At 33.0% G+C, this 144,179-nt stretch overlaps 2 protein-coding genes across 4 annotated transcripts; both read left to right on the top strand.

Moving 5' to 3' along the window:
• The first annotated feature begins 15,619 nt into the window (after positions 1 to 15,619).
• LOC123692742 lies at positions 15,620 to 16,337 on the top strand. The gene is made up of 2 exons (XM_045637531.1): positions 15,620 to 15,832; positions 16,197 to 16,337. The coding sequence occupies exons 1-2, from the start codon at positions 15,641 to 15,643 to the stop codon at positions 16,335 to 16,337; spliced, it is 333 nt and encodes a 110-aa protein (XP_045493487.1). The 5' UTR covers positions 15,620 to 15,640.
• Positions 16,338 to 46,215: 29,878 nt separating this feature from the next.
• LOC123692547 (lachesin-like) lies at positions 46,216 to 101,971 on the top strand. 3 transcript variants are annotated; one of them, XM_045637303.1, is made up of 11 exons: positions 46,216 to 46,394; positions 62,977 to 63,089; positions 64,716 to 64,822; positions 82,375 to 82,582; positions 85,229 to 85,390; positions 91,105 to 91,233; positions 94,204 to 94,378; positions 97,030 to 97,139; positions 97,568 to 97,630; positions 98,385 to 98,528; positions 100,726 to 101,971. In XM_045637303.1, exons 2-11 carry the CDS (start codon positions 63,014 to 63,016, stop codon positions 100,818 to 100,820), a joined length of 1,269 nt encoding a protein of 422 aa, XP_045493259.1. In that variant the 5' UTR covers positions 46,216 to 46,394; positions 62,977 to 63,013; the 3' UTR covers positions 100,821 to 101,971. The 3 variants fall into 3 exon arrangements, with proteins under 3 accessions (XP_045493259.1, XP_045493260.1, XP_045493261.1); XM_045637304.1 differs by having other exon boundaries at positions 98,394 to 98,528; XM_045637305.1 differs by lacking the exon at positions 98,385 to 98,528 and having other exon boundaries at positions 46,217 to 46,394.
• The last annotated feature ends 42,208 nt before the right edge of the window (positions 101,972 to 144,179 follow it).

The raw sequence follows: 144,179 nt of genomic DNA on the forward strand, positions 1-144,179 counted from the left end.
TGCAGACAAATAACATTCATTTTAAATATACTATGTATTTAAATAAATACGTAGGAACTAATAATAAATCCTGCATGAATACTTACGTAGAACTTACGTAGAAATTAGTTCTCAATGACTAAATGCAACGATTGAATCCTTGGTCTGTAAGTCCATAATATCTGAAATTGTATTCCATTCTATTTACAATGAAACCAAACCCATATCTCAAATATACATTCGATTGCTTTTCACAACGAAAATTTTCTAAAAAAGGGATAACTTCATCGAGCCAGTCAACGAAATCACATATTATTATCTACCTCTAAAAAAGACGTGTGGTACTCGGGGACTGCCGCGGTAAAGCTATTGCATAGCATGCCTTCAAGCCACACCTCCGCGCCGTGCCCGTCGGAGCGTGAGGTTTTTCGTTACGCAATTTCTCGATTCGGTCCCCGCGCTCAAGGCCCGCGATAGAAGCTATGCAATAGCTTAAAAATAATTTCACAGCCGTGAGAATCATGTATATTTTTTTTTAATTCACACAAATTCCTCCACTTTTATTACGGGCTTAAGTAAAAATATATACCTTATGTTTGCTAGTCCCTATTTAGTGCATTAAGCTTTTAACACATGCCTAATTCAACACGTGCGCTGGATACGGTGAACCCTTTCATCTTCTCACGAACCAATTTCAACTCTAACCCATTGAGATAAGGTTGGAAATCGTCCACATCGAATCCCAAGATGGGATCATTCGAAAGTTTTTAACTGTGAAAGCCAAAGTGTCGGTACAAACGCGAAGTTAGGTTGTCTCATCTATTATTGAGGGGATTGCGAAAGGGGTTTGTGTAAAATATACTCTGAAAATTCAGCCAAATTTCCTTGCATTTTAACCCGACACGTGGAAACAAAGTGCAAAAAACGCTACGCCGTTAAAATACTTTTTATTTAAGCTATGGAAAACGGTAGTTTATTTTGTATTCGTTTAAATTTTAACTAACAACATTAATTTTATTCAATTATTTTTAAGAAATAAACACACACGTACTGTGTGTATAAATATTTTGCGCATACCAAATCAGGAATACACAATTTATAATGATGCAACCTCAAACTTTACATTTTTAATTCCAACGATTCTTGGAAGATTTCGACACAACTGCCTTTATAAATAAAACAAACCATTACAATAATCCATACTAATATTATAAATGCGAAAGTAACTCTGTCTGTCTGTCTGTTACACAATCACACCTAAACTACTGAACCAATTTGCATGAAATTTGGTATGTAGATATTTTGATACCCGAGATAGGACATAGGCTACTTTTTATTGCGAAATATGTTAATGTACCACGGGCAAAGCCGGGGCGTACCGCTAGTAGGTACCTAAATAATTTATAAGTAACGGCTTGTTTAAAGCAATTAATTATCTTCTATATTATTAATTATAGAATTGTTAAAAGGCATACACTAAGTAATCAGCATCTGCAGAAAACTGGAATATGAATAAAATGGAGAGCATTAGCATATCTCAAATGAAATTTACATTAGTACCTACTTCATAATAATGTAGTGATAATAATAAATTAACGCAAGATTTTAATAAGCATTGAAGGAGTGTCTAATAAAGAAATTTAACAAATTTTAGACTCAATTTCATAAAATGAAATTTGATATATGTATTTAATTGGTAACAATTTTTACTGGTACCAGGTAGCTAGTATACAAATTGAATCAAAATTTCTATATATTCAACTTTAAATATATAAAATATTATATATTTAAAGTTGGATTCATTGTGAAAATTACACAAAACTATGTCCATATCGAACGTCAATAAAAACATACATAGGTACAGAACCACAAAATACATACACGCGCACACATGCATATCTAAACACACGACACATACGCACCCACACACCCACACGTCCAACCGGACACCACTTAAGCATCTCATCAAAATAATATTCGCGCAAGAAATTAAAATTCGTCCCGTTCCCTTTGTTTTCGCGTTTCGCAAACTCATTTCGCATTCATAGTGCGCTCCCGTAATACACAAATATTCGCTAACTACACCAATTAGCGAGGAGCCAACAATTTGCTGAGCCAGCAATATTTCATATTTAAAACTAACTTGAGAACGCGAAATTTTTCCTCGGTTTTGGTAACTCGTGTGTTTTTAATGTTAGTGACGGTTTGAATTGGCTGCGCGAAAGTTGGGTATTAGTCTAGCTTTTCGATTTTAGATGCTGAGTCTAAAAACTAGACTGTTAACCTGCAGTAGAATATTTTTGTTAGACGTAGACAGAGTATAGAGAATAACTATGATTATTTAGGTACATAGACTACGGTGATTCTGCCATCTTACATAAATTCTACATTATAGAGTATAATATTATGATTATAAATATTATAGAAGCAGTCGTAAAATCTCTGAACAATATATTTTAAGTATAACATTATCTGAACATTAATTAAGGCATTAAACATTACCGCCACGTAATAAACACCAAAGATAATTTTACCACCATCTCGAAGTCAATTTAAAGATTCATAAGATATGAAGACACAATAAAGATACGACATAAAGCCTAGCGAAGTCGTAAACATAAAACGTAAGCACGATGAATTTATATATTTATATTTACGGCAAGTTTGTCAGTGTTTGACAAATGGGCGCAGGTGCGTCTCGAATGTTCCAATCGTGGAATGGAAATTACGCGCGCATTCGGAACGTCTAATTCCACTCATTATAGGTACGCAATCGGAAAAGTATTATGCTTTTGTTGTTCTGTTGTTTACTTGATTAATAGCAGTAAGTATATGGAAATATCTATTTATCACTCTTCGCTTATTAAATCTTATAGCAGCTCTGATTGACCCAAGTTAAAAATTAATGCTACCTAGTTATATTGTTACTCGGTAACAACTTTCTCATAATCAAATTATGTAAAAAATAGGCCAAGAAGGTTTTAATTAAACCATAACAAATAAATAATAAAAAATACGAAATTTTTCAACAAAACTATTTCAAAATTTTGTTATTTTTTGATTGGCAACAGGACGAATAGTAAAATAATTTTATACAAAAATTTAATATTGTTCAATATTATCTAATCAAACTCTCCTCGTATTTAGTAGCGTAATAAAATTAACGGAATATATCAAGGGATTGGATCAAAATTTTAACAGTTTTTGTGCCTTCAGCGTGAAAGTTGTCTGATTTATAGATTAGTGTAAAATTTTGTAGCATTAATTTCAGTACCTAAGTTGCATGGGATTAAAATCCGGGTCCTTAAGTGACAGCTTAGTTAAAGAATCACTTAGTCTAGTGGTTTTCTATAGTAGAAATTAAAAATGAAAAAGCGACAAGTGAATTTTCTTAGTTTGTTTAAAGTTGCATAAATAATAATTGTTTCCAGAGCAAATCCACCAAATCATTTTTTTTTTGTTTATATGAATCGTATTATGCATCAAGTAATTTGAATTAATAATAATATTACATTTGAACATTTTATTTGTGTAAATCGAGTTTTCAAGCGTTTTATAATACAACTGAATCAGTCAAAATACCATGTTTGTTTATAGTTTGTTCATCAATTGCACGTTTTGACGTAAATTAAACAATTTTGTTTATTTACATAATAAAACATCGCTTTTTGTAACATTTCGAACACAATAACATTAAATAGCGCAGTATTTTGCGCTGGTTTTTCGATAAATCTGCAGCAGAGTTCGTAGCGCGTATATAATAGACTTCATAACATGTTGATAGTAATTTTGTTTCGTATAAAAATATGGGAGCTCCGCTGTCCTATCTATAATTTTAACCTAGTTCACCTTTATTGCAATATCTTACGTTAAATTTTGTAAAATGTTAGACCGGTTATCTGATGCGGTTGTTGAATATTTTGCCATAATGTGCAGTTTCTTTAGTGTATAGGTTTAAAAGATTTTAATAAATATATTATGCTGGTGAAATTTTCGTGTTAAAAAAAATATGTTTTGTTGCGTTTATCACACAAAGTAAAATGAATCAATTAGATCACATTAATATTTGTCTAAAACTACACATATCGTTCAATTGTAATAACTTACTACATTTCGATTGAGTGCCGAAATTTACTAAAATGTTTCATTGCTTTTGTACCTGTATTTGCTTAGATCAATCTCAAGGCTACAATCAGACATTGTTAAGTGCTTTGCACCTAATATAGACGTAACACGTTTAGTATTTGCAGATCATTCAGTACACCAAAATAGTTCCGTCTGAGGTGTGCACTGTGCACTATAGAGGACATACAGACACAACACTGTCAAAGGCCAATAGCGATTGATTTGAATTGAGCTATTTTAGCAAGCAATGTTAGTGGCTTGGAGAATTTACTCAAGCTGCGTTTGGTGCATTTATTGTAAGAGAAGACGAAGTTATCCTTAAGGCGTAGATAATATTACTTATGGCAGTTACGTCTAATTTTGCATATTGTGGCATTATATAGTATATTTATTTTAATATAAGCATTGTTGTAGAAATTGTCTGTTAGTATAAATATTATTTCTTCTAGTTTCTCTTGCAAATATATTATAATATATCCAGTACTTTATGATTGTGAAAACCCGTTTATGTAAATAGGGTTGAAACAATAATAAAACCAGCTGCTCGCTTCGCAGTAGTGTTTATCTGAAAGATTTTACAATATGACAGTAAGTTTTTTTTTAATGTATTTAATACTAGCTGCCAAGTCAGACTTTGTAGGTACTAATTACTTCATGGACGCTGTCACAAATCTGCGTTACTCAAATTTAGGTATCTAACGTCGCCACGTGGTTCGCGGGAACATCACGCTCACGTAAAAGACGTAAACATAGCGCATTCCATTTTATAGACCATCTTCATACTTGATATTATTATTATTTTTATATTTTTATTGAAATTGATTCCAGAAGATTACTGGGAACTTTAAAAATTCATTTTGTTACTATTATTAGTAGGTACGATCCTTATAAGTATTTTAGTGTATTCAACCAACTTAAAAAAGTGTGACTATTTTACAACAATTTGAATATGAATTGTATTATTGTATACAATATCGAAGCTTTTTAAGAAATGTATAATTGTATAAAATACTTTTTTAAGAATTATTATCATACATAATATTATGTTACCGGCAATATATTAAACCCGGCATTGTATGCAATTCTTAGTAAATGTATGTTATTTCGAGAAACAGTCGGAATGAAATAAATTAAATTCGTTACCACACATTCACATTACCTATATCTTTAAATCTGAACTTTTCCTAAATCCTAAGTAGCAAACACATTTGCAAATGTGGGTGGTTTTTGGGGTAGCTATTAACCAATATGAGGTCAAAACTAAAATCCAAGATGGCGCCGACGAAAATTTGAAATCTTTTCGTCATGGGTGTCATTTTCAAGGAGTTGGAGTCGCTATTAATCAATATGAGGTCAAATCTAAAATCCAAAATGGCGCCGACGACAATTTGACATCATTTCGTCACGGGTGTCATTTTCATGGTTTTTGGGGTAGCTATTAACCAATATGAGGTCAAAACTAAAATCCAAGATGGCGCCGACAAAAATTTTATATATTTTTTTCATGGGTGTCATTTTTATGGTTATTGGGGTAACTATTAACGAATATGAGGTCAAAACTAAAATCCAAGATGGCGCCGACAAAAATTTTATATATTTTCTTCATGGATGTCATTTTCATGGTTATTGGGGTAGCTATTAACCAATATGAGGTCAAAACTAAAATCCAAGATGGCGCCGACGAAAATTTTACATATTTTCGTCATGGGTGTCATTTTCATGGTTATTGGGGTATCTATTAACCAATATGAGGTCAAAACTAAAATCCAAGATGGCGCCGACGAAAATTTTACATCTTTTCGACACTGGTGTCATTTTCATGGTTTTTGGGGTAGCTATTAACCAACATGAGGTCAAAACTAAAATCGAAGATGGTGTCGACGAAACTTTACATCTTTTCGGCATGGGTGTCATTTTCAAAGTTTTTGAGACAGCTATTACCAAATCCCCAATGTAACCGTCGATAATTAGGTATATTTTTCTTACTCCTTTAAAGTAAACTTAAATAAAATAACAAAAACGTTAACAACCACAGTTTTGTAGAAAGTCTTAAAAAAAAAACAATTTTAAAGAACATTGAAATGCATATTTAGAAATTTAATATAAAACGCAACTCTGTGGCAATAATGTTAATATTCTGACAGATATTATTAACTTTAAATATATTCGCTAAACTTTATTTAAAAAAAAGTTTATCTAAAACATTTAAACAAAGAGAATAAAATAAAAAAGAACGTGTGTGCCGAGAAAACGTGTCAGGAGTGAAACTTCTTGGGCGAGATTCATAGATACCAAAATCGCCGCCTTGCTCCATAACGCGACAGTATTACCATGACGCCATCTTGAAATTCGACGACCATCTTGGATTTTAGTTTTGACCTCATATTCGTTAATAGCTACCCCAAAAACCATGAAAATGACACCCATCACGAAAAATGTCAAATTTTCGTCAGCGCCATCTTGGATTATAGTTTTGACCTCATATTCGTTAATAGCTATCCCAAAAACCATGAAAATGACACCCATGATGAAAAGATGTCAAATTTTTCGTCGGCGCCATCTTGGATTTTAGTTTTGACTTCAAATTGGTTAATAGCTACCCCAAAAACCATGAAAATGACACCCATGACGAAAAGATGTAAAATTTTTGTCGGCGCCATCTTGGATTATAGTGTTGACCTCATATTCGTTAATAGCTACCCCAAAAACCATGAAAATGACACCCATGACGAAAAGATGTAAAATTTTCGTCGGCGCCATCTTGGATTTCAGTTTTGACCTCATATTGGTTAATAGCTACCCCAAAAACCATGAAAATGACACCCATGACGAAAAGATGTAAAATTTTTGTCGGCGCCATCTTGGATTATAGTTTTGACCTCATATTCGTTAATAGCTACCCCAAAAACCATGAAAATGACACCTATGACGAAAAGATGTAAAATTTTCGTCGGCGCCATCTTGGATTATAGTTTTGACCTCATATTCGTTAATAGCTACCCCAAAAACCATGAAAATGACACCCATGACGAAAAGATGTAAAATTTTCGTCGGCGCCATCTTGGATTTCAGTTTTGACCTCATATTGGTTAATAGCTACCCCAAAAACCATGAAAATGACACCCATGACGAAAAGATGTAAAATTTTTGTCGGCGCTATCTTGGATTATAGTTTTGACCTCATATTCGTTAATAGCTACCCCAAAAACCATGAAAATGACACCTATGACGAAAAGATGTAAAATTTTCGTCGGCGCCATCTTGGATTTCAGTTTTGACCTCATATTCGGTAATAGCTACCCCAAAAACTATGAAAATGACACCCATCACGAAAAAAAGCCAAATTTTCGTCGACGCCATCTTGAATTGTTTTACCCCACCAATCTATTCAACAACCCATAAAAAAGAGGATCTCAGGCAAGGTAATTTTAAAAACATAATTTTAAATTACAAATAATTGGAACATGAAACTTATACAGAACTTTACTCATATAAAGTATCAAATATTTCAAATCACGAAAAAGACAGTGCACGCACAATAATCTTTTTTATTTCGTTTTTATTTTTGGCACGAGGAGCGATACACCCGTCCTTCCAAGAGCGCTTCTGAGCGCGGTCTGACGAACCGCGAGAACAAAATGTATGAAGAAATCGACAAGTATTTTTAATTTAGCTCATTATTGAAATAAAATTTTGATTTAGATTCATAAAAATTACACCATATATAAAGGACTATATATCCCTCAATAAGATATAGTTAAGAAGATAGATTAGGCTCTTAATTTTCCTAAAATGGTACCGGTTTAGACCCCATTTTTTTGCATTTTATGCGTTTATTGTGATGGAAAAAACGTATTTCAGCGACAATTTTGTATGACGTCGTACAATTTTTATAAGATGAACGTAGAGCTGAATATATTATCTTTAAATTAAGATATTACTATGTTCTCACGTGTAATTGCTTTAAGTTAAAATGGTACCGAAAAACAGCGTGTTTTTGTAAAAATACGTTATAGCGTCCTTAACAAAAACATTAAATAAATATTTGCCAAATTAGTAGAGCCGTTGTAGAGATTTACGCTCAGCAACACATTATAAATTGTATTAAAACACATTAATACATTTTCAAATAATCCAACTTTTACTCGCATTTTTTTCTCACACACTTGTCAAAATTTTTAACCAAAAATTATTCAATCTTCGTTTTTAGATATAAGTGGTAACTTAAACAACTCTCTTTGATTTATATACAGCATGCATTTACAGATTGCTTCAAAATTACATTATTGTTGTTATCAAATACATATATTTACATATACATATAATATAGGTATATTATACAGTAGAGGTGTTACTTTACTTGATTTAGTTGTTCATCATTTAGTTAAAAAATCTTGCGCGCCAAATTAAACAGAACAAAATTGGTACACAAAAGAGCGTCCAAAAATGTCCATCCCATTAAGGTTTACTTAGCGGAGTGTACCTGTTGTATCAAGTCGGAACTTCAATTAAAGCTGCAATGTCGGTATTATTGTTTAAACTTGTAAAGAACGGGGCTGTCCGTGACAGCGCCACCTATTGTACGGATCTGGCTATAGGTGTGGTGTGAGGGGTGAGCGGCTGCGATAAATAATTGATACACACCACATAAAACACACAAACATATTATGCACTCCCACAGACAAACAAAAACACACGTACATACATACACAAACATACACACACACACACACAACTTACGCCATCATGTACAACTTTGTACCACACATACAATTTATCTTCAAGATCCATTATAATGTTTACGTTTAAACCAATAAAAGTGTAGAGGAAAAGCTTCATTTGTGTACATATTAGCAAGCTTAATTATTATGATCAAAGGGAGAGCAATTGCGAATTTCTATCTAACCAGCTACATTGATTTTATGTGATGGCTCTATTTTTTTGTGATTTATATTGAATCTATTTTTCCTGGGAATTTTACATATTTAAGAACTTCTTAATACAGAAGTCAATAGGTTTTATACCTCTGGTTCCACATAATAAACGTTCGAATATATCTACGCTTACTATCAAGCACGAATGCGGTCTACTGCATACCTAATTAACCGAAGAAATAAAATGAACTCAAAAAGGTCGAATATTATAGTTTGAAGTGTCCGTTTTTTGTAACCTATACCATACTGTGCCTATACCTAGTTATAATAAAAATGAATCTCCAAATGTGTTTCTCAACGTAAAACTCGAGAATGGCTCGAACAATTCGGCATTTTTTTATGTTTTTGCACAAGGAAGGTTTTTATGGAGAGAAAACACGAAAAAAGGGCAATAGAGAAGCCTGCTGAAGTTAGCTGCTGTTGACAGTAAGATAATACAATAGGTACTATTTCTCTAATATATATGGGAACTATGCGGGGTTTTCTCTAAAAACGCGGGCGAAGCCGCGAGTGGAAAGCTAGTATATTATAGATATATAGATACTGATTATTATGTATCGTTACGTATTAACAGGTTATAAATAACTGGCAATCGCTCAATACTTACACCACACGATATACTTGGTCCTTTGCGCACTTCCCAGGATGAAAAACAACGATACGAGCTGCTTTTGTTGGCAGCTTCCTTTGTCTCTAACAAGATACTTATCTGCTATTTACTCGTTTACCTGTTGTCATCCGCCTTTTTACTGCCCTTTATCGGCGCTGGTCGAAGGAAAGCGAGATAATGGAGTGTCTTGATACATTAGCGACTTAAGATTACGTTTTTATAAAGGAAAGATTGAGCTTTGTGGAAAGAAGTAACGTTAGATGTACACAGTAGAGCTAAAACTCAAACATTTATTTAATTAAACTTCTTCTAAAAATATTTCTAAATCGTCATAACATACTCATAGTTTGATCATTTAGAATTTCAGCATAAACGGATTTTGAACGGAACGAATTTATATTCTGAGAATTTATGATATTTTTAAGATACATAACAAAAAGGGGAAAGGTAACGATATGAATACTTGAGTATTAGCTTTAGTTATTTCCATGGAATTCAGACGCTCTTTCTTTCTATAATTAAGGAACTAATTCTGTTCAATGTTTTAGTTGTTTTTCACGCAATTAGGAAAGGGCTGGGTTACTTTCTTGATCGTAAACAAGATTATACCGTGTTAAGTATGTGCGTAGTAAAATTTCCACAGCATTTAGTTGTACATAGATGTCAAAATTAGTAGGTAACTCAGTGCTGAAGTTTGAAAGTACTTTAAGAGAAGGCCGTGGAAAATATTAAATCGATCTCTTTAATTAAAATTTTCAATACGCTTACCACGAATATTTCCGTGTGACAGTCTATGTTTTTTTTTAAGCTTTCATTCTGTACCTCAAACGGGCCAGGAATGTGCGATGTATAAAAATTTAAAACATATTATTAACTATATCTACCTACATACATACTTTTTATATAAGCTTTACTCGTAAAAAAATAAGACGCACTAAATAAGCCAAATTTATCTCACAATTTATAAACGAATGTATACAATGAACAATAGCAGAGTATAAACAACGTAATAGTTCGGAGAGGGCCAATGGAGGGTGCTCACTGGAGGGCCCTCCAGTCGAGAGTCCTTCCCGCCGATATAGCAATAAGAACTGAGTTAGATTTTGCGTATAATTAGAGTATGGGATCAAGGTTTTCTATTGAATAAGTGAGTAGGTATTATTAATAGTGTAAAATGTTTGTGGTAAATGTTGGTATTAATAGACGCCTGTTAAATACTTATCGTTTAGTCAGTTCAGTCATATTGAACATTTTACACGGGCGCTAAGGCGATATACCTGAAAACTTTTGGCCACGAAGGCCAAGATCCGCTAGGTAGTTGTGCCGTTGAAATAAGTATTGAACATTTTAAAGATCATCTGATATAGTATTAGAAAATTCGGCAGTGTGAATACTGAGAATTTAAAAGACAGGTTTTATACTTAGGAAGTTTTTCTTCCAAATTTTCCATTTAGTAAATTTATTCTTACCTGTCCCTCATCAACTATTATGGTAAATTAAGTCAACAGTAAGTTTTCCATTTGTATACAATGTTGTTATGTAAATATATGATTAATTACATTAACATAACATAACTGGCAATACCTACAATTAGAGCTCTTACAGGTCGTGCTAATTAATCGAGCTTAGAGGGTTGATATGCCGTCATCTCGAGAAAACAAGCGCTGTGTAACATTGTGTAGACACACGGGGTGATTTTAATCGTGTTTGTTCTTTTACACACTTGAATTAAATGAAACAGTTTTCGAGATAAGATGAGCATACCGAAATTCTATAAATTTGATAAGATTTTTTTTTCTTACTGATTATTCTTTGTAGAAATTGATTTTCGAACCGGTGGTAAATGATTATTTTTCCAAAGTTTGACGAATCAAAATCGCTTTGTTTAGTTTAAATTTATCACCGCTCGTAATGGTGACGAAAATGGCAAACTGTATATCGCACTTAGCCAAATGATTACCTACATTCAAATTAAATTTTTCGATATAATTTTGATATTCATGTACTAAATTGAATACAACCTACAAATTCCTCGACCCTAAACTACTTAGTCATATAATTATAAAGTTATTCTATTCCATAAAGCTTATTATTTAGTTCTGTAGAGCACCTAATGTGATCACACAATAACGGTAATCACTATTTAATTATGCGCAACTTCGCAGTCGAAAAGAGGGAAGTCAGATCGCCCTGTGTTTTTGTTGCTCTCTTCTCCCCCTCCCCCCAACACTCACCTGCTATAAAACAGCGCATATGATAAATCATTTCATAACTTTTTTAACACATATTTACATAATAACATAGATTTATATGATTTTACAAATTTTCTTATTCTTGTTATACAAGTATAATATGATTTTATTAAAACTTCTACAAAGCCTTACCTTAAGTATCTAAATATATATTCGAATAGCTATTTGCGTTAAATCTGATAAAAATGGGACACAAAATGACATCAAAATATTTATTATATCCATGTTAATTGCACCTTTAAAAACTAAAAGTTTATCTTAACTTTTTTTGCTACTGAAAGTATTCTCCCATCATTTTTCATTCTGTACATCACAGTACACATTTACAATATTACATGAACATTCCTTTATGAATATTTTCTTATTCAGACATTTACAAATTATAATACGAACTGTCATACTGAGTCCAATAACAATTGTATTTTCCCCCCTTTCACACTTACCTGATAATATATATGTAAGAGAGAGATAGAAGGCAGATTAGCAAAGGTCGACCTTCTGTAACTTACTTTGCATTAAGTTATACGTAATTTTGTATTATATTTGAACAGGTAATTTTCTGAAATAATATGAAAAGAGAATGAAACATTGAGTTTATTTCATGCTTATATGACAAGTCAAGTTTCCTAAATTCGGTATAATATTATTGAAACTCAAAACTTTCTCTTCATATAAACTTCCACAAGGCCTTACAAATATACATTCTCTTATCGTCAAACTAGCGCTGATGCGAAAGTATAGAATATTGAATAATCTACACTAATGAAAATATAATGAAATACATAATATAGTGATCAGGAAAGATTTGATTTAGATTACTTCAAAAGCAAATAAATCTATTAATAAAAATCAACAGAAGAGCGCTATCACCTTTCACCTTTGTGATTTATAAAGGAAAAAGGTCAAAAGGAGTTATGATTCACTAATCACTACGTTCATAGGTCTTTTTTTAATATTATTCCGGTTCAACCATCTCATGGGAGCAGCGGCTACTACCACATATTTTGCTATCTCTACCTCGCTTTTCACTAATTATTTATTAATTAATACGTGTAATAAGTTCCTTATTATACCCAGGCACAGGGTTTGAAATAACAGTACCGTGGTCAGTGTACCCGTGACCACATGTAAGTTATAGCAGTGTTTGCGTGAATTATGTAGGGTCTAGCAAATTGAGACAGGTATACTCTATAATGTAATAGTCGTAATAACATGAAAGATTTGGTTACATTATAGCTGTTAGAAAAATGCGATTTCTGACCGTAAAAATCTATTGGGAGATATACTTGGGCATTCAATTGTTATGAAAATCATGCAAAGTAGATCTTTCTCTTATGTAAAAAGGCAGGTACAATGTTATTCGATGTATTAATTATATTTGCCTCAAATAATTTATAATTTTTCGCTATCAGCGGATTCATAAGGAAGTGGCAACTCTAATAATTATTATTTTATAATTGTATTCACTATCTCACTAATAAAAGATTAAAAACGTTCAACTTGCCAGCGAACTTTAATAAGGAAAAGATTTAACGATGTACCGTGAACATGTATTGAACGAAAAACAAATTGAATAATGAAACAATTTCATCCATAAAAACAAGAAAGAACACTACAAAAAGAATAAAACATTAAAGTATCGGTTCCGAAAACACAATAAAAATAAACAAATTGTACGTAAAAAAATGCTGCCTTGGTACAGGCCTGCGGGAATTTATTCTGATGCCTTAAATCCTTATTTATATGATAACGTAATAATTTATACGGAACCCTTGGACTGGGGACGCTTTCTAATATTGTACACTCGTATGAAAAAGGTATTTTAATGTTATACTGATTATGTATTCTGTACCATCGCGAGAAAAATTTAATAATAAAATTGTAACAATCACAGTTTCCTTTATGATACAAGGAAGGAAAGCATTCATTGTTATAGTAGCAACTTGGTTTAATCTTAAATTTGACTCTTAGATTATAAAAAAAAAAAATTCAATGATTCATTTCAATAACCATCCACGCGAAGATCGACATCCACGCGGACGGAGTCGCGGGTGGAAGCTAGTAATAAATAAATATTTCAGGACAATTTTCACACACGGCACGATCTGATGCCATACTAAGCTTTGGCTTGTGTTATGGAAACCAGATGCCTAATAAACATACATATTATATCATTTTAAATAGATACTTATATAGATAATTAACACCCAGACACAGATAAAACATCTATGTTCATCACACAAATATTTGCCCTGGGTGGTAATCAAACCTACGACCTCTGACTTGGAAGGCAGGGCCACTTTATTGTCACTGAACTTACTATAATCAGCACCAAAACCTACGACATTAACCACTGAGCCTGGAACCATACCAGCAATGTGCGCGACTGTACCACATTTATAGTACGATGTATTGCGGATCTAAAAGCGGTGTTGCACGCAAATACGGGAGTTTTCACCTCGTAAACATAAGTAATGACTGTTCTGCATGCTGTGCTTAAAAATATTCCACCTTTACCAAATCTCTGGAACAACTAGATTATAGTACATAGTCTCGCAGGGAAGCTAATAGGCAAGTAATTTTTATAGAATTTTACACAAATCGTTTTGTTGTCGTCTTATAAAAATATTTTTTTTCTATTGAAATTGTTACGTGTCCATTAAGCGGTGAAACCATTCTGAATTTGAATCATATTAAATTGGGTACCGCATTTATTTAACATATTCATTATCATCATCCTACTCTTTTCCAAGGGCAAGAATAAAGCCATAGAAATATGAAAATAAGTAGCCAATTAAAATGCCGCATTATATTTTCCTACATCCGGTGAATTTTTGCAGTGTTAATGTGTACGTATTTTCAGATAAAACTACCTAGTCCAGTCTCTAGTCTTTAAGCTTTTGAATGAAGTCACAGGTCTTAATCAAAGAGACATCTCACATTAAACATAAACAACTAAAATCAGATTATATTATATAAAATAAAAATTATATTAAAATCAATGTACTTGGCTACGTAGAACATTAATCGATCTTGAAACTTGTAACTCGTGTAACAAATCAGAAGTTGCCTCTACATCAACTTTTAGTGCCGAAACTTCAAGATGAAGTGATGACAAATGAAAGTCAATCTATTTCATTTAATGTTTGGAGTTTGGGTGTTCGCTTTCGCCCCGACATCTGCTGCTAATGTGGCCTTTATTATGGGACTTTTTAACTTCCTATTTCGCGAACTCTTTGTGCCTTTACATCACTTTTATTTCTTAGTTATTGGTAAATTAATGTTAAATAAAAATTATAATTGTAGTTGCTCTTCTTTAATTTCCTCGTTAAACCACACACTAAGATGCCGCTCTTAAAAAAATATTTTATTACATTCCCTTACTTGCATTCGTTTCAATTCATATAAAATCACTAAAAATAGTACTTATCTTCAATTCTCTTTAACCGTATCTTCTCGAGTAAGATAAATCAAGATAAAGCAGACCAAAACTAAATGTACAATTTAATCTGAAACTTTATCTGCAGCGATAAAACACATAGTTGAATGACGGACAAAATGATGTAACTTTTCTTTAAAACTCTATTTAAATATAACTTCTATTACCGTGGATTAAAGTCTATATACATTTGCAATAGATTCTTGACAGTTCAAAGCACTGACTAGAATTATCTATTGATAAATTTATATGACAATAAATATTGATCCAGCATCACATTCTTGAAAATTTTCAAACCAAGATGAGTTCGTTTAAGCCTGCTTTGTTTTTGGTGTTGATCCTTGCTTTTGTGTACATTTGTAGGGCGGATAACTTGACGATAGGGAGCAGCCTAAACGCTCAACTAGTGCATATGGAGCAAGTGTCACTATCCGGTATACCTCTCAAAACAAGGTCGAAATCGGTGTTCTACAATGGACAGATAGCTATCAAGGTAATGTATATTTATTACCTAACGCTTCCTCTCAACTCAACGTATGAAAAAATGGGAAAAAAAAGCGGACAGATTCAAAATACGGAAACCTAGTTACTTTCTTAAAAAAAAATTAAAAAAACCACAATAATACGTCCCATTAGCATGTTTCAATAGTAAATTAAATTAAATAAAATAAAAAATTAATTAATATTCGGACAATCATCAAATTTTTGCTTGTATTAATATCGTAATTTCCTAGATGGATTATACCTTAGTCATCAACATATCATCATATTATCATAATGTTGTCTTTAACAAATAAAAACGATTGTTATGTTTAATGTCATGAAGGTTTTAATGCTCAACTTTATTTGTTTTTCAGGGTATAACAGCATTGGATTTGGACAAGTCCAAAGCAAAAGTGAGCATCACGGCCGGCGGAGTGGGGTCTACTTACGTTAACTTGAAGTTAAAGAGCGAGAGAGGGGACGGACTTAACTATCAGATACAAATTTATGCTTAATATCTACTAATAATAATTGATGTTAAATTAAAAATAAATGTTACAATCTAATATGCTTGCGCTGTGTATTTTTTTCACATTATTATATTATAAAGTCACGTATAATTATTATGATAAATAACAAATAAAAATGCACCGAATATTTTATATGACATGACGAATGTCGACCATAACTTAATTCGCATTTATATCTTTACACTATCATTATTATTATTATATCAATTGATGACTCAGAAGAAAACATAAACTAACAATGTTATCAAAACTATCTTTTGATCGAATGAATCATGTAGTACAATAATAATATATTTTACAAACTGTCCGCCCCGGCTTCGCCAGTGGTACATATGAAAAATAGATGTTGGCCGATTCTCAGACTTACCCGATATGCACAGAAAATTTTGTGAGAATCGGTCCAGCCGTTTCGGAGGAGTATGGCAACGAAAACTGTGACACGAGAATTTTATATAATATATATTAGAAGGTTTCGCTTAATAAGATCTTATTAACGTACTCATCGTATTTGTAAAATAGATGTTTGCGATATTTTTTCAAACCTTTTTTTTTTGAGAAATGTAATAAGGAAGTAATAAGGCACCACAACATTATCATGAAAAATGAAAAGTTTTAGGTTAAAAGATAAGACGCTTGATATATTCGTGCTAACATGAAGCTCTACACGGGGCTAGTAAAAAGCGTAAATGCAAGTTTGTTAATTAATTGATCAAAGAAAGCTATATCGCTTACACTAAAATTATTATTCATGAAAAAATAAAGACACCTATTAATATTGACATCCGCCACACGACAGTCCGCCGCTAAATTGCCAAAGCTCTCTATTTCGTATTCCGTCCATTTAATTCCGAACAAGGAATATTGGAACGTTGTTTAATATTAACGGCGGATAAATATCGCTTCTATTTTACATTAACTGGGACAAAGAGGAATATTAATGAAAGTACGGAAGATTGAATGAAAATTCAAAGCGCGGCGGCGATCGAGCGTCGCATATTGGTCAACGGTCGGCGATGCGTGCACCGTGCTGTAGGCGAGGAGCCCGTAGCTGATTACGCTTTTTGTACTGGTAATCGAATCGAATCATAGTAAAAAATCAAACGAAATAGTAAAAAATGAAGACTATTCTTCACAACTCTTCTTTGTAGAAGCTGCTTTCGATAGTTAATAATATAATTTTTTCTGTATTTTGATGAAAGGGTTTCTATAGAAAGACTACTTGAATAAATAGAAGGTTGAGTATGAGTTAGTTTATATTTATATGCAATAAAATAAAAAGCAAATTTTAACATAAGCTTAATAGATGCGAAACTGTAACCGCTTTTCGACTTCGTTCCGGACACGTACCGTGCGGAAGTTTTGCTTATCTCTTAAAAAAAGCTGACTCGCCCAACTGCGAATTTTGTCATAGATATGATGATATTCAACACTTCCTCATGGAATGTGTTCGGAATGATGTTAAAAGAAAGGACTTGATAACAAAATTTAAAATAAATTTTATGAATGTCGGTGTTTATCATAGCATTCTAGCTGCACCACACTCTGATGCAGCTAGAATGCTATTTAACTTTAAATTTAAAATATAGTTTATATAGTTCGTTGTTAAATATTTGTATAAGGTACGATGGGATTGTCATCGTCCTTTAGGACAAAAATCCCCAAATAAAAAGAGATTAAAAAAAAAAAAAAAAACATAAAAGTACGAATGTTTCGGTTATTTTCAGTTGCAAATTTTCAATACCAAAAAAATGTCTACATTTCGCTACACAAACAAATTTTAATTTATATCTTGATTATATAAATATCAATCATTTGTTTAAAGACGAATCAAAAACCATAAGGATTATTCAGATCAAACCATCCGATAATTACCTAAACTATAACACTATTCAAATCAAATGCAAATTACTTAACACTTCGCACGCAACTTTAGTTCACATTTGCATAACCCAAGAAACGAAACTTACACGCGAACCGCGGTCAGCTCTCGGCCTATGTTTGACTTCACCGTTGAATATGTAGCCGTGGGCGTGGCCTAAACTCTTGTAAACCTTTGTTTGGCTCCGATATTGGATCCCGGCTTAGCGTCCACTTTAGCAAATATGCTAGTTACTGGTGCGTGCTGTTTAACCAGGTTACTCCATAATAAACAACTTTATACCGTAAAATCGCAGAAAACCGAAATTTCCCGATAGCAGTTCATGAAATAATTGCATAGCAGTAAAGGCAGAGAGAGACGATAAGCGGTAGAAAATTGCAGAATACGTGCAATGGAAATAAGATTTAAATAGAGAGCGATTTAGGTGAATGGTATTCCTATATGGAACTACTTAGTAATTGGTGAGGTAAAATAAATTGTAAAAAAATAGTACAATAACACAAAATTTCTCAAGTTTTCTTAAGCTAAAGTTAAAGTTGCTACCGTAACAATCTTTCTATCAGTCCAACTCTATCATCGAAATTATAAACTACGCATAGTCAAAATTCAATTCTTAACTGATTTTGTGAGCCCAGAAGGCAAGCAGCTAATCTATAGTGTATTCCTACTGTTTCTTACATAAGAATTAAGTTAAAAAAATATATATACACCGGCCGAATTGATAACCTCCCCTTTTTTGAAGTCGGTTAAAAATATAAAATAATGTCACTAAAACAAAGTTCCTATAAATTGTTTTTGAAAACTTTAGGTACTCTATATTTTTAAAATGATACATTGCTACGAGGAAAAGTTTACCCTTCTGACTTCTCTGAAAAAGATCGTTTCATTTCACGCACAAAGGTTATAAAAAACACATTGTATTTGTTGTCGAAATAAATTGCTCGATCGTTGCTATTTTAATCCTTTATTCTTTTACTGTGGACTGTCAAAATGGCATTCACGCATAGCGCCCGCAATATTTTTGCGTTGTGATGCGTTTTTCGGAATTTTTTAAAGCGCGATATAAAATTATGGAGGACAAACAATGGACAAAACAACTGTGGAAATATTGAATTACTATCATTTATTATATTTTGACGTCATCAGCGATCACATTTCATAGTATAAAAGAAAATCGCATCTCGCATTTGTCTTTATGTATACTTAGATCTTAAAAACTGCGCAACGAATTTTGATGGAGTTTTTTTTAAGATAATAATTCAAGAAGATTATATGTATATTGTATATAGTATGCATCAAATTATTTGTGTAATGTGCATCAGTCATTACCAAATTACCTCAAATTCGAATAAAGTAAAAACTAAGAAGATTTAACTCATCTAAATCAAATTGAACAAGAGCCTATAACCCGACATAATTCCATATCACTTGATTCCAACAATATGCCAAAGAGCAGAGCCTACTGGTGCGCTGGGACCTGCTATATCGGACACGCGCGACGCAAGAGACTTAAGATTTACGAGTCCCCAAAGTACTTGTAGTCTCGTATTCTGATATAAGACTTAAATCTAGTTTGAAATTTTTAAAACGCTTCCACTAGAGTATGGTATGTTGGAATATGGAATGAACAAAGCGGCAGCGTGGTGTGATGCGGAACATTTTAAAATGTGGTATGATGAAAATTTGTTGTGTTTTATATTTAAAAAAATCTTTGCTAATAAGTACATACCTTTATGAAAATTTGTGCTATGCCTATGTATGCTTAGCTTAGCTAATCTAAATCAAACTACGCAATGTATTCGGAGTTTGTTTCAAATATAGATGGAGCAATTTTCACGGAAACTTGTAGAAAGCTAGTCATTGATAAATACCAGGAAAAGCAGTTATAATTTTATTGATAGTTTCTTGTAAATCAATGTAAAAAAGGGATGAGGTGAGGTGGCCGATATTTTTGTAAAACTTACAGGTATTACGGTATCTTACAGAATTAAATCGCTTTTATACATATATTATGGTATCAAATTGTAATTGCTAGAATCCATCCAATCAAAACTTTTCAGAATTATAAATGTATTTGTATTCTATTAATATTTAAGTGAAATATATTTTACCTCAGAGGTCTTCTAAATTAGTTTAATTATTCTAATAAAAGAAGGGCAAAGAGCGTTTTTAGGTCAATATCGCTTAATTAAAACTAAACAAAAAATGTTGCGTTTGGTTATTTTTTATATCTTATGAAATATAAATAAAATTCAATATCTTGTTTAAATATTATGTTATGTTAATATTAATTTAAATAACAACGTGTATTTGTTTACATTTATTTTATTGTTAAAATATTTTGATGGCATGTAATTGTAAAAATATGTTCCCTATCTCTCTGATAAAATTTACATTCTTTTGCAAATATCTCATTTAAATGAACTTTATTTTCTGTGGAAACTAGAAAAGAAACAACCTGATCAGCTTCCTATTGAGCTCTTTCAAGATATTTATATCACCTATTTGCTTGTGAAGTATCTAATTGTGAAACAGTTGTGGAACGGTTTCTATCAGACTATCTGAGAAGAATTTGTTTTTCGTTGAGCCTATGTGATGGAAATATTTTATCAACTAGGTACTGATAACTTTTTTTTAGATTATTAAACGTGTTTGTTTACATAATACCTATTAAGCTACATTATCTGAAATTAAATTTAAATCGGTTAATCGGAATCCGTATAAATCGGTTAATAACAAGCATTTAATAATTTAAAGCCATAAAACATGGACTCCATATTTTACCACAAATAAAAGCATCCACAAACAGCGCAAACATTTCACCTTAAAACGATTTAAAGTTCAATTTCAGCGAAACCAAAAAGAGCCGTTGCAAAAAAATATCATTTGAAGCGGCAACAAAGAAGCACTCGTTTCACATTTGCGCTTCCCTCCCCACTCAATTGTCCTTACATTTTACATTTCTGCATCATATTCTGTCGCCGTCGCAATGAAAACTAAAAACATTGCAGATACACGCCACCCCACTGTAAAACTAACCCTATCACGATACCGCAAAGCTCACAATCGAATGAGTGCATCTCGCAAATTCTGATGCACAGATGAAAGTAGCTGAACTGAGGTGGAAGCTAAAATGCGGAATAAAGTGACGAACGAAACTCAAAAGAAATAAACTAGAAGTGAACAGTGAATCCTATTTAAGGATATCGGTAACCGAGTTCAATTGTGAATTGATGTCAAAATGTGTTGTGAAAGAATTTATCACAATTGGAAGATATTGTGAAAGGGTACTTTTTCATTACAGTTGAGTCGATCGCGCGTATTGATTTGTCTTTCATTGGATACGCTTTATTGTTTTCAGTTTTTGCTTTCAATATTGTTTTGAATTTGTTTAGATTTAATCACTTTTAGTCGTGATAAAGACTGTAGTGCTATCTGCTACTTAAATAAATATTTCAGAACATTTTTCACACACGGCACTATTTCATTTACTCGTATATTTATTGAGTTGATAACGAAGGTGATATGTAGTAAAAAGTTTAATTTTTTTTTTTAAACTACAAATAAAATATTGCTTACAAAACATATTATCAGGATATAAACAGGATATGTAAATTTGCTTTGTTTTAAGTACGATCGCTTATCTTTACTGAGACTGTATCACCACAAAAATGAGTTATCTTTATACAATATAAACGTATTTTACAATAATTTTATACACAGTTTGTATCAAAAATATGGAATTGAAAATCGCCGACACCATTCGATATCAAAACCATTGAAACGAAAATGTAGCACAACATCCATCCACTATATATTTTCATACTCAATTAAACAAGCTTATGCAAGAATTTTAGCCAATATTTATTCATATGCTAAGTAAGAAATTAGTACATATTATTACCTAGATAATATTGAAAAACTGTCAGCACATCGATTGAATGATCTTAGGGACTATCAATTACTGTTGTTTGTATAACCTTTTTCGTATTTTTACTACTCTCCTATTATTGTACAACATACTTACAGATAAATTTAAGATGAAAAGTATTAGTTACAGGTTAATGTAAGATAATAATTATTATTATTGAAAAATGATTACATACAGTAATCAGGATACATCACAAAACAATGAACGAAGTCGCGTGCACCACACAGCGCGACACATAAAACTCCGTCCCTTCTCAGCTATTCGGAGCGAACCACGTCCATTATAAGTATAAAAACACGAGATTAAGACATGAAATATAAGCTCGAAATCCCCGCAATTCTTACGACATGAGTACTAAATTTTTGAAACGATCCGGCCGCCACCGTTAACATGAATTACGCGGTACGCACAATGATTCACAATTCACTAGTAAATTGATTTTAGTGGCTATAAAATCAAATAAAGTGACATATTCCAGGCACGCTCAGCAGTTTCACTAATAAACACAGGTCAATAATTCGCATGAAATATTTCGACTAGATAAACGTGATTTATGCGCCATTGTTTTACAAAAAGGCAATAATTTTTCGTATCGTCGCTTTACGATTTATCATAACGTGTTTGTGTTGGACTTGAGTTCGGGTTCATATCTCTGTTTCGACCAATGTTGATTTGAATACTTTTTATTTTACATCGATTGGCGATCACGAATAGATATGAATGATTGATATTCTCTTTCTCTAGTATATCAAATTAACGTGTGGTACTGCGTTTGAAGTCTCATGAAATTTTGCATGCATATCGGGTAGGTGTGAGAGAGAGAGGGAGAATCGGACCAAATCTATTATTCCCCTAAATGATAAGAGTAAAGCAGAATAAAGTTTACCCCAACGAAATAGGTAAAGAGATTATTATTTTTTTTATCTCTCATAGAGCTGCGATTTACCTCTTTAAGCATAAAGGCTAAAGCTGACTATTAAGAATTTTAATGTGCATTGTATAAATACATGGTTTACTTTCAGTAGAATATACGGAAGAAATTTTATTAGATTATAGTATAGGGTGGATGCATTTCTTAGAGAGCTCTCCTTGTTATGCGCTCGAAAAAGCACATGAGCGCCGCTTTGAAAAAGTATTAGAATTTTCTATAACCTGCTTGTATATTCGTGAAATTACATAGTTTAGAAAACTTAAAAATATATTTTGAAAATGTTAATAAAAGGGTTTGTGTGAATTTAGGATTTCCCATCATTTTCAGCTCCTGCACGAGTTCTTGGTGACTAAATATTATAATAAAAAAACGACGTGTGTCACTCGCGGACTGCCGCGGTAAAGCTATTAAGCATGCTATGCCTTCAAGCCACACCTAGCTCCACCCGTCGGAGTGGCGAGCGTGAGGTTTTTTCGTCACGGAATTTCTCGATTCGGTCCCCGCGCTCAAGGCCCGCGATAGAAGCTATGCAATAGCTTAATTTCGCAGGAATAAACTTGATGTACTTTATTAGTAGATCTATAAGAAGGCAAGACAGCAGCCGCGTCACGATGAAGTAACAAGCATCGCTAATATATAAACATACAACATTTGAGATATCAAAGATAGCCCAGTCTTTGAGATATAAACCTTTTCATTGATTAAAATAATCTTAATTTCACTATTTACAATATAAGTAAGGAAGAACAGTAAACAAATGCTTAGAGGTGAAAATTTAATTTTAGTTTAAAAGAGCCATTGTAATATTATCATGAAGAGAAAACTTATTTAATATTTATTAAGTTAATTGTATGAAAATATTTCTTCTCGCCGTTATGAACATTAAGTGTTGTTTTGCTGAGCTGTATAATAAGTATTCCAGGAATTATAACCCATCATTTTATGAATTCAATGTTACTTTTCCTCTAGAAAAATATAAATAGTCAAAAAATCAACAATCTTCAACTGTGTTACATCTACCTAAAGGATTTTTTTTTGTTAATGTGGATTTATTATAAACAGTCAATCAGTAATCGGTGGTAGTTATAAAAAAATGACTGCTTAATCATAAGCATTTGTCAAAGTTTAATAAAAATTCACTATTTACATGTGAATCTAGAATTCAATAATTTTACTATTCATATATATAGCTTCTAATACGGATCGAATATTTTATCCCATTAATCAATGTATAAATCGTGACACTGATAGATTAATAATTCATAATTTTCAATACGAGAAGAACACTAATGCTCTAATTATGACATAATTTATACTATGCGATATATTCATTATCACTATATTACTTAAAGACAAATAGTCGCATGAACTGTAGTCAATCTAAATACTGTATAGTTCACTAATAAATAATTAGAATTATTGATGACTAGCTTTCCGCCCGCGGCTTCGCCCGCGTTTTTAAAAAAAAACCCGCATAGTTCCCGTTCCCGTGGGATTTTCGAGAAAAAAACCTATTCTATGTGTTAATCCAGGTTACCCTCTATATGTGTGCAAAATTTCATTGTGATCAGTTCAGTAGTATTTGCGTGAAAGAGTAACAAACATACACACACACATCCATCCTCACAAACTTTCGCATTTATAATATTATAAGTAGGACAGGATAAGTAGGATAGTAGGATAAATAATCTTAAAGTGTATCTGTTAATATAGTTATTATATTAAATTGGAAATAAATATAATTACAAATATCGTATGGCGTAAAAAGAACGTAAAATTCCTTTGCAAAAAGTACGTACGTGAAATTTTCACGATGTATCACTGTAACACGCATACGTGTTAACAGTTGACACACATTCTATGATATCATTCGTATAATCTAAATGGTTACACGACCACAAGTCAGGCATCAAACTAAGAATAGGAGTGACCTTTATGTGTCAAATGTCACTTGACAGTTATTAAAATTAAGACCTCCTTCTAGCATATGAAACACCACCCAAGTGTTAATCTACGACACGTTTTTTATTAGATCAATAAGTTATTAATGTCCAGTAATGCTTGAAATAACAATAATTCTTCCTATAATAATAATATCTTGTGTATATTTTGACTCCATTCCACATACAAACTATGCCGGTTGACAAGCCAACGAGACAAACTCGACACTAGCAGCGAGTCACGTAGACTTTTTACAACCGGCTCAGCTGCGGGCGCGATTGGAAAAAACAGTTTAATATTTCATCTCTTTCCGTCCTCATTCATAAGGGAATCGATATATTTTAAATTCTAATTCGGCTCAATACTCGATGCCTTTTACAACCAATCGATTCCACTGAATATAAAGTGGTTGGAAGCTCGATTGCCTCTCTCCCTTGTGGTGCGCGCAAAAATTAGGTACCTTTTCAAGATGTAACAAAATTTTTACAGCGTAAATCGTGATAAATTTATTACTGCGATCGCGATATTTATGTGTATCTACACAATTATCTTATAAAATCTGAGATCGTTCAAGAGCAGGAGCAAATAAGAGACTTAGGTATCATTTTCGATAATAAATTAACTTTCGTACCACATATACACCATATAGTTACACGTGCGGCCAAAATGTTAGGCTTTTTGATTCGCAACATGAAAGGTCTACGAAAAGCGACATCAAAAATATCTTTATTTAACAGCCTTGTCCGTAGCATATTAGAGTATGGCTCTGTGGTCTGGAGACCACACTATGCGTGTCATTCCTTACGTGTGGAAAGGATCCAAAGAAGATTTCTATTGCACCTGGTCTTTACAACTGGTAAATCAAAGAAACAGCTACCGTCTTATAAAAAACAACTTTCTTTTTTTAAAATGACTTCCTTGGATAATCGTAGAATTATGCTAGACGTCCTTTTTGTGTCAAAATTATTTAATAACAAAATCGATTGTCCTCAAATACTTCAAAGACTCAACATAAGAGTGCCTTCTAGGTACCCACGTAAGGTTTTGCTACCACTTTGTCCTCCTCTTCGCAGAACTGTCTCGGGCCGTAATTCTCCAGTTCCAAGATTTTGCAATACTATTAATAAACACTGTGAGCTTTTCGACATTTTTTCGGACTCCCCCAGCAAACTCCGCAAAAATTTTCAAGATTTTTCTTTTAATGGATAATATTAACTGTATATTTTTTTTTCCTGTTCTTGTTAATTTTCTTTTTATATGTACTTAAAAATAATTAACGCGTTTAACGTTTTGCATGCTGTGTTTGCCAGTAAGTGTTTGTTACATTAACCATGTTTGTTTATTTTGTGTATGTAAACTTTTTTGTTGTAAAAATGTAAACAAACGTTGGTAAACCAATAAATAAATAAATAAATAAATATCTACTGGAAGGACTTTTTAAATCTATTTAGAAATCAATTTTTAAATTATTTATGATACTATTATCTCGTAAGTGGATCATTAAAATATCACGAACGAAGTGATATTTACGATGCGTTAAAATATAGCCAAATATAATATGAATAAGTAATTTCAATCGTATTATCACATTTAAACGTTTACTTTAACGATATACCATAGGTACTATCCATACTAATATTATAAATGCGAAAGTAACTCTGTCTGTCTGTCTGTCTGTTACTCAATCACGCCTAAACTACTGAACCAATTTGCATGAAACATGGTATGGAGATATTTTGATACCCGAGAAAGGACATAGGCTACCTTTTATTGCGAAATATGTACCACGGGCGAAGCCGGGGCGGACCTCTAGTTATAAATAAAAATATATCATGAACTAGATGTTTAACTGTTTAGTTATAATATTATGCATATAAAACTCAATTGCCCTTCTAGAATCGCCTGTGTCCTTTTTACGCGATAGACAAATTGACAGTCTCTTTTCACTCCAAGTTTATTCTCATGATAAAAAATGCATCTTCCATATTGACTATTGTTTTCACTATTCTAACATTAATCAATTATTTAAATACTAACAGAAGATTTGTTACCATCCTCGGTATCAACAAAATGAAAATAATAATAGGAAAACTTTAAATAATATACGATTAAATATAATATTTTATTTTTGTATGTCAATTGGTTATTCGATCCAGGTCAAAAAAATATGGTAATAATACATTTAAATTGAATATAATTATATTTTTATTCGCATGCATTTAAGCACTGTATTTTAGCCTCATTCATTTACATTTAACGTCATAATAATATAATTTTACTGTCGAATTAAACGAAGCACGTAAATTTCGACCTGTTACAAATCAGAATACAGTATCATTAATTATTTTATAATGAATACTAGTTACTAGTTGGTCAAATATTTAATCAAAGATTATGTTTTATGCTATTGCATAGCTTCTATCGCGGGCCTTGAGCGCGGGAACCAAATCGAGAAATTCCGTAACGAAAAAACCTCACGCTCCCCACTCCGACGGGCTTGGAGGTGTGGCTTAAAGGCATGCTATGCAATAGCTTTACCGCGGCAGTACCCGAGTGCCACACGTCTTTTGTGTGACAGGATTAAATTTAGTTCATTTCATAAATTCAGTTCATCTTCTTCCACCATCAAATTACGATGCGTTATATTCAAAACACAATACCACAAACATTGCAGTTATAATATACCGTTATATAAATCCCAAATACCGTTGAAACGCTAATTATCACATAATCTTCGAACAATAGCGGTAACTCGATCGGGCCCGCAATTGCCATGAAATAAGCCAGTCAATACAGAAACATTAATTTTGAACTCTGCACATATCATCGGGAACGTGTTCAGAATTCCAATGGTATCTGGCCACTACATAAATGTAAATAAGTACTAATGCTGGAGGGTAGTTATTCAAGCGTGGCCGTAGTTGGTACACTGTTGGCATAGTTTGCGCCACTGCATGCTCATTTCCTATTCGCACGCATTGACCCTATAGATTTCGGTATGTTTCTTTTAGTATTTCGGAGTTTATGTGGGTAACGATTGTTCGATATTGGAACGGTAAAACTGTGTAATATTTAGCTGGTTATTTAGCACTGTAGGATTTTTTATTTTGTTTTAAAAGTGACTCATTGTTGACATAATAAAACGGATATATATGTTTGTTTCTTTGTTCAGCTTTAAGTTAAGCTTATGTTAAGTAATCAACTTATTTTTATGTGACAACATTCTATGAACATAATCTTGAATTTATAATGAAAAACTTTGTAGAATACAAATCGATCTACATATTATTAAATATTAATAAATACGCTATAAACTTCATACATAATTCAAACTGAAATCGATTAAAAATAATTTATACCGATTTAATCGTACCAAAAATGGGCGCCGCGAATTAACCCGTAAATTTATATGAATACAACATAATTTAGTTGGTTCGCTGTGAGTGACTGTTGCGCTCCGCTCACGTAAATTGTGAAATATAGCAAAACGTTATTTCAACCTGAAGGTGGATTATTGCGGTAACGAGAAATTTCCAACTGACATTGCAAACGGATGCACGTAGAGAGATCCCGATGCACTTAGTAGTGGAACCAGCGCGCTTCAAAACACAACAGCGTATCTCCAAAAACCTATACACACAAAAACGACCTTATAACCTGGGCACTAAGGTGCACGACTACTTTTTACACTCACTTATTTTCCTCAGACGGCCCCGACGTTAAAGGCTGTAAGATTACAAAGTGCTTCTTGGAATAGCATCTTTATGTATAAGAATATAAATTGTGATATTTAGACGAATTAAAACGGAACGTATATTGTTCTTACGTGCGCATTCGAGGCATTCGAAGACTAAACTGCGAGCTGGCCGGCAGACAGCTCCCAATGCTATGTAAGTAACGGAATTCTCTTATTCTTCAATTAAGTCTAATGAAATTTACGTTTGCACCAGTATTGGTAATAAAGTATGAAAGTTTCAGTTCTGATTTTATAGCTGGTGAATTGATTTTTAATATTTCTTTTCAACACTTTGTTTTATGGACTTTTATTTTCATAGAGCGGAGTTTCGCGTTTTATTTTTATATTGCCATCTTTCTATTTCTCAATAATGGAAATAATAAATACAACAAGTTTTATTTATTTTCGATATAGCTAATATTTCATATATAAAAAGAGATTGACATTTGACCTACATAAAATACAAAGCCAATATAATACTATTTATTCGCCAAACTAATCTCTTAATACACTTTGATTCGAACAATATGTCCGAAAGTCAATGATTTACTAATCTGAAATAGCGGCTGACCGTTGACGGGGGACCGCGCGTCACAATGTAATCCCCAATCGACTGACGAATGGCCCCGGCTTCCCCACCAAGATCTGACATATTATTTTCAATTTCCACTACTTCTCCCCACCTGGCATTAATTTGCTTGACACAATGACGTCGAACTTTGTCACTGCGAGTGAACTATTGCAGGACTTATCGAGTCGATATTACGTCATGTGATATATCACAAATCTAATTATAATTAGGAATAATAATATTGAATAATTCATTGTTTTAATTTGATATGCATTTCTGTGAGCTGTTGGACGTTCACAACTGAATTATGTGCGTTTACATACTGTTGAAGTAATAGGGGATACTTTTGCTAATGGGAAGCATCTTTGGCCTCACCTTCCTATATTATTAATATCTTTTTATTTATATTATTAATATCTTTTTGGGAAATTGTATCATTAATTAATCAGATTATTTGATATTTCGTTATTTATAGCATTCAAATGGTTTATAAATGAGAATTAAAAAAAATAGAAGCATTCCAATTTCTTATGATAAGATTACTTATAATTATTGTATTTCTAATAATTTCGACTGATAAATACATGATACATATATATTTAGAAGAATTTCTCATTGTAACGCAGCTCTACTAATAGTACTATTATTTTTTTGTCAAAATTTAAAAACAATTCATAACGAGCGAAAATAACAGTAAATATTTTCCTCAGAGACCGCCATATCACCTGCCAATAACCGCTACGCCAGATCATATTATACTACGGACGTAGCGTAGAGCCTCTACGATGCTACGCAGCTACGATCAATTAATATCCAACTGAATAGGTACCTTACGTTGAACATCAATATTATTTATTGTTTTATGTTCTGCGTTCATTTGTGCATATAGATATTATATTTTTCAATAAAATATAAATATAGATTAAATGTTTAATCTGTTCATATGGAAAGCTATTAATAATTCACAAAAAGGAAATTTGAAAGTTAAGATCATAACTAAAATACAAATTTTTCTAATGTAAACTTTGCTATAAAACATACATGGGTATTTAACCAATAATTTCTTGGATATAATTGAAATGTGCAATTTTACCATAGAGGATACGGGGTTTAATACCACGTAAACTTCATAGAAAAAAATCATTTTGGTAAAATCCATAAATATTGTGCAATAATCACGAAAATGAACTTTATTATAATTATTAGTGAAATGCCACAATGGCTCCACACTATAGGATTTATGTACACTGATTGGAAAATTGACCCAATTACTGGCGTAATTGCGATACAGCCTGCATTATTGGGCCTTAACGAAAATTGCTAGCACCTACATTCTTGTTAAATTAACATACGAGTCTTTGATTATGAGCGGTGTAAAGAATCTATGGAACTATGTTAACAAAGAAGACATGGGCTTAAAATAAATATTTATAAACTTGTTACTAAGAAGGCATGCCGGATTGAATCGACATGACAAATAAAAAAAAATAATATAATATACCATAGATATTACGTATGCTAGAAATAATGTAGCTTTCTTATAATAATACAATAATCAAAGTCAGTTCTGTAGTTAGAAAAAAAAACACTATACGGACGATTATTTATCAATTTCGATGTTTGAAGGAAAAGTGCACGCGTCACACTAAAGTTAGAAATCTATTAGTAGGAAAAATGATCACAGAAACAAGAAGGTCAAAACTAGTTCAACTTTTAATTGTTTATGCAACTAAACGCACGCTGAAGTGTGACTTAAAAGTTTTCGGTGGTGTCAATTATAGTGTGGAAGCATCCTTACAACCTTATGACCTTTACTTATTATTTTTGGTGAGTATAAACTTTATGTACATTTTAATAATTGCTTAAATTAATTGTATATAATTCAATGTGATAATCACTCGAAATAAACTGTTTATTATGAAGTACCATTATAATTCGCGAATAACTATAAAACTAAGGCGCTGACGTCACGGCCAGGAGCGAAAGAGGCATTCAAAACGGTCTCCATCTTAGTCGAGGGACACTCCAAACGCGTTCGTCAATGTGCACTCAAGTTATTGCTTTCGGAACGAGAGACCTGAAAACCTCCGCACCACGATACCCACTATCCTAACGAGCAACAATACTATCGCTGAACAAAATTATGTGACATACACTGTCGCTTTTGTGAGAACGTACTTGAGATGTTACAAACAAAAGAAGCAATCTATTGCGAATTTGTACAATCCACACATCAAATGGTGTGTAAAATACAGTGATACTTCGTAAGAGAGGTGCTGTGTAAGTGCAGGAATGCATTATGCAGTTGGCGTCGATAGAATTACTGTAAGTCTGCATCATCATAAACTTAGTTTAGCTAATACTTGCTAAGTTAGATGTTGGAGCTTGAGTTAAAAGTTGAAATTTTACATACACGTGTGAGTTTGGATGATTCAAATGTTATTTTGTTTTGTTGCTGTTTCGTTACATTGTGAGGTTATACAGAATACTAGAGTAGCGTTTTTTTAATGTCTGAGCTAAAAAATAAGGATATAGGATGCTTGGTGGTAAAAAATGAATACTTTAGCAAAGTCGAGGGTACAAGCTAACAACTTATTACTAATACATTACTTATAAGTTACATTGTAATAGACACATTTTAACTCGTATTGCAATAACATTCTTATTTTAACCCTTATGTGTGCAAAGAGAGACAGGTCTACCACCGTGTATGCCATCGCAACCCTTCAAAGGTGAACCTTATTTGGTTAATATTCCACCCATATCAACCCGGACCAAGTCGGAGCAACTAGCTTTTGTTTAACACTCATTTTTTCACATAAAAGTTACTTCGAGTATGAAGTATATGACGCGAGCTAAGACTTTGGGTCGCTCAGCTAATAAAGTTTTTTAAGCATGAAGTTTATATGAGGCATTTTAAACTGCTTCATCCAGACACCATATATACTATAACATATATAGATGGTGGCGAGGTTAAAGCTTAAAAGCTTCTTAAAGCTATATATAAGAAAATCTCACCACATCGTGTGTGTTCATCCTTCAAGCGCTTTTAAATCGCTTAATTGGAAGCCCACTCTCATTGTCGAATACGCAGCGTGATGCACTACTTTAGTCTTTATAATATAGTCCAAAGCTACTATACACAGTTCGCAGGAAATCTCACATCATGTATCCTTCAAGCGCTTTTAAATCCCTTTATTTGAAGCACGCTGTCATTATCGAATACGCAGCGTGATTGTCAACAGAATTCGGCACAATAACTCATTCTGGTTGGGTGACTCCAATATGATTGTTATTTTAAATCTCACGCGACTCAATGCTCGTGGTATTAATTTGTACAACAGATGCTTACAGCTGATAGCCATTGTGTCTATACTTAAAGTTGGAGATTGTGGTTATGAATAGTTGATTATAAACATATATAAACATACAAACAGTAGATATAATAACATTTTAATTATAAGCCGTTTATACGTTTGTTGCAAAATAAGAACGGAATTGTATTTACATGGTATTTACCTACATTTAACTCTAACCATCATCTATAAATTTAGAATTACTTTAAATTATAACGCATGAATAAAGTATCCGTTTTACCATATTAGCTTACCTTCATTATTCAAAACACAATATACGCGAGCTCATCAAAATATCACGTTACAAAATTAGATCATACATTACTCCATACACGTATCATGCGATACGCGTTCGCTACACAAAACCGTCGATGTATGCAGCACACAGGGGTCTGACCGTGTCATTCCATAATACATAGAGGTGGGCTAGCATGATTCATAGCCAAAGATAAAGCTGTGGTAGTGGACTCATCAATTTTGGCCCGTTTGATGCCGTTATTACATCCCGGAGCTGATACAAGCATGTCTGAGGTGTGTGGCTCAAAGCATAGTGACGAACAAAGCGTATATTCGGATGTTTTGCCACTATTTTGGGATAAAATGGTGTATTAGATGAAAATAAACCTTATTACTATAACAAACGGTTAAAACTTTTTTTAACAGACATTCATATGCTGCGAATTCACGGGCACTGATTTATTAGTATTTCACATTCAACATAATTAAAATAAGCTTTCTAAAAGCATTTAACGATAAACATGCTTGTAGGTATTTTGATAAAAGAAACAGTTTATGTGTATGTAATCTATATAATATATAAAAATGAAACCCGTTTCGCGTTGACACGTCATCACGTGTGAACTGGTAGAGCGATTTCGAAAATTATTTTTTGATTATATTCCTTGAAGTACGAGGGTGGTTCTTATGTAGAGAAAACGTAAATATGTACCACGGGCGAAGCCAAGGCGGACCGGTAGTAATGTATATTTTATTAAAAGTTTACAGACTAAAGTACATAGTAGAGCTACAATGCGTACTTATACATAATTACCTAGAGAGTATGAGAATATTATTTCAACTATGCTGAATTCATCGCCATATAAAGACATGACAATTGTCATGTTTCGTCAATACCACATTCAATTCCCTACGTAGAGGATGTATTGAAACTCACTTTATATGGCTCATAATGTCTATAATACCAATACAGGTTTATAACTATGAATATTGCTGGTAATTTGTAGGGCTTATATCGTGGTTTACATATAATACGCCTTTAGGTGGAGCGCTATTGAAGGCACTTGATTAAATATCTGCTATTGGATAATGCTTAGTATTTTATGAGTACCTGTTTTCTTCTATAATATAGTATTATAAAGCTCAAGAGTTTGTTTGTTAGTTCGAACGCGCTAATCTCAGGAATTACTGGTCCGATTTGAAAAATTATTTCGGTGTTAGAAGCCCATTTATCGAGGAAGGCTTATAGGCTATATAATATCATCACGCTAAGACCAACAGGAGCGGAGCAATACGAGTGAAATCGCGGAGCACAGGTAGTGTGATATAAGCAGATTTTTATTATCAGGCTTTTATTATTCAGGCTATTATTCAGGATAACAGGTAGACAATTGTTTACTATTACTATTACAATTAGAACAAAGGTTAACAGTTTTATTTACAAATCTGATTTAATTAAATCTGTATTCTATTTACTACTTTATTTTAACGATTTTTTATTTACTGGAATTGTTCCCCATTTGAGCCTAATTAATAAATACTTTTTTTAATAGTCGGTATAATAATTTACCATAACACAATTAATAGATACTTTTTTTAATAGTCGGATAATATTTAGGATATCCAAAATATTACCAAAACTTAGTAGCTGCAAGTAAAATAATAATTAAGATTAGTTTATGCGAGATCAATCTGCGATTCGTGATAATAAATCTCTTCCTACGATTGAGCTGATCGGTTCTAAACATAACTATTAATTTACTTCATAACTGTAAATATTATGTGTTTACAGCTCTAAGATTCAAGCTTTGGTTTGTATTTACTCACGCAAATATGGAACTTAATGCACCTTGGTGAGTGTACGATATGAAACACTTTTCAGTGAATACAATATTGTAACGATGGAACACGACCTTTTTTGTTGAATTTGATATTTTTGGTCTAATGGCATTCAAATGCTTTATAAAAAAAAGATATAATAAATTTTTCAAATTCAACAAAAAAGGTCGTGTTCCATCGTTACAATAAGAGTGTAGAATAGTCTTGTATAAATAGATATTAAAAGTAAAATAAAATATGCAACAAATTATAGCGTGCTCTATTTTTGCTCTATCATCATTGAAGTGCTTTCTGTTTCACCAAATAAATAAATATGTTAGGGTCATCGAACCCACCCCTTTATTAGCACTATTTTATTCACTTATACTGACGCCGATTATGATTGATTTCTATTAAAAATAATTTTATTATTAAGACAATAGGAAGCTTCAAATATTTTTCTAATAAACTAAGTATTCTGAACTAATAAAAGACAACGATTTCAAATTACTTCTCAAACAGTCCACAATCACCACATACCTACTCATAGAATATCTTCACACAATAATATAATAAATAAGATTTTAATTAATTGATAGAAAATGAATTGCCTCAACATTATAGCGGGTCCAATAACGCGCACAATGCCCTCCCACGGGACCGGGATTCGAGCAAATTGCAGTTATTCATGGCGCATGTACATTTTAATTAAATAGTGTCGATATAGCGAAACGATCATTTGATACTTTAAATATGAGGTTCTCTCTTTAAATAGAAGTGTTTAACTAAAAAGAATCAATCGCATACGCCCTATGTGATTCAGAAATGAATGCGAGTGTGTGGGTCTGAATGTGAATGTAAATGCGTGTGTGGGAGTAAAAGTTAAACTATAGATATGTATGTATGGGTGCGTGTGTATTTATGTAACTATTTTTAAAGTCTCTCGTACAGGAGAGGTGGTTTGAAAAAATCTTCAGACTGTATTTAAGTTGACGGTTATGTTATTAGATTCTACATTCTCAGTACATACTGTATATAATCAAGATAATATCTAATAAAATATAATTGGTACTAATAAATTATTTATGATTCCACAAAAGCTACATAAACATTAAACAAAGCTAGAGCATTAACAACTACAAACCCACACGCTTTCTTCGAAACGATCTAGTTCCAAACTGAAATAAGCGAAAACATTTCACAATATGCTATCCAAATACAGTGTTAGTTTAGCTTTAAATACATAATGTTGTCACAATGTTAATTAACTCAGTGATTTTAGGTCTTACACAATACAATGCGAGGAATGTGGACCGCGAGCGGGTTATAACGGAAATGTTTGCAGATTATGTTAAATATCCCGTTTAGTGGGATTCAGTTTAACTGTGATGTGTCGTGGCTAATTGATGGGATCTGACTATTCAGACACGTCTACAAGTTGAATAAGTAGCGGATAGTGGACACGCATTTCAAAGGTGTGCGTTAAATAAGTGAAAAGGTAATAATCAGTGCGTACAATATTATGTACATGGTACGTATGCATCACAGAACATATCTGTATAATGCAATAGACCTATAGGTAGGCATTTAAAATAATTTCATAATCGTATTGTAAATGATTACGTTAGTTTCGTAATAATGCTGATTTGGCGAATAAATGTTTGATGCAAAGGTAATGTAAGTAAATTAATGTGATAGTTTGAAATGTAAATTTCGACTAAGTAATTAAATTCAAAAACTAGTATTTATGAATTACATTTTTATACAATTTATCACATTTGAAATACAAGTGAAATACTATTTGAATATATAATTATTTTTGTCATAATTTATATCATTTATATTATATTTTTAAATATTTTACATTGTTAAATATTTTATCTTCGTTTTTTATTATATTTCTTACACTGCAATGTGCCTTTACATTTTAGAAATAAAAAATAAAAAATACTTCTGTAACATAGGAAGAGACTAGTTTCCCACAACACAGGGGATCCTAGTGTGGGGACTAGTGTACCTATCTTTATACGTGCCCGTTATATTTATATGCAATTTTTACCTTATACAAAACTGATTGTACACTGTGTTATGAAACAAATAAACGATTTTTATTTTTTTTATTATTTTTTATTTGCAAAATCGTGCAATGCAGAAAATAACTCCATGTTAAGCGATTAAACAGCTTGCGATATCTATTTCCCCTAGCGAAATCTATTAGTGATCATTCACTATTACACCTGGGAGGAAACACTTTTTCTACGCTTGCAATAATAAGCAGAATATTGCCATATTGTAAACTAGGTAATCTCAATTCTTCCAAGTACAAATATATAGTATGTATATTTCTTAATTTTTTGTTTGCTTACATATTATACAAACTCTACCTCTTCAAAATATTAATAACTAGCTTACAACCTAGTGCTTTACCCGCGTTATCTAAAACTTAACAAATTATATACTAAAACTGCTCTAAACACTATTTACTCGAATTTTAGACAAGGAGACAAGGAGCGACTTTTGTTTTATATTATTTTGTGAATATAAACATTTTCATATAGGCCCATTTGTATATAATCTGCCAACCCACACTTGGCCAGCTTACCCTCATAGGAGGCCCGTGTCCCATCAGTGGGAATGTATATAGACAGATGATGATACAGGTACATTTCTATTCCAGTACCTAGTTAATATCTATTTCTATAATTATAGTGAAATTAAACTTATTTTGTATGATTTAATGAGGGAACGCTACGTCTAAATATAATATTGATGTTTATGTATATAGCAGCTAATATCTGCTACTCTGTTTCGGCTGCAGGTCTGATTTGACGTTAATTGCTAACGATTTAGTTACAGCAGCGCTAAAATGTACTTACATCGTCCTTTTTTTCTTAATAGATATCCAAGAAATCTTTCCTATTACAAGCGAGAAAGTGTATTTATGTATTGATTATTATTATATCCATTTTCGCTTAAAACATTATCTAGCTCTGAGCAAAATATCATTAAAATCAAAAATGATTTCTATAATTTACCTACATAATATTATTATGTAGGTATATGCAAAGTTTGTTATGTAAAATTTATGTTCCCTTTGATTAGTTCAAAATTAGATTAAATAATAAGAAAGGCTTCTATTAATTTCTAATATTTAAAAGTCTACTTTAGTCCCATTTTAAAATGGAAAAAGACCTACATGGTTTTGTACACCCAACGAAATCGTCAACTGTACATATTTTTTCGTTCTTTCATCAGTGGCTATTTTATATACCTACTATGTTTGTTGTTTACAATAATGGTTAACGAAACCAAATAAATGTTTAACAATCTAATCGCGAAGTATTAGCACAATAAATTACGGTTTGTACACTGACATTTTCACTCCTGATTTGCAGTTATATTAAGGCTGTCGATCGCGCCATAAAACCGCAAATCCCCCAGGCTTCAGAGGTTTAAATAATATTTCTGCGTCAGAATTGTTGCCTTGTTTTATGTTTGTAATTTTAATGAAAACAATTATAATTTGCAGATCTATTATAAGTGCATAGATTATCTGTAAATTGGGCTTATTGTCGTAAAAAAAACTATTAATTTAAAATACTTACATCAAAAAATTACGTAGGTATATTACATTTAAAATAAAGTTTTTTATTGAACTAGCGGTCCGCCCCGGCTTCGCCCGTGGTACATTTTTACGTTTTCTCTCCATAAGAACCATCCTCGTACTTCAAGAAATGTAATAAAGAAAGAATTAACGAAATCAGTTCAGTTGTTCTCGAGTTATGCGCTTACCAATACATTTTGCGATTCATTTTTATATTATAGATTAACTTTTTATGATTTATATCTAAAAGGAGTAAGCACTCGCACTCTGATAAAATTTATAGAATCACAACTTAAACATTCAAAATATTAAATGTAGAGCTTCAGCTTCTGCATCTAAAACAAAGAAAAATCTGTCAATTCTTTCATTATATTTCGTTTTTGTCAAAACAAATTAAATCATTTGTAAAAAGTGTCATTTTAAACAATCTTTATTAGTACCTAGTGTGTAAATGAAAGCAACATTTTACGCCACAGACCGTCTAGCAAAGCAGGTGATATCGACAAATTCGATTGATCCAATACTATGCATATTGCCTTCGCTGCACTCCGCGTCTTTGATTACCGCTACATTGAAATTACTTTATTAATTTGTTTATTACTGCGTGAATTTATACCTTGACTAATTGCTCCCACGAGTCCTGTATATTGTTATTATCTGTTTCATTGTAGCTTCTGCAACTGAATTAATTGTTGGATTTTATGGTGCCCTGGTATTAGTTTGTTAGTTTTGTATCAGCTGTACATTATCTTATCTACCAGTACTAATATATTAGTATAGTTTTTAAATAGATATACAAATAGCCTCGATCCTACATTATTGCCAGATTATTTTATCTTTTAATCATCATGGATAAATAATTGAAAAACACGTCGTTTTGATTAATTTTTAGAAGTAATACTGCAGCATAACTAAAAAAGGAAAACAAAAAATATGTCTCAATATATTATTATACCTTTCGGATTTTCCAGGAATACTACAAGAAGGTGCTATAAGAAGAATCTTTTTATCCTTTAAAATTATTATTAGTGTAAATGACGCAGAAGTATATCGTCGTCGTCGTCGTTTCAGCCGTGGGACGTCCACTGCTGGACAAAGGCCTCCCTCAGGGTTTTCCACCACGACCGGTCACCGGCGGCCTGCATCCAGCGGCTCCCTGCCACTCGGACCAGGTCGTCTGTCCATCTTGTGGGTGGTCGTCCCACGCTTCGTCGTCCAGTACGTGGTCTCCATTCGAGAACCTTTCTGCCCCAACGGCCATCGGTTCTGCGGGCTATGTGCCCAGCCCATTGCCACTTCAGCGTGCTAATCCGGCGAGCTATGTCGGTGACACCGGTTCTCCTACGGATCTCCTCATTTCTGATTCGATCTCGTAGGGAAACTCCGAGCATAGCCCTTTCCATAGCACGTTGAGCGACGCTGAGTTTGTGCACAAGGCCCAGGGTTAGAGACCACGTTTCTGTACCGTATGTCATCACCGGCAACACACATTGCTCGAAGACTTTTGTCTTCAGGCACTGAGGGATTTTGGACGAAAAGATGTTATGTAACTTCCCGAACGCTGCCCATCCGAGTCGGATTCGACGATTGACCTCTTTCCCGAAGTTGGACCTGCCTAATTGGATGGTTTGTCCGAGGTAGACATATTCGTCAACAACTTCGAGAATAGAGTTTCCAACAGAGACCGGAGTGGGCACAACATGGACATTTGACATGATTTTCGTCTTGTCCATGTTCATGCTAAGGCCCACTTGTTGTGAAACTCTGTAGAGGTCATCGAGCATTGTATTAAGGTCTTCCAGGGATTCTGCCATGACTACGATGTCGTCGGCAAATCGAAGATGAGAGATGTACTCGCCATTAATATTGATGCCAAGTCCTTTCCATTCTAACAGTTTGAAGGCATCTTCCAAAGCAGCGGTAAAAAGTTTGGGCGAGATCACGTCGCCTTGTCTAACACCGCGCTGCAATGGGATTGCCTTTGTACACTGATCTTGTACTCGGACTGACATGGTGGCGTTTTCGTACAAGCTTCTCAATACTTCAATGTACCGATAGTCAATACGGCACCGCTGGAGAGACCTCAACACGGCCCAGGTCTCGATCGAATCGAAGGCTTTTTCATAGTCCACGAACGCTAAGCATAGTGGCAAATTATACTCTTCGGTTTTCTGTATAATTTGCCGCAGCGTGTGGATGTGGTCTATGGTGCTAAAGCCTTTACGGAAACCGGCTTGTTCGGGAGGCTGGAAGTCATCTAACCTGCGTTCGAGACGATTCGTAATAACCCTTGAAAACAGCTTATAAACATGACTCAAGAGTGATATCGGTCTGTAGTTCTTCAATAGGGTCTTATCTCCCTTTTTGAAGAATAGAACAACCACACTCCTGCTCCATGCTTCAGGCGTTGTGCCCTCGAGCAAGGCGGAATTGAATAGCCTCTGGAGCATCCTGAGGATTGGTTTTCCACCCGCTCTCAGAAGCTCAGAGGTGATTCCATCCTCACCCGGCGCCTTGTTGTTCTTAAGCTGTTTCAGAGCTATCCTAATCTCGTACAGGCTGATGTCCGGGATATCCTCGGTGAAATGTCGGGTTAGTCGGGCTCTTGGGTCTTTAGCCGGACTATTAACAGGCTTGGTAACTGAGGTGTAAAGCTGCCGGTAGAACCTCTCGACCTCTCCTAATACCTCTGACTTGGCCGACACTACTACGCCACGGTCTGTCTTCAGCTTCGTCAGCCGGCTCTGCCCAATAGACATATCTCTTGCAAACACTTTCGAGCCTTGGTTTCGCTTGATCGCTTCCTCAATGCTTGAAGCATTAAAGGAGCGAATGTCGTGTCGCAGAGATTTAGATATCAGTCTATTGAGCTGCCTATATGACTTAGCATCTTCAGATGTGCGCAGTGGCATAGAGCGCCGGTCTGCCATAAGTTTCAGAGTGTGGTCTGAGAGTTTTTGCGGGTTTACTTTACGGGTTTTAAAGTGGGACCCAACCGCGCGGATAGTTTCTACCAGCCTGTTATTTAGATCGTCCACTGAAACGCTACTGTCGAGGCAATCGAAGCGATTTTGCAGTTCCAGTTGAAAGCTTTCGGGGTTTTGGATTTGTTCATGGCAAGGACGGAGCGTAGACTTCATCAGACGAGATCTCTCACGTTTGACATCGATATTCAAGATGCCTCGTACCATTCGGTGATCGCAGAAGTATATATTATCTTAATATAATTTAGTTATCATCCTGGAATATGTTATCTCACTAGATCATATTATGATAATGAAGAATATAGTAAAACTGCAAAAATATGTTCATTTACATACAGAGAGGCGAAAAAATCTCGAATACAAAAACGTGCAATGCAGTGTATGTTACTAGATCTCTAAAATTATATTGCGGGTTAGTTATTTTAATTTAAATAATTAGAAATATAATATGAGCGATGCAACGGTTAGACGAGCCTGAAAAATGTCTTATTTTACGTGATAGACTTTCCCCAAACCTATGCTAGTGATATCATTACTGTAGAGACTCCTAGCTCTGGATGGTGCAAGTGAAATGTTTTCGCTACAGAGCAAACATTCATCGGGGCCTTAACCAGTTAGTCGAGTAGACTGATCGAGGATCACCTTCCTTCCTCCACAATTACCAATATTGAAACATAGGACAATTTTCTTTTCTGCAATTTACACATAACACATTCATCTGAGCTATTCACAATCGACTAAACTATTTTCATCTTCATACAAAAAAATACTTCGTCATGACACTACAGAAAGTCAGAATATACACTATCTGGATCATGAATCGTTATTTTAGCCACCGATTTCAGTACAAGCAGTATACGAAACGGGCTTATATTAAGGAGAGCGTACATAATTGAGTAGCACATAATACCGACATTAGGTATTGACTGCGATAAGCCGGGTTCAGTGATCACGTCACCTGCCTACAATACTATCGGCTAATGCGAGCCCACTCGGCTAGAACGCATTCTAAAGGACTGTGTAAGTGGCTGTATAGTGTATAGGTACCCTAAATAGTAGGCTACGTTAATAGTGTTTTGATTTAATGACCTGAAATAATTTAGTTGAATGAGGTAGATTTGTAAGACCTCGTCTTTGAGCAATCTTCAGGTATATTATATATTTCTTTTTGTTCTAGCCTATATGCATATTTATTATGCGTGAACAACGAACATATCAATAATTTATTAATTAAATTTGATTGACAGTAACATTAACCCTTTATTTTTAAACGCTACAACACACTGTGTTTCATTACATCAAAAAAATTTCCCTGTGCTGTTTATTGTATTATTTGTATTTATCGATCAAGGGATGTATTTAAAATGTAAGAGTAGAACACCCACGTGTTAATTTCTTATACTTTTTTTTTGAAAAAATGGCAAACTTTAGGTGAATTTTTCATGAAAAATATTGAAATGTATTCTGAAATCGTAACGGTCTTAGATATTTATTTTAAATAAATATAGACTTATAAAGCATCTTTGGGCGCATATAATCCAGTTTTTATTTTTGGAAAACTACCTCCGAATACCGAGAAATATATTTTTTTCAGATTTTCGTTTTTATTTTTTTTCTCCCTAAAAACGCAAAAGTGCGGCTTGTCCCTAGCATAGAATTATTGCTCGTAATAAGGCCTATCATAAAAAAACCACGCCGCACTATTGCGGTTTTTAGAAGGAATCCAATTTCTAAATATAGTATAAGGGTTGTCAATAAATTTGACCATCATTCTTTTTATTTTGTTTTATACTATATTTTTACCATATTACAATAAATGAGATATTTAGGCATGAAATCTAATGACCTGCTTGGGAACCCTTTTTTAATTTTTTGAAAAAATTTTAAATTTAAATAAATAAATAAGTAATATAATATTATATTTATAATTAATATATAAATTCGGGCTTGCGATGTGATAAGTATGTAAGTTATATCTCTTTTTATTCCTTGTATATCCACACTTAGAAAAAAAAACTTGTTTGACCTTTTTGCGACAACCCTATGTTGTGTTTTTTGACCTTTTTGAAAATTGCGTATTATTCCCAAAAACCGCAATAGTGTGGCGTGGTTTTTTTATGAGTGATAGGCCTTAATACGAGCAATAATTCTATGCTAGTGACAAGCCGCACTTTTGCGTTTTTAGGGAGAAAAAAAATAAAAACGAAAATCTGAAAAAAATATATTTCTCGGTATTCGGAGGTAGTTTTCCAAAAATAAAAACTGGATAATATGCGCCCAAAGAAGCTTTATAAGTCTATATTTATTTAAAATAAATATCTAAGACCGTTACGATTTCAGAATACATTTCAATATTTTTCATGAAAAATTCACCTAAAGTTTGCCATTTTTTCAAAAAAAAGTATAAGAAATTGACATGTGGGTGTTCTACTCTTACATTTTAAATACATCCCTTGATCGATAAATACAATAAACAGCACAGGGAAATTTTTTTGATCTAATGAAACACAGTACAACATGAACAATACAATAAACAACGCATCAAATTTCACTAGTTACATTTTACTAAAAATAAAACAACCCAATTGTGAAATCAAATTCAACCATAGTTTATCCAGCCACGGCTACTCGTAACAATTAGTTACGTATAAACAATGTTTACTGTTCGCAAATAACAAAAAATAACATTTTATTCAATAACAAAAATGGAAATGACTGCATGCAACCAGTTTGTACAAGTTGATTCCAGTTTCAAACATTGGTTTTGATTAAAAGTAGCAACTGCTCGTAGTGAAATGTGTTTTTAGTGAATGCCGTTGTTGCAATTTAGAATTTTACTTCAAGCCCGGTTTGTTGAGATGTTATCTGGCATTATGTTAACTGGCTTTGTGATAATGTTCTTAATTTTAATAATGACACGGTTTATTTGTAATGTTACTTAACAACTTTTTTATCGACTATTAGCATAATAAGTTAGTGCGGATATATTATGTATATTGTAGAGCAATACATGTGCGATTTTAATTGTGTTTGAATGTCATCATCATCATCATCAGCCCATATACGTTCCCACTGCTGGGACACGGGCCTCCTATGAGGGTACAGGCCATAATCCACCACGCTGGCCAAGTGCGGGTTGGCGGATGACACATGTCGTCGAACTTTTTTAATTCTTCGACATGTCGGTTTCCTCACGATGTTTTCCTTCACCGTTCGAGCAGTGGTGATGTTACAACATGCGCAGATAAATTGAAAAATCAATTTATTTCCTGCGCGCTCGCCTGGTCTCGAACCACGGACTTATCGATTCGAAGTCCGAGGTCTCACCACTGAGCCACCACTGCTCTGTTTGAATGTATTCTTTATTTATTAATTGATTAACATTTACTAATAATAACTCATTCTAGAGCTAATTGATGCTCTAATGTTCATGTTTAAGCATTACTTTTGGAGACATTTTTCTCCTTTTCTGTACCATTTTAGTCTGAAGTTTTTTGTAACAGTATTTTTTAGTATTTTTTTTTTTGTAACAGTGTGATACGGAAAAATAATTGCGGTAAGAATGAATGCTTTCTTGCTTTTCGCCATTCTTATTTAACTTTACGCACAACAAAATCGGCTACAAAATTGAAATAAACACAGCAACAATATCAAATTTAAATACATAATGAATGTGTCCGCGAAACTGTAACAGTATTTTATTATTTTATAGTTAATTAACCGAAAACGCTTAAACCTTATGAAATTCATTCATTTACAAAGAACAATGGAATCTAATTACACGCTTACTATACATTTCATAGAACAATAGAAATATGCTTATTGCTTAGTTATTGTGTTCGTATTTAATTTCGATTCAACATCGATTATTTTATTTATAGTATTTCCTCTATTACAAGCGCGAATATTCAGTTCTTTAAATAAACTAGCTGAAACTCGCGGCGTTACGCGCGTGAAACCTGGGTAAAGAATAGCCGATTTTTGCACATAATATTACGTAGATTATAGTTTTGATCATTTTTTTCTTATAATCCAATCAGCTGCCTGCAAAAGCAACAAACATAGACCAATACATACATCCATACATTCTAATAAACTTTCTCGTTTATGTTTAACTGAAATTTAACCAAATACAACATACATAGAAATCTATCGTGAATATTATTATGAATCACCTTTTAATAAAATTCGTTTAATATGTAAGTTTATTTATATAACAGAAAAAGTAGAGCCTAACGTGGCCTGAAAGAATGCCTTTTTCGTACGCGGCTTCTGAAAATAAAGCATTCCACGTATTATTAAAAATTAACAATACAACTCTATAATTTTTTGATTTCTTTTACAAATAAATATGCCTAAAGCATTTTATATAAAATATAGATAATTTTCAAAATACTTTGAAAATACTTCACATTTTATCAAATCAGCTAATATATAAATTGCTTGCCATTTCATGAAAATTTTTCAAAAAAATAATATAATAGTTTTCTCCACCGTAAAAAAAGAAAAACAGAACACGATTAGCGAAACATAGTACCGTCAATAAATGAACAAATTGGCGCTAACGCAAAAAGTTGGACACTAGTCCGTATTGTTCTGTGTGGCCATTCACACGCCACGCGACAGCCCCATCACCACACACAAAAGGCAGAAAGGATGTTACCGCAAAATGTATCCAAAAATCGAGGTAATGGACCACGATGCAGCGCACTGCAAGGGTTGAACGACCGAACGCATGCGCCATGCCTTTTCTGGCTAAATTACCCGAGACCTGTCTTAGTACGCGCTCATTCTAACTGCGATCAAATTTCGATCTTACCATGTAACCAACTGGATCCTTTGCCGTGTTCGAATGGGGGTGGCGGCGGAGTTGAGCCTCAGTGTATCGCGGGCGGTCGCGGGGTGCGCACGTATGTCGGCTCGCGCTTTCTGGCAAAAAGTTCGGAAACTTTTTCACGACGTCATCGGGTGTGCTTTTTGTTGACTGTGCTCTGTTAATGAGAAAAGTTGATGGATTTTAAACATTGTGTTTTCGGATGAAACTACTGTTTAAGGTATAGGGTAATTTAGTTGGCTAAACTTTATAGCGATAAGAAAAAAAATTGCAATACCCGAAAAAAAAAATCCGTAAATTTTTTTAATAATTATAGGAAATATGGGACTTTCATTATAAACTATATTTTATTTATTGAAAGTCTTAGCAGTTGGCATGATTTATTTAAGTGTAGTACAAGATTTTTATGAATAGATACATTATGAGCACAAAATAATATTTGCTTCTGATAAATATCATAATGGGAGGAATAAGTTCACATTATTTAGTGCAAATAAAATAAATTTATTTTATGCCTTTAAAGGATTTTATTTTAATATAAGAGCAATGAATGTATAAAACCACTGGAAACTGGAAAGCATTAAGGGTATTTACTATTTACATATTGAAAATATTTTCACCAAAAAAAGCAACAGATTTTTCAGGAAATATGATGTACAGCGATAAATCCATTTTTTTTTGTTAAAAAATAACAAAAGTAATTTATAACATGGCTCTATCTTGACTTATCGTAGCTAATTTCGAAAATAAAGAAACTCATGCTAAAGCATATTTTATAATAGCTTATAAAGATCTAAAATAAATTAAATAGATTCAAATGCTACATAGAGCAGACATTTGTTCTTATAGACATAATATCACATAGACATGCGTTATTGCTCTCACACGGAGAAAAAAAGAAATAAGAGTACTTTTTTATAAAATTTTATATAAAATATAACGAAACACTTAGAAGAAAGAGATATATTATCCGCTTTAGGTACTATTTTAGACACCCCTCAGTATTCGCGCGTTCATATCTTTTACTCTACAATATATTTTTAAAATAAAAAAGATGGCACTTTTTTATGTACAGTAATAAAAACGTACCATCCACTTTTGACGTGAAGTTTATTGTTGTTTTTAGTTTCTTTTTGAAATAAACTGCTGTACCGATTTCACAAAATTTCGTATATAGATACTCATAAATAATTTCACTTGCAAATACACTTAATCCTTATTTTCAATCATCCCTTAAACAGGTGGTAAACAGGTATTATAATGCCTCTCGTTTTCTTTTATTCATTATTCCTATTTGCATTCTCCATTATATAATATTTTTATTTTACTGTAGTTAAGTGCTTCGCTTAGCGAGATTCATATGTTTTTATTATCTGTTTATTTACGTCTCTATAGGTGATTATAATATATTCACCTATATTTATTATTTTTGAGAAATATACATATTTACTATTTAGCCTAATAGCCTAGTAAACTGAAATGTTGTTTTGTAAGTAGAAAAGTTATATGCCGGCTCCGCGAAGCTAGAGAAGAAAACATGAATTTTAAGGAAAAATTTAGCCAAAAAATTTAGGTGTAATTTTGTTGTTTAAGTATTTTTAACGTGATCAGTGTATGCAAGACTACAAGTTCCTTCGCGCTTAGTATACCGATAGTGGGACACCCTGTATATGGCTGATTTTCATCATCATACCTTTACCATATGCCTGGATCTACCGACTGAATTCCGCTGTATTCTGTGTCAACGCGTTCTCTACTTATCAAAACTTAACCTCAACAAACACATTTAAATCGTAAGATTGACATAAGACTACTAAAAATATTCTAAATTGTTTTTTATTGCTTTTCCTAAAAATTACTTTCGTACAGGCTACGGCTTTACTACTAATTATTTTTTATCACTTTCGTTCAGGTTACGTAGCTTTACTCTCTAGTTAGTAGCCAACGGAATAATTTAAAAAATATGAAAACGTATAATAAAATTTTAACCCGTACTAGATACATAATATGTATGTCTATACGGATACCGTGCCTTCATAATAATACAATCATCCGATGATATTCACTAATATTCTAAATTGCTCTACATTAAACTCTACATAACTTTTTATAAACACACTAGCGGTCCGCCCCGGCTTCGCCCGTGGTACATGTTTACGTTTTCTCTACATAAGAACCATCCTCGTACTTCAAGGAATATAATAAAAAAAGAATTATCGAAATCGGTTCAGCCGTTCTCGAGTTATGGAATTACAACGAAAAGTGGCATTGATTTTTATATATTAGATTAGTTGAATACTATGACTTTTTCAAGTAAAACCTGATTGATAAATAGTATATCACATAGACAGCCTATCTCTATAACCTATCCAACATTCATTCTATTGAAAGAGTAACAAATGTCTATCCATTTATCTCCACCTACAGTTGTAAGATTACATAGGTATCATTTTTACTGCCATTATTGTATGAAAAATAATGCTTTTGAAAACGAACAAATGAGATTTAAATTCATAATCTATCGTTTATTTTAGCAAATATCAACATCTATGTGAATATTGCTATAAATCGAAAACATGTACTACTTAATTAGTTTTGATATTTCACTGGTAGACATTACATTATTCATGAGTGACACAGGCTATACTTTCTTTTTTCTGTAGTTGAATCCGTCGGAACCAAACAGCCGAATAAACAATCATAAGTAGCCTTGCAACTACTTATGATTGTTATGAGGAATTATAATTTTATAACGTTTTATCATTACTGTTCTATATTAACTTTATTCATTTATAAATTATGTATTACAAACATTTTTGTAACGTTAACAGAAGGATAATACAGATAAGAAAGCAATCAACTGAATATGATGGAATAAAAAGCACAATTTCGAACAAAAATAATGTTATCATTGCCAAATATATAACGTATAAAATTCATTTATCACATACATTCAAATATAGTTAAAGACTCAATAAAAGTAGAATTCCATAGTTACATTTGTTTCTAGGCTAAAATGCGATTAGTTTCTTGATAGGTTTATACAATCTTAACGATTCAGCAGCTAGTCTTTATACGATTATTAGGTTGTAAAAATAAATCCCTAGTCGTGTTCAATCTATACATATAATAAATCTGTAGAAGGGTCAATTCTGTACATTGAAAATATTGAAAAAATAAATACCAGGGGGTGTTACTGGATCGATACCAAACCCAAATATGTGATTAAAAAATTTTTTGTCTGTCTGTCTGTCTGTCTGTCTGTCTGTCTGTCTGTCTGTATGTGAAGGCATCACGTGAAAACTAACGGTTGGATTTCGATGAAACTTGGTATAATTATACCTTATTATCCTGGGCGTAAAATAGGATACTTTTTATCCTGGAAAAATACGTAGAAAAAAATTAAACTTAATTTTTCAGTTTTATCCATAGACGTTGTTCTGTAGAACCGCGAACACACGTTGCGTATTATTATAGGCCTAGCCGTATTTGGGTCCAATAGATATTTATAAGATGTCAGAGTTACTCAAAATGGAGAAATAAACCATCCACGCGAAGACTGACATCCGCGCGGACGGAGTCGCGGGCGAAAGCTAGTTTGTAATAATTACCTACATCTATCCATAATACTATTTTAATTTATGGATTTAGTTTATCGATTATATTATATCCTTTTTTCGTATAGTTTAATTTAAAAAGTCATTCATCTGTTACACCGAACGTTAATTTTTAAAAACAAATAAGCTTCATCATTTTTTTTGATGATTTTAGACCACCTGGACGAACCAAGTATTGTTTACTCCATAACTATCTAGACTTGCATTAGAAAAACTCAATTAATATCTAGTAGTTAAGTAAGTCTATTTGTATACTAGCGCAAGTAATACGATTGTAGTATGATTTTTGCTTCATCATATTTAATTATATATGAGCTATTCATCAGTTTCATCAATGTTAGTTTCACCACATAATAACGTTAAAAACTCCTAAAATAATATCTTCAAATCAACCTTTGGCATATGAATCATGCATTTATCCAGATTCACAGCTCAGAATCCCATCCCCCGCGAATCAGTTGAATGGACGTCTAACAATGGAACCGCCTCTCTATCCCACGAGACAGAAATATTTGTAACTCCCAAGTTCACTATTGAAATTTCGGTTTCATTAAGACGTCCGTCCTTTCATTTGCATGTTTGAATGATAATGGTGGGTTTGGTGCAGTGTTGGAAAAGTTGAGTGATGCTTAAATGTGAAATCAAAGTTGTTATGTATTGGTGACATGTATAATATTGATTATATTATTTACCGTGTACTCTACTAATATTTATTCGTAACTGTATAGTTGAAATAACTAGTCGGAAAATTATCAATGCCAGTTTTAAATTACTAAAATGTTATTGAATGTGTAATTACTAAAAAAAACTGTTAAATTATTCGACAAATTATTCAAAAAATTTAAATTATAAATCGTGCACAATTTCAATATCTGCAAAAAATAACTATCAGGAGAGTTAAAATTGCGAACAAAAATTAATTGAAGTAAAAATATGAGGATGACCGGATTTAAAGCTACTGTAACTAAAATTCAACAAGGAATACTAGATAAGATCTGCTACATGCCGTGCTCCCGAAAAATTACGACAATGTGCTTTTAAAGAAAGCTACTATGTGTCTCTTGCAAACGTTGCCTTGCACACTTAAGTGAAAATCAGGTAACCCGAATGCTTCCTTGCAGAACCATAATATTATGTATTAAAAATAGTTCAATTAACGCATTGATATGTGCCTTTATTAAGGATTAAGTACACGTATAATTCACAAATACTCATTTATTTTATACTAGTGGTCCGCCCCGGCTTCGCTCGTGGTACATATTTCGCAATAAAAGGTAGTCTATGTCCTTTCTCGGGTATCAAAATATCTCCATACCAAAATTCATGCAAATTAGTTCAGTAGTTTAGGTGTGATTGAGTAACAGACAGACAGACAGAGTTACTTTCGCATTTATAATATTAGTAGGGATGGATGGATAACGTCAATGTATTTAAAATAAACATAATAAAACAGTTTGTTTTCGTATAATTTTATATATTTACATTATCCTAGCGTTTCCCTCGTTATTTTATTTATTATAAAATTCCCAATGATGAGTTTATTTTGCTGCGGTTTCAATTATGGCTCGAAGCGTTTGTGTTTTATAAAATGATGATATTTTTTCATAAACACCGACTAGAAGAGGTAATTTTAAATTCATTTTCACTGGGAATTTAATATCGCGCACATAATGTCATTTCAATATGACATGGTCTGGTTTAAGCTTGGTTCAACGTTTTTATGGGTCACGTGTTTTCTTTGTATATTTGTTTTTATATTATTTTTGATGAACGAATATTATTCTAAAAAAAAATGATTTATCACTTCGTTATATATCGGTAATAATGGAAGTCTTATTAATGAGTAATATAAAGCGTCAATTAATAATAATAATTACTGCCAGGTGTTGTAGAAAGTGCCATTGAAAATAAACCTTTAATAGTGAGTTGAATAATTTAATGCTAGCTGAGATCTTAGCATTAGTTCCAATGAGTACCTACCCTTAAGACAATGGGTCATTCACATGAAATGTAATCCTTTCATTGATAGTTCTGAATATTAATAAAATAATTAAATTATTTTATCATTCTAGGATACTGCATTTGAATCGGGAGTAATATTACATTAATAAAGGATTTTTGCTATCTGGTTTAGCAAGACAAGCCGGGTGTCGAAGCTAACTTGAAGTTACGAAATATATGAAGGAATTTCATAACAAGCTCATAATTTCGTTGTCGCGAAAACGTGGTTTCCTTAAAATCTTGTTATCTACCGCGTATTTTACAATATCGCTTGAAATTTTATATTTTAAGGTATATCCTAACTTAAAGCCCCTTACATTTTCAGGGTGAGAAATAATAGACTTACCTGTCAAGCCAATAGTCATAAATACAGCTCCAGAAAACTTTTTATAGTTGAACATAAATCTTTTTTCCTCTGAGTATTGTTGTAAGACTCGGCCTTCTAGTGTTCAGTTTTTCGTTCGAAATAATGTTCCGTGTAATAATTTTTTTACAACTATAAAATTATGTATATTTCTAAATCTAATATTTTGTAGGTTATATAAAGAAAGGTCTCTCCTACCTGCATATTATTTCTAAATGTAATATTATGTAGATTATAAAAAAGTCTCTTCAAATTTAACTTCGAACAATATACATTTAACGTATTACAATCTAGTCTCTAACACTCTAAACGATCTAATCCAAAGCTTTTTATCTATGCCGACACAATCTTGTGAAGCCCAGCGTTAGCTCCTACTCGGTTCCACATAAAATGGTCCAGTAATTGAGAATAAATGTTTGAAAAACTTTTTCTATCCTCATTTAGACGAGATTCTAACTGAGCTCTTACAACTTACGCCTGACCTGAGAAAATTTACACTCTAAGAACTCAATTTTAAAGAAAAACAACTCTAACACAATGGAAATAGGAGTTTATTTTCCCTGATTATCTTCTGGCGTTGAATAAACCAGCTCTTTCGTTAGTTTTAAGCCAATTTAAAAGTGGAAGTGCTTAAGAAATATGCTATCAAAATATCTTTTGTTTCGAGTTATAAAGTAAATTGTGGATAAGTGCTTTTTAATAAATGAGTTATCTGTTATACTACAGCTTTTTCACGTTAAATAATGAAATAATTAACACGATCTATTATATCTTTTGATGGTTATATAAATTAGTATCAATCACAAATTTTTATGCCAATAGAAGTTTACAATTCATGTCATTAGATAATGTAAAGTTATCTTATATTGGCAGGAGATATACTTAATTATTGAAACCATATATCCGGGGTACTAACAGTAAACAAATTAATATTCAATTTGGTGCAATTTTTCAGAATCTATTGTCGTAAATAATCAACTTCCTTAAACAGTGACAGGAGTAAAAATCGCATTCACTACATCTAACAGCAACAATGTAGTCCAAAATGTTTAACTACGCGTATGAAAAAGCCAACAAATTGTTCCAAACGAATCGCTATTTCCAAGTTAGTCTGGAACATTCTTCGGCATTCCACGTGAGTACAACGGAGGAGTTATTCCGTATTTCAGCAAATGTGTTACAATTTATATTGCACTTAATGGTATAGAGAATAATAAGAGTATAAAGTATAGGAATGGTGTGAAAATATGTTTGAAATATAAATCATTGATAGCTTATAGTGTTAGAAAAATTGAGTATTTGACAGTTTACAACTTACTTAATAATTGATTTTTAAATTAAAACAAAATACTGCAGACATAAAAATATATGGTAGTCTGGCATGAAACTTGTATTTGAATTATTTTAAATGTATAAATACCAATTGTGTAAATACAACTAAATAATAATCAATCTTTAATAGTGTGGTTTTTAATAAACAAACAAATACTCTTAAAATCATGACATTATTGTATTGTTACTGATCCTTGTTAAGTGTACAAAGTGTACTAAAAATAGTAGCAATACTTATTTTTATACTTAAACCAGTCAATTTGCCCTCACCTATTGAATCAATGAATTTCACCGACATAATGTTAGAACAAAAAGCACTCTTATTGCAAGACAAACGAAACGAGAGAAAAGTACACGAAAATCAATTACTTATGTTATTACTTCGGTGTTTACATTCCACTCTGTAAGTGTGTAAGATAATATTTTATACGTGGAACTTATTATCGTGTTATATAGACCAATGAGAGCTAAACCTTATGTTTTATTTATGTCAATATTATAAAACTTGTATTTGTTCGAATATTCGTTTTATCGTATACATTTCTGCAGTGTCTATTCTGATTATTATTCTGTATTTTAGCATTCATTAAACAGACCTAGGACAAGAAGAAAGACCAAAAAAGAAAAATGTTTTATGCTAGCTATGTTTTATGCTAGCATAAAACATTTTTTAACGTGAAAATTAACTTTGATCAAAAGAAAATATAGTCATATACATAGAAACAGAACTAAAAGATCTTATTATAGATTGCACAATACACAATACCTTCCGAATCGATACTTAAATCTTATATTAGGTACTATCGAATCGATTCAATATCTAAATCCCTGTACATTTTTACACTAAACCTCTTAATGTTATCAACAATAAACCACCTCATTATTATAAGGAATTAACTGCTATTTACTACATTCCCGTCCGTGTCCCGCCCCGGGTCACAACTTATTACCCTCGGCTTGATTAAACGCCTCACAGCTGAAGCATCCTCAAATAATTACTGAGGACGTGCTGGATTATGGGAGGTATGAGCTATTTGTTAATTAATTATGTTATTTATTTTGATAGTGGTAAGGTAGAGATTGATATGAAAAAAGAAGTAGCTGTAGAAATCGACATCGTAATTTTTATAGACTCTAAAAGCGCTTCAATGGCGTATTGAAAGAATTTATGCTCAAATTATGTCACTGAACCTAAAATTAATCATTCAAAACAACCCAAATAGATAGTTTATACAAATTACTAACTTGTGCTTACTACGCGATATTGCGCGATATCCTCTTTCATGAAATCTTCTTCCTACCTCTTTACCTATTATACCGTATACGTTTGTTTTAGAAATAATAAATCTTTTCGGAATATTTATCTCTTTTATATCCTTAAAAACTTCATCAACAATCGAACATATTATGTAAGTTATAACTTACATAATATGTTCGATTATGAAGCTAACAGGTGTACATTATAATGTACACCTGTTAGCTTCATAATTTCAGGATGACTAGCTAGTTAAATTTGCAATACTAATCTGCGTTGTACATCACAGAAAAAATATCACTACAGATTATAGGTTTATAAACTACGCCATAAAGCCCAACTATGGCACACAACTGCACATTACGTTCCTATGAACTTAGCGTTATAACCACGAACAAAACCAATTGTGGACACGACCAATAAAAATAATTGCTCATTTCGAAGCAGTCAGCTGTCCTTTTGAAATATAAAATGGCCGTGTCCGACCTAGCTCGTGTCACCCATATTTCATTTTTGCCGCAATACCGGAATCTCTTTTATTACGTATCTACAAACGGTTTAGAGGAAACTAATTTTTAATTTAACCAATGCTTTATAGGTCATGACAACTTTTTACTTATATTTTGAATTTTTTTTGTCAGGTAAGGTTATGTTAGCAAGGGGTATATAATAATAGGTATTTATTTATGCCTGTATTATATTATTTTTATTTATTTATGTCAGCTATTTCTTGTATTTATTATAAATTTTAAATAAAGTTCTCATTTCACAATACATATGAATGGGTAATATATGGGTTTTCGAACTACAATTCAACACATAAAAAATACTCAACCCTTACAGTTTACGCTTTAAAATCGTTTTTACAAAATTGAGATTTGGAAAGTCTCTCTCATTTTGTTGGACAGTAAAATCAAGGAGTTATTAGCAAAATTAATTTACACTAGCCATTTACATAGTTAAAATATAAACCGGCGGTTATCTAAAACGTGAAGAAGCAAATTTTCATTTTGAATTTGTCGGCGCCCTTATTCATGCAGAATTGCTAATGTAATCTCCAGTAATAAGATAAAGGCTAGGTAATCCTAAATTTGAGGCTCAATTCTTATTTAAATGTACACGAGGGATCGTGACCTCCACAAAGAGGATAATTAAAGGAATTATGTTATAGAGTATGTATTATATTTTCATAGCGCTCTCAGCTACGCGTATTACGTTGTATTATATTCAAAAGACTACTTCTATCTTAACCTTTACCTTAGTCAATAGGCTAAGGTTTCACGACTTACTAGTTACTTGTAAAGTCAATCCTTATTTACCAGCAAGCTACGGGCTATTCGTTGTTGCCCGTTTAACACTTTGAAGGTATATTTTTATACATAATTCTTCGTTTTACTGGCAGATAAACTAAATAGAGCAAATCCGGAAGATATGAAACAGGACATTAATATGACGATTTATATATACATAATATGACGACAGCTTATCGAATATGCACACCAGAAATCCGACATGACGCCTAGCCTAACTGTAAACTAGTTGATAAGAACACTAAAGTCCCTCTCAGTCAAATCCAAAACTAGCCTTAGTATTGGTGAAAGTTCGATTTAAAATTAAATAATTAGTACTTCATTACAAACATAATATTTAAATATTAAAGAAAATTAAATAAAACGTGACATTTGAAAAGAGGTAAATGAACAAAAATAATGAAGTAAAAAAGGAAATTATTATACTCAAGGGATTAGTATTTTCTTTTTGGATTTCACGTATATTTTACATTCAAATATTAAAAATGTAAAGGTAAAAAGCTTCGTTTTTAAATTATTAAAACATAGCAAAGTGAAGCCTGTGTGTAGGGAAAAATATATTGAAATAAAATAAAACAAAAATTTATGAATTCGTTTTATTCTGCTCTTCAAATACTTTAGAAAAATAGAAATATAGGGACAAACTCACACAACTATAATAATAATGCCCATAGCTTTAAGAAAAAATCAGTAAAAAGCTACTTTTAGTTAACGAAACTGAAATCAATCTTAAAATAATATTATTAATCATAATATAACATCAGTTTAAAATTTTAAATAAAAACCAAAAACACAACCCATCAAACAAACATAAGAACAACCACAACGAAATGCTACAAAAAAACAATGTTAGCAATTCTCATTTCCCAACAAATTGAGACTTCAGACAATTTCACGAAAAGGGACTATAAAAAATTATCATCCCCCCAAATAAGAAGTAAATCGTAAGTAATTTTTCTTTACTTTTACACGCAGTAGCAATAAAAACACGCCGTCTTGAGGACAATTGTCCATATATCATGCCTGTTTCTCGAGGAATGAAAGTTTAAACGCGGGAAATAATGTCTTGTACGTGGTAGTGGGAGTTTTTGGAAGTATATTGGTACATACATATTGTTTTGGAAAATTTGTTCTTTAAATTGCGTGGTGTATATCAAAGCTGGGTTGTTGGAATGGTTTTAACGTAGCAAAATTTTTTTGTAACAAGTTTTTACGAACTAACCAACAGATATTTCGTAAATTCAGCTTTTTAAAGATAAAGTTAGTGTAGATTTATTTTGATTGCTATTAAAAGTGTTCTTAAAAAAAGTGTTTGTTTAAAAAGTGTCTTGTTAAAAATTAAATCAAATTTATCTATTTGTAAAATATAATACGCTAACGAACACTATTCATTAGTAGGTACTAAAGCCCGTACTTATTACGTAGTAGGTTGTCTTTTTTAAACCTCGTGTAAAACTTACTGTAAGTCGAGAATATTATAATCGGATGAAGAGAACGGTAGTGAGGTTTTAGCAAAAACGAAAATCCTTTGACTTCTACAAAGATGAGAGGATATTGTTTTGCGTAAGTTTCAGTAGAATTCATTTGATACATAGAATATGTGAATAGAGCTTTAAATTTTATTTATTTTTGAAATAATAAAACCACAGTCTGTCCGGATATTAAATTAATTATAACACAAAATTACTGTTACAGACATTTATTTCTCAAAATATGATTACATTTGAATAAGTTACAAAAAATATAATTTTACAACCATGTATTTTATACCATTAATAATTTCCCTATCAAATCGTTACTATTATAATATCATTATATTATAAAGGCATTTATTGACCTATATAATAATATAGGGACGGTCATACATTAGTTACCATTTTAACAGATAAGCTAAACATACAATATCCAGGAGTGAAAGTAGCTATTATCAATTTCCCAAAAGATACTCGATTGTTGTTCACTGAAACCATTTAAACCTTCGCCCTTAGATTAATTTATAACGTCTTAAAAGGTTTAATATAACAAGATGATGCGAATCGTACGAGTCACGCCCCTTATTACCCTTCGGATTTTCTCTAATCGCATTATATCCCGGAATATTCACATCTTTATAAAGATTCCATCTTTTAATAAGATATTGAAAGCGATTTCAATGAAACTCGAACGGTTCCTGATTATGATTGAGGTGTGTGAATTAACTTTGTTACGACTGTTTACTAAGAATCGTAGCTCAATTGATTTCTGTAAATAACTTTATTTATAAAAAAGTAATCAAATAAAGTGTAGAAATAGTAAAAAGTTTACAAACTTTCAGAGCAACAAGCCAACTTTAATAGGAAATTCAGGAGGAATATTTAATTTCTGGTAGTAGGCGAAATACGAATCAAAGCTAGTTTTAGATGATTACTAGAATCTCCCGAACATAACCATTATCCAACGATCAAGTAAATACCATTGCTACATCGACAAACATCTTCAAACTTTAGGGTCGTCAAAAGTCACTTAATATTTCATCACAGAGGTAGGCCGTTTGATATTCCACCAGCAAAGATAAACATCCGATCACACAAAGCTAAATTATCAATAAACATTGTGAATTCAGGCGGTCAAACAACCACTTTATCCAGCGTCGAATCTAATTCTGAGCAGTGAGCAAACAGAGATATGCCCGATAAAAATATTTGCGCAAATATTTTGTCAAAATTTTCCTGGCCTACAGTTTGTGCGGAATTCTACTGTATTACCTGGTGGTATGGTAGTAAATTGTAAAGCGATGGTTATGGCTCTAGGCTGTCCGATTGCCTTTGTTTATTACCGATTTATTTTCTATTCACAGATATCTATGATGCTGTCTAAGAGATGGATTGAATTAGATGCTTATTCGTTTTTAGAATGATGAATAATGTTTCCCTAGTATAGTTTATTAGTTTCTTCTTAGACGATTTTTCATATGCGTGTTTTCGTTAAAATTAAACTTTCTTACCTTTCTGATCGCATCTTATCAGTTATCGTTACTTTAATTGAAATCTATTAATAGTAGAGTTATATAAACTTCTATTACACTTTGTTCAGTTTATTTTTCAAGATGTTGCACGTTCGAAGATAAGGAAAACTTTGCTAACTAACTCATCTAAATCCGGTTCAGTGCAATCGATAATTCCTAGACTTGCAGACTAATTTATATACCTACATACATAGGGTTGCTAGGATTTCATTTCCATTATTTTTAATCCCAATGACAACAATATTATTATCTACATAAAAACACAGACTAACTTTAACCTGTACGAATATTATTATGAAATTGAAGAGTTTGTTTGTTTTGTTGGTTGCAAGAGCTAATCATAGAAACTACGGGTCTGATTTGAAAATTATTTCATTGTTATATAGCCCATTGATCTAAGAAAGGCTATGCTATATCGTCACGCTAAGACCAATAGAAGCGGAACAATGCGGGTAATACAGACACAGCAAGTTTATAACATAAGTATGGTATTTAAATGATTATTAACTATCATAATAAACAAGAATAGATTAAACAAACACTTGGCAACCCTACGTCAGTCTATTGTAACGCACGTGGCAGAAATGGCGCGATATCTCGCTAGTGATTAAGATATTACATATTGTTATGCGAACGATATGAGTTATTGAATTTAATCCAACTGTATCTATATTAATCCAGACGTGAACTGTATTCATGTATATCTCAATGGAAATACGCTCAGCTTTCAGTCGGTTTAATGAATATGTTTATTAATGCATTAATTTAATGGAAAATGTTTTGATATGTTGTAAAGAGTTCGGAGCGGGAATATGGAAGCATTTCTGTTAAGCCGATGAATGTAATATAGCTGATAACCGTGACTTCGTCTGTGTTTTATGATGTGATTTCTTTGTAGCATTATGTAAAATTAACAAAGAAATAATCTACTTATATCGGTTATATTTTGACTTACATTTTTCTTTGTAAAACTTGAAATATTCCGCCTTAATCATACCTACATTAGAATATTAAATGAATCTTCCTTGTGTTTCTATTAAAATATTTCTTCAACCTGGCTCTAAATTTATAAGAACCTGCTATTTTGATATTTTTTTCGATGTTGTGAAGATTAATTATTGATTCAATTGTAGAAAACTGCATGAATCCTGAGTGTGGGTGGACCATTTTTTTATTTTTAACAATTAAACTTTAAATCAACAACTATTCATGTAGTTTTTATCATTTTACATGAATACTCTTTTTTTAAACTAAGTACCACCTAAAACTATTAGCAAGCTGCTATCAGCTTTACTTATCTATATAAGTAAATCAAACAACTGACAAATACTGAATAAGTATTTTTAATACTATTTATATAATGGAAAAATAAACACATAAACTGCATCTACCTGGAAATAAAGTAGATTTACACATTCATAATGTCCCATAAATTTGATCGTAACAAGAAAAATAAAGAAGGCTTTTCATCCAACCGCCGCGGCCGTGACGTCACAAAGAGCAAGTGGCCTCTAACGACTGAACTCGCCACTGAAACGCTTTGTGTGGTACAAGTTATAGACTGTTAGATTATGTACAGTTATAAAAATTTTCTTTTAAGTTATTGTATAGCTTCTATCGCGGGCCTTGAGCGCAGGGACTGAATCGAGAAATTCCGTAACGAAAAAACCTCACGCTCCCCACTCCGACGGGTGGAGGTGTGGCTTGAAGGCAATAGCTTTACCGCGGCAGTCCCCGAGTGCCACACGTCGTTTTTTTATAATATAGTTCTATACTGCAATGTAGAGTTGCCAATTAATGTTGCTTTAAAAACACATTACTCACAAACCAGAATTAAACAATCAACTCTAGCATGTACCATAAAGTGTAAAAACTTTAGTTTGTTATGATTATCATCAAAAACTATTAATGTTTTAAACGAGTAAAAACTATGAACAACTACTCAGTCACGCTATATTTTAAAGTTCTCATTTTGATCCAACATAGCCGAAGCCGGTACTAAAGTACGTGCCGACATTCTAAAATGAACTTTAATCACAGTACCAAAGAAAAATGGACGTCATTAATTTCGTAACATTTGTTTGAACAAATCATTAATTATTCATATCATCGCCCGGTTATGACTTGCTCTTTCCAGACCCGCCCGCTCCGTGCGCAGAATTTGATTTATCCCAAGATCAAATTCAATTGTGTCAAACGAGAAATTGACTAAAAATTCAACTCGACTCTATGCGATATTACATTTTTATAGATTCCAATCTGTCGTAGAGGCGTTATAAAAATTCCCGTGTCGTGTCGTCTGCACGTCTCGAGTTTGACGCGTCACGTCACGGCTTTATTAAATACACCTACTGCAATTTAGTGGAATGTTGTTGACTTCATTGGAGAAATATTGAAGATGTCCCGTTTATTTTAAGATTTACCATAAATAAAAATAAGGTATCACGCTCGTAATCTCTAAATTTATCGGTTTTTAATTCACGTATTGGTTCATATTTTTACCTCTTATTTCTTTAGTTTCGCTTTTAATATCTTGAATAAAATTAAAAATTAAATATTTACGGTATAGTCTTAATTTTGTGGAATTAATTCATCATTTATTTCAGCAAATGCCAAATAGTAAAGCGAAGACTTTCCATTTAGCTTTAATAGCATTTCCATACCTTGTATCACCTTGTATCGTATCTATTTTAACACGTTTGGTCATATAAATCATAATGTATGAATATGAATATATGTATGTGTATTATAGTAATTATTTTCGTATTATTATAATGTATTATATATGTAATATGTATATCATTTTAAATTATATTTATTTTTAATTATTGTTATGTTTCTCTTCTCCATAATACTCGGGTACCACCAGAAGGACGGTACCCGGATCTTTGGAAGGCTTACGTGGGGACACGGATCCAACACGCAGAGGCCCTTTCGAGACTTTTAATGTGTTGTGGGACACCAGCCGCAGCCTGCCCATGACTGCACTATAGAAATACAGCCCTAGGCAGTCCGCGGCCGATATAGGACTATTGCAGGGTATGGAAATTTAATAACTGGGCTATGGATTGGGATGCTAAATGGACTGGTACTGGGGACTATGGGAAACTATGGCACCTGCCTTTCTACTAAAAGAAAGTAAAAATATGTTGGCAGGTGGTGACTCGCCCTCTCACTGTATGGGCCCCCGAAACAAGTCGCTGCAATAGTGCGACAAGGGGGCAACATATTGTGAGCAGCTAAGGGTGGAGAGGCGTCCCTGGACTTTAAACTCCGATCACTCGCTCCCTGAGGGTCCAGCATCCCCTTCGAGCTAAAAGCTCTCGCGACTCCACTCTGGCCGGCCGGTTAAGGCAAGCCAGAGGTGGGGGTCTTGTCCTCGTCAGGCTTCACTCCGACCGGCCGGTGAAGGCAAGCCCGAGATGAAGACAGGGGCCTCCCCCGGGAGCACTCGGTTCCCGCGGGGTCGCTACTCCCCGACACCCCGCCACAAGGTGTCCTGCGGGTTGACTGATTGCACGGGTGGAATATCTGTTGTCACGTAGACAACAGATATTCCAACCGTGGGCGATGGGGTCGTCACATCCCTACGCCCTTATTATTATTATTATTTTTTTTTTTTCTCTGTCATTATTTCTACTTATATCATTTTTTTTTCGTCTGTTGTCTTTTTAATTTAATTTAACTTAAACACCACCTATCTCATTCTATTGCTTAAATCGAATCCTATCCAAAGGTTGCCTGGAAGAGATCGCTTGAAAGCGATAAGGCCGCCTATTTAACATGTGTACCTATCTATATGTTTTTCTCTTATCTTCTGTACCTATGTGTGTGTTAAATAAAGAATTAAAATAAATAAATAAATAAATCAATGTTTTATGAAGATTTTAATCTAATATTTGTATATTTGTTGTTACAGCTGGTCGGCATGAGTTGGAGGCAACCTTGAGGGATGCATGATGAGCGGAAGACGCGGGCCCTACCGGAGTGTCGCCATCGGGCTTATCCAGATTATTACAATTATATGTCAAGGTAACTGTTATTTACAAGAGATTTATTTATTTCCTATATCAAGTCATCCCAAGGATAGGAAACAAAAGGCTCAGAAGTGACATAGGATACTTATTTTTAATTTAGTTAATAGCTAGGAAGAAGGAAGAGACTTGTTATAAATTAAATACTGTAGTTAACAAATCAAGTAACTGAATTTCATTACAGAAAAGAACTGGATCTTCCATTCATTCATAAAGTACTAATGAGTGCCTGGAAGATATCACTCTTTATTGATGAGGCCGCCCTCTATGTTAGTCTAGATATTAGTTTTAGTTTTAAGTAATTATTGAAATATGTACATCTATACTAGCATAGTAAATTGTAATAAATAAAAAAAAAGTTCGGTGTGAATGTACAGATGAAATGTATCGCCAAAATATTCTACAGTAAATTTATTGTATTTTTCCATATTTTAATTAAAAGAGTTACATAAAAACAATTTAACTAATCAGTACACACAGTCAGGGATCATAAACGCAACCGGTAACAGGCTAACTAACTTTCACAAATTACTAACTTTTCAAATAAAAGCGTCTCAAAGGGAGCAGTCTTAATGAAGACAATATTTTGAAGGGCCCCTAACTTCAGTAATTAAATCTCATTCTCATATCTTCGCTCGTGTCTTTGAACAATTCCTTCTATATTGGATGCGGTGTCAATCAATTTAGACTCGCCTTTAATCGCTGTGACTTACTAAGGGTAATGATAAAAGTTTGATGATTCAGAATTCCTGTAACAATTATGGCCGGTACTACATTAGTAGATTATGAATTTGTAGTAAGAATGGACGCTAATCTTCTGCTTTATAAACTTCCGCCTTACAAGTATTAGGATCAAGAAGCAAAAATGTTTTTTCAGGCAATTCCTCCGTTGAATTATTTCTAGTTTTCGAAATTTTTATTTTTTGAGGTGTTATTTTTCTATACGTAGACGTATTTTTTTCGTCATTCATGTATATTACGTACGTTTATAATGTTTTAAAATAATTCCTGTAATAATTTATACTTACTTCCTTGAAATCTAAAGTGAATCAAACAGCCAATTTTAAGTCATAATTCATAAAGCTTCATTATTTAAATAGCATTGTTTAATTTCCGCTTTTTATATAACTAGCGTCTAACGGTAATATAACACTGCCATTTAAAGAAATACGAGGTTTCATCCATAAAATACGACTTAACGATCTTTTTCATTTAGACGGTTAATGTGCATGTACCTACTACATGCATCTACAACCCGTAATTCATGTTTTATTTTTAGTACTTCTTAACCATTTGTTGTGCTTTATTTACGAATTATATACGAGTTTATTATCGATTTTACGTCACAGACGGATTATTATAAATTAATAAATGTTTAAAATTACCCAGCATATGTAATTAATTGTAGAGCAGAATTTTATTGGTGGCTAAATACCTATCCAATGCGAATTCAAGTGGAGATTGTACACTTAATAATTTTTCTTTATTGTTAAGACACGTAACATCGTCTGGCCGCAATCATTCTCACTATATTTCAAATTTTCTGATAAACAATATACTCTATAAATCGCATATTAAATCAGCTATTTTTTTTTCTTATTAATTTTACATATTTTGTTCATAGTGTTGACAGAGGACCCTCGGTTTGCTGAGCCCATACCAAACGTGACTGTAGCGCTCGGGAGAGACGCCAGCCTACCATGCGTGGTCGAACATTTAGGAAATTATAAGGTAAGGATTTGTTTTTAATACTAACTTTAACAGCAAATATTCAGAAACACTTTCATTTTTGTGCATACACTATAATAACATACACCTTCTTCTTAAATGGATAGAGATGTGATTTAAGAATGACTGAAAAAAAACTAAATGACGAGTGTAGTCGTAAGCTCCTCTTACTTATTTCTTACTAAGAGGAGATAGTTTTAATCCTAAAATCTTTTTAACTGTTTATTTGTTCGTGAAAAATAACCGCTCTCAAATAAGGCTAGGCTTGAGATAAAACGAAACAAGTCAAACGTACCACATAACATCATATGCGATAGTCTAAAAATAAGATATTCCGACACAACCATTCAAAATCATTCCACTGAAAATACAAAATAAAATACGGATGAAAGCAAATTTTAACGGTCATATTAAATCAGCCATAACGGGAACGCGCACATTAGAAAACCTATATCCATAACGTCTTATTCTCATTCAAATTCCAACCCGATCACATAAATATATAAGGAAAAAATCCATTGAACGAGTTCTTTATTGAAACCAATAAATAGTACTTACTAACCCCGCAATATAAATTCAGTATTGAAATTGCGTCGTTATTCAGATCATACGTAACTTATAGGAGATTATACAGATAGTGTTTTATATTTTTTTCGCGTTACTAGTTCAAGAATTGGGGTCTCATATTTATCTTCTGTTGCGTGAATAGAGTTGCGAATAATAAAAACAATGGAAAATACTGAAATATTATTTTTTATATTATACATTTTTAGATAATATGTACTTCAAAAATGTTAATACAAGGATTTCAATTAGAAATTAATTTTTATTTATAAAAACCGAATGCCGTAATAAAGCCGTTTTACCGCGAAATGAGGCTTCATTTAACTGAACCTCAAAATGATACCTAGTTATAATAAAGAAATCCCTTCGTTTTAATATTCAGAAATATCACAAATCAAGCACAGCCCTAATGAAAATACTTAGAAAATATTTCTCGACACCACTTTCTTATTATTATATCGTATCTCGAATTACATTCAAAAGATAAGGGTGGCTTATACACTCACGGCATAGACGCATCAAGTTATATTTCAGTTTATTCTCGTTTATTGAAGTGAAGCTTCCTTAGGCGCGTTGAGACTAAAATTTCAAGGTCACATCATGGCAATTCCGTCACGCCATGGAGTAAGGCGACGATTTTGGAATCTAGCCAAAGAAGTTTCACTTCTATTATTTATAACGTTAGTATGTATGTATAATATTTTATGTAAAAATATGTACCTACAGAAATCGTCCTAAAATGTATCTTCAAAGAAATAACCTTTTCAAATTTGCTTCTGCTGTTTCCGTTTTCAATCTCTGATGAAATAATTTTTGACTGTGTTTTAAGACCTTGATTGATTTTATTCACGGATCGTTACTTTACACTCGCTCGTGTGTAAACAGCCTTAATCATATTGGCCTATTCAATGTACCCTTCAATTGGATGGGATGAGCGGTTATAATATTTTCTTAACAATTACTTCGAGGGTGTAATAAGGTTATTCACATAAGATAAGTCTGATTGCTTTCATATAATTATTTGAAGGAATCTTTTTGGAATATATTGTATTTATATAATATTTAATCGAGTGCACTTTTAACACAAAATAATTTATACTTGTAAAGCCTTCAAAATAAACAATAAAAAAGAGTGTGTACGCCAAGCACACGACGTGTCAGACGTGAAACTTCTTTGGCAAGATTCAAAGATATCAAATCGTCGCCTTAACATGACGTGACGGTGTTGCCACGACGCGACGTGACCTTGAAATTTTACTTAATTTAAAACATAAATTGAAAATGGATTGAGTTGTATATATTTATGTGTAGGTACTTTTTAAAACAAATATTTTAGATACATGTAGCTTAATATTTAAGCACTGTAAATTGTCAATTGAAACACAGATGACACATCTCGTAACTTGGCAAGACGTGAAGCTATCGAATTCTTTAAAGCTCTCTTCACTTGGCACGCATTCACAGGATTTGTGCCTTGGGGCTCGGATGTCTTGATCGTTTTTATTTGATGTCCGAACGACTTTTACGAGTTAATCGTCTTGTAACTGACTGTGATATCAATTGACTACATCAATTAGACAGTTGTAAAGAATCCTAGTTCATTGAGAAATTAAGCATTTGAATGCTATAAAAAATAAACTAATCTGTTCCGCTACATATTTATGGCGATATTACTTACTATTTATTACGACTTTGATATCTGGTATACATAAAACTGTAACAAAAAACAGTTACATAAGTATGGTTTGGTTAAAATAAAGTTATGTATTAAACTTATCAAAAATATTGGCCAAAGAAGGATCTTTATTCTTTGAACTACTGCAGACTAATGGCTAGAAGTCCCGAAGCCCTAAAGAAAGTGTCTTACTCTTTTATTTAAACGTTCCGAATAAAACTCAAGTATGGAGTAAGTTAAGATTTCCCTAAGGCCCTGAAGCTTAGACACTAAAGTACTCGGTCATCTATAGTATACAGTGCACATAATAAAAATAAATACATTTCATTTAGGGGTATTTACTTAGTAAGATACTCTTAAAAACTGCTGAAAAAAAAATTTAATCGAACAAAATTATAGACCCTATTCTTATATATAAAAATGAATCGCAAAATGTGTTGGTAAGCGCATAACTCGAGAACGGCTGAACCGATTTCGTTAATTGTTTTTTTTTAATATTCCTCGAAGTATGAGGATGGTTCTTATGTAGAGAAAACTTAAACATGTACCACGGGCGAAGCCGGGGAGGACCGCTAGTTTATAATAAAAGTTGGAAGTTCACTTCCAATGAAATACACCATAGACAAATAAAAAGACAAAAATTATGTGTTCAATACGACATTTCAATTAACTTATTATAAATAAATTAAAAATTTCTTCGTAACTTATTTAAATAATTAATTAATACGACTCGCACGTGCCCAAATATAGAGCCAAGTGACAGTAATAAACAACTTACGAAACCAATTTCTTAGGTAAAAGATTAAGGGTTGTTAGATAGGTAGTCCATCCAACATATCTCAGTCTTACAATATATTCATATAATTTATTTTAATATAACGTCTAGTGTCACAGGTGGCATAAATGCATATTTACAGACAGAATATAATAATTAATTGAACGAATGATTACGTATTCATTACTTTTGTATATTTATGATACAGTAATTGCCACTGGGAGTGCTTTGAAAATATTAACGATCTGTCTGACCTAAATGTGACTGTATTAGTGACGTTAATAATTCAAATTTATTTAATTTATTATAGTACCAACCTCGCTTGAATTCTATCTATTTTATAATTAAAATCAATCTAGATTTCGATTAATTGGGGACTTAATATAAATGATATAGGTATTATGTACCCTTCAAAATCAAAATCAAAATTGTTTATTTGGAACACAACAACGTGACAACAACACATTACAAAAACTTTATGCACGATGGCACCCAAACGCCCGCCTCCATACATTAGTAGTTCCACTAATCAAATTTTAACATTCATATCTCCAAAACAGAAACACAAAGTAATGATAAAAGTAAGTAAGACGATTTAAACAAAATTAAAAAGACAAAAATGTGCAGGTATGTGTTTGTGAGAGAGTGTGAGAATGTTATGTGTGTGAGTATGCGAGGGTGAGATTATGTGAGTTTGTGAGGTTGAGTGAGAAATGTAGATTATCCTTACCTACCCTTATATCATTCTAAGAGCCAGGTTATTAACTTGAAGATTGCTCACTTATTTACCTACATTTTGAAGAATATTTTTAAATTATTTGTCATTTTAACAGACATACCTACTAGTTAAAACCATCTCCAGAATTAGTTTAACTAACATCATAATGACCTTTCCACATAACAGTTAATACAAGAAATTTGACGAATAATTGTTGTTGACAATTTGGAAATTCAGAGCACCGTAACGGCGCAAATACGCAAAATGTTTGCTCCCAGTGACCGTAAACATAACATTGTAAACGAGGTTAAAGCGAAATTATAAACGGGATAAGCTGGAATCTGTAATTATTATCTAAACGACAGCGTCCGCCGCTCATGAATAATTTAATTGGCTGCAGTCAGATACAGGTCGGCGTGGAATTGTTTCTGCATTTAATATTCTACGTACCGATTAGATTTCGATATTGATACATTTGGAACTTTCGAACTACAGCGTCTGATGCTGCCCGCTGGTCGCTTGTTTTGAATTCCGAAATGCAGATATTGCATGTCCGTCCAGTTTTTAATTGGATTGTATTTGTGATTTTATCAGCTTATATGATCACTTCTATGTCGATGTTAAAGTGAACAGAGCTTAGAACTAACGCATTTTTATCTCTAACAGATTTATTTTGAAAATTGTTCTCATTAGGTGCTAAGTCGGCTAATAAATTTTAAACAAACTATTAATGTATGTAGAATACCGTGTTCGAATCATATGAGGTGAACAATTTGCACATGTTATTTATAAGAATTAACATTTATAGCTACCTCTACTAAATAATGAATCAAAATTTTATTCTTTATCGTTCTGTTTTTTCCAAAATAAAAAACCGCTATTGAACTCAATGTCATTGTTTATAAAAATCTCAAGAATACAACCATAAAATAATAGCAGTTTATTAAATATTAACGTTGGAAGGATGGACACAAAAGGTGGGTATTAATGCTAAATTGCGGTTATTCTTCTTTACTAATTGTCTCTATAAGGCATAATTAAATGTATTGTACTTCATAATAATCGGTTCACATATAAAACAATGCGTCAAATTGAATTTAAGTTGCGTATTTACTAGTTATTGTGATTTAGTATGTATGGAATGAAAATTATGGTTCTTTAGTGGCCTTTGTGCCTCCGTAAGGTTCTTCCATCGACACTATAAATAGCTACCAAATTAATAAATGATTGTTTAATACTCTTTTAGGCAATATGAACTGATCGATTAAGATGTAATTAAGTAGGTACCGTAAATCGAAAACTATTTACCAAGATACAAAGCAGTGCGCTTAAGCTAGTCTAAATAAACAATATCGTAATAACGTCATTAATTTTTGAGTTATAATTGATTAGTCTGAAAGTGCCAAAACCGCAAGTAACAGGGCAACACTGAACACAGCAGGACGATAAGTTGCCAGAGTGAATAAACAGGGTGTCAAATTTCACCCCTGCAGTAATTAAATCGGGGGAGAGGGTGGGACGCCACAAGCTTACCCGCTATGCAACAAATAACTCTAAACTTTTGACGTATTGATATTTTTAATCAAGCGTACTGTGTACTTTTTGACTTTTGAAAGTTATTGTGTGTAAATTCGTATTGAAGGGATGAATGGATTTGAGTGAATTTGTATAGAATATGTTAACAATAATGCCCTCTTTTTATTGTAGATGGATATGTGCATGAAATGTTAAAATATAATATTAAATGCATTTATACTAAACTAGCTGTGCTCCGCGGTTTCACCCGCATTGCTTCGCTGATCGCTCCTGTTGGTCTTAGCGTGATTATATTATATAGCCCTCTATAGCTCGATAAATGGGCTATCTATCGCCGAAAGAATTTTTCAAATCAGACCAGAATTTACTGAGATAAGCGCGTTCAAACAAACAAACTCTTCAGCTTTATAATATTATTATTTATAGATTATAGATTTAGCTTAAACAATAACATAGAAGACAGGTATTAACTGAATGTAACGACGCTAAAGCTTTTCTTCAACCAGAAATAGCAAGTAAAAACCATATTACAGGAAAACATTTTTAAAAATTGTTACGTGAAATTCCATGAACGCTAACAGGGCCATACATAATCATTGTACGCAGACAAGCGGAAAATATCCTTGCCCTAGAAGCGGTATTATTTATCTGTTTGTCCCGAATAAAGGTTGATCAAGTGTATCGATAGTACCGCCACTTGTCTTTGTTAGATGGTCATCTTGAAAGAGTTTCAGTTTGAGATTACGGCGTTTTATAAGAGAATATTTTTAGAAATATTGGACTATTTATTTTTAAAGTTTTCTCTCAGATATTTTTAATATCATTGTTACACACATAATCAAAGGCTTTTTATATTATATTAATTGTTTAGTCTTGTCGATATACATTCAAATGCGGTAGTTACGACGCTATCAAAGATTGTTTGAAGAGACAAAGTTATAATTATTGTATGTATGTAGTGGTTATCTTTTAAAAAACTGTATCGATTTTAGAACTTCTTCCATTATTATAAAACTACAGTATTCCTGATTATCGTGAGCTATATTTTTTATTAGATACCCGGTCAGATAAAGACATACGCAGTGTGCTATACGAATAAGTTTGAAGAGTCCCCAACCAAATGTTGCAATGTAGGACTTAACTTATTCATGAATTTGCCGCGGTATTAATAATTTGTTTTATTTTACGAGACCTATTATCTAGACGCTTCGCCTCGTAAATACTTGAGGTAGCTGAATTTTAAAGTAAATGAAAGGGTTGTTCTCAGTTATTTTATAGCGGATTCTGAGAATGATATGCCTCTTTTGGGGATTGCCTGCTTAATTACGATTTTAGGGAATTTCAAGGGTGGCGAATAAAAATGTATAGGTAGATGTAAAATTTTGATTAGATTTATTTATTAATTCCTTTGTTTACATTATTGTGCTGGGGTTAAAAGGAACTGAATATAATTAATTTGAGAAGACAGAGCGAATGAATGAAAAATGAATGCTCCTTTTAAAGATGTATTTTATTTTTCTTTTGGTCAACTTTTTTGTATAGTTGTTAAACTTATACAGAGAAAATTTTGAAGCATGTATGTAAATTTCATATTCATAAATTATTAATATACGAATTAGTTTTATTTTCATGTAACGTCAGTCGCATCAAGCTCTTTAGAAACTAGTGTGATAAATGAAAGGGATATAAATTTATAAAGAATAGAAAAAATTCGATCACGAGGCGGGACTCGAACCCGCATCCTTCGCGCCATTCCGGGGCGGATGCCTAACCAACTCAGCCACTCGTGACCCGCCCGAGTAATCGAATTTATTCTATCCTTTCAGTTTTATGTGTCTTAAGGGACACACCGCGCGCCATCTATTGAAATGATTTAACAACCATCTCAACCAATATGAAGCACTTTTCAGTGAATACAATATTGTAACGATGGAACACGACCTTTTCTTGAATTTATATTTTTTGGTTTTTATGGCATTCAAATGCTTTATAAATATAAATTTATAAAGAATAGAAAAAATTCGATCACGAGGCGGGACTCGAACCCGCATCCTTCGCGCCATTCCGGGGCGGATGCCTAACCAACTCAGCCACTCGTGACCCGCCCGAGTAATCGAATTTATTCTATCCTTTCAGTTTTATGTGTCTTAAGGGACACACCGCGCGCCATCTATTGAAATGATTTAACAACCATCTCAACCAATATGAAGCACTTTTCAGTGAATACAATATTGTAACGATGGAACACGACCTTTTCTTGAATTTATATTTTTTGGTTTTTATGGCATTCAAATGCTTTATAAATATAAATTTATAAAGAATAGAAAAAATTCGATCACGAGGCGGGACTCGAACCCGCATCCTTCGCGCCATTCCGGGGCGGATGCCTAACCAACTCAGCCACTCGTGACCCGCCCGAGTAATCGAATTTATTCTATCCTTTCAGTTTTATGTGTCTTAAGGGACACACCGCGCGCCATCTATTGAAATGATTTAACAACCATCTCAACCAATATGAAGCACTTTTCAGTGAATACAATATTGTAACGATGGAACACGACCTTTTCTTGAATTTATATTTTTTGGTTTTTATGGCATTCAAATGCTTTATAAATATAAATTTATAAAGAATAGAAAAAATTCGATCACGAGGCGGGACTCGAACCCGCATCCTTCGCGCCATTCCGGGGCGGATGCCTAACCAACTCAGCCACTCGTGACCCGCCCGAGTAATCGAATTTATTCTATCCTTTGGAATGGCGCGAAGGATGCGGGTTCGAGTCCCGCCTCGTGATCGAATTTTTTCTATTCTTTATAAATTTATATTTATAAAGCATTTGAATGCCATAAAAACCAAAAAATATAAATTCAAGAAAAGGTCGTGTTCCATCGTTACAATATTGTATTCACTGAAAAGTGCTTCATATTGGTTGAGATGGTTGTTAAATCATTTCAATAGATGGCGCGCGGTGTGTCCCTTAAGACACATAAAACTGAAAGGATAGAATAAATTCGATTACTCGGGCGGGTCACGAGTGGCTGAGTTGGTTAGGCATCCGCCCCGGAATGGCGCGAAGGATGCGGGTTCGAGTCCCGCCTCGTGATCGAATTTTTTCTATTCTTTATAAATTTATATTTATAAAGCATTTGAATGCCATAAAAACCAAAAAATATAAATTCAAGAAAAGGTCGTGTTCCATCGTTACAATATTGTATTCACTGAAAAGTGCTTCATATTGGTTGAGATGGTTGTTAAATCATTTCAATAGATGGCGCGCGGTGTGTCCCTTAAGACACATAAAACTGAAAGGATAGAATAAATTCGATTACTCGGGCGGGTCACGAGTGGCTGAGTTGGTTAGGCATCCGCCCCGGAATGGCGCGAAGGATGCGGGTTCGAGTCCCGCCTCGTGATCGAATTTTTTCTATTCTTTATAAATTTATATTTATAAAGCATTTGAATGCCATAAAAACCAAAAAATATAAATTCAAGAAAAGGTCGTGTTCCATCGTTACAATATTGTATTCACTGAAAAGTGCTTCATATTGGTTGAGATGGTTGTTAAATCATTTCAATAGATGGCGCGCGGTGTGTCCCTTAAGACACATAAAACTGAAAGGATAGAATAAATTCGATTACTCGGGCGGGTCACGAGTGGCTGAGTTGGTTAGGCATCCGCCCCGGAATGGCGCGAAGGATGCGGGTTCGAGTCCCGCCTCGTGATCGAATTTTTTCTATTCTTTATAAATTTATATTTATAAAGCATTTGAATGCCATAAAAACCAAAAAATATAAATTCAAGAAAAGGTCGTGTTCCATCGTTACAATATTGTATTCACTGAAAAGTGCTTCATATTGGTTGAGATGGTTGTTAAATCATTTCAATAGATGGCGCGCGGTGTGTCCCTTAAGACACATAAAACTGAAAGGATAGAATAAATTCGATTACTCGGGCGGGTCACGAGTGGCTGAGTTGGTTAGGCATCCGCCCCGGAATGGCGCGAAGGATGCGGGTTCGAGTCCCGCCTCGTGATCGAATTTTTTCTATTCTTTATAAATTTATATTTATAAAGCATTTGAATGCCATAAAAACCAAAAAATATAAATTCAAATGAAAGGGATCAAAGTATTATGCGCTTCTATGTAAGTTAGGCGACTGGTAGTTATTTCTATGTAGCCTTTTACCTGATCCTCATACAAATTTAAATATAAAAACATGTGTATTCAATTCGAAAAGCATTAGGCTAAACGGAAAACGGTATACATTTACTGGAATCGATTCAGTTCGAGTTGTATTTGATTAGGGTATGCGTTGGCCCGCACCCGAAATTATGATATCGCATTTTATATCCCCTCTTATTAAATTGGTTTTGGATGGTACGAACATTTTACTTACTTACTTACTTACTCCTTTGGCGCTGAAACCCCAAAGTGGGTCTTGGCCTCTGAGACGAGAACTCTCCATCTTCCCCGGTCCTGAGCGGTCTCTTCCCAATTATTGTTGGCTCGTAGCACGCGCAGGTCCACCTCTAATCGATCGCGCCAGCGATACTTAGGTCGTCCAACCGGCCGTCGGCCCAGGGGTCGCCCCAAGTATGCCCTCTTCAGTCCTCGTTCCTCACCCATTCTTTCTACATGACCGAGCCAACGGAGCCGTTGTGCTTTTATTTCTCCAAGTATGTTTGGCTCGGCCATTAGTTTTTCAAGTTCGGCATTTGTTCGGACTCTCCAGCTTCCGTCCTCTCGTCTGGTGGGACCAAAGATCTTGCGAAGAAGCCTTCTTTCGGCGACTAAAAGCTTGCGTTCTTCATTCTGGGTCAGGGTCCAGGCTTCACACCCATACATAAGTATTGGTCTTATGACCGTTTTGTATATACGTAATTTGGTGTTTTTGCTCAGAAGCCTGGACGCGAGCACCTTATGCAAAGCTGCGCCACATTTCAGGGTATTTTGGATACGGATATTAATTTCTTCCTCCCTGGAATGTGAGTCAGTTATAGTGCAACCCAGATATCGAAAACTAGCAACTCCTTTGTACGTCGTATCTCCAGCCTGTAGGTCTTGGCGTTGGGCTCGTGTATCTCTATACCGCTTCATGTGGAGATATTCCGTTTTGTTGGCATTGATTTTTAGTCCAACCTTTTCCGCTTCTTCTTTCAAGATACTCGCGGCTTCGCTCACTTCGTCGCGGGTTTCACCTAACAATGCGAGGTCATCAGCATACCCAATCACCTTATGCTTTCCATTCAGTGACACTCCCCAATCCAATGCAAGCATTTTACGCAGGATATATTCCAGTACTAAATTGAATAGCACAGGTGACAGGGCGTCACCTTGTTTTAATCCGGTGAACACCGCGAAGCCTTCTGTGAGTTCTTTACCTACCCTTACATGCATGCTACTCTCCCCAATAGCCACCTTTATTAGATCCACCAGTTTGATTGGGATACCAAGCTCCTTTAAGATAGCAAACAAGGCGCCTCTATCGATGCTATCGTATGCCTTCTCGAAGTCCACAAACAGCGCGTGCATGCTCTGAGCATATTCCCACCTCTTTTCCATTATCTGTTTGATAAGGAAAATCTGGGTACGAACATTTTAGTGAATGAAATAGTAGCACGTCTTCTATGTTTCGTGGTAAGAGGCTTTTTCTTGTAAACCCTCATAGAAGACTAGTTTCGGCTAGAACTACGCTGGCCTTGTGTATATTCACTTAATAAATGGTTTGATGGATTTTTTTTGCATAAATGTGCTCCTTCCATAATCGCAGGATAAAAAAAAATATTAGTAGCCTTTATCGCTCTTGCAGTAAACAACCAAATCTCACCTCTACACAACAGTAGCGTAGAAATAGAGCGTGCATACACCCAAATTAATCCAGTACTTGTGAGTTTTCTGAGCGTTCGCTGTACATTGCGGTTTAGGCATCACACGTCTGTTTGCATGAGATCGTATTGCCAATCAACTCGGTAATGTATCGCTGAAGTATCGAACCGTCAATTAGCCGAGCACGGTTCTAATAGTGGATAATTCTTCTTTGGTGTTTGTTTACTTATAGAGTTTTAATTGAGTTATTGGTTACAGTTTACAGACGATGGCACACGTCAAGCTCTTAAAAATTCTAAAGAAATGGCTGTAATTTTTTTATGTTTCTATCGAAGTAAAAAGTAAAAACAAAATCAAGCGTGTCACCTGCTTGATTTGAGCGTAACTTCGAATTGGTGAGGCGTAAAGCGATGAGGTTTTTTGAACATGCAGAGGGTTTAATTATCAAATTACTAATAGTAGGTATCAATTGAAGAAGGAGCAGTTAGATCTGGATAAAATTTCAATGAGACCACATGATAAGTGTCAGATTTTTTACAATACAAAAAGTCGAATGTAGAGTTTTTTGAAGTCGACTATAAGCACATACAGATTATATTATTATGGTAGGAAGGGAGTTTTCAGTTTACCACCCGCTTAAGTCCCAAACGGCAAATTTGACCGAAGAGTAATGCGGCATAATTTATACAAAAACAGTGGCGTCACTTGTGAGGCGCTAAGTCGCTAAGTCCCACATACTTAACAACAAATTCACGTTATCTCGCGAATTACCTCGAGTTCGCGAACTTTCTTAATGTTTTCCACTGTTACCAAATCTTATGTTACTCGGAGATGGGATTGCGTTATGTACCGCTGTTTACAAGTTTCAACGTTGTGGAAGATATTAATTTAGCTACCACTTGGGACGTATGGAATTTGCGGTTTGACAACCAAGTTTTGTCAAGTTTTGTGACCTATTTAAAAAGCTCATAAGATACTACGAACTGAAGATAAAACACTGAAGAAATTATGTAGGGGTACATATAAAGTTAAGAAAAAAATCATCAAAATTTATTAGTGACTGCTTCTATGATTAAAGTTAAGCATTTAAAATTTTAAAACTTATATAGAATAATATTTAGTGTTATTATGTGAAGTAATTTTGTAATTTGACGCAGTTTCGTGATGTGATACAGAGTTTTGTTCCGAAGCAGTGACATAAATAAATACAAAATATCCCTAGACTTTGTTGATGTGTGTAGTTCAAGCCAACTTAATTATGTCAATGCCAAGTCAATATAGGTAGGTATTCATTGCTACAATTAACCCGACTATTTATTAAGATAATTCATAAAAACATTCTCTCGCATCCTCCAAAATACGTTAGCACAAAATACACGAAAATAGTGTTTTAAAATAAATTTAGCAGCATTTTGCATACATTCGGAGCATAAACTAATTATAGGCGAGCGCCGTATTTTCGCTATCGGTCCACTTTGAATATTTTTACATTTTTTTTTATGAAAACCGATGTTAAATGAAAACATTGCTTTTGCTTTGCGCAAAAATAGTAAAAAAAGACTTAGTTTTAAAACGATTGATTTTTATTGATACAAAGATGAGGTGATACCTATAACACACACACACCTACAATCTACATGCTTTATGATATGGTAAATTTCCTAATGCAGTGGTGGCTCAATGGTGAGGACCTCGGACTTCGAATTATAAGTCGGGGGTTCGAGATAGGTGCAGTAAATAAATAGATTTTTTTCAATTTATCTGCGCATGTTATAACATCACTACTGCTTTAAACGGTGAAGGAAAACGCAGGCACACAGTCATAACCGGACCCGTCATTTAAAAAATCGTATTAACTTAAATAAGAATGCAAATAGCTTTGAAAGAATTTTTACTATTTTTTCATTGCGCTTAATTCTATATTATAAAATGGCGATTCTATTTGCATTATACCGCGACATTCGACTAAAGGCTCACTTCTTACCAAAGGCGTTTGTCGCATTTTCACATTATATCTCTGGAAAACCGTTTTATATTTTCGGATATTATTTTTGTCACCAAAATTTTCCAGAATAAAATTGATTGTCCACAACTATTAAATAAATTTAATCTCAGAGTTCCTACTAGGTACCCGCGTAATACAATTACACCTTTGGTTCCTCCTCTGCGTAGGACCGTATTTGGCCGAAATTCACCCATTTGTAGATTAAGTAAGCTGGTCAACGAGCATGCCAATTTTATTGATATTTTTCACGACAGCTGTAATAAAATCCGCAAGTATTTAAAGGAATTATCTTGATTTTGTTTACTTTTTATTTATTTATTTTTTTTTTTGTTTTGTATACCACATAGTGACTTGACTCATTAATCATGTTGTGTTATCCTGTAAATGTTTGTCACAATTGTCTTTTTTTATATTATGTACCCTAGCTCTAATTATTGTTGTGACTGATGTTGGATAACCTAAATAAATAAAATAAAAAAAATAAAAAAATAAAATAGACATTCCATCAAAACAATAAACAATTTTCTAGTATTTTCCACTGTAAAACATGAAAGGCTTTAAAATGCCTTTTGCAACGCATTTTATTGTGCTTTTTTTATATATTACCTATATTTCGGTCACACCACTGCCATAGCACCTGTTGCGAGTTTCAGCTCTAAATATCTCTTGCCTATTTTTACGTGTTTCCACCAAATTGTGTTTTGTAATGGTTTTAGATTTGCCTGATAGTAGGTAATTTAGATATATTTGATGGATTCAGTATTTTTAGGCTTTTTAATAAATTGAGTGGTAAAGTAACTGCCTACTGAGCCGACGGTCCCGGGTTCGATCCCCGGTCAGGGCAAATATTTGTGTGATGAACTCAATTATTTGTTCTTGGGTCTGGGTGTTATTATCTATATATTATGTATTTATTAAATATTATATATTTTATCGTCGCCTAGTACCCACAACACAAGCCTTAATTGAGCTTACTGTGGGACTAGGTCGATTTGTGTAATAATGTCTTATAATATTTATATTATTACTAGCGGTCCGCCCCGGCTTCGCCCGTGGTACATATTAACGTTTTCTCTACATAAGAACCATCCTCGTACTTCAAGGAATATAATAAAAAAAGAATTATCGAAATCGGTTCAGCCGTTCTCGAGTTATGGAATTACAACGAAAAGTGGCATTGATTTTTATATATTAGATTAGATATTATTATTTATTCTTGTTATTCATATTTCATTTTAAAGTTGGCAAAATACACCTACCACATTCAACTTTGTACAACTAGAGCTATTTTTTAATATGCATAGTTTTATATTATGTATAACCTAAAAGTTATAAAGTATAAAAATTCTGATTCAGTATAGTTTTATAGTCATAACTGGAAAGTATTACTTCATCTTCGTAGCAATAAAGATCTTCACTCCATGTGTTAGGAACATTGAAAATTTTATTCTATTATAGCCGTCGACTTTGCATTTTCATCTAGACTGTAGACATTAATACCTCGACGATTTTGTAACTCAAATCATTTCAAAATAAGTAAGTAACTTTGTACATAAGAAGAAGTCAATTTCTTTCAACTTTAAATGACAATTCATTATTTTAAAAGCGGTTTTCAATTTCAATGTGACAAGACGCCATTCATTTGGTAGTACGTTTCGAATTAAAAAGTAAAGTGAATAAGATTCTTAAAGATATCACTGAAACAAGTACTGAAAATTAAACAGAACATGAATACCATCGCGAATAATACGCAGTTAATAACACAAACGAGCTGGTTTAAGAAGGAGACAAAGATTAACACGAAAAAGACAAGAAAAAAACACTAATTACCGCAGCCATATGAAATGTTACATCAATTAAATAGAGTAGCTTAGCGAGACGGCCAAGATATAAATGACGGCGCTTAGTGACTCAATATTCGAGGTCCAGGTGATGTTAATAGCTGTATAATGGACGATCAAGCCATTAATACTGCGAACTCTGATGCCATAACTCATCTACTTCCGTAATAATTCTCGCCTTTGAACTGCTAAGCGAGCTTTAGCCTACTAGAGATCGGTAATGTGCTGTATAATATTATGTTATGTAAATATTGAGTACGTATCTATTGACGTGGTTAAAACGTGGTAAGGGACTCTGATTGAGCGGAAGGTGTAAGTTTAATCTTCTAGAGCATATTTTGTGATTTATATTGTGCTTGTACTGGCTGCAAGTTAGTAATATATTTTATTAACCTGCAGCCAGTACAAAGCAACTAAAGAGACTTGCTGAATCTGCGACTTTGTTCAAGATTTACAAACATCGAATACCTACATTTGTCATTATCTGCTCGCTATAATTCTACCCAGGTAGCGCTTTAAGATTTAAATTGTTTTAATAAATATTTTTCTTATCTGAGCAGAGCATATACGAACTATAAATCATAAAATCCGTTCATCATCGAGAAAAACTTTAACAGGTGATGCACGTAAACTATTAACCACGCGCATCTCTATACATTGTACATACTTTGCCTCAACTTTTGCTACAAGCAGTTACCAGGAGCCATCAGGTATCAAAAACAAGTGAAGCTAGACGCCTTGTTTACGGAGCGGCTCCTCACCGCAGACGTGCCGCACTGCGCACTATCAATACACTGCATATTTTATGAGTTCTCAACTCTATCTACTTAGAATGCTGGAGATGGCTCGATATTTAAAGCACCGTTTTGTATGCCAATACTTTGTGCTATAAGAACGGGTGAAATTGCGACAGACAGACGTGTACGTACATGCCCTTAAATCTCTAACTCAATAGGCCAGTTCATTTGCTGATCGTCTTTTAGCACATTTTTGAAGTAAAACCAGCAATACTGTCACGCATCTTTGAACGACGATTACACACGCTCTTTTTTCGTATGCTTTCGTACTTTCATATATTATTGGGCATTTTAACTGACAGATAAACTTAACAGAATATACCCTGAAGTTATGAAATCGTTTCGATAACGCGTAAAAATACATAAAGGCTTGTAGCGGTGTACAGTGTACGTTGCTCCGAGTAGCCGATACCTAATTTTGATTTAACACAGGTTTTTAGTTCCAGGCCTTTCCATACCACTACTTTGTAAGGTCGTCTACATTATGTTATGATTTTACTGGGATAAATAAATAATGCATTCAGCTTTGGTGAAAGGCCGAATATCAACATTATTAATTCGGAATTTAAAGGGATTAAAATCATGATTTGTTTTGACTGCCTTTACAATATTCAATACATGAAATGAATTAAACTTTGCTTGTAATGTCAAAATAACATCAATATCAGTTGGAAAGCACGTGAATTATAAATTCGGAATAGTTAACAGTTTAATGCTTTGATAAGAGCGTAAGCAGAAGTTTCTTCTGATAAATCAGTTTCTAGAAATCGTCTGCTACTCACTCTCAATAGACGTCAAAAAAGGAGTAGGTTTTCAAGTCGATTGTCCTTTTTTTAGATTTGGGTGAAGCAATTTTGATGATATTTTTAAGCTAGCGCCTAGAGTTTATCTCATTTAAAATTGAAGGTTAGTTTTTAGTTTTAATATACTTTTTATATCAACATCATATTATTGTGTCAAAATATTTGGATGAATAGATATATAGAAATACAATGTTATTATATTACTTAATGTGTTTGCTTTTTCGCGAGTATTCATCAAATCAAAAGCGTTTTATTTGCACGGGTTTAATATGAGTCTGCATTTATTTTCATCAGAATAAAATATAAACATGAAGAATATTATTAAGAATAATGTTTTACATACTTACCTACATTCTTTGCTTGTATTTAAAAGCTCATATTCTGAAACACTTTCAATATCCCAACTTATTTGTTTGTCTGTCTCTTCAAACTAATCGTCGTCAAAACAAATGAGTCGATTTGGATGAAATTTGGTATAAAGTTTGCCTGAGAAAGGACATAGGAAAGTTCAAGGGAATTATGCGAGATTTCCTTTGACTACAGGACGGGGGAAAAGCTGGTATTACAATAAGCATTAAATGAATGTATGACAAAATAACAGACACGTAACCGTGTGGGTGTAGATTCAATTTCCCTTCGTGTTAGAAGCAAATTTACTAACGGCTTACTTGATTTCCAATAAGGTAGTGTTGGTGCCGCGTTGTAGGGAGAATTTAGTGTCTAATATATCACCTAGCTTCAGTTTGTTGTGTGATGTATTACATTACGATACGTTGGTCTTTATCCACTTGCTTATTGATGTAATAGTAATAAAATAGTTTACTTTTCGCTCTTCTTTTTAAAGCTCTGTTTGGTCAGTCGAACAAAAAACAATAATTTTACCAACTCAAATTTATTGGCTGAGTCTCTATTCTCTATACATTATTTCCGAATCAGGTCTTGATTTTTTTTGTTTTTGTTTTTTTTAACCTGTATCTATTAAAAAACAAACAGCTAATTTTCCTTTCTCTCCAGGTAGCATGGATCCACATAGACCGTCAGATGATCCTCACGATCCATCGCCATGTGATCACGCGGCTGGCGCGCTTCAGTGTGTCGCACGACAACGCGATGACTTGGCTGCTGCACGTCAGCCAAGTGCAGCAGGAGGACCGCGGGTACTACATGTGCCAGGTCAACACCAACCCGATGATTAGCCAAGTGGGATACCTGCAGGTTGTCGGTGAGCAATTGTTGGTGGTAATCTTTTGCTTTTTAGCCAAGTGGATTTGGGTTTTAGCCATTGTGTTTGAGCTTCTGCAAAAATAATTTAGCACATTTCAGTTGATTCATTTTAACAAATGCAAAGGCCAAAGGCTCAATTCTAGTGTAAAAATAGGGTGGTATTTTTTTTTTTTTTTTAATTGCTAAACATTAGATTTCCAGTCATTCTACCATATTTAATGAAAATGCTCATTTAGCAAATTACAAAAACATCTGCTGCATTTAAACAAAAAAAAAACTTTAATCAAATAAAATTTCACTAGTTTTTCGCTCAAAATCGGACAAAGGCAGCCATTGCAAACCAGTAAGCAATAACTTAAATATTTCAGCCGCCAAGTATTTTAAGTCACGTACCAATGTAACTTTTACGGCAAAAATCGTAGGCGCAAACCACAATTCCGGATCCCACTTAGTGTGTGGGGTCGGTTTAGTGAGTTTAGTGGAAGTTAAAGTGGAAATAAACAGTGTTTTTTACGAAACCACCGCGCATTGCAGCTTTATGCCTTTTTCATTGCTCGCAGTCGAACTGAAGACGGAGGTGTTTTTAACTTCACCGGTTGGATTTTATTGCTCTGATAAATTCCGTTGTAAACTTTAGTGTGGGTTCTTTTTGTGGGAAAGAAGTGAATTTTTAACGTTAAACCGGTTGAAGTTTGGTTATGTTTGTGCGCTAAAACAGTCGTAGACCGCTCACAATCTTGTCAAATGTAGGAAATATTGGCAGTAATTGACGTGATGCAGGGCAGTGTCTTGGTAGTCCATTAGTTCCGTAGTCTATTTATATGACTGATAAAGTATGTGTGATAAGGGCTAAAATCTGTTCAATTTATTGAATACAAATGTAATTCATATATATTATGTAAGTAAAATGAATGAATAGACCTAAGTACTGAAACAGTGGAAACATTTGAACTAAAATTGTTATATCTGTCGTTTTATATCCTTTAATAGTAATTAACCCATTGAGCCCCAAGCGGCCCGATCGGTCCCAGACACAATAGATTTTCTATTGTGTCTGTGGTTCCGGGGCCTGAGTTATGAATATCCTTGCATCGACGTTTTTTGGTTATTAACATTGTATATCATATTCAGATAACAAAATATTAATAAACAATATTGTAGAAGTGTTGTCTTTAGAAGATAAAACATTCTTTAATATAAATATAGATAATTCTTCAGTAGTACATTGTTCTTAGATAAATTCTCGTTATAAATATTCATAGTGTATCAATAGCAACTTAATTCGATTAAAAAACGCATCATGCATTTATGAATTGAGAAGTTAACACGTTAGAAAATTCCCGACACAAATTCATGCATAATTTTGTTAGCTAGCAACTAGCTCCAGCTCGCTAACAGCAAACTTGCACAATTGTTCAACCTTTGAGCTCGTCCCGGCGGAGTCGACTCCAAGAGTTAAAGAGACGAAAAACCCACCTCAAGGGAAATGTAGGAACTTTGAAATTTTAAATGCACATTTTCGTAACGTAACGTAGGAAGGTAGAGCGTTTTGTTTTTGTTACGCGTTAGGAAATGTTACTTTATTTGAAACGGTGTGCTAGATTTGGTGTGTTTGCTAATTTTGTAAGCTTTGCTTAATACGATGAGGTTGTTTGATAGTGTTGTGAACATTCTTTTTCCATATATTAAAAATGGGAAAAACAAAATATTTATTATTGCGATACCTTTAATTAATAAAAAAGTAGGGTGATACAGTGGCAACATACATTTACAAGGTCTATATGGGATTTTTTAAATAAGTAATTGTAATAATAAGGTGACGAGGATTTAATCAAGTTGGTTATATAATCTACAAGGTTCTTCACGCATTTTTGCACACTAAAATCTCTTTATATTACTCATATAACTGGTTTATATAATATAGAAATAAAATCGAAAATACAACAATAAAATTTGCACGTGGTAAATATCACACGCGCCAGCTAGTTCAAAATTTAGGCAAATACAAACGATCAATTATTGTTCAAGCGTTGAGCCTCAATTTCAACTTGAAAGAGTTAAAAAGACCAAAAACTGTACGCAGGGGAAAAGTTGGAAGTTTTAAATTTTAAATTCATGTTCGCGGAGCAAATATTTTGCACACGTTGCTTTTTCCAAATTATAACTTCGTACGTTGCACGCTTAGGAATAAAACGGGATAAAACGTATCATTTACACCAATTATTCTGTGAAATCGTTTTATATTATGAAACTAAGTTTTTAAATCAAAATAACAGTAGACATTTAAAAATAAAGTTATTACTCCACTGGCTAAATTAACAGGAGTGTAATAATTCAATAGCCCAGAAGTAGGTAGGTACTAATATAAAGAATTAATGATACATAATAATTAATAATATCGATACCCCGATCCTGTTCGAATTCTGTCTGTTTATTAATAGATTGTATTCCAACTGTTCATAATATGGGTTAAATAAAAACAGATTGACTTAATTTCAAACAAACATTTATTACATTTTTTTCCTGTAGATCAATGAGATTTATCTTTAATCTTGTTCATTCTCACATTCAAAAACAAATCGGCGAAGAGTACGTCACACATGATCATAACACATAGCTCAAGATACATTGCTTCTCCCCACAGTACCACCGAACATACTAGACGAAGAGAGCACGCAATCAGCGGTCGCGGTACGAGAGAACCAGAACATCAGCTTGGTGTGCAAAGCCGACGGGTTCCCCACTCCAAAGATCATGTGGCGGAGAGAAGATGGACAGCCGATATCTGTTGATAGGAGAAAGAAAGGTAAGAATAATGTAAGAAAATACATCGTACCATGATGTCTTATACATAGAAGTATTCTAAGGTGTAAAAATGACATCGCTTTAATGGTCGTCTAGCGCCATCACTTTACTCGAAATGATGCCTCTATAAGACATCATGGTAATCGCCCAGTAAGTGTTTAAACCACAGTATTACCATATTTTAATATTGTAATACTGTGGTTTAAACTTAGCGTAATGCCTATAACCAAGTATTTCCATCATTTCTAAACATAATAGCATAATATCATAATTTAACAAATGCGATTGTTCGGTATTCAGATAAAGACCACGAAACATTTGACCAAATAGAAAGAAAAAGAAATGCTACGACGAGAATACTTACTATTTTATTTATATTTATAAATTCACATTTAAAAGGTGTGAAAACGATGAAAACATAGCGTAAAAAATATATTATATGAAAGGGTTAAACATTCTTTAATATTTGACCAGTTAATCCATCCATCTGTAGGGCTCTCATGCCCTCAACCCTTCAATGAACAATTCAAACACGGCTAACCATGCAGCTGACGTGTAATTAACAAACAAAAAATGGTTTAATTGAAATGATAGAAAGCCCGAATCTGTCCCCTTGCCTGATTACGGATTTGGGCACAATGAGCTTTAAATTAAGTGATTATGATATTAATAAAAGAAGGAATAGAGTTTAAAATAGCATGCAGCAAAGTTTATTAATCAAACGAAGTAATATGTAGGTACTCATAACTCCTTCCAATCCATCTACCAAAACAAACTTAAATTAGACTATTTTAATTTCCAACTAAAATCATTCGTGACAAATATTACCCTAACAATAAATTTGAATAAACATGTTTCTTGCAGCACTAGATGTTGCAGAACACAACATTTAATATTTAAATAAAATTTTCATCCAACTGTTTCTCCAGAATTTCTTACTACGCACAAGGCTTAACGGTAAACACGATAAATAAACGTCATAAAACGCCCAGTGTGTCCCAACCCTTTCATGTCGCCACAAATTGTGTGTGATCCTCCATGTCACACACAACGCGGAACGGCCCAGAATGTTTTCATCACGCATTTCCAATTCCGCGCGTTCATACTTTGTTCTGTTTAAAAATCTAATAACGGCCGGTTTTAATTAATTTTTTAATGCTTTGTGATATGGATCGCTTTTACAAGCACCTGAATGTTTTGTTTTGTTTACGGCGTTTGGGTTAATAATGTGCGTGATGTTTTACATGATTGGAGGTTGAATATTCCTGATGGTTCGGATGAATTTGCGGAAGATAATCATATATTCTAAAGATCTACTTGTATATTTTTATAGCTGATAGATACAATCGGAAATATTTTCATAACGCCCCGGTTTCTGTACGTTGTATTAGATTATATTCTTCTGTAATGTTACCTAATCTATTAGAATGTTTATCGAGATATTTTAAGATCTAAAGATAATTTTAAGATACTGATTAGTCCATCTTTTTTTTAGAACATAAAAAAGCTTGATTATATTTTCTATAGGCGATTGGCGTAGTTTTATATAACGCTTAATATTTATTCGTTTGATTTTATTTCTGGTCGCTAGCCATTATCATAACAAAACCGGACGGAATATGAATAATGTATAACATAAATATTGTCGAAAAATACTTCAGCATGTTGTTTTAGCACCGACTGGAATAATATCGACTAAACAATGCTTCTATTTGAAGACTAAGGCCAAATGTTACGACTATGAAGTTATGCATCTAATGAATTTGAATATTTATTAGTATTTTTTCATATTTATCATTACGTAGTTTAAAACTACGCACTTTTTTAGATTGTGTTGTGGTTTTGTTATAGATAGCTGGGTTTTCGAGGAAGGTTTTTTTAAAGAGTATAATGATTTGTAAAGTTTTTGTTAAAGCGGGCGTAGACGCCGGCGGAAAGCTAGTAAGATAATAAAGGAGAAAAATATCAAAAGTTTATCTTATTCCATGGCCCTTGTAAACATAATATCTATTAAAACGAACAAATAGACAACACTTCATTCATCACACCACACACACACGAATATGCAGAAAATGGAAAAAATACATAATAAATAATTACCATTTTCATAATATCGGTAATATGGACAGGTATATTTATCTAAAAACGTTTAGTTCGGCATTATAACGACACTGGTTTCAAGATCTTGGTTTTGGTGGCGAAACTCTTGAAGAATCGTGACGAATCCAAATGTACCATGAGCAGATTTTACGTACAAGAAAATAATCTGGCTTTAATATTATATTATTTTATCTTTCCAAGTCCGTGTTTTTGTCTAATATCCAGAAATAATACACACCTACGAATGGGTTTAAAATGAAGGGAGATAAAGGAATTCAAAGCACGAAATGGATCTAAAAATAGGAACAATAAAGAGAAAAATATTGGCAACATTGATTAACCCGCCATTGGTGACCTATAATTGGTCTGTGAGACCGGGCAGTTAAAGAAACCCAAATATTTTTGTCACCGTTTATCGAATTACACTGTGGTTTCGAGTAGCTGCCTAATTTCGCGCCCCCTACCCTACCCCTACCCCGCGATAGCGACGCGGGCGCATGTTACAGAGTTTTGGCCCCAACCCGGTGCGTGAGACCGGCGTCACCAACTAAGTAAGTCAAATGGTTATTATGTTTTTCTTTATTTTACTTATTTTCATAAAGCTATTGTTGTAATTTTATAGTTTAATCATATAATTCTATTATTAGTAAGCGTTTTGCTAGATTTGATCGATAATTAAGATAATTTCGTGCTTTTTGTTCAAATTGTGAACATTGTTTCAGCATGCCTTACGAAAGTAATCAGCGTCGTCTCGAGGCTCTTTTGCAAGAAGCAGTATCTGATGAGGACAGATTACAAACGTCATTGGAAAGTGAATCTGGAAGTGACTTCGAATCAGATAATTTTGAACCAGATCGCACGTAGTAGGTACCAACTTGCTCTAGTTGTTTGGCTGTTGAAGATGAGTGATTTTAGTATTGTATATATTTTTTTTTGGTCGAAGTATTACCATTTATGTTACTTAATTTTATGTTTTCAATGTCACAAGAATGACTAAGCCTAATTTTATTGTTAAATAATTAAGATTGTTGCTTAATTTTTGAGTTTTAAAAAAACTTTGTTAAAATACTTGAAAATTTTAGTTATTCCAAAGATATTGTCTTATGCTAATAAAAGAGATTTGATTTATGAAATACCTTTGTTTTATTGACAATAAAAGATGAAACTTTATACCTATCCCAATGAAAAGTAGCATGAACCGCAAATTACAGAAAAACTCGTAGTCAAAAACCCTGGTGCGTGAGACCGGGGTCACCAACGGTGTAAGTCAAATTCACGTCACCAATGGCGGGTTAATACTGTAGCAATTCCTCCTCCCGACTATTTCATATTATAACGATGTTTTTAGTTTAAGATTTATTGTTTTCTTTTTCGTTTTTAAGCTTCGGAGTCTAATTATAGATAGAATCTTTTTTGTATCGAATAAATAGTACTTAATCTATGTAAAATAGTATCGTGTTCGGATAATTAATTTGTTATTGTTATTAGATTTCGGTTTCACCCGCCAACAGACGCTTGAAAGATAGATAGTACAATATATTTTATAATAATAATCACATAGCAGCGTAATAAACACTACAATGGGACCTTAGGACCCACAAAATGAACCCAGATCGCTAACAAGCTCATACCTATTAGATGGCCTAATTTAATTTTTACATACTGTCTATTGAAAACCTTGAAAGGGTAATACAAATTATAATCTAACAACTATTAAACGGTTAAACTAAAATATTAAACGGTTCGACTGGGTGAGTGCCTGGCGATCTGCATTACAGGCTTTGCCTATCGCAGACACCAGTCCTCTCCAATTTATACTATGTAATACTTTGTAACTGTAGTTGTAAGTTTTTGAGGAAAATTAATAAATATTATTATTATTATTAACTATTAATTTCATTCATTAGACTTTAGTGTAAGCTTTAGCTTCCATGATAATTAAGAAAACTTCAAATTTAGTCTTCTGCACTCGTTCTGATCGATTTGCAACTACAATTTTTTTGTAAATTATTACCTACCTATTAATTATAACCATCACACACGCACATTAACATTTCTAAAACAGGGCTGTAACAGTAAAAAAATAATGAATGTGGTAACCTTTTTTCCTTACTTTGTACTTATTCTGTTCAAAACGTACTTTTATGCAATCATGTTCTAGAGAAGAAAATTATATAAATCGTTGGCTTGAAACGAATCCACATAATTTATACATATTTAAAAAACTTATTCTTTTACTAGTCCTCTACAGTAAAAAGTGTTTCAGACTGACAGAGGCAATATTCATTTAGTTTTGATCCACCTGAACCCAAACAGGAAGAGTTATTTTTTAAACATAGCAAGCGGTAACTATATCAACATAATATAATATTGTTAATTTGCTAACATTCAGTAACAACAAAATATATTATCTCTACTGCAATTGTAAGTAAACACTGGTATCATTTCACACCACGAAACGAGTAATTCCCAAACTAAATAAACGCGTGACGCTGTAGGTAATTAGCGCTAATTACAAACAATATGGTTCTTGAATTATTGTGTTTAAAACTCTATTTATCACAATTGAGAATTTGAAAACTATATAGAACCTTTGGATTATAAAGATGTATACTTTAGTCAAATTAAAATAATTATTTTGAACAAAATTTCGTGTACATCAAAGGTGACAAATAGCGGCCTAAAAATATATTGTAAAGTGCGGTTTTATGAGCATTAAAGTATTATTTCTGATTACTGTGATTTTTCTATGAAAAGTGTGGTCTTTTTAAATACATTGTTTAATTATAATCAGTCGAAAGTATTTTTTTTAAGCTATCGCATAGCTTCTATCGCGGGCCTTAACCGCGGGGACCGAATCGAGAAATTCCGTAACGAAAAACCTCACGCTCCCCACTCCGACGGGGTCGGAGGTGTGGCTTGAAGGCATGCTATGCAATAGCTTTACCGCGGCAGTCCCCGAGTGCCACACTTTTTTTTTATTACTTAAAACAGTCCTAAAATCGATCAAGTACCGAAATAAAATAATCATGAGGAATAACAATTTGTTTGAATTGAATTCTTATGGCAGTCATATCTCCCAGCTTCTCCCATTGGTATCTATAAAATAACTGTGATGTGTATGGGTGTCGCTCCCCCTGCCATATTAAATTTACATTTTTCTGACTTTTTCTACCTGCTTATTTTTCTTACAGGCTTACTTTATGTAGTAGTTATATTATAATATTATACTTGTATCAATATTACTTACAAAAATCTAATTTTTTGTACCAATTTTTTTATTTTCGTAAAATATTGATAAACAAAATTAAGCATAATATTATATGAAAGTATTTGCAATTCTTAATGTTATCAAATTTTAAGTGATTTTTCGTATGCAATTTTTGTGTATTGTGATTGTAATGTAATGGGTCCTTGTTACTCCTAAATAAATTATTTATTTATTTATTTAAATGCCTAAGTCGCTTATTATGACGCGAACCAAGCAAACTATTCTACGAACTACTGTAGTCAGTTGCCCGTTGACATAAAATAGAAAAATAGCCCACAAGTTGTTCCTGTCCCTTTTGCTCTTATTTATCCTGTTGCTCTAAAATCCTAACTATCTGTTCACAGTGACGGTATACGAGGGCGACACGCTGTCACTCCAGAGGATCAGCCGCACGGAGATGGGGGCTTACCTCTGCATCGCAACCAACGCCGTGCCCCCGTCTGTCTCCAAGAGAATCATTGTTGACGTTGAGTGTGAGTTTAGTTTCTTTTTTGTTTTATAGTTAGCTAGCTAGCTAGTAGGTATATTAAGTGTACGAATAGTCTATGAGATGCTAATTGGTAATTCATAGAAGCGTTTTGGGGAGTTCATTGTCGAGCATCATCAACATCAACGTCGCGTCGTGATTGGGACACGATAAGCTAATAAAAAAAAATAGTTTATTTCGTTTCGAAATTTTACACAATATGGTAAAGGGTAGTAGTAGGGCCCTCAAAATAATACAATGGTTATCTAGTTGGCCCATGCAACATCGTCAATAAGTAAGAAGTATTCGTAATATTATTCATTACAGATCCAGCATCACACATTGCATTTCTGTTGTTAATTATATAATGAGGGATAACGAAAAAGAAATAGTCAAAAGTTAAGAAAATTCGAATGAAAATGAGATTCCGCTTTGATTGACTCTTGTAATATGTGTGCATACGTTAATCGTGTATACTTTAAAAGTTATGTATGTTTAATTAATATGCGTTAATAAAACAGCACTGCTGAGAATAACCTTGTGATTTAATCAATGTAAAATACATAAAGAGGAAAAGAAAGAGTAACGGTTGCTTGATTTAAAATACGTTATCACAATATAATCAAGACCGGTAGTGTTCGAGGAATTTTCTTACAAAGATCTTATGTTCCTATTACAAGAGCAGCTGACTAAATAAGACGGTGATAATAATTGAAAGATAATATTTCTCTAAGGTGCAATCTCCGAGATTACAGCCGGTAAAATCAATTCTTTCTTCGAGAATTTTCTTTAGAGTTGCGTAAACAGAATTATTAAACTCGGCGTAAACAATGCCGTTTCGCGGAAGATAAAGTTGAAGAACAAATTAAAAATTACAAATTAACTAAGCCTTTCTTTGTTTGTGGTTTCAGTGGTCTTCTCGTTATTTATGCCCTTGTTAATATACACTTTTTAATTATTTTTTTTAACTATAGTAAGGACCTAAATAATATAATAACTCTACTTTGTTTCTTACTTCTTTCCATTTCTTTCTCTACAAGAAACTACAAGAGTAATACGGCCCTATATATACCTAAAATATAATGACAAAAACCTGCAAAGACAAAGTAGCCGTACAGCACATGAATTTTACCTGAGCCGCGAAAGAAAATATTCCACAAAACCCTTTAAAATATAGCCCAAGAAATGTTGAGCGCACCGCCGACGTATTCAAATGATACTAAAGCCTTTAACACATATCCGCATAATAATGAACCCATCTGATATACTCGCGGCGTACCGTGAAACTTTATAAATATTTTAAAACGTCGTAGAATATTAAATCGCAACGGACGCACGGAAATATTCCTCGTGAAAATTGCCACCATAAACTCTGAATGTGAATTACGTTCTCAAACTGTGGATTTTATTAGTTCAGTACCCGGAGCAATCAATATTACTTATCTGTACAAGGTGAGGCATTTGGATTATTAAGGTTTTCCTTTTTTTAGGTTCGATGAATCAATTTTTTTTCTTACGTCAAACGAAATAACTATTATCATTAATTGTAATATTGATGATAGCAGTTCGCCATTTTACGGTTGCTGAATTTGTGAGGATATTAACCCATTGAGCCCCAAGCGGCCCGATCAGTCCCAGACACAATAGATTTTCTATTGTGTCTGTGGTATTGGTCCGGGGCCTGAATTATTAAAAGGCGTAGGATTGCTTATTTTTAAATTTTTAAGCACCAATTACGAAGTACTTACTCCTTCAACTATGTTTACATTTACAAACTAACAAAGCAACAAACAAACAAAATAACTCACTTACCGTCGCCAGTTTGTTCCCAGTTCAGACATCTTATTTCCGAAGCCGTTCAGCACCTCAGTGAATCCTTTATCGGGCTGTGAAAAATCGTCATCGAACGTCTATGTTCGTTCCCAGTTCCCACCAACTTACTACGATTCATCACTATCAGGAATTTATAAATTGCTTTCTAGTTTCCGATACTTTATTTTATACTCCGTACGTTGTCGGGCGCCATTTAAAATGATATGATTAATCATCGCTCACTTCAACGTATTTCGCCCATTATTTACGGAATTGAATTTACTAAAGGGGTTCGTTGTATTGTCGGCTTAAGTTTGATGTTTCGCTAAGTTTTACGAACAAATCAAAAGTTAAAGCATTAACCTAAGTTTGGGAAGTGGGTTCATGATACAAAAATGCTGGTGGAATTTTTATTTGAAACAAAATTAAATATTATGTAGTTCGGTTGATGTATACTTAAATGTATATTCAATCTATTGCATATCGACTATTTTACATACTCAATATAAACTTTAAGTCCCTTTCACTTGAAAAGACCAACGTGTCCCATACACCCGGTATAGTAGTTATTGACTTATTCACATACAAAAGTATTTCTTATGAATATATGTATTTGTTCCAAAATATCATTATAAGTTGGTACGGCGATGTTAAAACATTTTAAGCAAAAAATTATTTCATATTTCTCAGAAAGACCATGATGATCGTTAAATTTTAAATTGTTTCCTTTTTGTTTTTGACATTCCGTTTATCAGTCTGAACCTTGGTTTGAACAGAAATAATTTATATTTGTTGCGTAGTTGGTTATAGCGCCCGGCAAACTTCTTGTCTAAAAAGTAGCGTAGTGGGGGGAAGTTTGCGCATCAAGTTTTAGTACATTTTTATAATATGCGCAAGCTTCACCCACCACGCTACTTTTTGGCCAAGAAGTTTGCCGGGCGCTATACTCAAGTGTTTATCCGAAACAAGAAGTGACTTGTTGTCATAACCATTGCTAATCTTTATGAACTGCATCAGAAATTATTTTTGTTACCGGTACTTGAAAAGTATGAATTAAATCTGCAAGTTTTATGTCAAAATCGAGTTAACAGGAGTCAGTTTCATACCTACAAGTGTAGCTAATACAAGCGTGTTAAGAAAAATACTAATTTCCACACTATTCCAGTTTCACCAATGATCTGGGTGCCAAACCAGCTAGTAGGTGCGCCCGCGGGCACCGACGTGACCGTGGACTGCCACACGGAGGCTCATCCCAGGGCCATCTCCTATTGGGTGTATGATAATGTCATGGTGCTGCCGACGAAGAAGTATGCTATCAATACGGAGGAGAATTCTTATAGGTCAGTATTTTATGTAGAGTAACGCCGAATCAATCGTTACTAAATTTTTTTTGAAATAAATGTGTCTCTAAACCTACTAATATTATAAAGCTGAAGAGTTTGTTTGTTTGAAAGCGCTAATCTCAAGAACTAGGTCCGATTTGAGAAATTATTTCGGTGTTAGATAGTCCATTCAGCGAGGAAGGCTATGAGCTATATATTATCACGCTAAGACCAATGAGAGCAGAGCCACGCGGGTGAAACCGCGGAGCGCTGCTAGTATGATATATTGTCAAAAATTGTACGAAATGTACTTGTAAAAGAGAACAATAATCAGTAAAATATTGATATAATGATTGTAATTATGATAAAATAGGTAGGTAATGTAATTTTCCGATTCACTTTGATTCGTTCATTTCACTTAGTTTAGATTTCTTATGTGATCGCCTCTACAATAATGTTACTATACTTTTGTGAAGTAAGCTCTTATCAAATGCGTACCTAACATAATTGAAGTTACATAGGAATATAAACAGGCAAACTTTATAAAACAATTTTACCCGATAATATGTGAATATAATTGTGAATTTTACCCGATCGGACTTTAATAAAGAAATATTTGAATAGACGCTCATGAAAAAAAAACAGGAAAATATATATCATTATAAGCCTAAAGGAAAAACAAACAAATGTCCCTAGTGAGTGGTAAACAAACAGGAAATAACGTAAGTGAAAATCACATGAAGAAATATATTCAATTAATAAAAAATCTGCATATAATTATGTAATACATACTTCTTTGAAAAAAACTGAAATCAATAGAAAGCTCATTGTAGGAATAGGAATATACGCACATACAAAAAGGGTTGGGTTGATAGCAGGTATTGAGATAAGATACTTCCAGTCCTTTGAGTTTTCTGCACACGTCGATCTTATAAAAAGTTGAAAACACAACACAGACAGCATGCAAATGTGCCTCAATGTGCGTGAGACAGGATTAATATTAAATGGAATGTATAATGTCCTTGCTTTTACTACTGCTATATATGGCTCTGTCTGCATTTTACATGCCTCGCGTATTCAGTTATTAAAAGGAGAATGGCAAACTCCCATAGGACTCTGGGCCTGATCGTTACATTGATGATTTATGGGTGATTAAATAGATAAAAATATACAGACTCTATGAATATAATAATTATAGATCTTTTCTATGGGATAGCAGAGATATTGGGATATTGATTAAGATCAATTTTGAATATAACATTACTAAGGCCCTTCTGCCATTAGGTACGATACTTCTAGAATACGATACTCGCGTAGAATACTACTTAGATATTTGCTGGCTACCCGATGCTCGCATATTATGCGACTGAAAAATGACTAAATTCATCATTATTGTGCCTCGTTTTTGTGGACCGACGTAATAATAATAATAATTCATTTACATATTTATTGCAACAACAGTTACGTCGTTATGTCGAGCAATCAGCAATTCCAGTGACGATGAAGCTCTTGCAGTTTTTCTTTTTTATAGAAATAGAAGACGCCAACGTAAGAGTAAGAAGTACTGGATTCATCCATATATTGAAAGAAACATAAATTGTAGAGTTTTTGTAGCCGAACGAGAACTACAACATGATGATTAGATATTTTTATCTTTCTAACGAAGAGATACGCGCGAGAGTCGAGACGCGATGCAAAAGCAACCGACACGGTGAGTAGTGCTATACTAGTCGCGGACGTGTAGGATAACAGTAGCGTAGTGTGCGAGCCTACATAAAAATGTATGTGAGATACTCCGCGGCGACTAGTCTCCGAGACTTGCTTGCTTGAGGATACTTGAATCGCCTATGCGTATCGTAGTGGGAGAAGGGCCTTAAAACTTCACTCAAATGTCAAACAAGAAACATAAACAAATCACTCATCACTGACACAATTATGATTAATAATTTGACATTTTATTAATGGCCAGCTACCTAAATAAAAATGTTATAATTATTATTGATTAAGTAAAACATGTTTTTATTTTATAGAATGATCTAAATAAATTAAGATATGTGTTAAAAATAAGTTAAGTTTTGCTTCTGATTTATAAAGCATTTGAATTCAATAAAATTAAAAATAAAATATAGACATTCATTCGTATTAATCGATATATTCGACTTTTTTACTCCTGACAACACTGATAATCTCTGCTTGATAAGACCGGTAGTCATAGAAATCTAAATAACAATGCCGATAATGAACACATTATCTTTTTTTTTCAAAGATTTGTTTTCCCATAGAATCAGAAGTAAATATTTTACCAAGAATTACTAAAAATAACATAATGAATTTTAAATATATTATGATTTCTGTAACAGTTAGGCCCAGTTTCGCCATTCTCCTTTGAAAACGTGAATTGAGTACTATGTAGAGAATGAGATGAAAATTCAATACAACAATAATCGTAGAAACTGAAAATAATATTTCTTAGATACGTTAGATACACCTGAACTATATATGTTTGTTTGAACAACTATTTATTTTTTTCAAATTAACCAAAAAACTTTAAAGATTAAAAAAGTCGTATAAGTGAAACGTTACGCTATTCACAGGAAAATGTTCTTCTTTTTAACAGAAAAAGGATCTCAAACGTTATCCAGTAAAAACACAGTAATTTCTGTACACAGGGCTCATATGAAGTTAACAGTGCGCAACCTCCAGGGCGGCGATTTCGGAAACTACCGTTGCATCTCTAAAAACTCCCTCGGGGAGACCGAAGGCTCCATCAGGCTATACGGTAACTTTTATTACTTTTCTTTTACACTCGGACTCGAAGTTTTCGTGTGTGAAACTTGTAAGATGGACTATGATAGTCACGGATGAATAATGGGAAGCGAATGGATTTTTATGGCAGTTAATAGTGGCTGTCCCATCTGCTACTTTACGATATATGAAGAACTTTAATAGAATTATTTCTACATAGATAATGCTGTATCATATTATACGACTAGACTTTGTGTTATCAATCTTTAATGGGATTTGGAAAGTGCATGGAATTTTATTCAATGTAAGGGGAAATAAATTATGCATTCTGTCTGGTTCGGAAATAGTAGACATAACTCAATATACCTCATGTTCTAATACCATTTAAAGCTTCTCAGTATTAAACGAAATCGACACTTTATCTTAACTGATTACATATACTAATGATAATGTTTTCCGCAGAGATCCCAATGCCATCAACGTCTCCAAAGGCAACAGAAATGAAGAGCACAGCTCACAAAGAAAGTAAGTATTTACTCTGCGCTGTTTTAGTTTATCATCTCATATCCCTTCGCATGTTTGTTTTGTTTATTTGCTAGTCTTCCAAACTAAAGGCAGTAACGGTCAATAACAAGGAGTATTGAATAAATATTTGATACAGAATTAAATAAAGGCTTAAGAAAAGCTGTATTTCATAAATGTTTTGATAATTAATAAAATTATGATCACCGAAATGTATAGTGGCTATACCTATAACAAGTTAATTTGCTATGCAGAATGTTCTTCGTATAAACGTATTTGTGGGCTAAATGATCAAATATAGCATCTATACATTTCAGTGCATCAAACGCCATGCTGTACCGTCGTCGATGCGTATACCAATATTTTCAAATAAAGTTTAAAACGTTTAACTTATTTTAAGACGCCCTTTGAATAAGCCAGGCGTCATACTGGCCAGTTAGCAACTAAGTTGATAAGGGATCATCCAGTTATCACATAAAGTTTTAAAGAATACGATTTAAAGGTTCATTTTTGACAAAAAGCTTGAAATACTACTAGGGGGGGTGATAAGCTATTGCGTGTATACTTATAGTCGTCATTGACAATCTCTAAGCGCCAAAAACAACCTGGCGCCTTAAAATCTGGTTTACCTTAATGTCGTGTACTATATTTTCGTTGAACACACAGTCTTCTCAAACTGGGGCTAGATAAAGAGGTTTCTTCCCGAAGTAATTCCAAGACATGACGTGATAACTGTGCCTTGCCTAACCCCTAGCAGCGGTTACAGGCGTCCGGCGCGCGAACGTAACGCGCGCGGTGCAGCGCGAGGCGACCGCGACGGAGCGGCCGAGCGTGGTGCGCGCGCAACTGGACCGCGCGCCGGACAGGGCGCACGTGTACCGACACCCGCACCACGACTCAGGTACACTCCATTTATAGTTTTTTTTTTTTGGTATCACAAAATAATAATTAATGAGTAATGTCATATTTATTTATTTATTTGTTGAAAATTTTACTAACGCGAAGTATTCAATTATTTGTAAAATCAACTATTGTTTTTGAAAAATAGTCACTTAAATATTTTGTCGAAGTTTGTAAAAGTTGCTAGTGAACATTTTGGATCGATAGTAGACGTTTAAAATTATGTGTCTCTTAACGATAATACATAAGCCATCAGGTATCCCCCTATGCTGCAATATATTTTGCCAAGTCTATTATAATCGCTAGCAAAAATACTAGATCATTAGCATTACATTAGTAATTATTAATATTAGATTTATTTAAAATGCTCATGCGCCATAGGCATGTAGAACTGCGCTTTTCAATTTGAATGTAGCTTTCATTTCTGTGCCTGTAATGTCCTTTTTCCGGTTGCTTTATTTTCCACTATCACCTTTAAATTTCATTTATTTTTTTCAATGTCTGTCGAATTCCATATTATTTTAATTTCATTCTTGTAATCACAGATTGACGTACGCTAGAATTGAAAACAACGTGGAGCGAAGACTCTGAAAATAAATAATTAATAACAAAACTTTTATTCGCGTAATTCCATTCTGTATTCTTTGCGAACAGAACATGACGCTTTAACGCCATTTTGTATTCAGGAAAATGTTATACATTATTAATTCTACGCGAACACGACGAAAAAGTCGGAGTTCGATCGAAATTGGAACAATTGAGCTATAAATTTAACTTTTGACTCGCCTGGTGGTGTCTGATCGCAAACAATTGTTTGTCTTCAAAAAATATTTGCACGGGCCGCGGCGCGTCACCGATCGGATCGCATGCGGGAGGAACGACCGAACTGATTCCCTCGGAACGCTAATACTGCTTGAATAGTTAATACTTCTCAAACGTATATATTTGATTCCAAGTTCGTGAGGTATGGTACCCGTGGAGATTAAACATTCAACGAGTTCGCATACACACTTAACCCTCATAAATATTCAGTGCAGACCGCGCACAATCAATTCTACACCTCCCTAACTTGAGGAAAAAGTATTTGAACAGCCTATAATATCAAATGGAGAATACGCATTTAAATGAAGGGTTAAATTTGAGAACATATTTGCGGTCTGCTCTTTTTCTAATTCGGGGTTAACGCTTTTCTCTCTTCTTCGCCGCAGTGATGTGATACTAAATGGTCATTGAATTCAGAAACTATGAATAATGGGAGAAGAATAATGTATGAATATTAGCTTTTAACGAACTGTTATATAGTGAAAATGACATGACGCACCAGATAGTGGTCAATGTTAATATCCTTCTAATCGCAATGTGAAAATAGATTCCAGAGAAGAAGAAAGTAAAGATTTTTATTTTCAACACGACATTTCAAGAAAGATTATTATTTCGAACTACTACTTGATTCTAAGTGTAAATGAGAAGTTACATTGTAATATATCTAACTTTATCCGTAGCTTACAGTCTACAGATAAATATAATGAAGCCAAATGTACATGTCGATTTTTTAACTACGATTAGAGACATTTTTGACAGTCTAGTAAAAAATGATCCAGCATCGCTTACTAACATCCATGCAATAACTATTATTTACTACAGAGGCTCCCTTAAGCAGTGAGGTCGCATACATAAACTCACAAGCCTCTTCCTCTATGCAGCAAGTTCGTTAAATTCTGAGAACAATTTATTTCCGTACCGTCAGTTAAAACAAACATTTGTTTGCATCACTACTAATTACAGTTCTATGAAATTGAACAGACTTGTAAGGTTCTCGTCAATATAAACTTTCAATGTGTATGTGTTTGTTATTTTAACAGTTAGGTACTCTTATCATGTAATGTGGGGTTTTATTACAGATATGATATGATATACTAAAAAATAAGCTCTGATCTCAGAGATTTTGTTTTTGTTGGTTCCATTTTAATAATACTTCTACAATAATTTGCGTTATGAAAAAAATTAGATGCGATTTTGTATCGTTATATATATATATATATACAGTTTACCGGCTACTTTGTCCTCTTTCCCTGCTTCTGCGCCTTCTGATTCTATGAAATATTTGTTTAAAGATCAAACATTTCAGTCGGTTATAAAGTATAATATAACATTGTACTTATTCATTTAAATTTTAACATGTATCTCTTTTGTTTCAGGCACAAGTCATATCCAGTGCTGGCGACAATCGTTCCTGGCTCTCATCGTACTGGTTCAAATAGATTTCATATCAGACTTCTTCATTTGTTATTGATAATGTTATAGATGTTTTATTAGTTTCAAATTTGTCAGTTACCTGTGGCTATTCCAAAGAGAAATAAGTATTTAGTTTTTAATATACCATTGAATAATCTATCTCAGCTCTAGATAAAAATAACATATCATAAAGAATAGCAGACCCATATCTTGTGAATATATCGAGTGAGAAATTATATTTATATTTTGGAGATGAATTATCATTCAATACGTAGTTAGTAAGTGATATTATATCGACTATTACTTCCAATATCTTCCCCTTTACTTTACTCTAAGTATGTTTTGGTCAGAGCTTTAGTATTCGCTGTACAATGTACTATACAAAGTTAATTATATATTTAGCAAACAATTTCTAATATTAGCTTTAATTTTGTTGTCGTTAATTAAACAATACTTGGCCTCAATACCTCTTTAAGTGTCTCTAATGAAGAACAAATAAGGTGGTTAGTTGAATTAAGCGCTGCCTAAATAGTCTACCTAAATAAACGTTTCGTTTACAAGGTTAGATAATTGTGTAGCTTATTTTTACACGTGGTTTAAATTATTTATTTAATAAAAAACTTTATTTATTGAGTTGAAACACAGTCCTGTTAAAATTACCATCATATGAGTGAAATTTTATGTGAACATGTATCGAATTCGAAGACATGTCCAAAACATTGAAATACTTTAGACAATTATTATAACACATCCATCTCCTTTATTACTTCATTACCCGCCCCTTTCGTCGTACAATATTAACTAGAATAGTATTTAATGATATTCATTGTGATGCCTCGCTTCGCATAAAATTATTAATCCCACTCGAACTATATGTGCCAAAGATGTTTTAATTTTCTATACGAATTTACATTTTATCTTCCAACTTTATTTAACGTAATTTAGTTTAATTCGTTCATAAATAACTTAAATGTAATTAATAATCAAGCTTGCCCTTCACGCTTGTTGAATATTTGTAAATATAAATCTAAAATTATTGCACATAAGAAAAATACAATTATTATAAAAATCATATCAATATTGTTTGTTAATTTAATAGACGACGTATTAATGTATAAACTTTTAAGAGAATGTATCGATAGGTTAACATTTGACTTGTACAAAAGTGCATGAATTGTAAATAACATCAAAATAAATTAGTATAAAACACGATCGGTTTTCAATTCGTTTCCTTTGCAATAGCGCCGACAGATGGGCGATCTGATTCGATCAGACTGATTTCCATTCCAATGGTATAATGGATGAACGCGTGATAACACTCGAAGTAATTAAAAAGAGCGCTGAGAATCTTATCGAGTGGCTATTCTCAACTGAGGGACGTTATCGCCGGCACTGAATCAATGGACCACTTTAATTGATTCCCCACTTTCGACTACAATCGCCTTTGTCTTTTCGAATCGAAATTCAGGCCAAGTAGGAAAGGCGCTAACGAATTTTTAAAGAATGTTGGCGGAATACTTTCGAGGCAGAGGCGAAATAAGGATCTTTATAATTATTTATGGCGGCTTTCGCGAGCGGCGTTCCCGGTTTTACGTTTACTTAGATTTACGGGTGTTGTGCCAATGTTTGTGGGTTTCAGGTGTAATCATAAATGGTATATATATTGCAGAAAATTAGAAACATGTTTTATTATTGATAAGTATGTTAACTGCATAGATGTTGAGATGTCTTGAATAATAATCTAGTGAAGCTGAAAAAGTTTGAAGAATCTCTTAAGGTTTAAAGTAAGCTAAATTACCGATGAATAGTTTAAATACGAAATCAATAATTTAGATATGAGATTTATTGGAAAGGTTAGTGAGTATAGACCTTCTTGAAATTTGTTACTTGAGCTACTAGCAATTTTGATCACATCAAAAATTACATTACATTATAACCAAATAATTCATTATTATTCTTAAATACACGCTGTTCACGTTAAAAGACTGGTAGCTAATGCTGATTTTAAGAAATTTTAGAACATACTAACTGCGCTCCGCGGTTTCACCCGCGTGGCTTCGCTCCTGTTGGTCTTAGCGTGATAATATTATGTAGCCTTTCTCGATAAATGGACTATCTAACACCGAAAGAATTTTTCAAATCGGACCAGTAGTTCCCGAGATTAGCGCGTTCATACAAACAAACTCTTCAGATTTATAATATTAGTATAGATTTACATATTATTGAACACAACTTACGAGACGATCGTCACGTGATATCAAGAAGCGTGCTGAGGATGCGATCAAGTCGCTAGCTGATTATAATAAGAATCAATAACAAAATTACGTCCACAGAAAATAAAACGGAGATCGTTCCACTAAACTAATTTCCGTTCCAAATGAAATTCCCTACCATTTGATAAACTAATATTTGACACTTGAAATATTCAAAGTTCCCTAACAAGTTGAAAATGTTCGACCTAATTCACTTTTGTCGAGAAAGAAAATTCATGATGAATTCTAAGTGGCGCCGAGATGTTTACTTCTGTCACAACACGCGCCCATTCTAAACTTTGCAAGACTAAAGTAACATCATTTCGATCTTTGTAATGAGTTTAAACTTTATTTCGACCCTTTCGAAGGGTAACGCATAATAAACAGCGTGTTTTGTTTTGTTACGTCCACGTGTCGTAATTAATTTATTTCGTTTATATTTTTTTTTAATTATGTGTATTTTAGACACATAATGTAACTCGCTGCATTTTTTCTATCTAGGGTGAAACTTTGAGACGACTAGTCGCCTGTTATAAACTTGAATATATAACTATATAATTCTAAATTAATGGGGTGGGAAATCTTGAATAAGCAAAAGCTAATGAACAAAAATTAAAAAATACATAGGTAGGTATATAAAACACCATTTTTGACGCTCTAACTATATTTGTACCGTCCGATTCTTACTTCATTCGAAGACATGAATTTAATTTATATTATTATATTATACTAGCTGTGATCTGCGGTTTTAACCGCAGTACTCCGCTCCTGTTAGTCTAAGCGTGATGATATTATATAGCCTGCCTTTCTCGATAAATTGGCTATCTATCACCGAAAGAATTTTTCAGATCGGGCCAGTAGTTCCCGAGATTAGCGCGTTCAAACAACCAAACAAACTTTTAACCTTTATAATATTAATATAGATTGATTTATATGACATGGAAATAAATCTGTATTGCCATGTCATATTTAAATTAATTGCTGATACTACTCATATTATAAACGTAAAGTTGATATGTATGGAAGTTTGTTACTCTACACGCAATGATCTAATTGGACTGGTATTAAATTTGGTACATGAATAACTACCTAACTAACTACGGGCTACAGTTATTCAAAAAATAAACATTGTGCATTTTTCAAACCTCCACAAAAGGCACACCACCACAAGCCGCAATCCTCAACCAAATATATTCTTAGAGGCATTGACAAAGTTAATTGGCAGACTGCGTCAAACTTATAACTTATCATTCCGTTCGCTCATTTGCGCCACGGCAACCGCAGAACAAGCGCAGTAAATTTGGCGTCGTCTCGAAATGGAACAAGCTGTATTGACACCGAATGCAACTTGGCTAAATTAAAAAGGTGTTTTCTTTTAAGTGTATCTTTGTTGATAATGATTATAAGGGAGGGTGTTGGTGTTTTCCGTTGTAGAAACTAGGTTTAGTTTTTAAAGAATTAATCAGAAACGTTTTCGAAACATCATGAGAAGCTCTTTTTTAATGAAGGCAAAGAAAATTTCCGCACGAGTATCATAAAGTTACATAATAATTAAGATTTTTATTGTTCATATATATTTAAATGTTAGCGCTGAAGTGCTGAGTAGATGCAATTCTCCTAAAATTGAATTAATTCTCCTAAAGCATTGAAAACTAAAAAAACATAAATAGAGTTATGAACTACGATCAAGTTATATCGCTTTTAAATAGCCAAGTAACATAAGTAACTTGATAGCCCGAAGCGTTAAGACCTTTTAGCGTCGAAAAGTTGAAGCTCCGGAACTGTAGATCAAATAGTAAATAGACTCGTTCAAAATGAATTAGCCGTTTTTGCTATATTTTATTCGCTGTGTTTATTTGTACTGAAAAGACGTACTGTGTAAGCAATGGTTCTCGCAATACAATAGCAGTATTTATTTAATAGTCTACAATATACAATTTGTTCACAAGAAAATGTTTAGATCGAGCGTTTTTTATTAAAATTTTAGACAGAAATTGTAAACAAAATTCACTCTAGTTGAATAATTTAAAGACAATTAAACAATCGTGAAAACAAAACGCTTTTCTGAGTCATTTTAATTACAATAGTAACAGTAAAGGATTAAAGCAACCATAAGAAATACGAAGCTGTATTACCTGAACAATGCTCAGAATATTTATTAAAACTGTTTTCCAGAATAATAATCTGATTAGATCTATAAACATACAAGTGCTTGCCTCCGAAACTATTCCAATTACATTATAATCTTAACACGACAAAGGATGAAATTATCAGCAACAGTATATTGTTCACACTACTAATAACTATAGTAAAACCAAACGAGTTTAAGCCTTATTTTGTAAACATAGAGTTTACTTTCCAACGGATGGTATATAGAATTTTAGATAAGGTAAGAAGCGAAGCATGTCTACACTTGTAAAATTTCACGCACGGTTTCTCAAGGTATATCGGGTATGGCATATGATGTGGGTTGTCTTGTTACAGAATGAAATTCCCTTTTTAGATGTTTTATGATGATGTGGGGTAAGTTAAGCGTGTAAAGAGAAAACGATGTGAACTGTAAATCGCCTTTTTTGGTTACTGTTGTAACACATGGTATGGTAAACATTATGAGAATAACTTTTATGGTGTGAAATAGAGTTAACTGTTTTCTTTACGTATTTTCAGTTTCATGATTACTATATTCCTGGACACCATGGAAGAAGGCGCTGACTGCTGACTTACAGATTATTACCTAGTGTGGGATGCAGAGACTTCATTGCTACAAAATGTAAATAAAAATTAAATATTTTTTTTTTAATTTAATATAATATTTTTAGCACATACATTAAATATACATCGTACACACAAAAAAAATACGTACAAGTTTCACAGGTTAAAAGTGACAAAAAAAATTGTGGCCGAAATTCAAATTTGAATTTTCAATTGTACAATTCAAATCACTTGGCTTATGGCTTGCGTGGACAATGAATGATGAATTAAACCCTTGTGGGTTTAATTGATTGTCATTGGCAACTCAATAATGATGATGATGAATAATTGAATATCAGTGATGAGGGATAAACGAGCAGATGGGCAACTTGATTTTATGTGTGTAAGCAATGTGGTATGGTGTTAGGCTGGGGTGATTTTATAAAAAAATGAGAAAAGAAGGTCTCTGGCCCTATCAATCTTCTTACACTTAAATCGTATAACAGATGTTAAATTTTAAGTATCTTTTAAAACAAGCTCGTGTTGAAATAAAAAATAAATAGAAAGTAGGAAACAAATGCTTTTTTCATAAAATTTACCAGCATTCTGAGAAAGTATGTAAAAATAGGATGTAGAAATTAAGGAAATATTTAAAAAAAATTACCAGTCTTTTCTGTTCGAACGTAATCTCTTAAAATCCTAGTAAGTATGACCTTTTAACTGCAAAAAAAAAACCTTTTAATAAAATCTGTTAACCTTATCGTTGTCATTCGAAATTATAAAATTAAAATCTTAACCATGAATTTTATTCGTATACGGACTATGTATACTAAAATTACCCAATTAATAATTAATACCGCTTTCAAATTAGTCGCTCAAACCTTTGAGTTTTTACTATGAAGCGTATTTTACAAGATTTACTTATGAAAGTAATTTTATGTTGAGTTTAAGTTGAATTTTTACAACCTTATTTAAATAGCCTTGTCATTATTTGTTAACATTTTTATTAAAAATGTGTATTTTTTTAATCTTGCTTTCAATGCTTACCTCTATTATAATATTTAACATGTTATTTTCTATTTTAAGTTTCTTTATACACACGATACATAAAGAAAAATAACAGTACATCTGATAATAGTACTATTATTATTACTTTTGTACAAAAGAACACTTATTTTACAAAAGTACGCTTACGAGAATTCTCTTCCAAACAAAGAAAGTTAAAGGCAAGTTGTAAAGGATAAGTGTAAGTGGCAAAAGTTAATGATCTAAGGGCAAAAGTGATGAGGAAACATTAGATCTCTGTGATAAATATAAATTTGTATTTAATTGAACCGAAATTTCATTATATTGACAAATATGTAATGTAGACCGTGCGATACATTTTAATTTTAACAAAAAGATATAAAAAGAGCATGTGTGCCGACCAAACGTATCAGAAGTGAAACTTCTTTGGCAAGATTCAAAGGTACCAAAATCGTCGCCTTACTCCGTGACGTGACGGTATCGCCATGACCCGATTTTTAAATATTACTCTTAATGCTCCTAAAGAGGATTCACTAAAATAATACACAAAAATAGATATTTACCTGTTCCTATGTTCCACTAGTAAAGCTCTATAGGCTCTAACGCCGACCACACACTCGTAGATCCTTTGTCGAATTGTCAAGGCATTTGTATGGGTTACCCTGCTTCCTCTTTTTGCTGAATGGACAACACGTGTATGTGGTGTGCTATGGATTACTTCCTTCTATAGACGGAGTGGGATGCAGAATTTACAAATATTAAGTAAAAATTATACTAGAGCCTTGCTTCGCTTTCCAAGTGGGATTTCGGTCCCCGCGCTCAAGGCCCGCGATAGAAGCTATGCAATAGCTTAAAAACAAAACTCATTAAAATTCGTCCGGTAGTTAATGACTTTCGTTATAGTATAGATGAAAAATTATACCCTTATTATTATTATAATTCATCAGAAACTAATATATTTACTTAAACCATCCAACATAAAACGTAGAACACGTCATAATCTCAGACAACTTAATATAGTAGAATAAATTTAAATGCCAACTCTACGGCACAAGTAGTAAATAAAAGTAAGCATTTATAACATCACACTTAACTGGGAGCGATTACAGTCTAAGTGTAATTAAGTGGAGACAGCACAATACAGTCGACTCCTGATTCACAGATATTCGCAGAATCCATTTCCCGCAACCAAGCTTTTAAACTTATTTACATAGCACGACGTTTTGTCGTATCAGCTCTACGATGCTACGCTGTAGATGAAGTCGGCTACGACGTAGCAGTTCTTACGATGCGATGGAGTTAAATGACTTCTTATATACATAGTATTTTTAAACCTAATGTAAAAGTATTAGTTGTTTATAGGATCAATAATGTTTGTAGAACGATAATGTAACTGTTTCGCTTATACTCTTAATTATTTATATTTACAAGAATAATAACTTGCGCTAGTTTACGTATTACAAACAAATTGATAAGAGAAAAAATATAAAAGCATTTCTTGAATTACCAGAGAAGTATTAATGTAAATACTATCAGTTAATATAACAAATGTTTTTATAACAGAATATCATAATAATACCACTAATAAACAAAGCTTACACAACAGATTTTGATATTTTATTTTAAAATATAAAATTAAGTGATGTAAAAGGAAGGTTTGGTATATAATTTATTAGGTTTTACACAAGCAAGCAAGCAAGAACGAAGCCGCGGTCTGAAAGCTAGTATTTCATAAATTTCATTTAATATCCATTAAACAGACTTAAATAATTCATACATAATACTTATAAAATCACTAACATAGCGCATAAAATAAATATCGTATCGTACATCATAAATGTTTTATAGCGCTAGCGATAGTTAATGGTCGCTTGAGAGCAGTTAAGTTTAGCTGTTAATTTAACATTGATTTGTTGTCAGCCATCCGCCACTGTTTATGACGCTATAAAAGTTATGCTCACCATGAATTAGTACTGGATTATTATTAGATCATGGAACTGATAATATTACTGTATAACGTAATTTAGTTTATCCTTGCATGTATGGAATTTAATAGACTGGATATCTTTATATATTAATTGATCTTCAACACGCTAAAACTTAAAAATCTTACAGGGTAAGAGGTTAGATTGACCTATCGTCATGCCATTTATAGAGATCGATAAAATTAGGTAGTTCAATTGGTAACTAAATATATAAATGAGCCAAAAATAGGATGTAAATGAACACAGAAATAGGCTCTTTGTCTCACAAACCAGCGTGCGAGGCGGTAATAAATATAACTCTAGACACAAATAGCTTGAAAACGAAAGCCTTCATTAAGTTAATTGTTAACGAATTGTTAACCGACCGACATTTTGAATAATTATTATATCAGTAACTAGCTCTCAACTTCGTCCGCGATAACAAAGATAAATAGTCAAATTATGTAATAAAAGTACATTATTTTCATTGCTGAATATTATCTTATTCATTAGTACAAATTTCTGTCAAACCAGGTGTACGCGCCGCCGCTAGTATGTAGTTTTAGAAATTAGTAACCATATTACTTGTTCAGTGATCTGTGTTAGTAACGAAATAAACGTTATCAAGATTAGACGTGCGTTTTACTTAATCAAGTTTTACCAAGCAAAAGTGAACCTTATTGCCTCAACATATGGTCCATCGCCGGATAGTATCAATGAGCGTTAATGCTAATTACATCGACGAACCGGTTTCTACGGAAGGATTCTATTGAGTGACAAGTTACAGATTATTGTTATTTACTTTACACGTTTATTCGTTACTCGTACAATATTGATAAAAGACTAAACATGAGTGGTGTCGAGCAGTTACTGGCCTTATTGGAGGATACGGCTTTATTGTTACAAAAGGCGCAAACTAATTTAAAAAAGTGTCCAAAACAACGACTGACGAAGGGGTACGTGGAAGCCCGCTTACAAAGTATTGAGGAGTATTGGAACACTTTTAAAGAGGCTCACAATAGTTTGGTGAGAACAGTGCCTAAAGAAAAGAAATCTGAAATATCGTATTTTGTGAACGAAGATTTTTTTGTATTTGAAGATCTTTATTTATGCATCAAGGCCGATCTAAAAGATCTTTTAATAAACGCTAATAAGAGTCCTGCCTATGGAACAAGTTTGGAAGTAGCAAATAACGCAAACGAGCAGTTAAAGCTGCCTAAAATCTTGCTACCGACGTTTTCGGGGTCATATGAAGATTGGCCCTCGTACAGAGACATGTTTCAGTCATTGGTGCATAATAACTCCGCGCTTGGGGATGTACAAAAATTATATTACTTAAAGAGTAGCTTAACTGGTGAAGCTGAAAATATATTAAAACATGTTCAGATAACACAAGCGAATTATGAGCAATCCTGGAATTTATTAAATAAACGATTTGGAAATAAAAAAATGATGGTTAATTCAATATTAAAAAGATTATTTAATCAAAAGAAAATGAGCTCACAAAATTATAAATTAATAAAGAACTTACTGGACACTACCACAGAGTGCCTTAATAGTTTAAAAAACATAAACATAATCACAGACTCTTGGGATCCTTTAATTATATTTCTGGTTGTACAGAAATTGGACCCAGAGTCACATAAGGATTGGGAAGAGTATGTCCAGAATGATACCGACAAATTACCAAGTTGGGAACAATTACAACAGTTTTTGCAATTAAAATTTCGTACTTTGGAGTTATTATCGCCATCGACATCTAAAGAAAGGTCATTCCATATAGCGACGCCCGCAGTGCAATTTAAACCCTGTCCAAAATGTCAACTAGAACATGCTTTATGCCACTGTAAAGAATTTATATCACTTACACCACAACAAAAGAATGAGTTTGTTCGTTCCAATAATATTTGCTTTAATTGTTTATGCAGTGGGCATGTGGTGAGCAAATGTCGTTTGCGGGTTTCTTGTAAGGTATGTCAACGGCGTCATCATTCTTTGTTGCATCAGTCAATGGCCGTGGTCAAACCCAGCAACATAGAATCGCACTTTAATCAGGTGGAGGATGAGATAGACGAAGAACAGCAGGAGCAACACTTGGAGGAACAGGTTAACACTATCTCTTCTTTCGTAGCAACCAAACAAGGTTCTGCTCTGCTAGCTACCGCTCTTGTCCCTGTTACAGATGGCGCCGGCAGAATAACTGTACTCCGCACGCTAATAGACCAAGGCTCACAAGCGAACTTTATAAGCGAACGAGCTGCTCAACTGCTTAAAGTTAAACGTAAACCATTGGCTATAGATGTAAGTATTACGGGAATAGGATCTACACAAACTAAGGTAAAACACACGGTGGGATTAGAGCTTTTATCAAGATATGACGACAAGTTCCAACTGTTCATTGATGCATATGTCATTTCTACTACTCGTTTAACAAATGTGTTACCATCCAAACATTTGATAGACAGTGAAAATTCATGGTCACATCTTCAAGGTCTTGTATTAGCCGATCCCACATACAATATACCTGGACGGATTGATATGCTGCTGGGCGTAACCACATATGCACAAATAATCAAAGAACCTTTGATCAAGGGTCCTCCTGGTTCACCATGCGCACAAGAAACAAGCTTGGGATGGATATTATTCGGTTCCGTGTTAGACAATACGGAAATGAAATCTAATAATGAAATGCTAGTTATGCACCATCGTATAGATGTGGATGAAATGTTGCAAAGGTTGTGGGAGCTGGATCCTGAAACAAACAAAAAATTAAGCATAGAAGAAGAAACATGTGAACGAACATATAAAGATACATATACAAGGACAGCGGAAGGAAGATATGTTGTAAAATTACCTGTAAAACACGAACCCCCACGAGCAACACAAGGTGATACCCGTGATATTTCAATTTTCAGATTTAAGCAATTAGAATCCAAATTTGTCAAATCCCCGGATTTAAAGAGAGAGTATATAAATGTGATTAATGAATATTTAAAGTTAAACCACATGGAGGAAGTTCCCGAAAGCGAAATTAATAACCCATCTATTTACTTACCGCATCATGCAGTTATTAGAGAAGCAAGTGATACAACAAAAGTTAGAGTAGTTTTCAACGCGTCTGCAACAGGTAAAAATAATATATCGCTCAATGACGACTTACTTGTTGGTCCACTGCTACAAGAAGATATGAGATCCTTGATTATGAGATGGCGACTTCGGAAAATTGCCTTTGTCGCAGACATAGAAAAAATGTATAGGCAAATATTAATAAAAACAGAGGACGCTGACTATCAAAGAATTGTATGGAGGAATAGCATTGATGAGCCTATAAAGGATTATCGTTTATTGACAGTTACTTTCGGCACAGCATCGGCACCTTATCTTGCTGTAAAAACTCTTCACCAAATTGCTAACGATGAAGGAGAAGGCTATCCTGCGGCTGTTAATGTAATAAAAAATGATTTTTTTATGGACGATTTACTATCCGGTCAGGATTCGGTAGAAGATGCTACAAAAATAGCGAAACAAATTTCAAATATACTTAGTAGAGGAGGAATGAAATTACAGAAATGGTCATCAAATAATAAGGATTTTTTGAAAAACTTTTCTTCCGATGAACTAAGCTCTCGCCTGAGTATAGATTTTAAGTTTGAAGGAACAGTAAAGACGTTAGGGCTATCATGGAATGTGGTCGATGATACTTTACATTATTATGCTGACTTACCTGCGTCACCGGCAAACATAACCAAAAGAACCATACTCTCGGAGATTCAACGCTTGTTTGATCCTCTCGGTTGGTTAACTCCTGTACTTCTGCCTGCAAAAATAATAATTCAAAAATTGTGGTTGATGAGAATTTCTTGGGATGAAGAAGTTGTACCTGAAATAAAAGAAGATTGGTTAAAGATTAAAGAAAGTTTAAGAAATATAAAAGATATAAAAATAAATAGATGGTTATACAGTCATACTAAAAATATGTCTGATGTTACAGTGCATGGCTTTTGTGATGCATCTTCAAAGGCATATGGCGCAGTAGCTTACCTGAGAGTCAAAGTAGAAAATAATACATATGTTACAGGCATTATAGCTGCGAAGAGTCGCGTTGCACCTGTTAAACCTGTATCCCTGCCTCGTTTAGAATTATGTGGCGCAGTTTTACTTGCCAAATTATTAAAACAAATAAGTGACGCTACACACATACCAACCGATCGGATATATGGTTGGACAGATTCAACCGTAGTTTTGTCCTGGCTTCAAGGAGATCTTTCTCGATGGCAAACCTTTGTACGGAATCGGGTTGCAACTATATTAGAAACTATAGGAAATAAATGGTACCACGTACTTTCTGTAGAAAATCCTGCCGATGTTGCTTCACGTGGAATGTTATTACCTGAACTTAAAAATTGTAAATTATGGTGGGAAGGTCCAAAATGGCTACGAGATGAGCATCTTTCTTTGAAAAATTCCGTTTATAACACTAACCTAGAAAAAAGGAAAAATATTATAGCAAATACAAAAATAGTAGATGAGGCACATTGGTCAAATAAATTTAAAAATTTTAATAACTTATATGAATTACTGAGAGCAATAGTCTATTGCACACGGTTTCTGAATGTAAGGAAAATTAAAGAAGTTAATGAGCTACATGACAGTTTAAACAAATGTGTAAGATTAGACCAAAGGGAATCTTTTTCAGTAGAAATAGAAGATTTAAAACAAAGGAAAGAAATAAAACGCAACAGTTGTATTAAAAATCTTAATCCTTACCTGGACGCTGAAAATATTCTCAGGGTGGGCGGCAGACTCAGGCATGCCCATCTTGTAGAAATCGAGAAACATCCCATGATTTTAAGCAATAAGAGCTGTTTAACTACTTTAATAATAGCTGATGCACACAAAAAGACGCTACACGGTGGTACACAATTGACTATAAATTATATAAGAAGCCGTTTTTGGATTATTAAAATTAAATCACTTGTTTCATCATATATCAATAAGTGCTTTATATGTGCGAGACTTAAAGCAAAACCCAGATTACAAATTATGGGAGACTTACCTGAGATGAGGGTGACTCCGTCACGGCCATTTTTACACTCCGGCGTAGATTTTGCTGGTCCACTGCAAATTTTAACTTCAAGGGGTAGAGGGTCCAAAACCAATAAGGCATACATTTGCATATTTGTATGTATGTCTACCAAAGCAGTTCATTTGGAATTAGTTGGGGATTTAAGCACTGATTCTTTCTTAGGCGCGTTAAAACGTTTTGTAGCTCGAAGGGGAAGATGTAGCCACATTTGGAGCGATCAAGGCACTAATTTTGTAGGTGCCAACAAGGAATTGTTGGAGCTGTTCCAACAGGCTAATTTACAAATACCAGGCCATCTACCAGCTACTTTAGCAGAAGATGGCATACAATGGCACTTCAATCCACCTTACAGTCCAAATTTTGGAGGCTTATGGGAAGCGGGGGTGAAATCCATCAAATATCACTTGCGAAGAATTTTAGATAAGCATCTAACTTTCGAAGAGATGACAACATTACTGTGCCAGATAGAAGCATGCTTAAATTCCAGACCGTTGTGTCCAATCGACAATACAGATACCGATAATTTGAATATTCTTACACCTGGTCACTTTCTCATTGGTGAAGCCCCATTCAATATACCAGAACCAGACTTGAGAGACCTTAACAGACTTTCACGATGGCAGTATGCACAAAGGTTACTACAAGACTTTTGGAAGAGATGGCAAACAGAATATTTGTCACGTCTACAGCAACGACCCAAATGGCTAAAACGACAAGATGAATTCAAAGTGGGAGATGTGGTCCTGGTCGTGGAAGAACATTTACCTCCTGGTAAATGGGCTTTAGGTCGTATCCTAGAAAAACATTCGGGAGCAGACGGGATATGTCGTGTGTATTCTTTAAAATGCCGCGGAAAATTGATGAAGCGATCAATTTCCAAATTATGCCCATTACCTATAAATAATGACTTGGATTTTTGAATATTAGTTGCCTATTTAAATTATAAAAAAAAATGTTATTACATAATTAATCTAAATGTACAATGTTTAGATAATAACAGATACTGATTGTTGATTTATATAACTTAATTTAAAAATCATTTTGTTTTTGTTTATTTGAAGAATGCATGTTTAAGTTTAGATTCGATGGTATGTAATGCAAAACGTTAAGCAAAAATGTTAGCCAATTAAGATAAAACCTAGTTACCTATAGGTTTTGGTGGGCGGTATGTACGCGCCGCCGCTAGTATGTAGTTTTAGAAATTAGTAACCATATTACTTGTTCAGTGATCTGTGTTAGTAACGAAATAAACGTTATCAAGATTAGACGTGCGTTTTACTTAATCAAGTTTTACCAAGCAAAAGTGAACCTTATTGCCTCAACACCAGGTAAATCCGAAAGAGAAATGGATCATGTGTATTTAAATACTGGTGGTTTACCCAGACGTCGCCCGTGGTACATAATAGTCTATAGCACTCGGAAATCACATACACAACGGTGAATTAGTCTTTGAAATCTTTTCAGTAGTTACCGAGATTGGTGCGTTCAAACAAACGAACTAAAATTCTCCTTTTATTTAATTAGTAAAGAGAGTATAGATGTTACATAAATAATTTAAAAACTGTATAATCACAGTAAAGTATCTAGTTCATAAATCAATACTAAAGTATTCTTACGTGAACACGAAACTCCCGGAATGGAGCGTTTCAAAGCGAGTTGCAGTTAGAGATACAATGAATTCTCTTAAAATTCAAGGGAAATTTAAGCTTTCTCAATACGTTAGTTCGGCAAATAGAGAAGTTATAGGTTGACGTGTGAGTTACTTAGCGCTATTTGTTTTACGGATGTTGCCGTCGATAAAATTTCGCCCGCCGTGTTTGTAACCCGCGACACGTTTGCTTCACACGCGGGGTATGGTGGTTAGAGGAGCGGGAGCGGATTGCTGATCAGCAGTTCGATCGTAGTGATTTAGAGGATATTTGATTTGGTTGTGGTTTAAAATGCGATTGTTGTGAACGTGCAATAAATGTAAGATAAGTTTGTTTTGTAATATATAACCCTACTGTGAGGATTTAAGTCTGTGTTAGGGACTTAATATTAAGATCAATATTGGGGAGAAACCTCTCTCCCTGAGACGCAGTAATAAACTAGTTCAGGAGCCGAAGGGTTCATTTTTACCTGTATTTATGTCAATAAAGCTTTTTATTCCACGAAGCTGCTTAAATGTAGGTTAAAAAGTTATTGTTACGTATACAATTATATTTCAAAAAACTTTTTGGTAAGGTGATAGTCTGAATTGTTTCTCACCTTCTACGATGATAGTTGAAATATTTTAATGAAAGTTTAAAGGCATATTCATTCTATATCACAATTAATGTAAGTGTATTACTTCAGAAACACACTAGGGAATAAAACAACCACAACAACGCACAAAGTATGAGATTTCCTTTGACTATTACAAAGGCACAAAGATGACATAAAAATAAACCGCTCTCGTACACAATAAGTGGTATACCTTATTGCAATGTTTCCATGAACGGAATTTTATTCCACCAGTTAAAACTATACGAGTTCAACTTTATTCGCAATCGAAAATACTTCTGCTGAATATTAAAACTTAAAAGCACAAATGTAGCAATAAAATTTATTGTATTTTCGTTTCGAAAAACAAATTTTAAGTGTATGAATTCTATTTTGATTTTAGAAGGCCAGTTTTTATTGATATAAATCAATAATAATAAGTATAAATGTTGGATAGAGCAATATAAATGCACTCTATACAATTTATAGGAAAATTTATTGTATAAAATGTTGTAAGAAAGAAAGTTTTTAAAATATATAAATATAGTTACGTGTAATCTATATTTTTTCCTTTAAAAAATTAGAAAATTCCTACCTTTTTTTTTTCATTAGCATATCTACAAACGTTTGCAACAAACCAACAAACATTTATAGTATGATTGAAACAAAATAATGTACCTAATTTAGACATCTACATAATATTATTATTATCTAGGCAACGTTGGCAGATAACAACCGATGAAACCTATCCTTACTGTCGATTTATAATGGCGGTGGTATTTATAATATTTTAAAACAGTAATAAATTTTGCATTAAAGAAATTAACATTTTCTCTAGCGTGTAACTCGCAACGCTGCAACTCGGTTAGAAGGCGCACTGGAACAGGGCTGCAACTTTTATTGGAAAACTTATCCCGAATTTGCATGTCGTGAACATTATTAAAAACGCTTGTAAAGTTAAAGGACCTTTTAGTTCGGGCTTTGATCGTGTTGTTTTGAAGAGGGTAAAGAAAGAGGCAATTTTTTTAACCCCCCAAAAATATACGCATCTCTTTTTAACACGCTTCCAAAACAAGTAATGAAATCGAAGTAATAAATACGCATTTACTCTAAATTCGTGCACATTTTTTCATTCGCACTTATAAAAACATTAGTCCTACGCCATGTACACCTCAAGGGGAAAATATGGTATCGCTTTAAATATGAAATATTACGTGTTATTATTATGAAAAAGGAGAGAACCCGTGTCAAGGAAGATAACTAACGGCCGTGTGTCTTCATTTTGAAAACAATGAATTGATATTGCCTCCTATTTTGATGTTTCGTCCAATAAAAATATTGGGGTGATGGAAAAGCTGGTTTGACATTAAATTGATAGACGTGTGTGTAAACGTTTTTGTTTTTTAAACTGACCTAGATAACTCAGAGCATTAGGCAATGTGCATTAACTTAATGTTTTTGAAAAATTTCCACTACGTTGGACCTTTTTTTTCTTATATGGTAGAAAATCAAATAAGACAATATTTGATTCATCCGTTTTGGTGATATAGGTAAATGCAGTAATTCTCTTAAGCTTGTTTGAATTTGAAATCGTAATTAATTTTATTTTAGGGTCTATTAAAAAAAAACTCCCAAATTACAGCCTTAAGAAATCCTTTAAACAAATGAAAAGAACATAGTAATTAACAAGTAATTTGCATAAAATCAGCGTTGACTAATTGACTGAATTTAGAAATAAAGAGCGCCTGACGAGGCTTAATGCCTTGAGAAACGGTCTATAGTCAGAGAGCGAACTGTCAATTTTACTATGTCTTCTGAACAACTAGTAAAGGCAATGACTATCAACTGTGTTTCAAATGTTATTATTCTTTTAAGATAAAGATAAATAACCCACGAGGTGATGCACGTTTTCGTATGCCTACTCTCCTATTGAAAAAATAAAAGGATAGAGATTTCTTTTAATGGATTTATCACAAGATGCAGGATTACCACAGGAAAAACCCAATCATCTAAGTATCCCTATTTTATTAAATTTGACAGTAAAATTCATTTAATTAACAAAAAAACGAAAAATATAACAGGCTCTTCGACTAGAAGTGTTAAAAGATAGACCTCCATTTTCTGTACCGATGTTAGGCTTCTAGAACAAATTTATTTTTAAGACACTCTGAGATCGTTTAATTCGGTCTTAAGGTATTTTAGCCTTGTCTCATTGTTACATATAATTTTAATAAAATACACTCATATTATATTTTCTGTTTAGTTGCCGTATTAAAAACGTGACTAATTTAACTATGATTTAAAAGTGCTTCTAAATATGGAAGGAACTATATGATAACTATTTGAGTTCAATATTCCTGTTTGAGAACGAACTCCATCTACTCATCTTGTTGAACTTTCAGTTTGTGGCAACTCATTTCTTTAATAAATTGATTATGTTGCAATAACTAATATGTATAATTCAATATCTAACTCTAGCTCAGATCTTCAAGATCAGTGAAAAAATAACAATATTATATGGATGTCATGACATCATATCGTTTACCTTTCATTATCTCTCTACAATCAAGCTAATAATATTTTAATCATTCTCGATCCGTATTTCCTTCTCTTTCTATAGCTCCGCATACAAAGTATAATAATATCAAACTATATGACAGATTACTGTCACATAGTTTGATATACTTTTGTACATTTATATAAATTTTAGCGACACAAGGCTCCTCTCTCCAGTATATAATAATCAAATTAGTTTGTCAAAAACATGCGTCACAGGCACCTTAGACAGGCAATTATGAGCACTAAGGCAAGTTGCTAACTTCTTAGCTTGCACTTTGAGTTTGCTATCGGTGTATCATAATTCATTTTACTTAACTATGTACAAGCTTCAAAATTTATGGGTATAAGAATTCATGTCTCTTGTTATGTTTGAACACTTTCGATCTAAATAACTGCTACTTAGATTTGACTTATATCCCGCAATCATGTGGTAAATAACTTACCTATATATACAGAGAATCTCAACATGAATTTCATTGATACACTGTTGCTATTGATTGCAGAATGATATTATGTTGTCTATAGCCTATATTCGAACCATATTACTGAGTTCTGAGAAACAAGCTCTTTATTACATTAAAATAGATTCATCTGTACAAGAGTTTAATAATGGCATTCAATATACTTTATCCCAAAGTTATGTTCTGACTGGACAGCAAAAAATAAAGCTGGATACTCACGGGTATTATAATCCGCTTGTCTGTCCGTCACAGTTGACGCGGGTTGAGCAGTTGCTTTACTCAGCGTTTGTGTTAATATTTTAATTTTTTTGTATGCTCTTAGTTTTAGAAACTATTTACTGATGATGACTTTGCATTGTGTGTTGAAATTTCGAGTTAATGTTTCTTTGATTATCAGGATATTAAGTGTAGAAAACATGTTATTGATTTATATAAATAAGTAATATTAATATGTTGGTTACAAAATGATAGTTTAGTAGGCCAAACCATGTTCGATATTGTAATTTTGATTGTTGTAATTTTGTGATTTATCGATGCTTAAAAATTTTAAAGGTTATTTTATTTTTAGATATTTTTATTAAATTTCATCAAAATTGTAAATTGTAAACTGTTTTCATAATGTCCTTGTGAGGCTATGAGACATTAAATAAACGTTTTCTTTCTTTCTTTCAAAATAATAAATTTAAATTTAGTTAACAATTATAACCTTGACTTTACAAACTGCTTTTAAAATTCCATTCCAATTAATCGAAAACATAAACTAAGACATTTAATTGGCAATATACATAAATATTTGATTGATAAAATACCAGCTATGGTAAATACTAACAAATTCGTTAAAGCAACGACGCTGATAATAATTTTCATTGAGAATTTATTAACAAATCCGATACAATCGAAGATTCAGAGGAAAATGATAAATATTTTGAGAAGTTCTAGAAGAAACCATTCATTTCGAAGGTCAGAGGATACGAAAGGTAAAACTTATATGCCCATATGTGGTATAGATTCATATGAAGATGATATTTTTGGATGCATACCGGATATTGTTACTGATAAGGCAACTGATAAAGCTATTACAACAGTTGATGAAAATAAAAATGTCACAAAAAAGAATATGACTGAGAAGCATCTGGGTGGCTTTGATTACGATAATGAGCAGTCAACAAGAGTAGCATATGTTTGTAACGGTATAGCCAAGTGTAGATATTTACAAGGTAAAGTTAATGATACGATTTTACCTTTTTCAAATCGACAGTAAAAACGTTAAATAATACCACTTGTTGATATAAAATTTTCAAACACTGGTTTTATTACAATTACGTTGTAAGACATCGTTTAACATGGGTACATATTTAAAATTGATAACAATGACGGCGAAATACCGAAACTTTTATAATATCGATTTAATTATCGATAAGTGGATAGATGAAGCTAAATAAAGAAAAATGTGATAATTTAGAGTAATTCAACTTTGTGATTGAAATATTTATTTGAAACATTTCAGCCAACACAAATTATCTAGTAAATATTAACTAAGCCTGTCCCAAAAAATGACGAGACAGTTCATAACGTGTAATTAAGTGTTGCTACAATGTATGTATTTAGGTTCCAAGCGAGACGAGAATAGAAATAAACTCTCACAAGCCCAATGATGTTCACATCATCAACGCTAGTTTATTCTGCTTTTATCTCGGTTGCTCTCAGTTATTACGGACCCCGTCGGACACTTGACAAGGGTAAATCCCCTTTCTTCATACCCCGGGTTTTTACCGTGTGTCCACGGAAATATGACGCGAGACATGTCGAAGCGATTCGCTCTGACGGATTTAGGAAATATATAAGATATGTTTTGTCGATATTGTTTTTGAAAGCTGTTGGATAAAAGGATAGACTAGACAATGATTGAACTCTGAAATTCAATTGAGGTGTTTATTGTTGTCATACGATTTACGAAGAATTTTAAATATAGACGGTTATTAGAATTCATCTTAGTACGACGAAACGGGAGCAGTAATTAATCGAAGTTCTATGGTATTTAAGAAAACGCAATTACCTTTTTATTGAATTATTTTGAGTAAATCAAAATTATATCGAAGCGATATTTTCCAATGCCACCGTAATTCTAATTTACGTAATAAGTACGTTACTCATTATAATAATATCAGCTATCAGTGAAAATTGTTGGCTGTTTCGGTGATTATCCTGAACAGAGAATTTATTATTGATAGGTGATATTCGTTAATATCCACGACTATACATACCAATTCCATATTTTAAACTGTGTTCGGACAAAATTAAACAAACTGAAGATATTTTTTATGGTTACTGCCAAATCTTCAAACTGGTAAATAGTAATTTTTATTAAATAATTTTCATACCAAAAATGTATTAGTACAAATACATAAATATGAATTAATTATTTTACCTACATAAGTGGAGAGTAATATCTTTCTAATAAAATTAAGTGAATTAAATACATCCAAAACAGGAGTTCACTTATCATCCCATACATTTTCCGTACATTTAGCTACATCAGCGCATTTTTCCGTATCAAATGAAGGCGTCTCAGCGGTCGTAGTTTTAGTTCTCTTCCTACTTCCAACTGTAGGTGGCCTTGTGCTTGTTGTTGTACCTTTCTTATTCGTTGGATTAGAAGTTTCATTTTCATTATCGTCTTCTTGTTCCTCTTCATCATCTACATCGTTCAGAACTTTATTTTTAATACATTTATCAGTACCATCCCTGCATGATATCTTCCTTTTCAATACATGCGTCGTTTTAACGTAATCCAATCTTATTATTGGTCTCTCGACGTGCAATGGAGTACTCTCAATCCAGCAGAATTGTATTACGAATAATAGTGTGAATTTTGCGTCCATAATGTGCAATTAAAACTACATACTAATCACGTTTGTGACTGCTACAATTCTCGGTTTGTAATTTCGTTGTTTTGGTCACGGTTATAACTGTAGTGTTTAATTTTCATTCTGTTTACGTTTCATGTATGAAAGATTTCATTATTTTGTATGAAAACAAAATGCTTTGTGCGGTTTCGTTGAAACGGTGATATGAAACTGTTGACTTGTTTAATTGTGAAGATATGACAGGAGTTTCAAGTTAATATCTCTCTCTCTTCTTAGGTTTGTTTATGATTCTCAGTTGTTTCTTATCATCATCTACCGGTATAATATCATAATAATTATATTACTGCAAATGTGTTAATTCTTTAATTTGCAGTGCGTAACGACAAAAATGATATTTAACCATGATTCCTAACTTATACCCGGTGCTATTTAAGGATTTTTACTGGTAACCTGTTCATCCATTTCATCTATTCATTACTAACAATCGTGTTCTGAAAAACTTTCCATAAAAGTAATAAAAAGTTAGCTCGAAAAAAAAAGTATTTCCCAAAGTCTATGGCGATTTGAAATACATATATTTATGTATTCAAGTGGTAATTTAGGTAGCATTTAATTAGACTGAAAGTATTGCTTCGTAATAACGGATATTAACTAGTTTTGTTTGCGGTTTGGCGACGCGACGTGCAAATAGCAAATAGCATCACTTACACGCCTCTCGAATTAATGGAATTAGACAAATATTGTTTTCATATGCGACAATTATAAATGACGAACGAATATTAAACTGGACATTAGTGATGAGGTTGAGAATAAAAAACAGATAGATTTGTATGAAATAGTTCAAATGGGAGTTAAAACTAATCCAAGTTATTAGTAATGTGCTCTATTATAATTCCAAGACATCATTCATCTTACTACAGTGAGAAATGCCTTTTACACGTATGAATAATTTGTTAATATAGCATAAGTTTGCATAAGACTTGCATAAACTATTGGGTTGAACGATCGTAAAAATAAGAGAGTAATGCGTATAGGATAATATTAACTGTGGTTATGCCTACGAATTATAATGACCGTACCTTAGAGTACTTATACAAATTTTGCACAACAAAATATAGAGAAGATGATACAAGAGAATGTAGAAACTGTTTTAAACATATACTTGGAAAATTTCAAAACTTTAAACTATACAACTATAATATCGTCGAGCAAAGACAAAATATCTACCAACAACCAGACCAAATCTTCACAATTTATTATAAAACACATTCGTATCAGAGAAAATGGCTCTTCACATAAAATTATGACATCACACACTAATAACACTCGAAATGTACATTAATAACCAAATATCTCTAATTTAAGTGCGGTTTGCTCGACCTGTTTAAACACGTAGGTATTATAGTGGGTAATACACACCCTATTTATTATTCAAATTATATCATTGATAGGGATTGAATCAATATTGGCGTTTTTAATTTCAAATTCACACTCTAATGGGTTATTATCATTAGTGATGAAAAAGGGACTTATAAAAGATAATTGCTAATCTGACTAAGTTAGTTTTAAAATTAATCGATTATAAATATCCAAAAAATAATATTATAACAGTTACTATTCATAATATTGATGGAGATGTAGATAATGTCACAACACCAAATTTATTAATTTCAATCTTAATTTAAGTATATAAAATTTTGTTCGCTTTGGGCTCCTGAACTACTGAATCGATTTCAATAGCATTTTGCATACACTGTGCAGTTCTCCATAACTTTAAGTTTCCTTATGATTTTCCGTTTATGGAGATCTAAGATATTATTCCTATTATGTATTTACTCTTCCATTCAGTGATTCTTAGAAGACGGCCCTCCAGTAATTTCAACAAAAAGACTTTAAAAGAATTGAGTTAGATTTAAAATGTAACTTTAATTTTTACAAGTTTTCGTAAAGTGTCTCGGATATTAAAGTGATCACTTAGCCAAACGACACGAACAGTACAACAGTCTGCATTTTATCTTAGGATCATCTTTTATCTTTCGAAGTGTTTTGAATCCGTTGTCATGGCAACAGGAAATTACAATTTTTCTTTTTTTAATAGTGTTTTGAAGAGTGGACGAGAATCAAATTAATGTTAATGTATTATAATAGTTAAAGGAAAATATAAATAGAAGCTGGTGCCCATCTATTCATTTTCATCACGTAATATATAAAAAGTAATGTAACTAACAGATGGAACTAGAAACAAGTCTAAGTAGAATTGCAACCGCAATTAAAGCAAGAAATGCACAAAACAGTGCTAAGGAGACACGCACGCAAAGCGTTTCACATAAATTGGTTACTTTGTCGTATATTTACCCAATTTGAATAGCTCGAGCTCAAGTTTGTCGCGAGTTGATTCTGCACGTTACTACTAGTTCAAGTGTTACGTTTGACGTAATTTACAAGCGTATGGTATAAACTATAATGTATGGTTTATAGGAAGGTAAGTACAAGGACTCTTCTCTTGAGTTAATCTCCAAAACCGCTCTTGACTTCCCTTGTGCTACTTGAGGTGCTGGATAAGAGGATATATTATTATATTTAGAATTATTAACCTCTTGCTTAATGTGTTCTTAACTATTCATTGAAATATATACTATTTTACCACAATTTTTATAAAATATTTACTTTATCATAAATTAAACTATATCTTCCTTCTATTGAACTACGGCCTATTCGGCTTGTCATATATTTTTCTTGCCACTAGCACTTGAATCACAATTGACACGTCCGCTCTCGCCAACAGCTCGCACGCGACTGGTCTACCGTCCGTGATTTCTACAATGCAAACAAATCAAACATTACTCAAAATACCCTCCTTATAACACATCGCGAAGTCTCCTCAATCGGGTCGTATTGCTTTCACGTCTGCAAAAGCAAGTTTTATAGCAACTTACAAGTGAATTGCGAACACTAACGCATAACATAACACACTTGCATCCACTTGTGAGAACTTAGACCGCTTTGAGTGTACTAATGTATAACGTATTGTCATGCTAACATTGTTTATAGGACTAGGTTGAGAACATTAGCTTAGTAGCTGAGTAGGTAGTGTTTATTCTAATGTGGGTGTACTGAATTGTAAGGAGTGTAGGGTTTCAAATTGTATTAGAATTAAGAAGATTAAATTGCACTGAGGCTAGTGCAAAGCATTTTTTTGATAATTTTACAAGGTTTTCTATTATTTACTTGCTTTACCTTACCTAGATAATTATCTTACCTACATTTTGCACAAACGAAATACTATTTACTAGTTCTTTTTTTAATAAAAATCAAAAATAAAATTGATTCTCGTGTTTCAAAACTTGAAAAATAATGACTTTAAACATTAATAAAAAATGAGAGCGTACAATATTTTGCTATTGATAAATAAAATATGTTAAAATCTTTTGAAGTGATAACTTTTAGCACTGAGATTAATTTATCATACTAGTGTTATTCCTGTGATTTTGTTCGCGATAAATGAATGAATAACTATCTACTTTGCAATTGATTGTATTTTTATACCTAAATTAACTTTATAACCGATGTAAAATTATTTTACCAATAGACTCTACATCTTTACCTTATTCCTAATATTGGCTATATTTTTATATTGGATACTCTAGGAATAACTGTATTACTACGTTACTACTGATATAAGTATGTAATTGATTTTTAAATGGAAATTTAAACTAAAAATATATTTTAGGAAGTTACAATCACGCTCACACAAACATCCAAAAGCGACTTTTATCTAAAAAAACGAATATCTAGGTATTTTCCTTCGTTCTTTCCTATTTTATTTACAGGCAGATTTTTATTCTCTGCGGTAAAAACAATTCCTGCGCCAATCTGTTAGCTCGGTAAACGTTGTTTTTTACAAAAACTTTGTAAATAAACTTTATTATTCCGTTTTTAGTTTCCTGTGATAGCGACACGTATGTTTTTATAAAATATTTAGGTATTTAGGTATTTATATATCTATATTGTGTAACGAAAAAAAGGAAAATTTCATATATCGATCAAATTTTGATAGTATGGATGTATTTAAAATATAATAATATTTTGTAATATCAAATATTTAAATGTGATTTTCGAAATAAATTGACAAAAATCGATTATCATTACCACAACAGAGTACAGAAGAATAATATTGGTATTGTAAGGTAATTAATTATGCCCGAAACATATAATATTCGTTATTCTCGTATACCAAATAATAATACCTATTATACGCGCTACGTACAATTAATAATATTGAACAATATAATATTATAACGTGGTCATTTTATAAAATAAACATGAATTTTATTTTCCAACAACTCGACTCGTATTTTTAAATGTGTTATATTATAGCGCTTTTACGAATAAAACATAGGTATTATTTGTCATAAACAAATATACAGCCTATGCAGTAGCTTTGATCCGGTGACAATTTTCTAAATTATTTCAGTTATTGTGCATATTACCTTCTAAAGTCAAACTCAGAAACTTGGTTTGAAAAATAAAATAAAAATAAAAAATCATTTATTGAACAAGGTTCCTTACATTAAAATATAGACCTCAGACTTCCAATATAGCTTTCGCTGTTTCAGGAGTCTGTGCCTTCCCGATACAATACATTAGAATAGTTCAATAAAATACATTGGAATAGTAAATAGTAATTTGTTACAAAGAAAATTTTACTTAAAGTTGACACAAGAAAAAAAAAATACTTTTACCTGTTACTTACTGTAGTAGGTATGTAGCTGAAATATTGAAACACTAATATTATAAAGCTGAAGAGTTTGTTTGTTTGTTTGTTTGAACGCGCTAATCTCGGGAACTACTGGTCCGATTTAAAAAATTCTTTCGGTGTTAGAAAGCTCATTTATCCAGGAAGGTTATAGGCTATATATCATCACGCTACGACCAACAGGAGCGGAGCCATGGGGGTGAAACCGCGGGGAGCAGCTAGTCTTTTATATTCCCTTTATCCTTAAAAACGAATAATTTCAGACATTGCCTCTATAAAATGGTGGTTGCTTACAATCAGACAACCCACTAGCTCAGTACACAAAAAAGAATTTGACCACAGTACATTGCTAATTTAAATAAAATATCAGTAACATAATCGTAATGTAACATTCACCGTATTTACGTAATATTATCTCGTTGTCACGGTATTCGCGGGTAATCAATATTCACTGTTATTGCACCCTGCGCGCTATCAGGCGACAATGTTTTTATCATAATGCGAACGGCTTAATTTTCCTTTTATATTGTGAAATTAGCTATTTCCCGAGGATGACTGTTTTATTATTGTGTTTCCTTTGATATACTTATGAATATTTTTTTCATAATGTAGGTTTACATTTGCACCGCTGTAACGGAAAGTTCTCAGGCAGATAATAGATATTTATAGTTGATAAATAACGTGTTACAACTGTTAACAAATATTAAATCATATAATAAATATCTCTATCAATATCTCTACGTAAATATATAGTTTTATGTTATATTTTCTGTAGTTACATAGGTACTTGGTTATTTTATAATGAAATAAAAAATGTGATTCTCACTAATATAACAATCATTAAATATTATTTTTACAACATGTGCATTGTGCATTCCTACCTATTACCTACCGATATTGTTATAGAATTTTATATCTATCAAACCATTGTAACCACACCTTTACCTCTCCATCCATCCCACCTGTATTTAGAGCAAACAAAACTCAAGTGTATGATCCCGAGAGCGGTAAAGTTCAAGCCCTTCCCGATTGCGATAATCCCTCAGCGATTGCCACTCATTTATTGTCCCATAAAAGGTCTGGTTATAGTATAAGCGGGGGCGATTAGCGGAATAAATATTATGTAAATAATTTTATCATAATAGTTTTTGTTTTATAAGCTAATACATCAAAGAATTACACCTATTATAGCATTTGATATAAACAAATGCTATTACACGAACAAAGCACGTCTTAAGGTATCGCTTGAGAAAATTTATAAGTAAATTCGTGTTCAGTAAATCTCAATAAGGCGGGTAGCGCACACACACAGCGCGAGAGCGTGTGCCACCGCCTTCCTCAGCTAAACGACGTCCACATCGATCGAGCTGCCTCGCGCGGAAAATACATCTCGAGGCTCCTTGCTCCGTGAAAACCTGAACATATAGTGAGAAATCTGTTCTAGATATATAGGTGAGCAATTAGATAATCTTATAATATAAAAATGAATCCCAAAATGTGTTGGTAAGCGCATAACTTGAGAACGGCTTAACCGATTTCGTTAATTCTTTTTTTATAATATTCCTTGAAGTTCGAGGATGGTTCTTATGTAGAGAAAACGTGAATATGTACCACGGGCGAAGCCAGGGCGGACCGCTAGTATTTAATAAACATCACACACAATTTAAACCATTCCCAGAAAAAAACACATCAACAATAATTAATATTATACTTATCCTCCTAATGAATTTCCCTCACCATGGCCGCAGTCTTACGGGCTCACGCGGGAATAGGCCTGTAAAGTGAGCAAACAACTCCGCAACTTGCTGCACTTAACGAGCCGTCACGACTGTTTATATACTGTTTTATTGTTTATCATTTATATTATTACCTGGCTATGTGTTAAGTCCCCCGTTCTGTAGGGACTTACTACATCTGTTAAAGTGACCGTGATGTTTCTTCTTAAATAGTCTCTACTATATTAATACTTAATTGTATTTATGTTTAGTTAATTAACAGTAAAAGTTTTAATACTATACTAATACTTATAATTTTTTAAATCAAGTCACAAAGTTGTTTGTAGGACAGCATTAAGTTAGAATTTAATAGTATTTTGTTTATAATTTGTTAATGTTAATTAATAGATATAAACACTAGTTATTGTGTGTGTTTGCGAATCCTTTTTTCTTTCAAAATGAATGGAAACGAAACCATACGGTAAAGCTAGTTCACGATAAATCCATCAAAGAATAGTTACATATTCAACAAAATAGACTGGAAACTGGAATTGAGTAGCGACTTAAAGTTTAACATTGTCTGTCCGTCGCTTGCATTACTTCAAAGCCAAAGACATTCTAGAAAAATTCGTCCAGAACTTTCTGATCTGGCTTTACGGAGATTTTATTTATTAAACGGCCTTCCGGAACGTTCACAAAGGAGATATTACGGAAGACAGATTCGATATTCTGTCTATAAAGAGTTCGCTTTTAATGTTTTGTTATAGTAGAGGATAACGAGTGTATCTTAAAATGTTTACATTAGCAGAATAGAAGATTAATTTAATAGGTAAATGATTAAGCTTGTGTTTAAGCTTGTGTGTGTGTATTAAATTAATTAAACTTGTGTTTAAGTGTGTGTGTGAGTGTGCTTGTGGAATAGTTAGAGTCAGAAATAAATGACTAATAAACCACATTCAAAAGGACTTAATACTGACTAAAATATCCACATATTCCGAAATAAACGCTGGACATCGTCGCTCCAAAAGATAAAAGTCCTAAACAACAAAGCGGCCCCAGACCCCAGTCCACAAACAATCCCCAGAACACCTAGTATTAATTAAGCAACTGGCAACAACTTTCTATTATCACATCGTATAATTAGAAAGTTCTGCCTAGGTATCACTTGGCAAGGCGAAATTACCGCGATCCAATTAAAGTAAATCCTTGAGTCGTGCAAAGCGAATTGAGTTAAATAATTACCGTGCGAGGGCAACGCGCATGATTGACAAACTGAGCAGTCGTCCTAATTAGTTCGCTGGTACATTGCGCGTCTGTTACACGGAGGTGTAATGTGCTGTTGTATGAGTACGTCGATGTACCTAACAAACGTTGCATGTAGTCATATTCAATTGTGTGTTCTAAAATTTAAAGGATGCAGATAACTGCTCCTGCTATGCGCTCTTGCGCAAATCTTGAAGTAAAATATGAGGAAAAGCATTTCAAACATTCTTCTTATATAAGTAAAGTATGCTTAACAAAAACATGTCTTTTTTTCTGTTTAACGTAGAATTCAACATTTAAAGAAAAACTAAAAATACGTTTTGAGTACCTTAATTATTTTTGCCTTATGATATAAATTTAACACCGTCGATATTTCAACACTATGTAAAATTAAACAGTTCAGAAATATACATAATATACATTTTTTAATATTGCGCTGTTTGGTGTAACAGACAGCCGCTTCGCACGTCGCATCCGTGTGGCACATTACATACAAGGCTGCCGACACAAATCGCTCGCCTTGTGAACCTCGCGAGTGCAGGCGCGTCTCACACCGTACCTTAAGTAAACATTCAACCGTTAACTGAATATGATGGTACTAGTGTATTGTTTATTGCTTGGTTTGTGAAATAGAATTCGTATTCTGTTAAATGTGCTAGTGGTGATATTTTTTTTGACGTGACAACGTCTTATAATTCGATAAAGCCGGCTGCACGCACGAAAAAACATGACTCATGCGGCGTTACCTCGCTCTGTCTCATCTGAGGCGTTCCATGTAAGGCTTGAAGTGCGAGCGAGAGCGCGTAACGAGCGACAAAGAAGCACAATCGGACATTGTCACGTTCAACTATCGTCAGTAAACCGACTTTACAGACAACCAATTTTTTATCAAATACCTACTAGGTATTTTAAGGAAAACTTTATATTTTTGATGCATACAAAAACAAAAAAATACATCAGTTCACAAAAAATCCTTATAATCCTCAAGATGAATATAGTGAGATGGTTGTTTTGGAATTATAAATATGTGATTTGATATAAACACTATAATTTACACAACTAATCATAACACAAAACTGTAAAATAATATCCAACAAACTTGACAAAGGAGAATTTCCAACTAACTTAGAGTTGAGTGAGTGTTCCCGAAACCGCGCAGTCTAACTAAGTGGGTTCAAGTCGGTGCAATTAATTAGACACGCTGCGGTGCGGTTTATCAACTGGGCCACTCGTACCTCCGATATTGTGGAGCCTGTCTTGCAAGTTTACATTGATACCCGTGGATAGCCGCAGGATCGTTGCTGTTTGAAAGTGTTGATTTTTAGATTTGCTCCAACTTATTGCTGATTTTAGAGCATTAATTAATTTTATTTCTAAGTATGAGATAGGTTGGTAGATATGTAGATATATAAAGGAAACTGAAATATTTGATCGATAAGCTAGATTAGAACCGGCTTATTGCATTTTACTTTACACTCGTAGTAGATTCCATGCAGAAAATAGGTGAAAAACGTGATTTATTCGAAAAATGTACAATTATTTTTATTTACTTTCCTCATGAATACTTATGTCACAATACCTAGAAACCAATATACCAGACTACAAATACAAAAAAACTCGTATCTCCATTATCTGAACATGTTCGCAACTAGTTTTCAATTCTAGTCGAGTTGCGAGATATTTTCTGTACACCGAAACTTTTATAAAGAATGATTTAGTTGGAATCGCTTGATAAACGGAGTTTTGAACTACGAGTCTCCGCGATTAACTTTTTAGCAACAATTTACTAGAATGAATACAAGTTGAGAAAACGTTATGAGATACAAATAGGGCACGTGCTGGACTGTTTTAATATGATACTAGTAAAGACGTGGCTTTCGACCAGTTTCTGAATTGAGAATTGATTTGAGAAGGCTTATCTATACTAATATAAAAAAGCTGAAGAGTTTGTTTGTTTGTTTGTTTGAATGCGGTAATCTCAGGAACTACTGGTCCGATTTGAAAAATTCTTTCGGTCTTAGATAGCCCATTTATCAAGGAAATCTATACGCTATACCATTATATTATTATCATTACGCTAAGACCAACAGGAGCAGAGCCACGCGGGTGAAACCGCGGAGCACAGCTAGTGTCAGATACAATAAAATGCTTAAGTATGGTTTGAGACGTTGTTAACGACAAATACTTGATTCTGAAACCGGTCGGTTATTTATGTTTGTGATGAATTTTGAAAATTGAAGTAGGCATGTTGTTCCTCATTACTTCAATAAACAACGTGTGTAAGTTATTTCGAAATCGGTACTGTTGCATTGGGTTAACAGCAATGAACAGAGAATAATAGTAGTAGGTAGTTTAATTTTCTGGTAAATACGTGACACGTGAACCAATGACTACCTATTGAAAAGGGATTATCTTTATCTAGGTAAATAATACAAATTATCAAACCCAAGATGATGAATAAACAAAACAAACAATACAACAAAACAACAATATTCCTGACAACGTCAGTTCCTCGTTCGAGCTTTATACCGATGAGTATAATTCGAATGAATAATGTTCTGTCACCTGTCTGCCGCCTTCCCTAATCCCCGGGATTCTTGAGAACTTGTAAATAATATTAAATTATAATTTTCAAGAGCAATTTTGGAATGTCTCCATTCAATGTCATAATTGGTTAAAAAAATTGAGATCTTTTTGCGAAAGAATGATAGAAATTACTATGGCATTATTTCATGTAAAATCTAAAACACACAAACCACTAAAGCTTTTTCTAGCAGTATTTTATTAGATGTTAAAGGTTTAGCATTGAAGCATAGCTCTTGAAAAGCATTCCTTCCTGTCATAATTTTTACCCCATAACCACCGTGTTCCGCTGCTGCATTAATTAACAAAATTTAATTTGAACACAAAAAGTGTTGTCATAACAGGCCACAAATTATTCCCACCAATTAAGGAGACAAAAGATCGCATATACGCCTAGCCGTTGACACCTGGTATTAATTTCCCCGGAGAGGGCTAAATTTTATCCCAATTTCCCGGGAAGTGTTAACTTGCAAGTTTTGAGACTTATTAGTTTCAGTAGACGATGATATATCGTAGTACAGCTTTTAGTATGTTATTATGAAATTTTAGACTACCTAATTACTGTATGAGCTAAATATCTAGCTAAATTTTTATGTATCTTTTTCTTTTTTATATTGTTTATAAATTATAGAGCACATACATGTTCAAATCATGTTCAGTGCGAAATAATGTTATTAATAGTTTGATAGAGTATATTTGTTAAAGTATCAAAATTAGCCATTCATTTTTATATTCTCTCTATGAAAAGATAATAATAAAAATTCTTTAACAAAAACGAATGACAATTAGTATCAATGAATTAGGCCACAAGCACCAATAAATAACGATATTAAACAAACACTGGAAATATTCGAAAGCCGTTTTATCGCGTGCAATTCAAGATAAAACGGCCGCGCCATGCATTTCAATTCAAATTTAACAAATTTAAATGTTGGAACTTTCAACGGACTGAAATGTTTTCTTAATTTGTAACAAACTAAATGTAATGTGCATGCCAGCTGCAGGTTAGCGATTAAATGCAGTTAGCTGTTATTCATAGTGAATAAACTTTATTTGCGACTAGTTGTGCCCGCGACTTCTTCCGCGTTGATATTGTTTCGAGCCCGTGACACTCTTGTGATATTCGGATAAAAATAGCATAATATTTAAGTTGTGACTGCCACGCACTAAGAGAAACGAGGCAGCTTCTTATAGGCTGAGCTTACTTGACTGACTGCTCTATTGTAGAGTAATTTTAAGTGGCATGAATGTTTTTATTACATTATTCGATTATTTTAAGATATTGGTCTATTATCGAAGAAGGATCAAAGTATATTATCATCACGCTTAACCAATAAGAGTGGAGCAATGCGGGTAAAAGCGCGAGGCAGGGCTAGTAATAAAATAATGTTGTACTGGAAATTTACTACATTTAAGTCCTTTGCTATATTCTCATACAGAAATATTCACAAATTTTCATACTTGAACCATCAGTTAAAGCAGATATTAGATGGCCAGGATAAACTGTAACAACGGGAGCAATGTGTTAACTTGTAACGTGATACAGGGACTCATATAAAATTCCTACATTGCTTTGTACGTGTCACGAATATTAATTTGATGTAGAACGAATATTTTTCATTTCCACAATTTCTTTATTAACAGTGAAATGGTTGTAAATCAGCGCTGTACGGTGAACGTCATCACTACATCGTTTAAAACTTAACTTCCCGCTATGTAGGTATCGCTTATGTATAGCTTAGACATTTTGATGCATTTTTTTTTAATACAATTATATAGAGTTGTTTTCAAGGAAGGTTTAAGTAATGTTATTTGCGTCTCTTATAGTATTTCATTGTCTGTATTATTTTGTGCATCTCATATAATAATATGAAAACTATTATAGTCTAAACTAGACACTTTTGTTCCAATATACGATTATTTAAGTTACTACCCGGTACTAGGCGAGCAGAGCAATGGAACACATAAGTACAGTTACTACCACGGACCGAAATCTAAGAAAATATCCTTTTGAAAACGTGTTTCAAGTAGGTACTGTTCAGCGATTTCCAACGTGTGTAATCTACAAGTTATCTCATGACAATATACTGTATAAAAATGATATAAAACTTTTATTGTTCGCGAGATTTTATCCGCCGTGAAACGTAAACATAGCAAATGATTCCATCGCGGTATGATCCGTTTTATCGCCTGTTTAAATATATGCTACTTTAGTATACTTACGATGTTTTATATGTTCTTGCGTGTGATATAAACTTATAGTATAGGTGTAGTATGATAGTAATATTTATGCATACTTAGTTGAAGTTATCACGAAAGATTGATTTAAAGATGAAGAGCTTTTGCATCCGCGACATTAGCTTTGCTATAATTGTAAGATCTTAATCAAGACTTATAAGTATCTATCTATAAAAATTAAAAAGGAAGTAGGTACATAAAAATTATCTCATTTGCAAACAAAAATGCTTACTAGGTCAACGATATCTTTTTCAAAATTCCTTTGATATGGATAGGAAGTTGTAACATATTCTTGTATTTGCATTTTTTTCCAAAACGTTTTATAAAAGGCGAAATTTTATTCGTCACGTAGCACGTAGAACCCTTTCGCTTACTCGTAAATATCCAAGGTTACATACGCGCTCACAATTTTTTCCAAACTTCTGCGCTTATGGGCCATGAAATTTACGATATAAATAACAATATCTTCACCACGATGCGCGTGGAAAGACAAACATTCTTCAACCGAAATATTTATTTATTTATCTAGAGTTTCCTCGTGTCTAAGCATGCTTTCGATACTACTTACATTGAAATAATTTACAAATAGATTCGATTAGAATAAGAAGAAACTTTATAGAACTCAGATAATTATATTCATTATAATAATTCAAGTAAATTTTCAAGAGCAAAATATACATAACAGTATTTCAAATATTAAAACAGTGAACTAGCTACTTAGTTTCTACTCAAATACAGAAGACATTCTGCTTAGGCATGATAGACATATTCATGAATTTTACAAAAATGTTGATGTCTTATGTCACGTTTTTAAAGACGGTCAGAAATATTTTTATACATTCCGTCAGCCAATTTCATAGCCGGACCCTAAATAAGTTTGTAATATTATCATTGTTTTCGCGCCCTCCTCCCCGGAGAGAGGCCTCATTTGAATACACCCTGTTTATTGTAGCCGACTTTTTCCTTCGTTTTTCAGAATTATCGAATTGTGCTGGGTAAATAACGTAACAGTGGTCACAGTGATCACTGTTACAAATAATAGGTGATTTATTTAACTTTTAAGTTTGTCATACTATTGTTAGTTTTCGAGAATTGAAAAATATTTGAAAGCTTACTTAATTTTTAACTACCTATCCTTAGACTGACTTAAACATTTTCCTTCTTTCTTTAGTTTGAGGCAGGAAAGCTTTTCTAATCCGTTGTCATCTGAAATCAAAAACAAACATCGTCTTGTTACTTACACCGTTTTTAATGTCTATACTAATTAGAGTGATATATAAGTACACGAGAATTAAAGCACTTGAAAATTAATTACTTACGTGTACTGTGAAGTGACACGACGTCTAGAGCCGTGAATATTTGATGGGCTTCTGTAACGATTAGCTAGCAAGCTACAGTGTGAGTTCCTTGTGAAATTTTTCAAAATCTTAAAAGCACGTGTGACCTTTAAAAGTATGATAAATTTCACTGTTTATCTCGTGAATATGTAACGTAAATGTTATTTCTTCGTTTCGTTTCGTAAGCATTTAAGAACTAAAATATTAAACCTAGAGAGAAATGTCATCTATATTCATTAATAACTGGTAATTCAAAAATCGTTCAATTGGTGGGAAAAGATTGCTTAAAATTATAGACATCGTATTTAAAACGTATATCAATCGGAAAATAGATCGTAATCTGCGTCTGTACCTAATACTTTAAATTTCATTTACCGGCTCTTAACTGCAGTCCTGACATCAATTAATTAGAATTAAGAATCTACCGGTTCAATAATTAAATACATTCTAGAGAGAAAAATTAGTGAGAAACTTTAACTTTCTTGTTAATTTCTTACGCCTTCACTTCGAACTACTAAGTCTAGGAAAAAATAGTGTAAGATTTATTCGACAATATCATAACATCAGTAATAAATATTATATTGTATCAAAACTCAATCCTAGAGAAGATTAGTTTGCATATAATATGTGACATATAACAATTACTTAACGCGTCAGTGAATATACCATCACCTCCGAAAATAGCACCTTAAACACGTGTAAAGGGATGTGCTAAAGTAACAGTGATCACAGTGATTTATAACAGTGATTTTTCAGCGAACATAAAAACGATTTTTCCCTATAATTGAGTATTATTTCGTAACAGTTGAACGTACGAATTATCTGGGGATTCCATTCGAGTACACAGAATTATTTGATTTGTTGTCATTCTACACGGTAATGTTATAGAGAAAAATTGTGAACTGTTCGTGTATTTTCATTTTTGCTTCTATAAAAAGGAATATCATAATATTTCTTGCGTTTAAATGTAATTTTGCTTGTCTTTCTGTTGCGGTGAAATACATAATATAATAAGTGCTTTTTCTGTAGGTATATTATGATGAATCAAGTTTTATTTTCTTAATTTGGTTGTTTTTTTTTTCAGATCTGTATTGGAATGCGGCTGAATCTTTTTTATGTGAATAATTGAGCTTCTCTCATGAATTATATTTTTCATAATGCTTTACACATTGCGTAATCCAATTTGAGATGTATTAGATGTTTTGACGATTAATATCATGCCATACCTGACCTATCTTTCAGTTAGTTTTTATCTTTAAATATTTTTAATAATCATTATAAATCAGTAAGAGTTAACATCATTTTAAATACTTATAACAAGGTAAATGAGGCTCTATACTAATTTGCATTATAAAATTAATTTTATTGTCGACTTACAAGCAAGAAACGAAATCATTCAAATATGAATATTAGTTGGAAATAGGGAAGATGCGAGTTTCTAGAAAAACGACAAAGAAGTAAATGCTTTCATTTATTAAATCGATTTAAATTCTATGGAGTCGCTCAAGGATTTTGTTTTTGAGTAATAATATACGGGCCTCGTATGCGCCACGATGGATTTTTTTTTCTTATAAATTTATTTAACTCAATAATCTGTGTCTCTCGACTATTTTATGTGATATTTAAGTTAGCAAGCAATTATAAGACTGGGTTAAATACTATTTTGAACGTAACATTATAGCGACACGTTCGTAATCGCGTAATTGTAACATTACATTGCATAAATAAAACTTCCTACGTCACATCTAGCGTAGTACTCCTTCCTAGTCTTCCTAGATCACATCTTACTGCCAGCTAGAGGTGTAGCCTGGCCGACGATCCAACCATGTTCCATATAGGAATCTAACCTTCGTTCCACAGTAGTAACCGTGATGAATGTACTGTGATTCCCCACAACAGCTTAATTGATGTAGTCAGTGGCTAACTGTTCCAACCAGTCACTTAGACAAGTGTGAAGTGAGGGTAGTTCGGTCGGACGTCAAATCATCAACCACCGACCTCCCAGACAATTTCTGCGAATGCGCCGAGTGAGGTATCATTTCATAGAAGCTCGACAAGTTTGACAAGTTACGAAGTTACGAAGTGACATCTGTGTCTCAAGTGACAATTTCATTCACCAAAATATGAAATAACCAACCAAAATAAGAATGAAAATATGTTTATCAGTGTATAGTTTGCATAGTGTAATTACTATAGAAACTTACTTTATGACACTTATATTTAATTGTATATCTCGTTTCAATCGACATAATTTATTTCATTGCCCATATAATACTTAATGTAACTTCATACGTTAAGGCCTTAACTACGTTAGCCAAGTACGATTTGGCAGCACATAAAACAAACTTTTTAGATAATATACCAGATTCCTCATATTATCATGAGATTTCATGATGATGGGATGATATGAAAAATGAGTAGATTAATTAAAAAACCACGTGTGGCACTCGGGGACTGCCGCGGCCGCGGTAAAGCTATTGCATGCTATGCCTTCAAGCCACACCTCCGCCCGTAGGAGTGGGGAGCGTGAGGTTTTTCGTTACGGAATTTCTCGATTCGGTCCCCGCGCTCAAGGCCCGCGATAGAAGCTATGCAATAGCTTAAAAATAAATACACAGCTATCTAGTCTCGATCGATTTTCAATAAATTAAATATAGTGCCAATGATGTCTTAATGTAGCTAATCTGACGTCAGTTCGTGACCTAAAAACGTAGTGAAATAACTAAATATTTCCTTTATTGTGCATAAACAATACACGTTATTCAGTGCATGCTGCATCGCGTATGCAAATGTGCTGCCAGCGTTATCTCGCAAGGGGATTGGCTCCTCTCACAGAGATTCAATTACCTTCGTTTGAACATAGAGTAGATGTACCATAGATGTTATACGGAATAATATAGTGCCCTAGTTATTAGTACATAGCTTTGAATTTTATTTTTGAAAATACAGGACAGCGACCTACTTATTACAACTCTTTTGCTACTGTAGATTTTCAGAAACAATATATATTTTACTTCCAAAATAATAATTTCGTATTCGATAGAGATTTTATAGATAAAGTTAAACACACAATTTTATAGCGAATCGGAGAAACAATATCAATTGTTTCTCCGATTCGCTATAAAATCAAACCTCTCTGTCTACAATTTTTTACCTGTTTGTTGATACAAACAGGTAAAAATCGTAGACAAAAAAAAGTAAAAAGTCGTAATGAAATATCCAATTATTAACTTTCGTATTTTTATTTCTGCTGAAAAATAAATTAATAAGTTTTCTCTGAATATTTCTAATCTACGTCACGTTTGAATAAAACAACATCCCACGAGATCTGACGCCGCGTCTAAGAAAATGGAAGAATTTGATGAATAGCTAAATTAGCTGACTGTTAAACATACTCTAAGTGCTTCATAAGTTTAAAAGTTCAACAAAGCCAGTCTTCGACGACGTATTATGGTAAACAATGAGTGTATAGAATTTAAGAATAAGCTTAATTCAATCATTTTTGATTCTTTATTATTTTGAAGTTAATCGATAGTTGTAAAAATAGTGGTAGTTGATATCGAAACATTGAATTAAATATTATAAAAGAAAAGTATTTTATTGATAATTCTTTGCTAACAAAAAGCTTCCCCTTAACATCTGTTAAAAGCTTGTTCGAAATCATACAACATTACCCTGAACGTCCTGTTTGTGATAATCGATCGTATGTTAGCTTTATTATAGATATTATTTAGACCCGTCTTAAGGGCTAGGCTAAACTTGACCATCCGTCCTTTCAAAGTAAACATCTTTTAAGTAGGGTTGTCACACTATGTAATTTAAATTCACACTTAACTTATTTTCTTTATCAAAATTTGAATCTAATATTTTACAATTATTTTATATTATTGATTCACGACAAATTATACCTACTACGTAAGAAGTCGTCATCGTACTATACATAATAGGTAATGTACAAAAATTTTAACGAAATTTTTAGTACCCAGAACACAACTACCTACCTATTCTATTTGTCATACTGAAAAGCTTAACTTTTATTTAACAAACAACAATTACACACTACCTTCAAAAACTACTACCTACTCTCACTTTTTGGCAGCCCTACCGCTACCTACGTAAGGCGAAACAATTTAAGCCCCCAAGTCTGGGCTGGGTACTGGGTATCTATTCGGAAGCAGTGCAATTCGACATGTTTTCTCGACCACACGCGCTCATGAATCATTTATAAATGCAAATTGTTCTTGTTACCAACTGTCCGCGATTATTCACGGCTATCTCTGAACTGTGTGTTTATAATTTTAGTATTCAGATACCCGCCATTGTGTTCTTGATTATTGGTATATTGGGCTAGGAATGTGACGTCATATTTCGTAACTTGATTGTGCTTGAAAATACATTTCCGAAATACGTACTTGTAACGAAAGCAATAGTAATATCGTAGTATATTATTATTAGTCTGTGGTAATATATTTAACAATAACCGTGTTTTTAAATGGATGTATCTTTATAAATTAGTTAATGATAATATATACATATATCTGCACTATTCTCTTCACTCATGCTCCTGATACCTTTTTATATAGAAACAAATAAGCTCCCCAGCTATTGAAATTCCTTAACCAGTATAAGATCATACATTACCTACATAGTATAAGTTCATTATTTCTGAGCTTTTTTTCTATTCTAGGTCAACTTAAGCGGACACGAAAGGCTAGTCTATATTTAAACGCATCGATACCATTTCTAAGATTTATGGAAGGAAATTGCTGATTAAGTCCATATCCTTTATAACTAAAATTGGTTTCAAATTTTCTTTTCTGGAAAAAGTAATATCGACTTCCCAAAAATTGTAATTGTAATTAACATTTCAGATTATAATAATCTAGATTAACAAAAGCTTCGTAAAATAAATTTACCCGTGCAAAGAATGTTCGAATATAAAATAAATTATGCAGGTCATTTTATATTTAATTTTAATCATCACAAGTATTTACCTTGAAATAATTATGTTTGGGTCAAGTTGAGTGCTTATTATATTAATAAAAATCAAATGATTTCTTATTAAAGTCGCTTTGATGTTATGGTTGGTTTATTTGTTTGAAAAAGTGAAAAAGTGTGTTCAATCATTTAAATGAACCACACCATGTAGTTTTCCACAGGTAAATTAAGGTAACTTCACGTTACTTTTCCTATTTAAATAGTGGATAATTAAGAGTTTAAGTAAATTTTGATTTAATCGTGTACACACGAAATATAAATGAACAATAAACTGTTTTGCTCGTAGTATTTATCACATACAGTGATGCTAAAATCACTTTACATCATAAACTTACCAATACCTTTCGTTCATAATTGACTAATTATTTGATTGATGATTTTAATCAGTCGAGGTCCCGATATCGAAAACAAAGCCCAATTTCGTCCTAGGTAACTACTAAGTTGTCATTGAAACATTCTCTAAAAGGTTTAGTCATGTCTTTCCATAAATTTAGTTTTAAAGGCGTGCAAGAATCTGTACCCATCTAGTCGTGAGTGCGATTCGGCCATTGTTATATAGAAACCAATCTCGATGTTCAAGCGTCAGGTTGCACTTTAAATTACGGATTTTTACTTTCAAATCTTCAAACAATACCCCGTAAATAGAGCGAGGGCTTGTGCAATTGTCTGTCTTTTGTAGAATCTCATTTGAATTGTGCTAGTTTAAGGTAATATTCTGATAATTTTGTTTCTATGAATGTTTGTATTTCTTGGAAATAACTGTTTAAAATCATAATATTTTACGTTTATCATAATATATAGTATTTTCATGAGCCTTGTTGTCTATTTTACAGATGGGCATTTTGAATCTGCGTAATACCTCGGAGGAGGAATATATGAGACAATGGTCTTAATTTACGTGTGCAGTCTACAATCACTCACTACAATGAACTTTGAAATAATTTTACAGTGAAATGACGACTGTTCAATACAATGGCCAATGTACTGTTTCGTTGCAATTGAAGGACCCTCTATAAATAAATCTATACGCATTTATTTCAAGCTTCGTAATCACAAGATAAAAAGCCATAGCCAAGTCTTATCCTTTCAAAAATATAATTATATGATAAAAGATTCCAGAATTCTTTGTATTTATACATAACATAATAAAATAGAACATTCTAGAATCGTGAATACATTAAAACGACGTGTGGGTGTAATACACAATAACATGGCATCAGAAAAATAATTCGCCATTTATTTGGCTTCCACAAAATCGTCCGTGATTACGTTCATATCACGCGGTTGTTATCTCAAACCTAACTTATATTGAAAAACTTGAGACTGACAATCCATACAATTCTGCGGAGTAATTGCTCGGTGAATATCAGAAATATTTTTTCGCATGTAAATTTTGTCCTTGGAGGAAATGTCTTTTGGAACTTTTGATTAATAAGATACTTTTTCATCTGTGTGTGTTTTATGTTTGGGCTCTGAATGTTGTGAATGATTTGTGATTGAATGTTAATTTTTTGAAGGAAAAATACAAGTGTAATTTGTATGCTTAGGTATGAGAGCAATAGAGAGCTTCTTTCAATTCCGTCTATCTTCAGGCTGGTGCTAAGCATACCTTTTCTAGCGAGCCCAAAGATTAATTGAATTGTTTGAACTGTTTTGATTTCATTTTCGTTAAGGTTTCTTAAAAGTGTTTAGTTAGTAAATTTTGACAGAGATAACGTTATGCTGATTTAAAAAAAAAGAAATAGAAGTAAAAGAGCGGATGAAAGATCAATTATTGGTTAAACAAGTAACAGATATAGTATTTTTAAGCATAGAATACGATGTTTTAATTAAATTAAATTGAAACAAACAGCTAAACCCTCTCTTACGTGTAAGCCCACTCTATGACTAGTTAGACACTGACGAGTCGGATTAAACCCACTTCTGAAAATAAAATTATTGGTAAATACGAGATTATTGTAATATGTAATGTAGGTAACTATGGATAGTAAGTAATTTAAAATAAAATATTTGTTCGCTGCTCGAACAATATTTTTTTCGGTTGCCTGGAAGAGATTGCTTTAAGCAATAAGGCCGCCAATTGTGCACTTACCATAATATTCATGTTCTCCATGTTAAACTTAAATTATATATGTTTTTTTTTTATTACTGGTATTGTAAAATAAAGTGTATAAATAAATATTTATTTCTATTTTACTCATAAGATAATGTTTTTTTAGTTTACAGGATTCAATTATGAAATTAATTGTCATTGTTATGAGATAATAATGAAAGTGAAGAAGAAAAAACTAAACTACCGTCGTAATTAGGTATATAATATTTACACAATGTTATCACAGTCTAAAAAATCCTAATATTTATACTGTGATATTATATTATGAAGAGCCGAAAAAGAAATAATTTTTCCACTTGTAGTGTTTGGACTTACATTTGCGAGTAACGATAGAATATTAACCAAAAATTATATTAATACAATAATATAAATTGTTCGTTTTACTAACCAAAAATAGTAATATCGTTTTCATGAAAAAATAACTGGGTATAAAAAAATAGTTAAGAAACGCCGTTGAAAACAATTAACAAGACAAAGTTTGTACAAGACTAAAGAAAACAAAGTATTTAATGCTGTAATGGATTCCACTTTAAGTTTTTACTATGCAAAGCCTAAGAGAAGTCTAGAATACTGAATGACCTTGCTAGCTGCTGAGTACGGTGACGCGAATAGTTTGATTATTTTACTGCACGTTTTTATAATAAACTAGCAAACCGGACGAACTCCGTTTAGCCATCAGATACACTTTTTCTTTGCCATAAGCCTCACGGAGCCCGAGACCTTTCCAACGAATGCAGAACCGTGGTTCGTGCATTCTGGAGTTTATAGCGTCAGGAAGGAAAACCCGACTTATTTTTATATAGTAGAAGAATACGCAGTTATGAGAATATATTTTGTTGGAACACCGCCAACACACGTAATATTATCTCAATGCAACACACTAATATTTTTTAGTTATCGTTGGTAAAAATCATTATGTCCTGTAGGATGAAGGTGTGTGAATATATTTTATGTGTGGTTATCTATACCATATTTGATAATAAAAAAATTAACAACTTAATAAGCTAGTCTGGATATAAAATATCTCATAAAGTTTAGCGAACATTGTTTTAAAACTACCTAATTGTTTGTGTGTATTGTGATTAAATTTATATTATTGGTGATGGAATGATTAGTCAGTGGACTTTTCTCTGCATATTTAAAAAATAAGCCTAAGTTATTATGGAATAACTAAAATATTGATATATTTTCAACGCACGTAAATTAGCTTGAGTTTAATTATACTAAAACTATCTAGAAGTTCAGATTTGTTAATTCAAAAACGTGA

This window comes from Colias croceus, chromosome 6 (genome assembly GCF_905220415.1).
Source record: "Colias croceus chromosome 6, ilColCroc2.1".
In the NCBI taxonomy this organism is placed as follows: domain Eukaryota; kingdom Metazoa; phylum Arthropoda; class Insecta; order Lepidoptera; family Pieridae; genus Colias; species Colias croceus.

What these genes read in the sequence shown, in the direction of transcription:
- LOC123692742 (XM_045637531.1), top strand. Translation starts at nt 15,641, where the DNA reads ATGAGTTCGTTTAAGCCTGCTTTGTTTTTGGTGTTGATCCTTGCTTTT. An exon ending in ATGGACAGATAGCTATCAAG is followed by an intron (nt 15,833 to 16,196) that starts GTAATGTATATT and finishes TTTGTTTTTCAG; the next exon opens with GGTATAACAGCATTGGATTT.
- LOC123692547 (XM_045637303.1), top strand. Translation starts at nt 63,014, where the DNA reads ATGATGAGCGGAAGACGCGGGCCCTACCGGAGTGTCGCCATCGGGCTT. An exon ending in TGTTGATAGGAGAAAGAAAG is followed by an intron (nt 85,391 to 91,104) that starts GTAAGAATAATG and finishes ATCTGTTCACAG; the next exon opens with TGACGGTATACGAGGGCGAC. An exon ending in ACGGAGGAGAATTCTTATAG is followed by an intron (nt 94,379 to 97,029) that starts GTCAGTATTTTA and finishes TTCTGTACACAG; the next exon opens with GGCTCATATGAAGTTAACAG.